The following is a 112,746-nucleotide window of genomic DNA, read 5'->3' on the forward strand; positions in this document are numbered from 1 at the left end:
CTCTCTCTCTCTCTCTCTCTGCGTTTTCTCCCCTTCTCTCTCTCCTCTCTCTCTCTGCGTTTTCTCCCCTTCTCTCTCTCTCTCTCTCTGCGTTTTCTACCCTTCTCTCTCTCTCTCTCTCTCTCTCTCTGCGTTTTCTCCCCTTCTCTCTCTCTCTCTCTCTGCGTTTTCTCCCCTTCTCTCTCTCTCTCTCTCTCTGCGTTTTCTCCCCTTCTCTCTCTCTCTCTCTCTCTGCGTTTTCTCCCCTTCTCTCTCTCTCTCTCTCTCTCTGCGTTTTCTCCCCTTCTCGCTCTCTCTCTCTCTCTGCGTTTTCTCCCCTTCTCTCTCTCTCTGCGTTTTCTCCCCTTCTCTCTCTCTCTCTCTCTCTCTGCGTTTTCTCCCCTTCTCTCTCTCTGCATTTTCTCCCCTTCTCTCTCTCTCTGCATTTTCTCCCCTTCTCTCTCTCTCTGCATTTTCTCCCCTTCTCTCTCTCTCTGCATTTTCTCCCCTTCTCTCTCTCTCTGCATTTTCTCCCCTTCTCTCTCTCTCTGCATTTTCTCCCCTTCTCTCTCTCTCTCTCTCTCTCTGCGTTTTCTCCCCTTCTCTCTCTCTCTCTCTCTCTCTCTGCGTTTTCTCCCCTTCTCTCTCTCTCTCTCTCTCTCTCTCTCTGCGTTTTCTCCCCTTCTCTCTCTCTCTCTCTCTGCGTTTTCTCCCCTTCTCTCTCTCTCTCTCTCTCTCTGCGTTTTCTCCCCTTCTCTCTCTCTCTCTCTCTCTCTGCGTTTTCTCCCCTTCTCTCTCTCTCTCTCTCTCTCTCTCTCTGCGTTTTCTCCCCTTCTCTCTCTCTCTCTCTCTCTGGGTTTTCTCTCTCTCTCTCTCTCGGGGTTTTCTCTCTCTCTCTCTCTCTCTCGGGTTTTCTCTCTCTCTCTCTCGGGGTTTTCTCTCTCTCTCTCTCTCTCTGGGTTTTCTCTCTCTCTCTCTGCGTTTTCTCCCCTTCTCTCTCTCACTCTTCTGCGTTTTCTCCCCTTCTCTCTCTCACTCTCTCTCTCTGCGTTTTCTCCCCTTCTCTCTCTCTCTCTCTCTCTGCGTTTTCTCCCTTCTCTCTCTCTCTCTCTCTCTGCGTTTTCTCCCCTTCTCTCTCTCTCTCTCTGCGTTTTCTACCCTTCTCTCTCTCTCTCTCTCTCTCTGCGTTTTCTCCCCTTCTCTCTCTCTCTCTCTGCGTTTTCTCCCCTTCTCTCTCTCTCTCTCTCTGCGTTTTCTCCCCTTCTCTCTCTCTCTCTCTCTCTGCGTTTTCTCCCCTTCTCTCTCTCTCTCTCTCTCTCTCTGCGTTTTCTCCCCTTCTCGCTCTCTCTCTCTCTCTGCGTTTTCTCCCCTTCTCTCTCTCTCTGCGTTTTCTCCCCTTCTCTCTCTCTCTCTCTCTCTCTGCGTTTTCTCCCCTTCTCTCTCTCTCTCTCTCTCTCTGCGTTTTCTCCCCTTCTCTCTCTCTGCATTTTCTCCCCTTCTCTCTCTCTCTGCATTTTCTCCCCTTCTCTCTCTCTCTGCATTTTCTCCCCTTCTCTCTCTCTCTGCGTTTTCTCCCCTTCTCTCTCTCTCTCTCTCTGCGTTTTCTCCCCTTCTCTCTCTCTCTCTCTCTCTCTGCGTTTTCTCCCCTTCTCTCTCTCTCTCTCTCTCTCTCTGCGTTTTCTCCCCTTCTCTCTCTCTCTCTCTCTGCGTTTTCTCCCCTTCTCTCTCTCTCTCTCTCTCTGCGTTTTCTCCCCTTCTCTCTCTCTCTCTCTCTCTGCGTTTTCTCCCTTCTCTCTCTCTCTCTCTCTCTCTCTCTGCGTTTTCTCCCCTTCTCTCTCTCTCTCTCTCTCTGGGTTTTCTCTCTCTCTCTCTCTCGGGGTTTTCTCTCTCTCTCTCTCTCTCGGGGTTTTCTCTCTCTCTCTCTCTGGGTTTTCTCTCTCTCTCTCTCTCTCTCTCTCGGGGTTTTCTCTCTCTCTCTCTCTGGGTTTTCTCTCTCTCTCTCTCTCTCTCTCTCTGGGTTTTCTCTCTCTCTCTCTCTCTCTCTGGGTTTTCTCTCTCTCTCTCTCTCTCTCTGGGTTTTCTCTCTCTCTCTCTCTCTCTCTGGGTTTTCTCTCTCTCTCTCTCTCTCTCTGGGTTTTCTCTCTCTCTCTCTCTCTCTGGGTTTTCTCTCTCTCTCTCTCTCTCTGGGTTTTCTCTCTCTCTCTCTCTCTCTGGGTTTTCTCTCTCTCTCTCTCTCTCTGGGTTTTCTCTCTCTCTCTCTCTCTCTGGGTTTTCTCTCTCTCTCTCTCTCTCTGGGTTTTCTCTCTCTCTCTCTCTCTCTGGGTTTTCTCTCTCTCTCTCTCTCTCTGGGTTTTCTCTCTCTCTCTCTCTCTCTGGGTTTTCTCTCTCTCTCTCTCTCTCTGGGTTTTCTCTCTCTCTCTCTCTCTCTGGGTTTTCTCTCTCTCTCTCTCTCTGGGTTTTCTCTCTCTCTCTCTCTCTGGGTTTTCTCTCTCTCTCTCTCTCTGGGTTTTCTCTCTCTCTCTCTCTCTGGGTTTTCTCTCTCTCTCTCTCTCTGGGTTTTCTCTCTCTCTCTCTCTCTGGGTTTTCTCTCTCTCTCTCTCTCTCTGGGTTTTCTCTCTCTCTCTCTCTCTGGGTTTTCTCTCTCTCTCTCTCTCTGGGTTTTCTCTCTCTCTCTCTCTCTGGGTTTTCTCTCTCTCTCTCTCTCTGGGTTTTCTCTCTCTCTCTCTCTCTGGGTTTCTCTCTCTCTCTCTCTCTGGGTTTTCTCTCTCTCTCTCTCTCTGGGTTTTCTCTCTCTCTCTCTCTCTGGGTTTTCTCTCTCTCTCTCTCTCTCTGGGTTTTCTCTCTCTCTCTCTCTCTGGGTTTTCTCTCTCTCTCTCTCTCTGGGTTTTCTCTCTCTCTCTCTCTCTGGGTTTTCTCTCTCTCTCTCTGGGTTTTCTCTCTCTCTCTCTCTCTGGGTTTTCTCTCTCTCTCTCTCTGGGTTTTCTCACCTTCTCTCTCTCTCTCACTCACTCTCTCTGGGTTTTCTCACCTTCTCTCTCTCTCTCACTCTCTCTGGGTTTTCTCACCTTCTCTCTCTGTCTCTCTCTGGGTTTTCTCACCTTCTCACTCTCTCTCTCTCTCTCTCGCTCTGGGTTTTCTCACCTTCTCTCTCTGGGTTTTCTCACCTTCTCTCTCTCTGTCTCTCTCTGGGTTTTCTCACCTTCCCCCTCTCTCTGTCTCTCTCTGGGTTTTCTCACCTTCCCCCTCTCTCTGTCTCTCTCTGGGTTTTCTCACCTTCTCTCTCTCTGTCTCTCTCTGGGTTTTCTCACCTTCTCTCTCTCTGTCTCTCTCTGGGTTTTCTCACCTTCCCCCTCTCTCTGTCTCTCTCTGGGTTTTCTCACCTTCTCTCTCTCTGGGTTTTCTCACCTTCTCTCTCTCTCTCTCTCTCTGGGTTTTCTCACCTTCCCCCTCTGTCTCTCTCTGGGTTTTCTCACCTTCCCCCTCTGTCTCTCTCTCTCTCTCTATCTGGGTTTTCTCACCTTCTCTTTCTCTCTGTCTCTCTCTGGGTTTTCTCACCTTCCCTCTCTCTCTCTCTCGGGGTTTCCCCTCTCTCTCTCTCTCTGGGTTTTCTCACCTTCGCCCTCTCTCTCTCTCTCTGGGTTTTCTCACCTTCCCCCTCTGTCTCTCTCTCTCTCTCTCTATCTGGGTTTTCTCACCTTCTCTTTCTCTCTGTCTCTCTCTGGGTTTTCTCACCTTCCCTCTCTCTCTCTCTCGGGGTTTCCCCTCTCTCTCTCTCTCTCTGGGTTTTCTCACCTTCCCCCTCTCTCTCTCTCTCTCTGGGTTTTCTCACCTTCCCCCTCTCTCTCTCTCTCTCTGGGTTTTCTCACCTTCCCCCTCTCTCTCTCTCTCTCTGGGTTTTCTCACCTTCTCTCTCTGGGTTTTCTCACCTTCCCCCTCTCTCTGTCTCTCTCTGGGTTTTCTCACCTTCCCCCTCTCTCTGTCTCTCTCTGGGTTTTCTCACCTTCTCTCTCTCTGTCTCTCTCTGGGTTTTCTCACCTTCCCCCTCTCTCTGTCTCTCTCTGGGTTTTCTCACCTTCCCCCTCTCTCTCTGGGTTTTCTCACCTTCCCCCTCTCTCTCTGGGTTTTCTCACCTTCTCTCTCTCTGGGTTTTCTCACCTTCTCTCTCTCTGGGTTTTCTCACCTTCTCTCTCTCTGGGTTTTCTCACCTTCCCCCTCTGTCTCTCTCTGGGTTTTCTCACCTTCCCCCTCTGTCTCTCTCTCTCTCTCTCTGGGTTTTCTCACCTTCCCTCTCTCTCTCTCTCTCGGGGTTTCCCCTCTCTCTCTCTCTCTCTGGGTTTTCTCACCTTCGCCCTCTCTCTCTCTCTCTGGGTTTTCTCACCTTCCCCCTCTCTCTCTCTGGGTTTTCTCACCTTCCCCCTCTCTCTCTCTCTCTGGGTTTTCTCACCTTCCCTCTCTCTCTCTCTCTCTCCCTCCCTCTCTCTGGGTTTTCTCACCTTCCCTCTCTCTCTCTCTGGGTTTTCTCACCTTCCCCCTCTCTCTCTCTCTCTGGGTTTTCCTCACCTTCCCTCTCTCTCTCTCTCTCTCCCTCTCTCTGGGTTTTCTCACCTTCCCCCTCTCTCTCTCTCTCTGGGTTTTCTCACCTTCCCTCTCTCTCTCTCTCCCTCTCTCTGGGTTTTCTCACCTTCCCCCTCTCTCTCTCTCTCTGGGTTTTCTCACCTTCCCTCTCTCTCTCTCTCTCTCTCTCTCTCTGGGTTTTCTCACCTTCTCTCTCTCTCTCTCTCTCTCTCTGGGTTTTCTCACCTTCTCTCTCTCTCTCTCTCTCTCTGGGTTACTCACCTTCCCTCTCTCTCTCTCTGGGTTTTCTCACCTTCTCTCTCTCTCTCTCTGGGTTACTCACCTTCCCTCTCTCCAGCTCCGGTTCCTCTCGCGGCCTCGCCCCTCACTGCCGTCGGGCCCTGATGATGTCACAGGCCGGGTCTATATATAACCGCCGGTTCCTGTTGCCCCGCCTCCACGTTCTTGTTATTTGCCCCATTCTCACTCCCTGTCCCTCCCTCCCCCGCCCCCGCCCCCGCCCCCGCCCCCGCTGTGTAAACTCTCTGACTATTTGCTAATTTTCAGTTTTTGCGACGAAACGCCATTCCGTTGGTCGCGTCTCAATGACGGAAGACTTCTTGTGACGTGCCCACATCCAGTGACGTCACACGTCGATGACGTAACCCGTGACGTGACGCCGGGTTTCATTCATACAAACAGGTGTCCCTCCCGCCAGGCCCCTGCTAGTGTTCCACTGCTGCAATGTGAAAGCTCACCACTACAGGCTGGACTTCACACCAGCGCTACCGTAGTCGTCATTACTGTATCACTTTTCTTCCAAAAAGTTTCAGAAAATGCTCCTTATTTCCATATAGTAGGTAAATTGCATCGTCATTGCCATGGCAGCGCTGAAATAAATGCACAGTCATTGCTTATGCAATTTAGTTCAAATCATGCACTGTCATTGTTTGTACAATACAATTGAAATCATGCACCGTCACTGTTTGTACTATATCGTTGTAATCATGCACCGTCATTGTTTATACAATTTAGTTCAAATCATGCACTGTCATTGTTCAAAAAATTCAATTGAAATCATGAACTCTCATTGCTTACGGATAGTTTCTCTGCACTCACTGTGCTTCCTAAATTCTTCATTGGCTTCAAGTGATCTTGTGATCATGAAAACATATACAACATTTCGTAAAAAAATTAAATGTTTATACAATACAAATCCCAAACTTAGTGTTGTAGTGCGCTGTGCAAGAAGTACATTTTGATGTGCAGTTTCTGTTCCAGTGTAGGAATAGTGGCAATCAATTTCCATGCAGTAATGAGTTACACAACTTGGAATAACAACATAATTTATTTTGTTGAAGAAGGTCAATGGATAAGTATTGGCCAGGGCAGACCCCTGAGATGAAGAGTAATCTTAGGAAGAAACAATTGATATGTTTGGTCTTTAGCTATTAGTCTGGAAAAAAGGAGAAGCAGTTTTAGTAAAACATGTACGAAGGGGATTTAATAGACCGGATGCTAAAACTAATCCCCTTTTGAGGGGGACTAGAAGTAAGTGACAAAAGTTAAAGACCTAAGAGCCATACACAAATTAAGCACAGAAAATGTCCATTTAGCCCACCATATCTGTGCTGACTCAATTGTTTGTGGCAATCTGGCAGTTTCGTGGTCACTATTATTAATTATTATTTCAGACATATTTAATCAACAAAAGGTTAAATTTCAAACATCGTCCCTCTGAAGAGTAACCCACCCAGACCTGTTTCCCTCTGACTAATGCACCTAACACTATAGGAAATTTAGCATGGCCAATTCACCTGACCTGCAAATCTTTGGATTGTGAGAGGAAACCCACACAGACACAGGGAGAAGGTGCAAACTCCACACAGTCACCCAAGGCTGGAATTGAACCTGAGTCCCTGGCACTGATGAGGCAGTAGTGCTAGCTACTGTGCCACCATGCTGCTCTTTTAAGAGCTCTGGATTACTAATTCAGTCATGATTATTTCTGAGGTGGTGGTGTGTTACAGATCTGAGCTGTTGTGCCAACGTACACTTTTATATGCATGTTGTGGAGAGGCTCCACAGATAGAAATGGCAAAGGCTCCAATTTTTCTTTCATGACAGACTGAAATCTCTCCCCATTTTAGAGTCCACCACTGACATATAAAGATTGAGATCATGAGCTTCGAGGGCTGCAATGACTACTCCTGCTCTTAGTTTGTATGTTTTTAATGAACCAGAGTTAGTATTCCTATCTCTGGGCCACGAGGTGTGCGTTCATTAGCTCCTGATGTTTGTTATAACATGTATGAATGGGCTGATGAGAAATATATACACTCAACAGGAGCTGGCCATGAAATTTAAATACATAATTTTTAAATTGTCAGCCAGTACTTGAACTGATTATAAACCCATCACAATTCTTAAGAGATTCAAACAAAACTACTAAAGGATTCCCATGTATCTATTTACAAGTTAGACAATACACACTTTCCTCCTGCAACAACAAATCTTACTGAGCAAACCTCAGAAAACTTTAACATAGGTGATGGAGCATTGGGTTCACATTGGAGTACTGTTGAAGTATCTTGATGTTCTGGTATGCTTGTCATAACTTGTTAAAGGACCATTATGCATTGGCTTGCAAGCCCATGGAACCAAGCTTAAAAGAATCAGATTCCTCACTGATACAGTTGTATGATTTTGAGCCAAGAATCAGAAAGAAAGCTTAAAAGAAAGAATACTTCTTCATGACCTCATGGTTTGGTCAGTTGGCTCAATAGCTGGAGTGTGAAGCACAATGACAGCAGTGATATAGTTCTGTCACAATACCGGTTATGGTAGCTCATAAGGTCTGCCTCCTCATCCTCTCACATCTTGTGTAGTAGTGCCCTTAAGCTGTATGTAACCAATTGTTTCTCTCTGTAATGGTGACAAATGCCTATGAATCTTAGTGAACTGTGGCTATTTACTTTAACATAATCACAGGATGTTTCAAAGTGTTTCAGAGACTATAAAATACTGTAGACCAATCAGCCCTGTCACAATACAGAGAAACATGGCAGCCAATTTGTGTATAGCCCAATTTCACAATGACACTGGTGGCCAGATTATCTGTCGTAGTGATGTTTATTACAGGATCAAGTTAATCTTTGTTCTTTGAATAGTGCTGAGGGGATCCAGAAGATGACACCTCTTACAGTGACACAGCATTTAGTGCTGCAATGGAGTATCAGTCTAATTACATGCTCAGGTTTCTGGAGTAAGACATTAATAGGAAAAGGTGAGCATGCTAATGAGTCAAGATTGAAACTAGTGACAGGTCCTCACCTTGAGGTTTGGGTATTGAGTGTGACTGGACAATCGTTGGTAGTTCCCTAGCTGAGGTTGTGAACTGGTAATCATAGTAAATTAAAACTTATATTTTTATAGTGCCTTCAAACATACAACATTTTAAAATGTCTCAAAGGCACATCAGCAAAATTTGATAGTAAGCAACGCAGATGATATTAGGGCATTAGGGCAGATGATCAAAGAGCTTAGTCATTGATGGGAGTTTTAAGAAATGTCTTAAATGGAGAGCATGAGAGAAATTTAGAACAACAGAGAAGTTCAGGGAGGCAATTCCAAAGCTTAGGACCTTTGCAGGACTCTTTTAAACCAGATGTAGCAATAGATATGCATGCAGTCAGGAGCAAATGGCCCTGGGAGTGCTCAATGTTGGCTCCAGACCCCATGAAGTGTCAAAGCGTGAGAACAAACATGGATAAGGAAAGATCCTGCTAATTAACACCTAACGGCCTCCCTCAGCCAGTGGTTCAAAAGTCCATGTTAAACATCAATAGAATAAGCATGGAGGGTAGCACATGGCAGAATGTACTTTTGTTAGATACTTCAGTATCAATCAGCAAGACTGACATTTCTGGTAAAATGGCAGTGGGGTAGAACACTTCAGTCAGAGCTCATCCACAGCACCAGTTCTTGTCCTTTTTCCTTCCCCTCCCTCCCCCCCCCCCCCCCCCCCCCCCAACCTGTTCTTCCTTTTTGTGGCTTGCTTCTCTTCTTCTGTCTTCCAGACTCTCAATTGGCTCCAGCCTCTGAAGTGGAGTTGATGGTTAGCAGTGCAAGCAGGGACATCTGTGACCAGTGGCCTGAGCATGGCGGCATCAGCCTGGTGCGGACTGTGACTGCAGCCAGCAGTCAGACCACATAGAGGCCCCTTGTTCTGGTCTGCTTGGGGAGCCCTTGGAGAGACAGTGATGTTTGTCTTTTTAACTTTGCTTCTTGATTTTCTGACCTGTGATTATACTGTGTATAGCTATAATTTAACTGTTATTTCTTAATTTTACGGATTGTACCTAGGTAGAGGTAGCCCCCGCTTTCTGAACTTTCGCTTTCTGCAACTTTGCTTTTACGAAAGAGCTACATTAGTACCTGTTTTCGCAAATCTGAACAGAATTTTTGCTTTTACAAAAATTGCCAATACCTTTACCCATATAAATCATGCACCTTCGCTTTACGCCATTTTCGGCTCGTGAAGGGTATCCTGAGAATGCTGTACTTTCAGATAGCGGGGCTAACTGTACTCTGTACCTAAGATAGTGCTGTATTGGGGACATTGTTACACTGTAACTGATCCTGTAACTGAAGAAGCTGTATCTAGGTCACTTTCTGCATATTGTACATATGACAATAAAGCTAATTCAATTCAATTCAGTTCAATTCAATACAATAGCAACATCACTGATTACGCTGGCAAACTCCTAAAATACATATATCTGATTGGGCCGGCAGCATGTAGCTAGAGAACTAATGAGAGGTTAAAACATACTTGATGTCATTTTCAACAATCTATCTCTAAATCTTCCTCAGAAGGTACTGAGGAAGGGCCCAAAATATTAACTTTGATTTCTCTCCACAGAAGCTGCCAGAACTGCTGTGCTTTTCCAGCAATTTCTGTTTTTGTTTAAGGTTTAGAGGGAAATGGAGCAAATGCAGGGAAATGGGACTAATTAGGTTTGGGATACTTGGTTGGCATGGACAAGTTGGACCAAAGGGTCTATTTCCATGTGCTTTGACTCAACATAGAGGATCAATTGGTCAATGAGGTGTGTGGGAAATGCCATGAACAGCACTGACATACCTCAAATGGTATGCTAATGTGGTGCACCTAGAAGACATAGATGGACATTGGACAGAGTTAGACAATCTAATGGAACAGATTAAAATACTGCAAAAACAAATATGAATGATGGTTGACAATAAAAAAAGTGTTTCCACAAGTGCCTCAGTGAAGAAGTTGCCGATCTCATTAGTGCAAATGGCAATTTGTAACCATCTTTTTCCAGAGTTGTGCCAGTTTGGATCAGAAGTAGCACAATTGGTTGTGGCAATTGTTAGCCCATCATAGGGTCCAAAATATATGCAGGAATTTCAGTGTTGTGTCCTCAGTCCAACCACCGTCAGACTTTATTAACATCCTTCACTCCATCACAAGGAGGAAGTGGGAATTTACAATATTTAGCTACATTTTTTTAAATTTCAAAATATACTTTATTCATGTAAATAAATCTTTGGTACTTGTACAATTTTCCATGTCGTTCATAGTTTTATACATTGCATGTCTTAACATTACAAAGAACAAATTGAATTAATCGAATTCACAGTTATCCTATGAAAGCAAATGAAACTTCTTTAACCCCCAGTTTATGGGGTTACCATTGTCCATTTGACTGTCCTGTCTCTGGGGTAGCTTGTCTACATCCCCATCGTAAGCACAAACTGCTGGACTTTCGCTGGGCTGAGGTAGCTATCCAGCTCCTCACTGGGGTCATTTACCCGCTCTGGTGTCATTGAGCCAAGGCAAGGGTCCTCACTGTCCAGTTCTGTGTCTGACAGTGGGACTGTCAGAGGATCACAGCTCTCGGTCGCCTGTAGTTGTGGGGCAGTGGGTACCTCCTGGTTCTCACTGGGTGGAGGGTGGACTTCGGGGGGTCTGTTGTTTCCTGGTTGAGAGGAAATGCCCTCCTCTTTACCGACGGCGCTCTGTCTCTTCTTCTGGTGGTGATGGCCTTCTTTGTGTCCATCTTCCCCCTCCGAAGAGCTGGCCATCCCTCCCTCGTGCAGCTGTCTTTTCCCCCTTTGCTGGGAGGCTTTGGGGGCCTGGCAAGATTTCCTCTTCCTGTTTTTAACAGGTATCCACTCCTCCGCCTGCTTGATTACCTCCTCCTCCATTTCTTCCATCTGCCCGGCTAGAGCTAGCATCAGCTGCTGTGTCTCCCCGCTGGCTGCCGCCTCCTCCACTCCAGCCTGTTCTTCTTTCTGGGTGTCACCAGACTCCGTTTCCCTGCTGTCCGGGTGGACCTTACTGGTCTTTGGGGGTCCACGGCTCACATTGCCACCTCCAGCAATCTGTGCGTAAGTGGGGCCCCCCGTCTTGGGCAGGTCTTATACATGTGGCCCGCCTCTCCGCACAGGTTGCAGCTCTTTTCTTCCTGACAGTCCTTAGTCAAGTGACCCTCCTGTTTGCAGTTCCTGCAGATGGTCACTTTGCAATCCGCCGCCACGTGTCCCGACTTCCCGCAGGTTCGGCACACTTTCGGCTGCCCTGCATATGTCAGGTAGCCTCTGCTCCCTCCAATTGCGAAGCTCGAGGGGGGGTGGAGGATGTTCCCACTATCATCAGCCCTCAGAGTTACCCTGACCTGCCGCTTACTGGTCCAGATCCCAAAGGGGTCAATCACATCAGTGGCTTCTCCCTCAACTTGAATGTACCTCCCCAGGAAGGTCAGGACATCAGCCGCTGGAACATAGGGGTTGTACATATGGATTGTAACAACCCAATTCCTCTGTGCAGGAAGCACACACAATGGGGTCGCCCACAAGATGGAAAACAGCGGCTCCCCTTCCTTCTCCTTGAAGACCTTCAGGAGCTGTTCGCACTGCTTCACGCTTCTGAAGGTCACATCAAAGTAGCCTGCCCCAGGGAAATCCTGCAGGCAGTACACATCCTTTTTTTTATTTCAAAAATATACTTTATTCATAAAATGATTTGATGGTCTGTACATTTGATCATGCCATACATATGTCCACATTTACAAACACAGATTCGAATTTATCCTTGTCATTTACAATCCTGTGCATTTTTCAATCTTGTACATATACATATATTTGGCTGAGGCATCAGCAGAGCCCAAAAAAAACGTCCGCATGGGCCCCCTGTTCTTCTTTAGGCAGGCCGATCTTACACGGTGGTCTTTCCCCACCGCGCCTTGGCAGCAGCTGCCCCAAGCTTCAGCGCGTCCCTCAGCACGTAGTCTTGGACCTTGGAATGTGCCAGTCTGCAACACTCGGTCGGGGTCAACTCCTTCAGCTGGAAGATCAACAGGTTTCGGACCGTCCAGAGAGCGTCCTTCACCGAGTTGGATCCTCCAGGCGCAGTTAATGTTCGTCTCGGTGTGAGTCCCGGGGAACAGGCCGTAGAGCACGGAGTCCCGCGTCACGGCGCTGCTCGGGACGAACCTCGACAAGCACCACTGCATTCCTCTCCAGACTTCCTCTGCATAGGCACATTCCAGAAGGAGGTGTGTGACAGTCTCGTCCCCCCCGCAGCCACTTCGAGGGCAGCGTGCGGTGCGGCAGAGAGTCCTGGAGTGCATAAAGGATCTCACAGGCAGAGCCGTTCTCACCACCAGCCAAGCCACGTCTTGGTGCTTGTTGGAAAGTTCTGGCAATGAGGCATTCTGCCAAATGGCTTTGACAGTCTGCTCAGGGAACCGCTCGACAGGATCCGCCCTCTCCTTTTCCCGAAGCGTCTCAAGGACGCTACGTGCTGACCACTTCCTGATGGACTTGTGGTCAAAGGTGTTTTTCCTCATAAATTTCTCCACGAAGGACAGGTGATACGGAACGGTCCAACTACTCGGAGCGTTCCGCGGCAGCGAGGCCAGGCCCATCCTTCGCAACACCGGGGACAGGTAGAACCTCAGTACGTAGTGACACTTGGTGTTTGCATACCGGGGATCCACGCACAGCTTGATGCAGCCACACACAAAGGTGGCCATCAGGGGGAGGGTGGCATTGGGCGTGTTTTTTCCCCCATTGCACCGGTCTTTGTACATAGAGTCTCTTCGGACCCGGTCCATCTTTGATCTCCAAATGAATTGGAAGATGGCCCGGGTGACTGCGGCGGCACAGGTCCTGGGGATAGGCCAGACCTGTGCCACATATAGCAATACTGAGAGTACCTCACACCTGATGACCAGGTTTTTTCCCGCGATGGAGAGCAACCGTTGCCCCCATCTGCCTAGTTTCTGTCTCATCTTCCTGAGCGATCACATCCGCTGCAGCTAACCCATAGCATCCCAACAGTACCTTCTTAATAAACAGGGTGTGGTCGAGTGGTGTACGATCCTCAATCTTCTTCACAGTCACCCTGACTGTGTTTCGAACCCCCTGCCCAAGGCTGCAGGCAGCTGTTGAGGCCATAGCTCCGAGGTTGGCTGGTCCCTGAATTGGCGTTAGGCCGAAGCCAGCATGAAGATCCACCAAGAGCAGGTCGGCACAACCAAACGATCCTCCAACGTCCAATCACAATCCAGCGATGATCTCTGCACTAGCTCTGATGACTCGCAACTCGACACCTGTCCTGATAAGAACAGACACTTGATCTTAGCTAAGAGGCCGAGAAGCGATGGTGATCATGGTATCTCCCCTGCCAGGTAAGTACCGACACAGTCAAAGATTGCACTCGTTCAGCCAATCAATACTGTGGCTACAATATTTACCTACATCCCCAGCTCCACAGATAACTTATTCTATGCCTGTATGCAACAAGACCCAGACAATATTCAGGCTAGTGCCAAGCAGTAGCACATCTCATTTGTGTCAAACAAGTGTCCGGTCATAAGAGTCTTCTGATTACCACAGTAAATTGTGTACCTTCTCTGATTGGTGTAGTGAATACTGTGTCCTCTCTGATTGGCTGTAAAAACAGACTTCTTTTCTTGATATTGTGCTCTTCCAGCACCACTAATCCAGTATTTGGTTTTCAGCATCTGCAGTCATTGTTTTTACCTTCTTTTCTTGATTGGCTACAGTTAAATAGTGCTTGTTCTGTGATTAGCTGTAGTAATAAGTCTTCCCCTTTTGATTGGCTACAGCAAACCAAGTTCCCTTTCGACTGTTAAAAATCACACAACACCGATTATAGTCCAACAGGTGGTTGTCACCTGATGAAGGAGCAGTGCTCCGAAAGCTAGTGCTTCCAATTAAACCTGTTGGACTATACCTCGTGTTGTGTGATTTTTAACTTTGTACACTCCAGTCCAACATCTCCAAATCATGACTGCCTTTCCCACTGGTTACAGTGAAGAGTCGACCCTGACTGATCGGTGGCTGTGATTAGTACTTTCTCCCTGTCCCTCTGAATTTTGTAAACATTGCTCCCACTTCGCTTTGCTGCAGTAATCCCTAGGTGAAAGTGAGGACTGCGGATGCTAGAGATTAGAGTTGAGAGTGTGGTGCTTTTCACAGCAGGTCAGGCAGCATCCGAGGAGCAGGAAAATCAACGGGCAAAAGCCCTTCATCAGGAATGAGGCTGGGAGCCTCGGAGTTGGTGAGATAAATGGAAGGGGTGTGAAGCTGGGGGAAATGTGGCTGAGGTAAATGGAGGTGGGGATAATGCTGATAGGTCGGAGGAGAGGGTGGACCGGATGGGTGGGAAGGAAGATGGACAGGTAGGACAGGTTATGAGGGCAGTGCTGAGCTGGAAGGTTGGAACTGGGATGAGGTGGGGGGAGGGGAAATGAGGAAATTGGTGAAACTGCAGTATTCCCTGTCTGATTAACTACTAACTTATTCATTAAAAGGGGCTTTGCTGGCTGAGTCAGCAATCATGATGCTGTTTAGGAAGCAGTTGCAAGGCTTTGACCAGATGACCCTTAAGGAACAATATTATAATTCCAAATCAGGGTGGTGAGTGGCTTGAAGGTAGTCTTGCAAGTGGTGCTGTTCCCATGTATCTGCTGCCCTTGCTGAATGGCTTGCTGTAGGATTCCTCACCTCTGACCTTTCCTGATAGCCACAGTATTAACATGGTTAATCCAGTACAGTTCCCGATCAATTGTAAACCCCTGGTCCTCACTTTCCACTCCACAAATCACCGGATACAGTGCGTTATCCTCCACCATTTCAGCCACCTACAGTCAGACCCCTCCACCAAAAATATATTTCCCTTCCCACCCCTATCTGTGTTCTGCAGAGACTATTCCCCCTGCAACTTCTTCATTAGGTTCACATCCCCACCAACCCACCCTCTACTCCCAGCAGCTTCCCCTGCCTCTGCATGAGATGTAAAACGTGCACCCACACCTCCCCCCCTCATCTCCATCCAAGGCCCTAAAGGATCATTTCAAATCTCGTGGAGATTTTCCTGCTCATCTATCCACCCGGTCGACTGCATCCGTTGCTCTCAATGTAACCGCCTCTACATCAAGGAGACAGGACGCCAACGCATTCAGGGAACGCGTTCAGGACGCCAAGTTCAGGGAACATCTCTGGTCCGCACACACCAGACAACCACACCCCACTGCCCTGTGGCTAACCACTTCAAATCCCCCTCACACACCCCTAAGGACATACAAATCCAGGCCTCCTCCACCACCAAATCAAAGCCACCTGCCAACAGGAGGAAGAACACCTCACCTTGAGACCCTACGACCGCATGGCATCAACATTGACTTCATTTGTTTCCAAGTCTCCCCTGACCCCACCAAATCTCAGATCTAACCCTCCAATCGACACTGCTTTCTTGACCTGTTCTTCCTCCTTCCCACCTCTCCGCTCCACCGACCCCACCAATCAATTACCTTCTAACTGCATCCACCTATATAGTCATAGAGATGTACAGCATGGAAACAGACCCTTTGGTCCACCCCGTCCATGCCGACCAGATATCCCAACCCAATCTAGTCCCACCTGCCAGCACCCGGCCCATATCCCTCTAAACCCTTCCTATTCATATACCCATCCCAATGCCTCTTAAATGTTGCATTTGTACCAGCCTCCACCGCATCCTCTGGCATCACCCACCAGCCCGTCCCCATCCTCCTACTTATCTCTCAACCCCCTTCCCCCTCCACATTCCTGATGGAAGGGCTTATGCCCAAACAGCTTTCTTGCTCTTGGGATGCTGCCTGACCTGCAGTGTCTTTCCAGCTCCTCGCTTTTTTTTGACTCTCTCTCTGATTGGCTGCAGCGGTGAACAGCCCCCTCTCTGATTGGCTTCAGACATGGATGGTTTCCCTCCCCCACCTCTGATTGGCTGCAACGTAAAACTGTATCCCCCCCCTCCCCCAAAACCACCCTCTCTGTTTGCTGTAAGGGGGTGTACAGCACACCCCCTCTCTGATTGGCTCCAGCGTGTGGACAGCACACATCCCTCTCTGATTGGCTGCAGGGATGGACCGCCCAGCCCTCTCTCATTGGCTGCAGTGGAGATCAGCCCCCTTCCTGATTCGCTGCACGGGTGAACAGCCCCCTCCGTGATTGGCTGCAGTGGTTACCTGCCCCCTACAGGCTGCAGGGGTGAACACCCCTCTCCCGGATTTGGGCTGAGGGGTGCACGGCACATCCGCTCTCTGACTGGTTGCAGCCGAGACCAGCCCTTTCCCTGATTGGCCGATTGTGGACGGAGCCCCTTTTCCTATTGGCCGTTGGGTAGCGGCACTGCGCTTCTCCGATTGGTCGGTGTTGAAGCGCGCGTGGCCGCCGATTGGGCGGTATGAGTCTGCGCTGATTGGTGGCGGTTGAACGGCTCTCGGTCCCCGCGTGGAGGGTGAGTTGGTGTCGGAATTGGCGGCGGGAGCGTTACTCTCCCCCCCTCCCTCACAATCGCGCGCCTGCTGGGCCCCGAGACGGTACCCCCCCCCGCGGTTAGTGCTTCATGAGGGGCTGAACGTTCCGGTGAATGAATTGTTCCCCGAGTAAAGGCAGGGGGCAGCCGGTTGTGATGGTGTCCGAGACTTGAAGCAGCTGGATTTTCCTCAGGCGCCGGAGACTTCAATCCCCAAAACTGGACCATTGAGTCAGGCAGGGCATTCCCTCTTGTGTGTCTCACTCAAACCTCACAGAGAAAGTTCAACAACCTGAGGGGACTGGACACTGCAGATGGGGAGGTCAAAGGTCAAAGGTCGAGAACCATTGCTAAATTGGCCATACTAAATTGTCCATTAGTCAGGTGTATTAGTCAGGGGAAATAAGATTAGATTAGATTACTTACAGTGTGGAAACAGGCCCTTCGGCCCAACAAGTCCACACCGCCCCGCCAAAGCGCAACCCACCCAGACCCCTACATCTACATCTACCCCTTACCTAACACTACGGGCAATTTAGCGTGGCCAATTCACCTAACCTGCACATCTTTGGAGTGTGGGAGGAAACCGGAGCACCCGGAGGAAACCCACGCAGACACGGGGAGAATGTGCAAACTCCACACAGAGAGTCGCCTGAGGCGGGAATTGAACCCGGATCTCTGGCGCTGTGAGGCAGCAGTGCTAACCACTGTGCCACCGTGCCGCCCACAATGCAGTGCAATAGGTTGGGGAATGGGTCGGTGTGGACTTGTTGGACCAAATGTCCTGTTTCCACACTGTATGGGTCCGTGATGCCGACTAGACGCTCCAGCTACAAGATCAGAAGCAACATGACATGGCGCAAGGCTCTGCTGCAAACACGGGGCGAATTGTGAGGAGTGCAGATGCTGGAGATCAGAGTCGAGAGAGTGTGGCGCTGGAAAAGCACAGCAGGTCAGGCAGCATCCGAGGAGCAGGAGTATCGACGTTTCGGGAAAAAAAACCCCATCATCAGGATGCTGCCTGACCTGCTGCGCTTTGCCAGCGCCACACTCTTGAGCCTGCTCTAACCACATTGAGTGTTCAGGATGTGGATTGCACAGCCTGAAAGTGGAAGATTCAACTTCATCATTCACATGGAAACCGGTTCGAGTGTCTGGAAAGGAACAAACAATTGTGTTGGGCCGTAGGGATCTTAAAAAGTGGGTGGGGTTTGACGCTTGGTGAATCGCTCTTGCAAAGGGCCAGCACAAACATGATCAGCTGAATGGCCTCCTGTGCTGTAACCTATCTGCATTTCACTCAACTACAGTACCTGATGTTGTAGGGTGGCTGTTTTCTAAGCTAAATCCAGGGCGACACAGCCCTACAGCTACAAATAGCACCCGATGATCGCAGACTGCATTCTGTCGTTGTCACTTTGGTGGTCAGCAGTCCTGACGACTCCCAAGATTTTAGTTACAGGTCCATTTCTTCTTCAACCAAGTTTCACAGAAATTATTGCGCACAATCTGGAGGTTTTCCAGAAATAGGGTGGGGTGAAAAATTTTGAAAATGTGCAGCATGAGGCGAGTGTCGACACAAGACAATCTCAGTGTAAGTTGAAGTTGTTCAGCGAGCATGTCTTTCTAGTGTTTTAAATTTGGATACTGACATATCTCCCACCTGATTGCCAGACACATCTGTTCACTTTAGTACCAACCACAGGTTGGATGAAGATAACCTGACTCCTAATTTGAGTCATACAGTCATAGATATGTACAGCATGGATTCCTGAAGAAGGGCTTATGCCCGAAATGTCGATTCTCCTGCTCCTCGGATGCTGCCTGGCCTGCTGTGTTTTTCCAGCACCACACTTTTCAACTCCTAATTTGAGTCCTACATTTTAGTGTTTTCATTGAGGAGTGGATTTTGTGAATTTGGCACTCTCCTGGGGGCATTATTTGGCCAAAGCCATAAGCGTTCAGTCAGAACCTGTTCTTAGAAATCAGGAATGTGTAGTTTTCTGATAAAATATACACTCCCCATCCAAAGTCAGAAATCTGAAAAAAACAAAGCAAAAGTCCAGAGTCATTAGGAAAACAAATCTGTTTTGCTGGCTGTGGAACCTTGTTGCAAAGTCTGGTGGTCAATCAGGATAATTCACCAGCTTTCAAATATCTTGGAAAGTTCCAAGGAGGTAATAATGTGTAATTAAAAGCTTAGGGTTGTTCCCAATTTAAATGGATGTCAAAGCGAGAATAGAATTGACGCTAGTATTAGTACTGTGTAAGATAAAATAGTGGACAATCCTTACTATGTAATTTACTTTCATAAATAGGCAACAAAACCAGAAATTGCAGCAGGAACTCAGCAGGTTCTGGCAGCATCTGTGGAATTCATGTGGGGAAGTATTGGGAATGGAGGAGGAGTTAACCAGAGTGTCCTGGAGAGAATGGCCAGAGAGTCATAGAGATGTACAGCATGGAAACAGACCCTTTGGTCCAACTCGTCCATGCCGACCAGATATCCCAACCCAATTTAGTCCCACCTACCAGCACTCGGCCCATATCCCTCCAAACCCTTCCTATTCATATACATTTTCAAATGCCTTTTAAATTTTGCAATTGTACCAGCCTCCACCACTTCCTCTGGCAGCTCATTCCATATATGCACCACCCTCTGTTTGAAAAGTTGTCCCTGAGGTATCTTTTATATTTTTACTCTATCACCCTAAACCTATGCCCTCTGGTTCTGGATTACCCCACCTCAGGAAAAAGACTTTGTCCATTGATCCTATCCATACCCTTCATGATCTGAGAAACCTCTATAAGGTCACCCCTCAACCTCTGATGCTTCAGGGAAAACAGCTCCAGCCTATTCAACATCTCCCTATAGCTCACATCCTCCATCCTGGCACCATCCTTGTAAATATTTTGTGAACCCTTTCAAGTTTCACAACATCTTTCCAATAGGAAGGAGACCAGAATTGCATACAATATTCCAACAGTGGCCTAACCAATGTTCTGTACAGCCGCAAAATGACCTCCCAACTCTTGTACTCAATACTCTGACCAATAAAGGAAAGCATACCAAATGCCTTCTTCACTATCCTATCTACCTGCGACTCCACCTTCAAGGAGCTATGAACCTGCACTCTAAGGTCTCTTTGTTCAGCAACGCTCCCTAGGATCTACCATTAAGTGTATAAGTCCTGCTAAGATTTGCTTTCCCAAAATGCAACACCTCGCATTTATCTGAATTAAACTCCATCTGCTACTTCTCAGCCCACTGGCCCATCTGATCAAGATCCCATTGTAATCTGAGGGAACCTACTTCGCTGTCCACAACACCTCCAATTTTGGTGTCATCTGCAAACTTACTAATTGTACCTCTTATGTTCACATTCAATTAATTTATATAAATGATGAAAAGTAGTGGACCCAGCACCAATCCTGTGGCATTCCACTGGTCAAAAGCCTCCAGCCGGAAAAACAGCCCTCCACTACCCCCCTCTGTCTTCTACCTTTGAATCAGTTCTGTATCCAAATGGCTAGTTCTCCCTGTATTCCATAAGATCTAACCTTGCTAACCAGTCGCGCATGGGGAACCTTGTCAAATGGCTTACTGAAGTCCATAGAAATGATGTCTACAGCTCTGCCCTCATCAATCCTCTGTTACCTTTTCAAAAAAATGCAAGTTTGTAAGACATGATTTCCCACGTACATAGTCATGTTGATCATCCCTAATCAGTTCTTGCCTTTCCAAATACATCTAAGTCCTGTTCCTCAGGATTCCTTCCAACAATGTGCTCACTACCGACATCAGGCTCACTGGGCTGTAGTTCCCTGGCTTGTCCTTACCACCTTTCTTAAATAGTGGTACCACATTAGCCAACCTCCAGTCTTCCTTTTTCTTAATCAAACCCTTAACATCTCTAGTCATCCAGCATTCCCTACACCTACCAGCCTTTCCTTTCACCCAACTGGAATATAGTGTCTCTGGACTCTCATTATCTCACTTCTGAAGGCTTCCCATTTTCCGGCCATCCCTTTACCTGCGAACATCTGCCCCCAATCAGTTTTTGAAAGTTCTTGCCGAATATCATTAAAATTAGCCTTCCTCCAATTTAGAACTTCAACTTTTAGATCTGGTCTATCCTTTACCATCACTATTTTAAAACTAATAGAATTATGATCGCCTAATATCATTAAAATTAGCCTTCCTCCAATTTAGAACTTCAACTTTTAGATCTGGTCTATCCTTTACCATCACTATTTTAAAACTAATAGAATTATGATCGCCTAATATCGTTAAAATTAGCCTTCCTCCAATTTAGAATTTCAATTTTTAGATCTGGTCTATCCTTTACCATCACTATTTTAAAACTAATAGAATTATGGTCGCTGTCCCCAAAATGCTTCCCCACTGACACCTCAGTCACCTGCCCTGCCTTATTTCCCAAGAGTAGGTCAAGTTTTGCACCTTCTGTAGTAAGTACATCCACATACTGAATCAGACAATTTTCTTGTACATACTTAATAAATTCCTCTTCATCTATACTCTTAACAGTATGGTAGTCCCAGTCTATGTTTAGAAAGTTAAAATCTCCTACCATATCCACCCTATTATTCTTACAGATAACTGAAATCTCCTTACACATTTGTTTCTCAATTTCTTGCTGACTGTTAATGGGTCTATCATACAATCCAAACAAGGTGATCATCCCTTTCTTATTTCTCAGTTCCACCCAAATAACTTCCCTGGATGTATATGCAGGAATATCCTCCGTCAGTACAGCTATAATGCTGTCCGTTATCAAAACTGCCACTCCCCCTCCTGTCTTGCCTTCCTTTCTATCCTTCCTGTAGCATTTGTATCCTGGAACATTAAGCTGCCAGTCCTGTCCATCCCTGAGCCACATTTCTCTAATTGCTATGATATCCCAGTCCCATGTTCCTGACCATGCCTTGAATTTATCTGCCTTCCCTGTTAGGCCTCTTGCACTGAAATAAATTCAGTTAAATTTATACATCGCACCTTGTTCTCTGCTTTGTTCCTGCCTGCCCTGACTGTTTGACTTGCTCCTTTTCTCAACTGTACCAGTATCAGATTGATGTCTTTTCTCACTATCTCTTTGGGTCCCACCCCCACCTTACTAATTTAAATCCTCCCGAGCAGCTCTAGCAAATCTCCCTGCTAGTATATTAGTCCCCTTCCAATCCAGGTGTAATCCATCCTTCTTGTACTGGTTACTTCTACCATGGAAGAGATTGCAGTGATCTAAAAATGTGAATTCTTCTCCCATATACCAGCTACTCAGCCATGTATTCATCTGCTCTATCCTCCTATTCCTACCATCACTAGCTTGTAGCACCAGGAGTAATCCAGATATTACTACCCTTGAGGACCTCCTTTTTAAGTTCCTGCCAAACCTTCTATATTCTCCCTTCAGAATCTCATCCTTTTCCCTTCCTATCTCGTTGGTTCCAATGTATGCAATAACCTCCTTCTGGTCCCTCTCCCCTTTGAGAACATTCTGCACCCTGTCTGAGATATCCTTGATCCTGGCACCAGGCAGGCAACACACCATTCTGATTTTTCGCTGCTGGCTACGTCCGTCTGTACCTCTGACTAGAGAGTCCCTTAACACAAGCGAATGCTTGGAATCCGACGTACCCCTCATTGCATTAGAGCCTGTCTTGATATCAGAAACTCGACTGTTAGTGCTACATTCCCTGAGAATCCATCACCCCCTACATTTTTCGAAACAGCACATTTGTTTGAAGTGGGGATAGCCACAGAAGATTCCTGCACTACGTGCCTGCCTCTCTTACCTTTCGTGGAGTTAACCCATCTATGTGACTGTATCTACAGCTTTTCTCCCTTCTTATAACTGCCATCCATCACATCCCCTTGGTCTTGTAAATTCCTCATTGCCTCTAACTGTTGCTCCAAACGAATCATTTGATCTGATAGGATTCGCAACTAATGGCATTTATTGCAGATATAACCCTTAGTAACACGTAAACTCTTCCTAAACTCCCACATCCAACAAGAAGAGCATATCACTCTACTAAAGGGCATTTTTGCTTCTTCCAATCTACAGACCCAGAAAATAACACCGTCTTATTCCTCTACAAAACACTGCTGCAGGCTAACTTAATACTTATGACTTAAGAGACATATCTCAATAAAACATATAATCAAGAAAGAGCCTACTCTACTCACTATTGTGGATTTACAGCAAGGCTGTACTTAAAACTACTCACTTATCTGTTTCTGTGCTGTGACCTCTCCCAAACAGGTTCCTCCAAGATCAGTTGTGAATTTCACTGTTTGTTAAGTTTTCTTGGACATACTCCGATGTCCAGCGATACATGAATTCAAGCAGCAAAGGCAGTAACTGCGCAGGTTCACTGCTCTGTCAGTTAGCAGTATGGGTTTCTTTCTCACTCTTTCTTCTGCCTATTGTCTGTCCTTCTCCCTTTTAAAAGTGCTGTTGTCTTGACTCTTTTTTTCCTCCAAAACAATGCAACAGCATATAAAACAGTAATTCCTGCTCCTGGAATTCGAGGAAACCTCCATCACCTAAAATACCCAAAAAAAGGAGCAGCCTGTTAAAGCCAGAAAGTTTTCCTGTCCTCCATCTTGGATTACCCAGAAATGTGAGGATTGATTTTTGCATTGAGGACCTGTGCTGTTGGTAGAAGAGTGGAGGGAAAGTTTTTGGAGGGAGTTGAAAATTAAAAGTGTGTGTGCTCGGAAGGTAGGATGAACTTCATGTATACCAGCTAATCCCTCCAAACCCTAGAGCTGAACCTCCTCTCTGTTGTGAGTGCTGTTAGTAAAACTATATATCAGTGGCTTGGTGCAGTGTGACATCATATACCAGCTGGGGAGGATGGGTTTGAGCACTGAAACAAAGCATACTTTTATTCCAAATGTCAATTGGACAATATGTCAGATGATTGAGCTATAATTGCTACTTTGTTGTCAGTGAATGAAACTAGATTTGGAGGAAACAACTGAGCTTGAATATTTTAGCTGGTGAGTTTATGCAAAACCTGAAGTTTAGATTTGTTACAAATCTGCATTGTGGCCTCTTGTATTTATTGAAGTGGCACTTCCTTTGCAGAGACAATGAAATGTTTGGACTTGGCATTCTTCAAACCTGGTGAAAGTGATAGATTTTAAGGCATGTCTTAAAAGCAGGAGTGGTATAGAGGTTTTAAGACAGAATTCCAGAGCTTTAGGGCCTTTGCAGCTGAAACATGTCTACCAATAGCAAAGTGACTAAAATCATGATGTTAAAGAGCCTAGATTTGTAAATATCACAGAGAATTACAGAGCCAAAGCAGTTACAGAATTTGGTTCTGAAGAAGGGTCACTGGACCTAAAATGCTAACTTTGCTTTTTTTCCACAGATCTCGCCAGGCCTGCTGAGTTTCTCCAGCAATTTCTGTTTTTTGCTTCAGATTTCCAGCATCCACAGTCTTTATTGTAGGGAAACCAAGCGTTATTGTTAATTATTTGCAGTGCACTGGCGCTGAAATGAAGGGCCAAATGACCTCTTTCTATGTTATAGAACTTGACAATCTAGGAAGGGCATCAGTAAATGTTATTTTAGAGTTCTTGTGCAACTGTTGCAACAGCAAACAAACCTGAACCTTCACACACAATCCGTGAATGATTATACAAGATTGTTGAAACATTGTTTAGAGTGGCGATTAAACAATTTAGAGAACCTTGGTTGTTAATTGACATAAGTTCCAGGCGTCATCATTACTCTCGTGTGATTTTTGTTGCAGCAGAAATCCTTACTGGAAAAAGGCTTTTCAATTATGGCAAATATCATTGGTAACACCTCAGACAGGTGGGAAACTCATACTGCAATGCTGGTGGAACCCCTCAGTACCAATGATCCAGAGGTATGTTAGAAAACAAAATTATCTTGTCAATTTTTCTTTATGAAGTAATTTGTTTTTCAAAACCAATCTCCTATCAGTAGGCTAAGCCATGCCCCAGTACCAGTACAATGCAGTACAGACTCAAAAATCGTTCGGCACCAGAGTTTAGAGGTTATAACTATGAGAAAATGCTAAACAGGCTGGCCTTTCTCTAGAAATCAGAAATCTGAGAAGTGACTTGTTACAGATCATTGACATTGTGAAGGGATTCCTTAGAATAGACATAGAGAAGATGTTTCCACTTATGGGTGTGTTTGGAAAATCACTAATAAATTCAGTAAAGAATTCAGGAGAGACTTTTTTTTCCAAAAAGCTGATACAAAATAGAACTTGTTACCACAAGGATTAGTTGAGACAAATAACATTGATACGTTTAAGGAGAAATTAGATAATCACATGAAGGAGAAAGGAATAGACAAAGTTATGAAGAGGATCTGAATTAGAGTAGAAGGAAGCTTGCATGGACCGTAAATGGCAGCATGGACTAGTTGGGATGAATGACCTGTTTCTGTGCAGTATATTCTGTGAAACATAGAGTAGATGGGACCTTAAACTAAGAAGTGTGGTGAAGGGTAAAAATATTCAAATCAAGGTACATTCAGGTGCCCTAAGAGTAAAGACAAGACTAAGGAGCAAGAATGTGATTTGGGTAAAATCTCACAAGTTGTGTCAGAAAGGTTAAACCATGATGATAGGACATTGGTGATAATACTATATAATGGAAAATAGTAAAAAATTGCATTTGATGGTACTGTGTCTAATGGAAGGTGCAGTTATTGCAAGATAGATGATGGCATTAAAAAAAAGCAAGAAATTATAAACCAGCTAGCCTGACATTTGCAGTATAGAAAATGCTAGATTCCATTATAAAAAGGATAGAATAGAGTCAATATGGATTTAGAAAAGGTAAATCCATGCTTGACAAAAATACTTGAATTTTTCAAGGATATAACTTGTAGAGTTGATAAAGAAAAGCCAATGCATGTGGTTTACTTGGACTTTCAGAAGGCTTTTGATAAGATAAGACGTCGAGATTGGCATATAAAATTAAAGTGCGTAGGATTGGGGGTAGTGTACTAACATGAACAGAGAACTGGTTGACAGACCGGAAGAAAGGAGTAGCAAGAAGCAGGTCATTTTCTGGGTGGCAACCAGTGACGGCTCACATACCACAGGGATCAGTACTTTGACTCCAGCCATTTGCAATATATAATCAATGATTTAGATGAGCGAACTAAATTAAATAACTCCAAGTTTACAGCCAATACAAAGTTGGCTGGGATGGTGAACTGTGAGCTAGATACAGCCTTGCTTCGGTGTGATTTGGTCAAGTTGAGCGAGTGGACAAATGTATGACAGATAATATGGATAAACATGAGATAACAAAAACAGGGAGGCAGATTATTATCTGAATGGTGATCGACTGGGTAAGGGGTGATGCAATGAGACCTGGGTGTCCTGTACACCAATAGTTGAAAGTAACATGCAGGTGAAGCAGGCAGTGAAGAAAGCAAGTGGTATGTTGGCCTTTATAGCAAAGGGGCCTGCAATTATGCGGGGCATTGGTGAGAATAAAACTGGAGTATTGTGTGCAGTTTTGGATCTCCTTATCTGAGGAAGGATGTTCATCTTTCGGAGGTAGTATCATGAAAGTTAACCAGACTGATTCTTGGGATGGCAGCAGTAATATATGGGAAGAGAGTGGATCAGTTAGGACGATATATCAGTTTTGAAGAATGATGGGCAATCTCATAGAGAACATCAAAATTGCTTACAGGACTAGATAGGTTATACATAGGAAGGATATTCCCAGTGACAGGAGTGTTAACAGCCAGGAGTCACAGTTTAAAGATATGGGACACACCATTTAGGACTGAGGCAAGGAAAAATTTCTTCAGAGAATGGTGCATCTGTGGAATTCTCTTCTGCAGAAAACAATTGTGGCCAAAACATTGAATATTTTCAAGAAGGAATTAGATATAGTTCTAAGATCAATGGGATCAAAGGGCATGGGGAGAAAGTGGGTACAATGACAAACAGCTGTGATATCGAATGGTGAAGCAGGCTTGAAGGGCAGAATGGCATACTCCTGCTCCCATGCTCTATATTTAAATGATCTATTGGTGTTATTGACTCTAAGTAAATATTTAAATAAATAAGTAAATAAATAAATGAACAAACATAATAAAAGGTGTGAGAGTTTAAAAAAAAACTAGGAAAAATAGGAAAGGAGATTGTGGAGTAAAGGATCAGATGAGGCAGTGGATAAAAAATATTTTGGTCCAGAAAACCAGGATATAGACAGTATAATTGGAATTAAGAAACTACAAATGGCAGAAAACATTGGCGGCTGTAGTTTATCAGCCTACTAACAGTAACCAACATTTCAGACAGTGTAAGTCTGGAAAATAGAGGAGCGTGTGACAAGAGTTGTGTAATTATTGTGAAACGCTTAGTTTTCACCTAAACTGAACAAACTACAATGGAAAATAGTAGTTTGGAGTCATGAGTTATGGAATGCATACAAGACACAGTATCACCCTCGCCAATTTGCCAACCTCACAGTCGTTTGTCACTTGGTTGCGTGTTAATTGGCTAAGGGTGGAACTTCTAACTCTATTTGGACACAAAATCTTATCTTAGCCACTGGTCATGTGACTAGCCAGCAGATCGAGAATCCCAGGTTCGAGTGCTGGAATTTCAGCCAGTCCCCAAATTGTAAGAACTAATGCTGGCCAAACTGAAGGCAGGTTCAGGGTACTCACAGAGTCTGGCTGACAGCCCCAGTGAGGAAGTTGGAGGTGCTGAATGTGTGAGGCTAGAGGAAGAGATAAAGGCGATATGCCCCTGGCGAATGCCACCAGTCGGAACACAGGTCTCGGAAGGAGCTACCATCCTTGCCTATGCAGCTAAAACTGCTGGACAACCCACTTGATGTGAACCTCTCTCATACGGTAAGAATAGCAGGGGTGGGTGGAGACACCCAAGTGCCCATCATTTGACTACTTAAGGGCCTCAATAAGCCTAAGGGTGAATGGGTTACCTAGGCCTCCACCTCCCCATGTGAAAAGGGACATAAGTCAGGAGTGCACAGTTAAACAGCGGCAGGCTGAGTGCTGAATTTTGTGAGCCCTATACTTTTAAACCCACTGATGGGGCGCTGTAATGTTCTACCCAATCAGTAGAGGAACCTGCAAGAGACAAATGATTTTGCATCTATCATTGCATGATAAGTCATTTAAAATTTAGACGTAAAGATATTTCTTATGAATGTCTGGAATTTTCCACCCCAGAGAGTTGTGGAGGCAAGATCACTTCATTTAAAGAGGAGGAAGGCAGATTTTTGAGCTGGCAGGATATTGAGGATATTGAACTGTCATGAAAGAGAAGTTGAGGCCTGAGTTAAATCAGCCATGATCTTGTTGAATGGAGGGATCAGATAGCCTAATCTTGCTCTCATTTCTTATGTACCTATGAAACAATGTGCAAGGTTTTGGACAAAAGACTGGAGATTGGCACTAAATGCAGTGCAGAGACAATGTACCAAAGCCTCCTTGTGTGATGGAATACTTTCCGCTTGTCTGGATGAGTCCAACAACACTCAAGAAGCTTGACACGATCCACAGTCCACAAGTGGACAAAGCAGTCTGCTTGATTGGCATCCATAAACATGCAGTGCTTCCAGCACTGACACTCAATAACAGCAGTGTGTACTATTTATTAGATGTACTGCAGAAATTCACCAATGTTCCTTAAGTGGCAACTTCCAAACACACAACCACTGTCATCTGGAAGGACAGGGGGAACTAATACGTGGGAACACCACCACCTGTATGACCCATTCCAAGTCTCTCACCATCCTGACTTGGAAATATATCGCCTTTCTTTAAGTGTTACTAGGCTAAAGTGCCTTAGAAGCTGCCAAGCAGTTTGGACTAGCTAAGTGAGTGGGCAACTCCCAAGGCTGTAGAATGGTCCCCATTGTTTGGAAGGTAATAAGTGTAACCCTAACTGTTCAAGAAAGAAGGGAGTGAAGATTTAGGAAAACTTTGACCAGTTGTCCTGACATATTGTCTGGAGTTTAGAAGAGTGAGACGCAAAAGTCTTATTGAATAGTAAAAAAACTCTGAAGGGGCTTGATAGAGTAAAAGCTGAGACATAACTTTTGCTAACTAGTGAAATGAAAACAAGAGCACGGTCTTAGAAAAGGGGCTGATCACTTGGGATTGAGATGAAGGTAAATTACTTCACTCCATAGAATCCACAGAATTCTCTGCTCCAGAGGTTTAAGGATGCTGTATCTTTGAAAATATTTATGACTGTGACAAGCAGACTTCCAGTGAGTAAGGGATATTTAGACTGAAGGGTGGATTTGAAGCTCATGATCAACCATCATCTTGTAGAATGGTAAAGCAAGATTGACAGACTGGTCCTAATCTTGCTTCTTGTGTTTCCTATTTCTCACAAGTGGATGAAACACTATAATCTATTAATAAGGACATGGGAAATTAGCATTAGACAAAACACAATCTGATTAAACCAAGTCAGTATAGTTTTATGAAAGCGAAATTATGTTTGACAAATCTAATAGAGCTTTTTGAGAGTAGGGTAGATAAAAGGAACCAGTAGATGTGGTACATTTGGATTCTTAAAGACAGGACAAAATTCCACAGAAGAGTTATTGCACGTCTTAAAGGCTCAAGTGATTGTGGTAGTATATTAGCATGTATTATAGATTGATGAACAGTCAGAAACAGGGAGTTGTAATAACCAGTCATTTTTGTGATGGCAGGTGTTAATTTGTGGAGTGCTGAAAGGTCAGCGTTTAGACTTTCGTTATTTATAGTCTTTCTCAATGATTTGGTAAAAGAACGAAGTGTAATATATCCAAGTTTGCTGATGATTCACAGTGAGTGAGGATATAAACTGTGCAGAGCACACAGAGGATGCTGGGAGCTTTGGACCAGTTAAGAGATTGAACAAGACGGTAGTAGATGGAGTATAATGTGCTTAGAGGATTGCAGAAACAGGTTTTTTAAAAAAATAAGACTGGTAAATGATGCTTAGTGACAGGGGTGTCTATTCAAAAGAAACAAAAGTAATATGTAGGTACAAATAATTAGAACGATAAATGGTTTGCTAGCCTTCATTGCAAAGAGATTGAAGAAAGGAGGTTTTGTTGAAATTGTATAATGCTTTGGTGAGATCACATCTGAAATATTTTGGAACCCATCAGCTGAAGGAAGAATATACTTGTTTTAGAGGGAATTCAACAAAGGGGTTCAGTAGATTGTTTCTTGGAATGAGTGGAATACCCTATGTGAAGAGGTTGAGTAGAATGGACTGATGCTATCTACCTTGGAAGCCTGAGGTGTGATCGCATTCAGACAAAGCACTTTGAGGTAGGGGTGAAAAGCTACTTTCCCTTGCTGAGGTGTCAACAGTTATCATAATCAAACTATTTTGGACTGTGATGAGGAGAAATTTCTTCATTCAGAAGGTTGGGAATCTTTAAAATGATCTAACTCAGGCTCCTGTAAGTATTTAATTATTGAATTTAATAAATTTCAAAGCAGTAAGGGAACCAAGGAATGTGAGATAGGGCAGGAAAGTGAGATTGAGGAAGAAGTTCATCTGTAAACTTATTGAATGATGGAATGGGCTCAAGGGGCCGAATGGTCTACTGTTCCCATTTCATATGAGCAGATGGCTTCAATTGGGTAAAGTGCCCCAGGCTCAGGAATAGTCTATGGGAATGTGGTGGAGAAGAAAATTAAGTTGAATTCTAGCTCCTGATTGCTTGACTCAAGTGATCAATCCATGGAAGATTTATCATAGTTGGTGATGATGTGATCTTATTTCTGAGCTGGAAAGGTTATTACCCCTTGACTTGTGCTGAGAAACAGCATTTATAAAAGTTTTAAAAATCATTTATATTTCCCTGCCAGGTATATGACATCATTAAGAAGGAGAAGAGTCGTCAGAGACTTGGCTTGGAGCTCATTGCCTCTGAGAACTTTGCAAGCCGAGCTGTGTTGGAGGCTCTGGGCTCGTGCATGAATAACAAATATTCTGAGGGGTATCCTGGACAGAGGTATGGATTTGGTGCTCATCTTGCTTTGAATGACTGCATTATTTGTTCTGACATGTGACTGCACCAAACTGCACTTAAAAGTTAGAATGATACATTGGTGTGGCAGGAGTAATGTGTGTCAAATCCCCAGCTCTTCCAAATGCAATGGAACAGCAACAATTTACATTGATATATAGCATCATTTGACATTGCAATCCGTAACAAGGTGCTTCAAAGGACATTATCAAAGATGCATTGGGTTTATTTTATCTCATCTATATCACCTGTAACTTACTTAATTTGTCTGTTTTCAGTTTTCAACACTTCCAATACCATAATGACTGCACTTCAAAAGTACAGATGTTAATGTAAAATACTTTAGGATGTCCTGAGATCCTAATGGAGACTATATAAATGCAAGAGTGTGGTGCTGGAAAAGCACTGCAGGTCAGGCAGCATCTGAGGAGCAGAAAAATCGAAGTTTCGGGCACCACCTTTCCAGCACCACACTCTTGACTTTAATCTCCATCATCTGCAGTACTCACTTTCACCTACTATATAAATGCAAATCAATTTATTTTCTTTTTGCTGCCCTCTAAATTAAACAGCAATAGCAATCAGTTTCTGAGCCTTTGAAGAGCTGACTACTCAATACCTGTTGAAATAACTCCAAGGAGCCAGGTATCCTGTCACCAAGTCATCCTTTATTTACGTGTACACAGTATACAGGCTCTGACCAGCTAGCTCAGAGCCAATGCGTAGACTCAAGAGACTCTCTGTATCTCCTGTTTATATCTCTCAGCCAGAACTCCCTGACTGGCCCAGGTTAACAACCCCAATCAAGGATCTCTCACATTAATATTGCCTTTAGTTCAACCCGATTCAATCATTGAACTAATTCCAGTTCTGTGTTTTCTGAACCTAGTGAAATTATTATTAAGTATAGCTAACAGTGGCAATAGATCTGATTTGTTGAGGCATTTTTATTTCACCAGATGTTTGGATGCTGTTTATGGGAAACGTGTCATTAGTCACTCCTTTTTACGTAGGATGCTTGGGGGGGGATGGAGTGCGTGTTGTTCAGGAAGGACCATGTAATAAAGGAACACCGAGTGCAAACAGGACTCAAGTGACTCCTGTAGTTCATCAGACGGTTTGTTTGCCGTTAGTTTTATGGGCTTGAGACAGGTCTACAATTCCTGAAAGTCAGTCATTGTTTGGAATGCAGCCAAAGTAATGGCTCTTCTGTGGAGCAAATTCTGGGTAGTGCTTTAAAAAATCCTTCATCTGAAAAAAATCATGATTTCTCCCTCTTTATCCTGGTCCCGATTGTCATCTTTGTCATCATTCACTTGAGGAATAGAAGCTCCCTGGTGCAACAAAGAGGAGGCTATTCAGTCCCTTGAGTCTGTTCTGCCATTCAGCTAGTTCTTGATTAGTCTGCATCTTAAATCTATTTATCTGCTTTTGTCCCTCTTGCTTAATGCTCTTACACAACAAAAAAAAACTAGGTCTTAATCCAATTCAGCAGATTTGCAGGGGGTGAAAGGCCCAGATTTCCACTGTCCTTTGTGTGAAGAAGGGATAAAAGTGCAAACTAAGATGTGCCATGACTCCGATCATCTACACTGCTCCTCCAGCGGCATTGAAAGGAAGCATTTACTATTCTCTGCCAGGTCATTTTTAATTTGTTGGTCATGTGGCCTGTTCTGATGAAATGACTGTCTTGTCTCTGTAGGTATTATGGTGGCACTGAATTTGTAGATGAGTTGGAACGGCTGTGCCAGAAACGAGCATTGGATCTATACAACCTTGACCCAGAGAAATGGGGAGTCAATGTCCAGCCATATTCAGGTAAACTCTGCGGGTACAACTAATTCTTCCCCATAATGTTTCCCTCATTTACTCAAGACAGTAGTTCATCCTGAGTCGAGAATGTGGTGCTGGAGAAGCACAGCAGGTTAGGCAGCATCTGAGTAGCAGGAGAATCGATGTTTCAAACATAAACTTTTCATCAGGAATGAGGCTTGTGGGCTGGGAGTGAGGGGTAGAGAGGTAAATGGTGGGGGGGGGGGATGGCAGCTGATAGTGTAATAGGTAGATGAAGGTAGGGGAGAAGGTGATAGGTCAGAGCAGAGGGTGGAATGGATAGGTGGGAAGGAAGATGGACAGGTATAACTGGTCATGAGGGTGGTGCCGAGTTAGAAGGTTGGATCTGGAATAAGGTGGGGGGAAGGGAAATGAGGAAACTGGTGAGGTCCACATTAATCCCATGTGGTTGGAGGGTCCCAAAACGGAAGATGAGGCGTTCCTCCTCCAGGCGTCGGGTGGTTAGTGTTTGGCGATGGAGGAGGCCCAGTGCCTGCAAATCCTTGGCGGAGTGAGAGGGGGAATTAAAGTGTAACACAAGCCTCCTGTTGAAGGAGGTTTGCCCAAAACATCAATTTTCCCGCTCCTTGGGTGCTGCCTGACCTGCTGTACTTTTCCAGCAACACACTCGCAACTCACTTTCTCAATAGTTCATCAAAGACTCACAAGAGTCTTTGTTCTATATGCTTCTCTCAACATCAAATGTCAGCAGACTGTTCCACCAGGTGTGGAGGTGGGGCGTTCTCATCTCGCCAAACTGGGCTAGCTTATGTCACTGGGCAGAGATATGGTTGCAGTATGTCCTGTTTGATTCTTTGAAGTCAAGAGTGCTTTGCCAATGTTTTAAGGTCTATCTCCTGGACTTTCAGGAGGCGTTTAGAGGTATTCAAAGGGTGACAGAAATTTCCCTCACACTTTCTCTCCTTCCATCCTTCTTCCCTTCCCCTCACCCTTCCCTTCTCGTCCTCCTCCCCCTTCCCCTCCTCCCCTATGCCCCTCCCTGACGTCCACTCTCACTCATTTCCTCTCCCTGTCCCTCACCCTTTACCCCTCGCTCTCCCCCTCCTTCCCCTCTCTGCTCCTCACCCCTTATCCTTCCCCTCCTTGTACCTGTCTTTCGACTTCATTCCACTCCTCACCCCCCCCCCCCAACCTCCCACCTCGGTTTCCCTCTCTCCCTGGTCATGGCAGGCTCTCCAGCGAACTTTGCTGTTTACACAGCTCTCGTGGAGCCACATGGGAGAATCATGGGATTGGACCTTCCTGATGGTGGCCACTTGACCCATGGCTTCATGACTGAAAAGAAGAAAATTTCTGCCACATCCATCTTCTTTGAGTCAATGCCATACAAGGTAAGAACATTTGAAAAATAACTCAATATTGAATTAGCAATTAATCCTTCACTGCCCTTTTGTTTGGGAGGCCATTTGGTTCATTGTGCTTGTGCCAACTTTTTGAACAACCTATTCACTGTGTACTGTCTCCCGAGTTTTATTCCTCGATTTCTTTAACTTTCTATTATTCTTTTTTAAGCTTACTTTTACTTCTCAATTTTCATCCTTCACCCTCTTCCAGCAGCCCATTCTAGATCATGATAAATAAGATGTGATACTTGCTTGTGTTGCATTATGACACATTGACATATGGACATGTAACATTGTTGTGACTTCCTTCAAAAACTGTAGTTGAAAAAATGATGGCTTCCACACATCATGCTGTCGACTTATTATCTTACAACTGTGGATATTTATTGAAGACCTGAGATCATTAGTCCCAACATGTCTATGCCAACTGAAACTGAATTGTTCAAGTTAATCCCTCTTCCCAGTTCTTGATCTGTAGATGTTGGTTTTGGCACTTCAAATCTATAACCTACATATTTTCATACCTGCCACATCTAGGCCCTTCATGGTCTTATACACTTAATTAATTTCTCTCCTCAGTCTCTCTGCTCAAAAGAAAGTAACCAGTTTGTCCAACCTTTCCTCATTGCAAAACTTCTCCACTCTTAGGAATATCCTCGTAGATCTCTGCTGTACCCTCTCTAATGATCAGATCCTTCCTGTAGTGATCAGAAGTGTATACAGTACTCTAATTTGTGGTCTAACTATTTAAGGTTCGAGCATGACCTCCTTGATTTTATATTTGGTAACTCTGCTAATAAAGAGCACAAGAAACAGGAACAATGACCAATTGGTTATCCAATCTTACTGTGGCATTTAATATGATCTTGTTAACCTGAACTTGATCTCCCCACAACATCATCATATCTCTCAGTTCCCGTAGCAACCAAAACAAAACTATTGATTTCTGTCTTGAATAAATTCAATGATTGAGCATCCATACCTCTGCAATAGAGAATTCCAAAAATTCACAACAATTTGCGTGAAGAAATCTCTTGATCTCAGCCCTTTATAGTTAACTCCTTATTCTAAAATTGTTACCCCTCTTTCTTGACTGCTAAACAGCAGAAGCATCCTCAATGTCCACCTTGTTGTGTTTGTTAAGAATTTGCTATGTTATAATGAGATTCTACTCACTCTTCTAAACCCGAGGGATATTTGGATTCATTCTCTTGATAGGACATTTTAAATTTCTACTGAGCAGTGAACATTCATTGCACTCTCTTCAAGGCAATTATATTCTCCATGAGATGAGGAGACTAAACGGGTGCATATTACTCTCGGGGTGGTCTCGCCAAAGCACTGTAAAATTTCAGTGAGTCATTTTCATCTTATCCTCCAACCCTTTTGTAATAAACAAAGTGTATCCTGTGCCTTATTAATTTCTTGCTATACTTGCATCGTGATGTGATTTATGGATGGTGACACCCAGGTTCTTCCGGATATCAATATTTCCCAGTCTTACCATTTAAAATCCATTCTGTACTTCTTTCTACACTCCTTTCCAAATAGTTAAATTTAGCAGGTGGACTACCATGATTCAAGAAGTTGGCTCATCACCTCCTTTCAAAGGCAAATTGGGAGAGCCCACAACATGCTGGTCTAGTGATGCTTGTGCCCCATAAAAAGCTTCATAGCTCCCCACATTACAAATTGTTTAAAATCTTTACAACCTCTTTGAAACCCCCCTACAGCCTACCTTCTCATTTAGCCTTCTAGTATTGTCAGCAAGTTTGGATACACATTACATTCAGTAGCCTCATCTAAGTTACTGACATTAATTCTAAATTGCTGAGGTTCATGCACTTGTGATTCTTATAGTACCTTCTACTCACCTGAAAATTATTCCTAATTCCAACTGTATATTCTGTTAATGAAGTAATCCTTGACTGATGCTGATATATCACCTTGCTCCCCAATCCCATAAAATCTTATTTTGTGTATTAATTTTCTTACGTGCCATTGCGTGTGATTTTTTGTTTTTGAGTAAATCCTACTATCTTCAAGCATTTGTGGATATGCACTTTATGAACCTCTCACCCTGAACTTCTCGTTGTATTATGATACATTGTATATTTGTTTGCCTTAACTCAGATGTGTAACCTCACACGACTTCAGATTGAATTCCTTTAACTAATTCTGTGCCAACCTGGCCTATTAATATCTGCCTACTTTCTCTGTTGTAACCAAATATTTGGCAATTTTTGTACCATCTGCACCTTCTATATCAGATTTCTTAATTAGTAGTATGTTGAGCTATACCACAAAAAGAGAAGGACCTTGAACTATACTCTGCAGAACCACACTGCAGCCTTGCAGCTCCAAACACATGTTGACCATTACCCTTTTACTTATTGCTACTGAGGTCACTTTAATTCAAGCCTGCCAATTTCGTTTGGATACCTTCAGCTTTTACTTTTCTGACCAGTCTGCCATGGGGACCTTGTCCAAAATCAATATGAGTCACATCAAATACGCTGTCCCTCACTCAACCTCCTGTAATCTTCTCAAAACGTTATATCAAAAGAGTCAATCTCTTAAGAAATTAAATGACTGCTGTCGGTCCTTGATTAACCCCTGCCTATCTGAACGATGGATTCAAACTGCCCTTCAAAGATATTTCCAATATTTGCCAACAACTAAGGTTAGACTGACAGAGATGTAATTGCTCTATGTCTTAATTTTAAAAAGTGCAGTGTTAGCTGTCCTCCAGTTTATCACCTCCATATTAATGCGGATTAGAAAATAATTGCCAGAGTTTCCACTATTTCTTTCCCAGCTGCTCTTCACAACATGGGATATACTTCATCTGAGCCTGGGAGTTCATTTACTTTCAAAGATGCTCGACCCTTTAATATTTTCTTGCTCGCTATATTTATCCCATCTCATGTTTCACACTTTCTCCTAGATACCATGCCTGCATGACCCTCCACTTTCTAAAGGCTGAAACAAAGTTTGCAATCAGAAAAATCACACTTCTTTCTGCATCCACACATTACTGATCTTATTTGTCTAATAGGCCCAATTCCTTCATTGGTTATTCTATTGCTGTTTAGGTATTCATAAGACATTTTTGGGTTTTCTTTCATTTTACTTTCCAATATTTTTAATGCTCTCATTACTTTCATAATATTCCTTATTAATTTCATCCTACGCTTCCTATACATCTCTAGGCTTACTCTAATATGAGTTTTTGATATCTGACATAAGCTTGTTTTAGTACGTTTGTCCTTTGTTAATCGGGAACTGTAAATTTGGGTGCTGCACCTCTTTTTACTTTGTGGGGATATGTATGTTTTGAAACCTCACTATCTCATCCTTGAATCCACCCTACTGATTTACGTTCAACTAGCGGTTTGCAGTCCACTTTTGCTCAATCACATTCAACTTAGTGAAATTGACCTTTGCTTAACTGAGAACTTTTACTTCTGTTCTATCTTTTTCCTTTACCATGACTGCACAAAATCTAATCAAATCATATCCATATCACAAAAAAACACTTTCCCATCGGATACCCCTTCCAGCTGTCCTGCTTAATTTCATAACCTGAAGTCTGGAAATATCCTCTTTCTTTTGGGCTTGCTAGGGCTGAAATAAATCTCCTGAATATATTTTAAGAATTCTGTGCTCTATGTACCTCTTGTGCTGATTCTATCCAGGGCAGTATTCAGGTAAATGAAATTCCCTGCTATTAGTGCCTTGTTCAATTTGCATTTCTCAGCAATTTTCCTCCATATTTGCTCTTTTATCACCCTCTGACTATTTGAGGATCATGAGACATTGCCAGCTGTTTGATATTTCCCTTTTTTACTTTTCTGTTCAACCCACATGTCCTTATAAGGTGATCCTCTTCAAACATCATCCTGCTTTCACAGCTGTGATTGTTAATCATAATTGAAGTTCTGTTTCCTGTTGGTTTAATCTCCCTCCCTATCTGATCTGAAAACTTGGTAACAAGGAATGTTGAGCTGTGATTCCTGCTCTTCTTTCAGCCATGTTTCAAGAATACCAATGGCTTCGATTCATCTGCTAATTCACAAGACTCATTACATTAAAATATTAAAAAAAACTCAACTGCACTCATGGAATACTGCACCATCTAATTCACCTCCTCATTCTTTAAAGCCTGTCCACCATCTACATGGCACACGTCAGGAGTGTGAATGCTCCCTACATGCTTGGTTGAATACAGCTCATACGACAGTCAAGAAACTTGATCTCGACCCAGGACAAAGCAGCACATTTGATTGGCACCACATCCCCAAACATCCACCACTGATGCTCAGTAGCAGCAGTGTGTACTGTCTACAAGACACACTGCAGAGTTTCACCAGAGATCCAAGGGCAGCTCCTTCCAAGCCCATGACTACTTCCACCTCGATGGACAAAGGAAGCAGATATATGGGAACACCACCATCTACAAGTTCGCCTCCAAGCGACTCACCATTCTGAGTTGGAAATATATTGCTGTTCCTTCTCTGTCACTGGTTCAAAATTCTGGAATTCCCCTCCTTACAAATTGCGAGTCCACCTCCACCATATGGACAGTAGCATTGCAACAAGGCAACTCACCGTCACTTAGAGCAACAAGGGACAGACAATAAATGCTGGCCTAGCCAGTGCTGTCCACATTCCAGGAGTGAATTTAAAAAAAGCATTGAATGCAACCAAACACTCTCTTTGTCTATTTTTCGCCCCTGCTTCCTAGCCTTCCCGACTTGTATGCTAAGTTTCTGCTGTTCAATTTTCAGTTTTATTTTTCTCAGTTCTGAAACTACTTTGGAGTTCCTGATCCCTTTCAGGCCAGTTCAAACTGTCCCAAAAAGCACAAGTACCCCATTCAGTTTCTGGAATGAACATGGTGTCTGCCACATTATCATTCTCATCTTCCCTGATATGGTACTGCATCAAGCCAAGGTTGTGTGCTTCACAGGAAAGGGGACAAGAATTGAATTTGAAAGTTACCAAGGACATCCCTACTTAATTCCTCAATGTGACTGATTCACAGATCCTTCTTGGCAGGGAGTGGGAGTGAGTTAATTTATCGTTAACTTCTCAGCCAGGAGTAAAAGGAAGATGGTAAGGGGGTCAAAGAAAACCATTGGCTGGGTGCTTGCAGCAGCTGTATTTGCAACCTGTGTTGGTTAGCTGATTGGTTCCAAATGACTACAGGTTCCTGGATGTAATCTCATCCCTGATGCTGCAAGGAATTACTTTTAGTTTAGTTTAGTTTAAAGAAAGGGAGATGCAATGGGAGCGTGGTTTAGTTTGGTTCTTCCAATTCTGGATTCTTCTGCATTCTTTCTTGTCATATCATCATTTAGTGGCAGAATTGTACCCCTAAACCTGTTCATGCTTCCTCAGACATTCCTTAGAATCTATATCTTGACACAGTTTTAGCTCATCAGTCCAAGTAATCCTATTTGTAGCTCAGTTTCAAATTTTGTTTTATATATTTTCATGTGAAGCACCTCGAGATTAATGCAGTTGTTTCTGTTACACAGATCCTCAGCTCAAGCGCAAAGGTGAAAAGCAGTATGTCATTTGTGGCCCAGATTTGAGAGTGAAGGATTGCTCTTTGGTTTGTGGCACTTGCATATTTATTGTGCACACACCTTATATGAGCATTTTTAACGATCAGATCATGAAGTTAATATGGGCAGAACAGGAATGTCAATGGCTCAGGCAATAAAACAAGGTCCATGAACCCGTTTGACTGTATTTTATTGCAGCTGGAGGGTGAAAAATAAGACAAACCTAATTCAAGGCATAAGTAGTATTCACTCTTCCAGCCCAAACTTCTTATGTTTGCTTTATGTTTAAGTATTTTTATTGTGCTCCGAAGATGAAAGAACCCAGCATGTTTAGAAATACATCTGAACAGAAAATGCTGGAAAGATCCAGCAGGTCAGACCACATTGGAGGGAGATCAACCGTGTTAACTTTTCAGGTCAATGACCTTTTGTCAAAACTAGAAAATGTTGCATTTATCCAACACCTTATTCCTTCATGGAACGCACCAAAGGGATTTCACAGGGACGCATTTTGAAGATTAATTGTTGCTGCTATGCAGCCAAATGCCAAAGCTAACCTGTGTACAGGCGAACCCAGGAAACAGCAATGGGATATTACCTCATCTGCTTTAGATGGTATTGGCCAAGGATAACTGCTGGCCAGGATGGCAGGAGAACTCTCCACTTGTCTTTAAGAAGCATCATACGATCTTGCCCTCCTCCTTGAAGAGGCAGACAAGGCTGTAATTTAACTCTGATCCGGCAGCCTGCACCTGACAGCTCCTTCAGTGTTGGTGCTGGCAGATTATGGGCTTAAGTTTAGTAATGTGATCCACATCCCTGATATTCCAACTTAAATAAGAATGTTATTACTAGGGAAAGTTGACTGTTAAGACTTCAAACTCAATGCAGGACACAAGAAAGGGAGATGAATCGAAAGGCCAATTATGATGAGGTCAAAGGCCTGAAGATTGTCATAGGAAATACTGAGGGAGATGAGGAGTTCTGCAGGGGAAGAATGAACTCCCATCAAGTCCTGTTCTGTCAGTTCCCCCTAAGCTCTGTTAACTCCTAATCAATCTTAAAATTCTCCCTATTCAGGAGAGTCTAGTCCCACCTGTCAGCACCCGGCCCTTATCCCTCCAAACCCTTCCTATTCATATACCCATCCAAATGCCTCTTAAATGTTGCAATTGTACCAGCCTTTACCACATCCTCTGGAAGCTCATTCCATACACGTACCATCCTCTGCGTGAAAAAGTTGCCCTTAGGTCTCTTTTATATCTTTCCCCTCTCACCCTAAACCTATGCCCTCTAGTTCTGGACTCCCCGATCCCAGGGAAAAAGACTTTGTCTATTTATCCTATCCCCTCATAATTTTGTAAATCCCTATAAGGTCACCCCTCAGCCTCCGACGCTCCAGGGAAAACAGCCCCAGCCTGTTCAGGCTCTCCCTGTGGCTCAGATCCTCCAACCCTGGCAACTTCCTTGTAAATCTTTTCTGAACCCTTTCAAGTTTCACAACATCTTTCCAATAGGAAGGAGACCAGAGTTGCATACAATATTCCAACAGTGGCCTAACCAATGTTCTGTACAGCCGCAAAATGACCTCCCAACTCTTGTACTCAATACTCTGACCAATAAAGGAAAGCATACCAAATGCCTCCTTCACTATCCTATCTACCTGCGACTCCACCTTCAAGGAGCTATGAACCTGCACTCCAAGGTCTCTTTGTTCACCGACACTCCCTAGGACCTTACCATTAAGTGTATAAGTCCTGCTAAGATTTGCTTTCCCAAAATGCAACACCTCACATTTATCTGAATTAAAGAAAGGTTTCCTAGTTCCTCTGTTGTCTTGGTGTATTTTGAAGAAATTTTGAGTTTCTAACGACATCTGACCTCGTTAAGAGATTTGGCAGAAGACTAACCTCTTAATAAGCTCTGTAAATCTCCTTTGTGCTCTTTATATAAAAAATACAATGTGTGCTTGATATCATGTTTACAGTTTGACTTTGGATAACATGGAGCAGCCAAATGGGGACTGATGGCATTGTAGTTTTGACAAGGCTGAGGAATTTCGAGGTCTGGACAGCAATTCTGGAGGCATAAATTTAAATTTGACAATGGCAATTGGGAAATTTAAACTCCTATTATACAAACAGAAATCTGAAATACAAAGCTAGTATTAGTAATGGTGACCATGTAGCTACTAGACTGTTATAAAAACCCATCTGGTTCCATAATGGTAAAGGAATACTGCGTATTTAGCCAGCCTGGTCTTCACGTTCACTCTGACTGCCCTTTAAAATGGCTTAGCAAGCCATTCATTTAAAAGTAACTAGGGATAGGAAGTAACTTGTAGCTTTTACCAACAACACCCATATGTTATGAATGACAAAATGTTTTCTGCTGTTCATCCCTTTTAGGTAAACCCTGAAACTGGTTATATTGACTATGACAGGTTGGCAGATAACGCCCAACTCTTCCACCCAAAGCTCATCATCGCAGGTAAGCGCTAGTGGCATCCAGGAAAGAGAATTCACAACTGAATCCCCCGGTCCCAACAAATTAGGCATCCTCATTGTGGACTGAGCTATTCAGCAAGTTCAGATCAGGATTCCTGTTGGATGATTCTGAATAAAATATTAAGTGTGATAGGTAGATGGAGGTGGGGCGAATGGTGATAGGTCAGAGAGGAGGGTGGATGGATAGGTGAGAAGGAAGATGGACAGGTAGGACAGGTCAAGAGGGTAGTGCCAAGTTGGAAGGTTGGAACTGGGATAAGGTGGGAGGGAGGGGAAATGAGGAAACTGGTGAAATCCACATTGATGCCATGGGGATGTAGGGTCTTGAGGCAAAAGATGAGGTGTTCTTCCTCCAGGCATCAGGTGGGTTAGGGAGTGGCGATGGAGGAGGCCCAGAACCTGCATGTCCTTGGTGGACTCATCTTCCGCCTCAGAACCCTCCAGAACCCCATGGCATCAATGTGGATTTCATCAGTTTCCTCATTTCCCTCCCCCCACTGTATCCCAGTTCCAACCTTCCACTCGTGCCCTTGTGACCTGTCCTAACTGTCCATCATTCTTCCCACCTATCCGGTCCACCCTCCTCTCCGACCTATCACCTTTACCCCCACCTCCATCTACCCATCACACTCTCAGCTACCTTACCCCCAGCACCACCCCCCTCCCATTAATCTCACCATCCCCTCAGCTCACAGCCTCATTCCTGATGAAGGGCTTTTCCCCGAAATGTTGATGCTCCTGCTCCTCAGATGCTGCCTGACCTGCTGTGCTTTTCCAGCACCACACTCCAGCATTTACAGTCCTGACTTCCTCCTGAATGAAGTATTGTTGACTCTCTGCTGCTGCCTTTCACTGCATATCAAGTTGCTGGATTGGGTAGCGACTTGGGTCCAGCTTTCCTCTTTGCAGAGGTTTGAAGGGGGCAGTGGATGTAACAAGAGCAGTACAGTCATTTACCTCCTGAAGGAGAGTTGAGGGGGCAACACTTGCCCTTGCCCCGAATGGTATTCTGTTCCAAATTGCCTTTGGTCAAAGGGGTTCCATTTTAACGAGGATCTTTACTGGAGAAGGGTGAGAAGTTTAAGGAGGACGTTTTAGACATGATGTCCCAGATATCTGACTGTGTAATAGTTGGGGATTTTAGTAGGAAGTTCATTCACAGCAGCTTTGCAATCACCTGAACTGCACTGTTGCTGTCCCCAGGGGTGAGCTGTTACTCCCGTAATCTGGATTACGCCAGGATGCGACAGATTGCGGATGACAATGGTGCCTACCTGATGTCAGACATGGCACACATCAGTGGCTTGGTGGCAGCCGGGGTGGTGCCCTCTCCATTTGAATACAGTGACGTGGTTTCCACAACAACACACAAGACCCTCCGTGGCTGCAGGTCTGGGATGATCTTCTACAGAAAAGGTGAGGAAAAGATATTCGACTGGGCTGCTTCTGGCCCCATTGTCTGAACAAAGTACTGTTTCTGAGGCTGTAATTTATTGGCATAATGTTGGTGAAATATACAGCTGTTGTTTATTGATACGAGTGCCATGATTAGGTGACATTGTTAGCAGTGTCACCTCAAATTGGTACATTGCAACCAAACATCTTTTTCAAATGTTTTCATGGGATGTGGGTGTCACTGGTTTGGCCAGCATTTTTTTATTCATTCTGATTGCTCTTGAAAGGGTGGTGCAGAGTCGCCTTTGGGACTGCTGCAGTCTATGTCCCGTAGGAATACACAAAATGCTGTTAGGGAGGGACTTCGAAGGTATTGATCCAGGCGCACGGGATTGGGGGCAAAGTACTAGATTGGATAGAGAATTGGTTGGCTAACAGGAAACAAAGGGTAGTGATTAACGGCTCCATTTCGAAATGGCAGGCAGTGACCAGTGGGGTACCGCAGGGATCCGTGCTGGGACCGCAGCTTTTTACAATATATGTAAATGATATAGAAGATGGTATCAGCAATAACATTAGCAAATTTGCTGATGACACAAAGCTAGGTGGTAGGGTGAAATGTGATGAGGATGTTAGGGGATTACAGGGTGACCTGGACAAGTTAGGTGAGTGGGCAGATGCATGGCAGATGCAGTTTAATGTGGATAAATGTCTGGTTATCCACTTTGGTGGCAAGAACAGGAAGGCAGATTACTACCTCAATGGTATCAAATTAGGTAAAGGGGCTGTTCAGAGAGATCTGGGTGTTCTTGTCCACCAGTCAATGAAGGCAAGCATGCAGGTACAGCAGGTTGTGAAGAAGGCTAATAGCATGCTGGCCTTCATAACAAGAGGGATTGAGTATAGAAGCAAAGAGGTGCTTCTGCAGCTGTACAGGGCCCTGGTGAGACCACACCTGGAGTACTGTGTACAGTTCTGGTCTCCAAATTTGAGGAAAGACATTCTGGCTATTGAGGGAGTGCAGCGTAGGTTCACGAGGTCAATTCCTGGAATGGCAGGATTGCCTTACACGGAAAGACTGAAGCGACTGGGCTTGTATACCCTTGAGTTTAGAAGACTGAGAGGGGATCTGATTGAAACGTATAGGCTTATGAAAGGACTGGACACTCTGGCAGGAGGGAACATATTTCCGTTGATGGGGGAGTGCCGAACCAGAGGACACAACTTAAAAATACGGGGTAGACCATTTAGGACAGAGATGAGGAGAAACTACTTCACACAGAGAGTGGTGGCTGTGTGGAATGCTCTGCCCCAGAGGGCAGTGGAGGCCCAGTCTCTGGTTTCTTTTAAGAAAGAATTGGATAGAGCTCTTAAGGATAGTGGAGTCAAGGGTTATGGAGATAAGGCAGGAACAGGATACTAATTAGGAATGATCAGCCATGATCATATTGAATGGCGGTGCAGGCTCGAAGGGCAGAATGGCCTACTCCTGCATCTATTGTCTATTGTCTATTGTCTATAACCATGCAGGAATGCTGAGATCTTTTCAAGTCATGAAGAGGTGCGATTTGGAGGGGCTTTTGTAGTTGTTCCTATATGTCTGCTGCACTACTCCCAGGTAATAGAGCTCGCGAGTTTGGAAGCTTCTGTTGAAAGAACCTTGAGTTGCTGCAGTACATTTTGTGGATGATATTCACAGTTGCCGTGGTGCACCATTGGTGAAGGAAGTGAATGTTTAAAATTGTCAATCAAGTTGCTTGCCTTGTTCTGGGTGATACTAAACTTCTCTTGTAGTGTATAGTTCGATTTGCGCTCGTCCAGGCAGGTGGAGAGTATTCCATCATGCTCGTGGCTTGTACTTTGCATTTTGTGGAATATGAAGAAATGTAAGCTGGATTCAGCTCCTCCACTCCAGATAAGTATATAACTAGGGCTCATAATTATTCAGAAGCAATCCTAGGGAATATTTGGCTCATGAAGAAAGAAATCCCAATGTTAAGAAGGAGTAAAGAACATACAGGCCATTATGATGTAGCGTTTGTTAATGCAAACACATTGGATTTGAGTATTGTTCTCCATACTTCTCTCCCTTATTTCAATGATGGGAACCTCCAATATTTCAAGAAAGCAGCCCAGCTCCTTCTTTTCAATGAAGAGGCAATAAACACTGGTGTTCTCAGCAATTTCCACATCCTCGGATGAATTTTAAAACAAAAAACAACTTCTCCTTTTTATGGCTGATAACCCACACGTTTCTGCGTTGCTCACTCTGCAGGAGTTCGCAGCACTGATCCGAAGACAGGAAAGGAGATCATGTACAACTTGGAAAGTCTGATCAATCAGGCAGTTTTCCCGGGGCTGCAAGGTGGGCCCCACAACCATGCCATCGCAGGTAAAGTCTGCAGCAGATCCACCATTTGGTGCTACTCTGAAAATGAAGGTGTTTTACAGATTACTCTGTTGCAATCTGGTTCTCAATCTTTCTGTTAATGGGAATGGTTTCTCTCTATCTACTCTATCTAGATCCCTCAAGATTTTTGAACAACTTTTAAATCTCCTCTTAACTTCCGCTTCCCCTCACTCCTTTAACCAGCAAAGCGCTGGCTTCTCCAAACTAAGCTCTGAACTGAAACCTGTCATGCCATAAAGAGTGATGCCATAAATTGGACACAATACTCCCATTGAAACTAAACCAATGTTTTATTACGTTTCAACATAAATTCCTTGTTTTATCACCCTAAGCCTCTATTCATACCCCTGGTTCCTGGTGCCTTTTCAATTAATTTCTCTGGTTGCCCTGCCACTCTCAACAGTTCACACACATATATCCCCCACAAGTCTCTCTCCTCTCTGTCTTTCTCATCAGTAAATATTACTGCATTTCTCATACCTCAGACTGCAATTAGCAGTGCTTTTTATTTGTTCTGAACAGAGCTGATTGGAACTATCTTGCATGTGAATTATTTTACTGATAAGGGAAAGCTTTGACCTTGTGTGGTCTGTACTGAAATCTCCCCTGTATGTCTCTGGGCAGGAGTTGCTGTTGCACTCAAACAGGCGATGACTGCAGAATTCAAGCTTTACCAGAAACAGATTGTGGCAAACTGCAAGGCTCTTTCATCAGCATTGGTGAACCTGGGATACAAGATTGTTACTGGTGAGAATTTTGGGAGTGGCACGGTCTCCACAGAAGATTGAATCAGCCATCTTTGTGAACAGTTTAGCAAGTATTTGAACTGACCTCTAAAAATTTAGCCAATCAATTTTGATTAAGTACTTGCCGTGAGCTGATACCTAAACAAGGATTCCTATTAATGTGTGATATGATTAAGTGTAGATCTAAAGTTACGTCCAGGTCTCTGATGCGATTGTTTCCAACAAAATATATGAAGCAAATGTCATTTGGGGAATCTTTGCTCTTTCACTATCTTTTTTTCTACATGCCAAATGGCACTATTCCCACCCAGTCCTTTCATCTAGTTTGTTTCAAGTATCTCACATCCTTAATTTATTGGCTCAGATCTCAATTCTGTGGAACTGCTGACCTGCCTCAGTCTTCCCCTGCCTCTTAAATCTTTTAAAAACCGAAGCTTGGTGTCATAGTAGAAGCATCCTATTCTGTTTGGCTTTGAGTCCAATTTTTGAACGCTTTAAGGAAAAGACAAGTGCGTTTTCATTAATTTCTGATGAGTCAAATCATCTCCTCGAAAATCTCTCCAACCAAGTCCTTTTAAGGAATTTATGATTAATTATAGTCTGGATTGGAATGGGTCGAAATGCAGTCCTGTTTACCAGAGTGAATGAAATGAACAAATTACTTTGATTAGCCTGATTGAGCTCATTTGGGGTTTTGAATCAGGGTTAGATGACTTGGAAGAAAATGCACAAGTTTAGTGTTTTGAAATCACATCTTTCAGTGTTGCACTCCAGCCAACGATACAGTTCTTCAAACCTCCCTTGAGCTGAATAAAAGCACTTGATCCTGACATAGTGATGTGTCACGTATTGTCATCTTGAACTGTTTCTGTCCGTGAACTTCCTTTCTCTCATGGATTTATGTATAATGTTACCTTTATCAGGACATTCACATCCCAAATAGCCCTGACTTTTTCATAGTCCTTGATCCCTCCCTCCTTGAGGACATGACTCACTTGCTTTGGCCCCATTTCTGCTGCTCACTGTAATGACCAAGTCTTATTCCATACATTTGTTTCCTTTCTGTTGGAGATGGTTCCGTTCAGGTGCTTGCTGTTCCATAGTTTTTAGGTGAAACAACTCTCTTCAAGAGTCACTTTGGGTTTGAAATTCCTTTAGGTCTTGTGGAATGTAGACAGTAAGGAAGAGCGAGAGGGCTGAGATTCACCAAATGCCATTTGCCTCACAAGTTTCGTCGTGAACGTTGAAACTCTTTTAGTGGTTAATTCAGAAACGCTGGTGACTGGAGTCAAGGGCTGGAAGAAAGGCACACTCTTGCCTTTAAATAACAATGTAATTTGTATTTGCAGTCACTGCTTGGGTCACTGAATGCTTGAGAATTTGGTTGTAACAGACCTGGATCCTGCTCTGCTTTGCAAGACTCAGTTTAGTGGAGTAGGGCCTAAGGCAGGCATTAGCCTTCGTGCTCATCTGTGCTGGAGGCTTAACTCCCACTTTAGCTGGCCATTGGGGGAAACTTAGGAACAAATCTATTTTAATTTTCTTCTTTAGGTTTTTATGTGTTCCCAACCCATGTTCTTCCTCTAACTAATTCAGACTCTCTCTCCCTATATAACTGAAAACAGCCCGTCACAATCATTAAACCATCGATCAAATTACTTGACTCTTGTAACTTCATAATGCACCCTGGATAACTACGGTCCCCTATCCTCCCAAATAACATCCTCACCGATATTACAAACCTGCCATTTAATTTCCATAGTACTGGAATGTGCGGAGCTAATACTGAATTGCAATGTGAAATGCTTGTCTCTACTTTCTCCTTTCTTCCTTGTACAGGTGGCTCAGATAATCATCTGATCCTGGTGGATCTACGCAACCAAGGCACAGATGGGGGCAGAGCTGAGAAGGTTCTGGAAAAGTGCGCCATTGCTTGCAACAAGAACACCTGTCCAGGTTTGCATCCTAAATTGAAATCGACCTTAGTGTGGTAAAATGTTCCACACTGCAGGGAGTGGTTTTGAAGGCCTGATCTGACAGTGAGTTACGCATAGAGATATCAGGGCAGGTGAGCAAAAACTTCATCAAAGAGGTGTTTTTTTTTTAATGGGCTCTCACCCAGAAGGACTGACTTGGTCTCAGTTTATTCTCTCATCCAAAAAACAAGCATCTCCAATGTGCAGCACACCTTCAGGATTGCCAGTTGAACTTCATTTCACTGGGAAACTTAGTCTTGTACCACATTATTTCATTCCTGCTTGTAATGCACCCTGAGTGAAAGCAGCTGAGAGATGATTTCATGGAGAATTGTGGTTTAAACACATAGTGACCTTTTTTGACCCCGACCTTCACAAAAGGATCTATATGATAAGAAGTACCTATAGGAAGGATGTTGCGAAACTTGAAAGGTTTCGGAAAAAAGTTACAAGGATATTGTCAGGGTTGGAGGGGTTTGAACGAAAAGGAGAGGCTGAATAGATTGGGACGGTTTTCCCTGGAGCGTCAGTGGCTGATGGGTGACCTTATAGAGGCTTATAAAATCATGAGGGGCATGGATAGGGTAAATACACAAGGTCTTTTCCCTGGGGTGGGGAGTTCAGAACTAGAGGGCATAGGTTTAAGGTGAGAGGGGAAAGATATAAAAGAGACATAAGGGGCAACTTTTTTTTATGCAGATGGTGGTGTGTGTATGGAATGAACTGCCAGAGGAAATGGTGGAGGCTAGTACAATTTGCAACATTTAAAAGGCATCTGGATGGGTATATGAGTAGGAAAGGTTTAGAATCTGTCAACCCTTCCTAATCATGCACCCAAGTGCTGGCAAATGGAACTAATGCTGACAAATGGGACTACATTAATTTAGGATATCTGGTTGGCATGGATGTATTGGACCAAAGGATCTGTTTCTGTGCTCTACATCTCTATGACTAAGTAAACTTCTCAAATCACAAAGAGTACACAAACTGGAAAGCTGCTGTGTGACAAATGAGAAATTAAACATTTGAGCAAAATCTCAAAGGTCTAGGGCAGGAAGAGAGGAAACAAAATAACAGGGTGTCAAGACTACTAAGTGTTTCTTGCTTTGGTCAGGTCCTAGAGACGGGTTACACCTGAAATGTTGGCTTCTCCACTTCCTGATGCTGCCTGGTTTGCTGTGTTCTTCCAGCCTCCTGCCTGTTTACTTTGGATTCCAGCATCTGCAGTTTCTTTGTCTCTCACCTATGATAGGCAGTAGCTCTGTCATACTTATAGGCTGATCAGAGCCTGAATTGCTGATCCTGACAGTTTGACCTGGTATGCGTGGACACATGGATAAATGAAAACTTTTGTAATTGGTCTCTCAAATAATAGTGAGGTTAAAATTGGGTGAATTCTGACACCATAAACTTTGCTGTGGAAAGGAAGTCTGAGAAGAGATCTTAGAGGTAGCACTATATTCATGGGCTATTAGGCTGTGCAGCAAATACTAGCCTTTGTAGTAATGCTCAGATTTTATGAAAGAGTTTATAAAAAAAAGCAGCGTCAATAAAATTAGAACTGGTTTGTTCAAGGTTCAGGAAGCACTTCCTCATCAAGGACAGTGGAAATCTGGAACTCCTTCCCATAGGTTATGAGCTGTAGTACAGCAATGCCTATCACCTTCTCTCCATCCTAAGGTCAGAAGTGGCAATGTTTGCTGATGATCGCGCAATGTTCAGCACTGTTTGTGACTTCTCAGATACCGAAGCAATCCATATTCAAATGCTATAATTCACCAGAACATCAACTTGACTCATCACATTAACACAAGAAGTCATAGCCAAGGATTTCTGCAGCGAGTCTCTTACCTCTTGGCTCTCCAAAGCCTGTCTACTGTTTACAAGGCACAAGTCAGGAGTGGATGTGGATGTAGGTTTGCTCATTGAGTTGGAAGGTTCATTTTCAAACGTTTCGTCACCATACTAGGTAACATCTTCAGTGAGCCTCCAGACAATGCACTGTTGGTGTTTCCTGCTTTATGTATTGTTTGGATTTCTTGGGGTGGTGACATCATTTCCTGTGGTGATGTCATTTCCTATGGTGACGTCATTTCATGTTCTTTTTCTCAGGGGGTGGTAAATGGGATCCACAAGTCAGGAGTGTAAGGGAATACTCCCCACTTGCCTGAATGGTTGCAGCTCCAAGAAGCTTGATACTATCCAGGACAAAGCAGCCGACTTGATTGACAACTCAAGCACAAGCATCGACTCCCTCCGTCAGTGACACTCAGGAGCAGCACTGTGTATCATCCAACAGAGGCATTGCAGCTATTCACCAAAGATCCTTAGCACCTTCCAAACCTACAATCACTTATATCTAGAAGGACTAGAGCAGTCCATACATGGGAACACCACCACCTGAAAGTTGCCTTCCAAGTCGCTCACCTGTCTGACTTGGAAATATATCATCATTCCTTCATTGTTGCTGGGTCAAAATCCTGGAATTTCCACCCTCGGGGCATGATAGTTAACTCACAGCAGATGGACTGCAGTGGTTCAAGAAGGCAAGGGCAACAAAGGAGCCAGGTCCCGTCACTCGATGTCCAGTGTTGAAGGAGGTGCAGGTCTCGCACAGAGTGACTGTCTCCAGCTCAGAGGCAGCCAAAGTGACGGTGCTGGTGGCAGCAGCAAAGGAACACATTGCCATGAACTCGGGGACAATGTTGGATGGTACCGACTGGGGGAGCAAACAAGTGGAAGGCTACGGAGAGGGAGAAGCCCATTCTGTTTTCGTAGTATCGATGTAATATTAATTAATTTAGTATTTTACAATATGTACAATTTATTCAGTAATTTATTCTGGAATGAAAGACAGCACCGGAACATGGTGAAGTTATCCACTTCTCACTGGGTCCAAGTGACAATATTAAATAAATCTAAATCTAAACTAGAGACGAGCAATAAGTACTGGCCCCAGCCACAAATCTCAACAAATAGGCTGGGGCTATAAGGTGAAACTCTGAAAAGGCTATAGAACCAAGGGAATTGTTGTTGGAGTTAAGATTTGAATTGTACACGATTCTATTGTTGTGGTGGACAGAACAATGCTATGAGGAGAGGGGGGGATTGCTGAATGTTGCAGTCCATCTTCTGTGACCATGAAGAAAGATAAAAGATAGTTGAAAGTAAATCTGTCTTGGAACATGAGAAAGCTGTGAAGTGATGAGATGGGAATGAGGGAACATTAACCTCTCATTGTCCACAGGTGACAAAAGTGCCTTACGTCCCAGTGGCCTTCGCCTGGGAACACCAGCTCTCACCTCTCGAGGGTTCCAGGAAGAGCATTTCCGCACAGTAGCAGCTTTCATTCACAGAGGTAAAGTGGTTGGGGGTTCTGAAGTCACTTGGCTGGGGTGGTGGCGGGGGGGAGGTCAGCACTGGGATTTCCTGCAATTTAACGAGGTTTTGTTCTTCAGATTGGGGGAGAACTCAGCACCAGGGGCAGCAGAGTCACAAATGTTAATGTGTTCATCAGTTTGGGGTAATATGGCGGGGTGGGGGGGGGGGGGGGGGGAGGTGCGGTGTGCTCAATAGCTGGAGCAAAAAATAGTGTGGGGAGAGGAGAGTCTATCCCATCTGGATTTGGGGAGGGAAATTCAATTCCAGGGAGAGACTAGTCAATCCCATCTTACTCAAGGGGATGACAGTCAATCCCAGCTGGATTCAGGGCTGAGAGGATTCAGTCCTAGCTGGATTCGGGGCTTTGGGAAGTCAATCCCAGCTGGATTCAGGGTTGAGGGAAGTCAATTCCAGCTGGATTCGGGGCTGATGGGATTCAGTTCTAGCTGGATTCGGGGCTTTGGGAAGTCAATCTCAGCTGGATTCAGGGCTGAGGGGGTTCAGTACCAGCTGGATTCAGGGCTGAGGGGATTCAATCCCAGCTGGATTCAGGGTTGAGGGAAGTCAATTCCAGCTGGATTCGGGGCTGAGAGGATTCAGTCCCAGCTGGATTCGGGGCTGAGGGGATTCAGTACCAGCTGGATTAGTCAGGGGAGAGTCGATCCCAGCTGGATTACGGGAGGGGAGGGGAGTTGATCTCAGCTGGACTGGGGGAGAGGACTTCATCCCAGCTGGGTTGGGGGAGGATGTCAGTCCCAGCTGGAGAAGGAATAGGGAAAGGGAGACCTCTCCCATCCACAGTGACTGGTGGATCTCCTGGCTACCTTTTGCATGTAGATGTCCTGTTGTCAGGTTAATTTGTATAAACTGGGTTTGTTTTAACCTGTACAGGGATCCAGATAACACTGGAGATTCAGAGAGACATTGGTGCAAAGGCATCACTCAAAGAATTCAAAGAGAGGATGATGACTGACAAGGACTACCAGAGCAAGATCAGACAACTGAAGGAGGAAGTGGAGATGTTTGCGTCCAAATTCCCAATTCCTGGGTTGGCTGATCTTTAAAGCAGCAGAGCCTGGAATTGCAGCAGTTAAACTTGTGGGATTTGTTTAAAATGCACAATGGTGTTGCTTTTTAAGCTGACCTATCCCTGAAGTGATTAAAAATTCCATTAAATTAAGAGGTCCCTTGTGATGCAAAGAATTAGAATTATTTCATGAAAGCTCAGGAATCCTGTCATTATTTCAGGGCCTTTTTGACTACTGTATTTCATGTTTGAGAGATTTGCCCAAGTCTATGCAAAACCAATGGTCGTGTTTCTCACCTTCAAGAGGTACTCTTCCCACTCTCCTCAGGATCATTGCTTGATTGTCGCCTGATGAGAAACCACACTTTATTCCCCAGGATTATAGGGCTTTTTACAGTTTATATAATTGGTTTTTAAATGAACACCTCAACCTGATTTTTTTAATCGTAGATTGTGTTTTAGTACTCATACCCCATGCAAGTGCATGTAAGTTTCATTTAACGTGCCTTATTTACAACAGCAACAACTATTCTGGCCTATTGAGCATCCCTGCTTTTAATCGCTGTACTAAGGATGTCTGTGTCTTCAGTGGTCTAAACTTGCCTTGGAGCTTCCTCCTTAAGGGCAAGATTGAATGGCCCCAGGCAGTGAGTGTGGAGGCACGGAGTGTCAGGTGATTGGGTGGCAGGTGACCTGTACATACGCCCCTCCCTCCCTCCCTGTAAGCTGGGTTCTCATCTCTGTTGATAAAGGGTAGGATGCTGATGGATCCCTGTACAGGCACGAATTGAGCCCCTTAAATAAGCAACAAATTTCCATCATTATTGCCTGCCGCTGGTATTTAGAAATCATCGCATCCCTACATTGTCACGTCCACACCTCCTCTGAAGAGCATCCCAGACCCATCCCCTCTACCCTATAACCTTGCATATCACATGGCTGATCCACTTAACCTAGACATCCCTAGACACCATGGGCAATTTAGCACAGTCAATCCACCTAACCTGTACATTTTACCCACAACAAAAGGGCCTGTCACCACGTGGGAAACACAGTCCTGTTGGGTTGGGTTACAGGCTCCTGGAGAATTCCTTGGTCAAAAGCACATTGTGTCTGACCAAAGAATCCGGCACTGGGGAGGGGGAATTCCCTCGACAGCCATTCACATGCCTTTTCTGCTGACCACTGTGCCCCCTGTGCCTGCCTAGTGGCCGTCATTCACCCATGAACTGAATCCCTCATTGGCTCCGGTGGGTGTATTGCTGGCAGCTGCCACTCACTGTTTCTGATGGTGCAGAGTGTAATGGAGACGTGTCAAGATTAGCTCACAGCTGGTACAGTACAGAAGGCCATTCGGTCTATTGTGTCTGCACCAGCTCTCCAAACAAGCAGCATCGCTTAGTGCCATGCTCCTGTCATTTCCCCGTAACCCTGCACACTACTGCCATTTAAATAATCACCAAAAGTGTGCTTGGAGACCTTGATCAAACCTGCCTTCACCATACTTCCAAGCAATTCATTCCAGACCCAAATCACTCATTTTTGAAAAGCATTTTTTCTCATCACATTTGCCATTATTTTTTACAAATCAGATGGACCAGTGGGCTGAGGAGTGGCAGATGGAGTTTAATTTAGATAAATGTGGGGTGCTACATTTTGGAAAAGCATATCAGAGTAGGACTTAGACACTGAATGGTAAGGTCCTAGCGAGTGTTACTGAATAGAGAGACCTTGGAGTGCAGATTCATAGTTCCTTGACAGTAGAGTTACAGGTAGATAGGATAGTGAAGAAGGCGTTTGGTATGCTTTCCTTTCAGAGTATTTAGTACAGGAGTTGAGAGGTCATGTTGAGACTGTACAAGACATTGCTAAGGCCGTTGTTAGAATAGAGCATGCAATTCTGGTCTCCTAGCGGAAGGATGTTTTGAAACATGAAAGGGTTCAGAAAAGATTTGCAAAGATGTTGCCAGGGTTGAAGGATTTGAGCTATAGGGAGAGGTTGAATAGGCTGGGGTTTTTTTCCTTGGAGCATCTGAGGCTGAGGGGTGACCTTATAGAGGTTTATAAAATCATGAGGGGCATGGATAGGATAAATACACAACGTCTTTTCCCTGGGGTGGGGGAGTCCAGAACTAAAGGGCATAGGTTTAGGGTGAGAGGGGAAAGATATAAAAGAGACCTGAGGGTCTTTTCACTCAGAGGGTGGTGAGTGTATGGAATGAGCTACCAGAGGAAGTGGTGGAAGCTGGTACAATTACAACATTTAAAAGGCATCTGGATGGGTATATGAATAGGAAGGGTTTACAGGGATATTGACCAAGAGTTGGCAAATGCGAGTGGATTAGGTTAGGAAATCTAGTTGGCATAGACGAGTTGGAGTGAAGGGTCTGGTTCTGTGCTGTATATCTCTCTGACTTTAAATCTCTTAAATGCATTAAAATTTGCAGCTCTCACTGGCTGAAGTTTTCCCCCGGGGTTTTTCATCCCAGGAAATACTCAATGCTAGCCACCTCAGCAAGTGATAGGTACATACGGCTGAAGGACCTTTCCCAGTAGAGACAACATGAGACACGCCCACTAGCTTTTCTGACAGTCACAAGACCCTTGTCGCGAGTATTAAATTCTGCCCTAAATTCCTCCATCTCCTACCCAGAGTCTACTTCTCTTAAGACAATTCTTAAAACCTAACTCTTCGATCAAACTTTCAATTATGTTTTCATATCTTCTGGTGTGACTTTGTCAAGTTTTGTTTTACAACTCACTCAAGAGGTGCCTAGGGATCTTTTATTCAGCTAGAGGCACTACATAAATACAAGCTGTTAGTGCCTTCTCTGAGTGAATGTGATGTCAGTTATTGTATTCTGCCATGAATGGTGGAGACACACTGTACTTGGAATTGAGCTCCATGAATCAGTGCATTAATAGAAGTGTTTAGATTCAATCAACAAAATGCCCTGTTGTTTCCCTTTTGATACAGCTATCCAGAATAAAAGAGATGTCTGCTGTTTAATGAACTCAAAGATATTCTGTTTATTATAAAACACAACTCCCTTCTAAAAACAAGCTGCAAAACAGATTAATATTCAAGATGTAATCTGGAATTAGAATGAAATCCCCATTTTAAACCCATCACAAACAACAAATGGACTTTGTAGGAATGATATTAAAATAGAGTTTAAAAAAACACCGTTATTGGCCAATGTTGGCCACACCCTTAATGTTGATGATCCTGAAGAACAAAAAAAAACTTTATGAATTCTTACTGGCTACTGTCCAAGAAGTTCCATATCTTCCAGTTTATCACATAGTCCATGAATATAGATTTACAGTCATAGCAGTCAGGCTTAAAAATCTACTCCTTCAATTTTCTTATATTCAGCAGTTAGTAAAGAAGAAACAATGAAATTTGATGCTTTGAACACAGTCGCTTTTGTTTTAAATCATTAAATGGAGCCTTTTTAATTGGAGAATTGATTTCTGTGAAACTAATTACAGAACAACTTCAAATATCCAAACAAGATGGGCAAATGTATTTAAATTTTACCCAGCTTGCCTTCCTTTCTCTTCCCATGCTGGCCTTCTGGTTCAATTTGGGTCAGCGTGTACCATCCACAAGATGTTTGCAGTGACTCACCAGGGTTTCATTAACAGCATTTTATAAACTCGGGACCTCCAGCAAATAGAAAGCCAGAGGTAGTAGACACATGGGAATGCATCACTTGCAGATTCCCCACTGAGCCGCGCAACATCTTGATTTGGAGTTATATTGTCTTTCCTTCTTTATCACTGGGTCAAAAGTTTGGAACTCCTTTTGAAACAATGCTTTGGGTGTCCCTACATCTCATGGACTTCAAGGGGGCAGCTCACTACTACCTTTGCAAAGGTAATTACAGATGAACAATGAATGCTGACCTTGCTGACAACACTGAATTGGACAGATTAGTGACCACAAGGGAGTTGATGGTCATGGATAACCAGGAGTGGTGGTGGTCAGACAAGAAAGTCAAGTTGAGACATGATCAGATCAGCCCACGTCCTGTAAATGAGTAATAAGTGTTTTCTCCTCTCTCACTAAACTCGCAATTTGTTGCAGAGTTTTTGTTCTTTCTGACTGGATATCTGCCCACAGTTTCCTGATCAGAAGTGGTATGACTGCATTGGCAAAGAGCATAGCCAGTTTCTACTTGATGGCATTCTAATCTCCATTGCCCATAAAGATCAATAAACACCTTCAAGAGGTTATTATGCAATGTTCCAAAATATGGTTGCTAAGACCAGGCTTTGTTACAATTAAACGGTACAAGCTGAAAAGAACATTTCTTGAAGTTGAGTAGTGCGAATGTTGATCATCCTGCCTCCCTAGTGGATCTTGAAAAGTATGTACATAAGGCTTTTGTGAAAAATCTGGATTTCAGATATTTTAGCTCATTTTGTGGAGTTGGTTTTAAATGGGATTTTTGTTTTGTAAAACAAGCAACAGCAGTACATAGATGGCATTGATGTACAGATCATCCATAGTCCAGTTGTACTGTAGAACAAAATTGAGGGCTGAATGGCCTGCTCCTATGCAGTTCAATCCGTAGTAAGTGTGCAACTTAAGGAACAATTTCAAGAGGAATCGTGGTGCAGTGTACAGATTAGGAGCTGGAATGAAGCTCAGTATTGTGTTTGGTTGTCAATATCAACAATAAAGTTCCAGAATCCCAACTACAAAGCCCTTTTGCACATTCAGAAAGTAAAGGGTATGGGTTGTAGCCAAATCCAGATGGCTTATGACTCTTTAATATGTGGTTGGATGCCATGCTGTGAGTTTGGGTTTAAGACAGGTCCAGGAACGAGCAAAGCCAAGAACTGTCTTCACACTTTGAGTTCAAATTGACACTATTTATTATACATTAATATATCTCAAGTTAAGTCTTTATGTACACACTAATCATTGATATTCCACATTCACTCTTATAGTTACATTAGGTAAGGGTGAATCTATCTCCTTCATGTGTTCATGTCCTTATATTGGTAAGACTCTAAAGTTCGAGTGTAATGTAATTTAGTGTAATCTCGACTAACTTCATCCACACAATTATTTATGCTCGGTAATGTGCAGCTCCATGACAGTATCACAAATTTGCTCCTCAGTCTTGAAGTCCTTACACAACAGACTCTAAGTCTGAGTCTGTGAGAACTTCAGTTTGGAAGGTTACATTACTGGATTCACCAGTTTATTGCAGTGCTTTGACCTAGCTGTAAATTCAGTGTGATTCCTGTCTGACCACCTAAAGTATACATATTGTTACTGGACAGGTGGAATAACTGTTGTAATATTAATTAATCAGATGAAAATCTCAGTCAGTGCCTCAAATTGACTCGAATGGTTCTTTGAGAGTAGAACAGGTCAGTGAAATTTATAACATCATAGCTCAGGGTACTATGGAAGACAACTGACAAATTGAAAAGGAACATAATAAACATTGTTAAATCAAAAGGAGGTCTTAATGACTTTCAGAACTAACTATAGGTTACACAGAGGGGAGCATGTATCTGACCAGAACAGGAATGTACTGTATAATAAGACATTTGTATAGCACAAACAAATGAGTTTCCAAAGGCACAAACATCCCTTCCAAGTGAAGTAGTGCTTTACCTGCACTTCACACAATCTAGTCTACCTCATTCACTCTCACAATGCAGGGAACAAAGCATAGACTAGATGACCACTTTACAGAACATCTACATTCTGCCTGCAGAAATGACCCTAAGCTTCCAGTTGCCTGTCACTTTAACACACCATCTTATTCTGGATCAGAGTGGTGCTGGAAAAGCACAGCAGTTCAGGCAGCATCCAGGGAGCAGGAAAATCAATGTTTCGGGCAATAGCCCTTCATCAGGAATAGAGGCAGGAAGCCTGCAGGGTGGAGAGATAAATGAGAGGGGGGTGGGGGAGGGGAGAAAGTAGCATAGAGTACAATAGGTGAATGGGGGTGGGGATGGAGGTGGTAGGTCAGAGAGGAGGGTGGAGTGGATAGTTGGAAAGGAAGATAGGGCTAACATCTCTGTCTCAGGCTTGTTGCAGTGCTCTGGTGAAGCTCAGCGTAAGTTGGAAGAACAACACCTCATTTCCTGCTTGTTGACCCAACAGCCCTCTGGACTCAATATCAAGTTCAATAACTTTAGGGCTTGAACTCTCCTATGTCCTAGCCCCCACCCCCCACAAACAGTCTGCTATTACCCATTGTTAGCTACTAACAGTCTCCATTAACAGCTATTCACCCTCATAGCCAGATTGTTATCCACTTCTTTGTCCAACTGTTCTTCTCTCTCTTTGGGCTCTACCCCCACCTATCATTTACTCCTTACCCCCTCCCCCCTTCCTGTCTTCTGCATAGAAGCCGACATTTTCCGAGCCTCCATCAGTTCTGAGGAAGGGTCACCAGACCCAAACACTAACTCTGATTTCTCTTTACAGATGCTGCCAGACCTGCTGAGCTTTTCCAGCCTTTTTTGTTTTTGTTTCCAATTTACAGCATCTTCAGTTCTTTTGGTTTTTATTGGGTTCTTTATGGTCATCAACATGTTTGTGAGTAAGCAACAAGACTTGAAGTTCACATTATTGAATAAAATTATACTTCAAAATAAAATATTTGAGCATATAAACTTCAAAATTCTAATTCCCACCCTGAGGAACCTTCAATGGCGCACCTTATAATCAAATCTTAATCTTACATCCCACCATAAACTCTCCCTTCATTCCATCACACATTTTCCTTACATTCTGCCACATCATTTAAAGACCAATCTTTTGCTCTATGTTGGAATTAGAATTAGAATTACAGCAATACAACAGTACAGCAAAAAAAAGTCACCATTCCCGGCACCAGCTTAGGTACTAAGGTACCTAGGTACAAAATCTTAGGTATAAAGTTGAAAGAAAAGAAATAAAGTTTCCCTCTGCAGCATTATCAACTTTCAGTACCTCTTTATAATTTACTCCGTCAGTTTCCTTGCTCCGTACTCACTACTTCCTCCTTCTTAAATAAAAGGCTCAATATAAATGGTGTAAAACTGCAAACTAACTTCTACAGCTTTGTTTCATTGGCTTAATGAGTACTTTATGAATAATGTACTTTATGAGAGTGACTGGCAGCAGATGATATTGTGTAAGCAACTGTTGGTCAGTGTTAGTACCATAGAGATGTACAGCATGGAAACAGACTCTTTGGTCCAACCCGTCCATGCCGACCAGATATCCCAACCCAATCTAGTCCCACCTGCCAGCATCTGGCCCATATCCCTCCAAACCCTTCCCATTCATATACCCATCCAGATGCCTTTTAAATGTTGCAATTGTACTAGCCTCCACCACTTCCACTGTAAATATTGATGCAAAATACTCGTTTAGTATCTGCCCAATTCCTGCGGCTCCACATAAAAGCTGCCTTGCTGATCTTTGAGGGGCCCTATTCTCTCCCGAGTTATCCTTTTGTCCTTAATGTATTTGTAAAAACGCTTTAGATTCTCCTTAACTCTATTTTCCAAAGCTATCTCATGTCCCCTTTTTGCCCTCCTGATTTCTCTCTTAAATATACTCCTTATATTCTTCTAAGGATTCACTCAATCTATCCTGTCTATATCTGACATATGCTTCCTTCTTTTTCTTAACCAAACCCTCAATTTCTTTAGTCATCCAGCATTCCCTATACCTACCAGCCTTTCCTTTCACCCTGACAGGAATATACTTTCTCTGGACTCTCATTATCTCATTTCTGAAGGCTTCCCATTTTCCAGCTGTCCCTTTACCTGTGAACATCTGCCCCCAATCAGCTTTTGAAAGTTCTTGCCTAATACTGTCAAAATTAGCCCTTCTCCAATTTAGAACTTCAGCTTTTAGATCTGGTCTATCCTTTTCCATCACTGTTTTAAAACGAATAGAATTATGGTCGCCGGCCACAAAGTGCTCCCCCACTGACACTTCAGTCACCTGCTCTGCCTTATTTCCCAAGAGTAGGTCAAATTTTGCACCTTCTCTAGTAGGTACATCCACATACTGAATTTTCTTGTATATACTTAACAAACTCCTCTCCATCTAAACCCTTAACACTATGGCAGTCCCAGTCGATGTTTGGAAAGTTAAAATCCCCTACCATAACCACCCTGTTATTCTTACAGATAACTGACATCTCCTTAGAAATTTGTTTCTCAATTTCCCTCTGACTATCAGGGGGTCTATAATACAATCCCAATAAGGTGATCATCCCTTTTGTATTTCTCAGTTCCATCCAAATAACTTCCCTGGATGTATTTCCGGTAATATCCTCCCTCAGCACAGCTGTAATGCTATCCCTTATCAAAAATGCCACTCCCCCTCCTCTCTTGCCTCCCTTTCTATCCTTCCTGTAGCATTTGTATCCTGGAAAATTAAGCTGTTATTCCTGTCCATCCCTGAGCCACATTTCTCTAATTGCTATGATATCTCAGTGCCATGTTCCTAACCATGCCCTGAGTTCATCTGCCTTCCCTGTTTGGCCTCTTGCATTGAAATAAATGCAGTTTAATTTATCAGTCCTACCTTGTTCTCTGCTTTGTTCCTGCCTTCCTTCACTGTTTTGCTTGCCTTTGTTCTCAATTGTACCATCCTCAGATTGAAACCTTTCCTCACTATCTCTCTGGGTCCCACTCCCCCACCTTACTAGTTTAAATATTCCTAAGCAGCTGTAGCAAATCTCCCTGCCAGTATATTAGTCCCCTTCCAATTTAGTTGCAATCCGTCCTTGTACAGGTCACTTCTACCCAAAAACAGCTTCCAATGATCCAAAAATGTGAATCCCTCTCCCATACACAGCTCCTCAGCCATGCATTCATCTGCTCTATCCTCCTATTCCTGCCCTCACTAGCTCACAGCACTGGGGGTAATCCAGATATTATTACTCTCGAGGACCTCCTTTTTAAATTCCTGCCAAACTCTCTGTAATCTCCCTTCACAATTTCAACCTTTTCCCTTCCTATGTCGTTGATTCCAATGTGTACAATGACCTCTTGCTGGCCCCTCTCCCCCTTGAGAACATTCTGCACCCTCTCTGAGACATCCTTGATCCTGGCACCAGAGAAGCAATACACCATTCTGATCTTTTGATGCTGGCCACATAAACGTCTGTCTGTACCTCAGACTAGAGAGTCCCTTCTTGTAAAGAATATTTGGATAAGTACATGATTAGGAAAGGTTTAGAGAGATTTGGGCCAGGAGTAGGCAGTTACAACTAGTTTAGTTTGGGATTATGTTCAGCATGAACTGGTTGGATCGAAGGGTCTATTTCCGTGCTGTATGACTATGATTCTATGAGGATTGTTTTGATGTGGCAAGTTGTGATCTGGAATGGTGCGATAAGAAGATTAGATAATTCTTTTTCAAAAGGGAATTGGATGACTACTTGAAATGAAAATGTAACAGGCTATGGGGGGAAAAGCAGCGTGAGACTATTTAGGTAGAGTTGACACAGAACCCTTGGGCTGAAGAACCTCTCCTCTATGCTGTATGATTCTGTTTTTAAGCTCGCCCTCCCATGTGCATTGTGTGAATATAACCACAAGGGGGTGTCTGAGTACTGCAATCAAACATATGCTGAGGCTTGCCAAAAGTTCACTGCAGTCAGTGTCAGTATCCACACTCTGACTGCCCTCACAGAACTTGGTACTGCCATCTGGTGACAGAGAATGGCATGTCACCTGTGGAAAGTGTTATCTTCTGGTCCCAGAAAATAACAAGGGAAGGATATGGAATCTGAGGGCCAGACTAGTAGCCACACGGCTGTAGCATGGGAATCTTGACAGGGGAACCTGAATTTTAGACTTCCCAAAATAGATAAGTTTTTGTTGGTCTCGACCAAATCAGGATGATGTCAACAAAAAGCAAAATAATCAAATAATGATATCACTTCAAAATTAAGACCTCCCACCTTATACCCTGTGTAAACTTAAGTTAATTCAAAATTCTGCTGGTTATATTCTAATTTGCACCAGCTCCCGTGCACCCACAGCCTCCTGTGTGTGTTAATCTATATTGGTTCCTGGTCAGCAACACCTCGATATCAAAATGTTCATCCTTAATTCTAAATCCCTCCTTGGCTTAACTTCTTGGCATCTGTTATCTTCTACACTACCAATGTACCCCCTAATTATTTTCTGCAGTGTGTGGACCCTTTGAATTATTTTATGAGGCTGAATCTCAAAGCAGCCAGCTTGTACAACCTGTGGGGAACTCTCTGGGTTGCCTGTGGACATGCAGCGATGAGGGAATATTACCTATGATGTTCCCAGATATCTCTGCTCCTCCAATTCTGGCTTCACATACGTCCCTGAGTTTCACTGTTGGTGACAATGTCTGAAGCTGGTGAGACTCTCGGCTCCAGAATTTCCTCCTCAAACCTCTCTGCTCCTTTAAAACACTCCTTCAAACTTAGCTCTTTGATTGAGCTTTTGCTCACCAATCTCCTTCAACACTTTTGATTTTGATCTCGTTTCAGGCCAGTGAAGTGCCTTGGAAAGTTTTACCACATTTGGGGAACAAGTGATTTCAAGTTGTTGGTAACCAAAGGGTTAATATCAGGAATCGGCATCATTTATTAGCAGCTTCCATTTCCATCCTATTTGTTTTTAATCATAAATCACAACTGTGCAATAAGTATACTGACTTGTGTTGGGCTCAGTCAATGGAACACACTCAGAATTGGTAGTGTGTAAGAAACTTACCACATGCAGAACTGTGTACAACCTGAATATTTTGTAATGGGATCCTTAACACTATATACTCACACATTATTAAATTATTTGTTCTCGGGTTGTGAGAATTTACTGATTGCCTGAGAAGCTGAAACTGAGTCTTCTTGAATCACTGCAGTCCTTGTGCCAATGGTTATTTTACAACTGGTGATCTGCAAGGCTATTTCAAAAGACAGGGTGTAACTGGAGTCATGTGGACAGTGTAATAGATTCAGAAAAACTAATTTCTTTCCTGAAGGAAGTTAGTGAATCAATTAATTTTTCATTTTCCCTCTGAATTTTTCTTTAGCCAATTGGGTGAATTATGTTACTTCTTGCCATTGTGGGATTTGAACTCAGTTTCTGGTTGGCCAGTTCAGAACCAGTGCCTTTATCATCGCTGAAGCAGGAAGATGTGCTCCACTCCAACAAAATCAAATCACATCCTTTGGGATGCTTGACCAGTATCATAACATCTGCATAAACAATGCACATATGAAGTGTTGAGTGATTGGTTTGCATGAGATAAGGAACGTCACACACACTTACTCTCCACCACACCCTTCAGATTACAATAGTGACTTCCTTTCGAAATCGATCCTGTTCGTTGGCCTGAATTCAACCTTCCTGGAAACCTCACATGGAGCCACGCCAGAAATCCACAAGAATTTGCCATCTCTTTGGAAATCTCTGCCCCAGGGGACAGCAGAGGCTGAGTCATTGATTAGGTTCAAGTTGGAGATTTCAAGATTGATTTAAAACATCCAGGCTGACACAGATCGCACAGCAAAATGGTGTTGAGAGAGATCAGCCATGAGCATATTAAATGGCAGTATCAGCTCAAAAAGGTTAATGGCCAATTCTTGCTCCTGCTTCTTGTTTCTGTCTCCCAACATGCCAGCCGTGTCCACATACTAATACACATTTGTCTTGGTGTTAGAGGGCTGTGAGTCTCGAGAAGCTAGTGGCTGAGATTTTACTGCAGAGCCCAGGGAGGTGCACTGTGGGAGGTGCCTTCTTTGAGATGAAGTATACCCCCATGAAGGGTATAGACAGGGTGGATAGAGATAATCTTTTTCCCAGGGTGAGGGATTCAATAACGAGAGGTCACATGTTCAAGGTGAGAGGTGAAAGGTTTAAGGGGGATACACGTGGCAAGTACTTTACACAGAGGGTGCTAGGTGCCTGGAACGCGTTTCCAGCAGAGGTAGTAGAGGCAGGTACGGTAGATTCATTTAAGATGCATCTGGACAGATGCATGAGTAGGTGGGGAGCAGAGGGATACAGACCCTTAGGAATTAATGGGCGGCAAGAAGGCACGGTGGTTAGCACTGCTACCTCACAGCGCCAGAGACCTGGGTTCAATTTCCGCCTCAGGTAACTGTCTGTGTGGATTAGATTAGATTAGATTACTTGCAGTGTGGAAACAGGCCCTTCGGCCCAACAAGTCCACACTGACCCGCCAAAGCGCAACCCACCCAGACCCATTCTCCCACATTTACCCCTTCATCTAATACTACGGGCAATTTAACATGGCCAATTCACCTAACAAGTTTTCACATTCTCCCATGTCTGTGTGGGTTTCCTCCCACAGGCCAAAAATGTGCAGGTTAGGTGAATTGGCTATGCTAAATTGCCTGTACTGTACTGATGTAGGGAATGGGTCTGGGTGGGTTGCTGTTCGGAGGGTTGGTGTGGACTTGTTGGGCCGAAGGGCCTGTTTCCACACTGTAAGTAATCTAATCAAGTAGGCGACAGGGTTTAGACAGTGGATTTGGATTGGATCAGGTTTGGAGGGCCGAAGGGCCTGTACCTGGGCTGTAAATTTTCTTTGTTCTTTGTATTAAGTCAATGTCTTCCTTTCTGGGTAAGATCTCATGAAATCAGGTAACTTCTGGCCCAGTCTTTATTCCTCCACCAATGTTATTAAAACTGAAGATCATATCACTGATCTGTTAAAGTGTTTGGTGTGTTCAAACTGCTTGCTGTCTTTCTCCAGCACAACAGTGACCAACTCCAAAACATATTGCACAACACCTTGGGAAATCCTGGGGTCATGAAAAGTGCTGCAGAAATGCAACTCTTCCTTACAATGTAACACAGTCCAGCACAGCGGCAGATATAATCCAAAATATTAAGCTTCAGGGCAACCGCAAACTGATGCTGTTTGCTAGAAATTTATTGCTTTCTCTGTAAAACTAAAGACTAAATAATTGGATTCTGTGCATAAAAGATACATAAAAGTTCAGAAATACCACTTGAAAGAGTTTACAATGAAAGTATAGTATCAAACAGGAGAGTGGACCCATCTCTCCACAGAGAATGTTAACACAGCATTACCATAGAGTACAAGGTTAGACAGACAGTATGAAGGTTGACAGCTGGTATTAAAGACTCGGGAGGGGGTAGGTAATCGTTCAGAACAGAGTACATGACTCATCCAATCAGCCTGTTTCCACCTTTCAATTACATCATCACTGATCAGCATCTAACTCCACCTCCTTCTGTAATCATAATCCCAACACAAGTTGTGAATCTCAATTTTGAAAAAGTTTGTAATATTTCCCCCAACCTTAATAGTTTTCTGGAGGGAACGAGTAATAGATTCCCATGACCCTTTATGTGTGAAGAATGCTTCCTGCCAACACCATCCCCACCCCGTTCCAATGACCTCACTCTAATTTGAAGTTTGTGCCTCACTAGAGGAAAACGTCTCCCCTCCCCCCCCGCATTACCTTGAATTATATTCACTTCAATTAGATTGCCTCTTATCTCCTACACTCAAACTCTTTTGAACTGCTGCATGGGACAAATTGCTGAAGATTGAGCTTCAGGTTCTCAGAAGGGCTATGGATCCCTCACCCGCACCAGTGGATCCCCGACCCAGCCACAGGGTCAGAGTTTGAGCCTGTTTGGGATGTGAATGTGGTTTCAGTGCACCTGGTGTACTGGCTTCTGCTGCCAAATTGAGAGCATTGTGAGCAAATGCTGCTTGGTCCAGTGGCATTGTTCCAACTCCAGTGAGCTCAATTCCAAGGCATGCAGTCAGGAAATCCAAGGGCCACATCTACAGAGATATATATGGCCAGTAACTTTAACACAACCCACTGGATAAGAAAGCCATAGGGTCTGGAAGAATGCCAGTTAAACAGCTCATCCTATCACCTCCTCAACAGCAACCACAACTTCAGTGAAGAGTAATATCCCCAATTCCTCAACAAAATGACCCAAGACTAACTTTAGTCTAAGACAGGAATCTGGAACTTTCTAAGCACCTCAGTAAACTCCCTGTCATGATCAGACAATCCAGTAAAGCTGAAAGGCTCCATTGAAAGAATCAGGAATTGAGTTGAATTGATGGTAGACTTTATTTTAGATCACCCGCCTATTATAGATGTGAAGAGACTGAGTTAGACCACACTGCAAAGTGTCAACAATGTTATCATTAATAAGTTTAAAGAGTTTAACCCAATGTTGTGGGGGGGGTGGGGGGGGTTCAGGTGGGAGTGGTTATGGGCTGTTGCCTGCATTAAATGAGAGGACATTGATAATTCAGGAGTGGTTTACCGTGTTTGCTGTTAATGTATTGGCTGTCTTGTTTTTACAAGGGTCTGGTCCTCCAGGATATTGAGGGCTACTCATTTGTTTCTGACCGGTTTTCCCCTGTGATGCCAGTTAATTAAACAACTTAAACAGAATAGATATGGTGAAAACCAGGACGAGAGTATGCTAGTCCACAAGCTTTGTTCAATTTCATTTCAAGGTAGGTGTTACTGGTCAGAGACTCTCATTACCTAGAGCTGCATCCAGGAGGAGTGTTCGGACAACCTGGTAATTTGGAACAGCCTCAATTTAACCGCTGTCTTCATTAGGCTGACAGGGCTTGGCTAATGAGAGGAGTTGTTTCAGTTCACAGGACCGACCCAGCTTCCTCTGGGTAACAAGTTACACTCAAGCAACAAAAAACACTCAGCGATGCTGAAAGGCTTCATTATTGTCCAGGCTCAGAACGATGCAGGCTTTCAAATGTTTGATTTTTTAAAAAAAACTTGCGTCTCCACAGCACTCGTCACAACCTTAGGACATCTCAAAGTATTTTACGGCCAATTAAGTACATTTTGAAGAGTCGTGCTAAAAGGCAGCAGCCAATTTCTGCACAGCAAACTCCCACAAACAGCAGGGTGAAAACGAGCAAATGATCTGGTTTCAGTAGGTCTCCAGCTGAGAGTTAAATATTAAACCAGGAGAAGTGCTGGGGAACCTTTTGCATCCATTGGAGAGGGTAGTGTGGTGCCTCAGTCTAACTTCACATCCAAGGCAGTACCCCTGATGGTGTAGCATGACCACTGTAGTGTATTGGAGTGTCAGGTACGAACCCATGACCCTCTGACTCAGAGGTATGGTTGGCACTTTTTAGAAGAAGCATCTACAGAAAATTTGTCGCATTCTTGATGCTATATTGTTTATTACTCAAACAACTTCTCAAAAAAAAACATATTAATGTCGCTGTTTGTGCGAGTTTGCTGTGAACAAATTAGCTGTTAATAATGGTGACTATACTTCCAAATGCAGTTCATTGGCTCTGACGCAGTTTGGGGCATCCAAAAGTAGCAAAAGGCGCTTGATGAAAGCAAAGCCTTTCTTTAAAATGTCCCATTTTAATTAACGGTTCCCACTAACCTTCAGTCCTCAATAGGCAGGTACCTGATGTTACTCTGTAAGCATCTGGGCACATTTAACAGAAGAAGCCATGATATGGAGGTGCTGGTGTTGGACTGGGGTAGACAAAGTCAAAAGTCACACAGTACCAGGTTACAGTTCAACAGGTTTACTTGAAAATATAAGCTTTCGGATCACTGTTTCTTCATCAGGTAGCTAGTTGCTGAGAAAAGGAGCAGCCCTCTGAAAGCCTGTATTTTCAAATAAACCTGTTGGACTATAACCTGGTGTCGTGTGATTTTTAACTTTAATAGAAGAAGGCACTACACAAATGCGAAGCATGTTGCTGTTCCCGTTCTGCACTAACTTAGGACCTCCTGCCCTTGGTTGTGCCCTAACTGCCAGCATTTTATATTGGTGTGGGTACGATAGAATGGGGTTTAAGAGAGGCTGCTGTTTTCCTAAGGTTAGTCTGCACAAACTGGTTGGTGAAATGCTTCACAGACAGGTTTGTTACTCACACACACTTTGTTGTTGACTTTCCCAAATACTGAGTGGCCAACACCAGGAATGGATCCCAATCTATTAAGCCAAGGAATGACAAGAAGCGGGAATGAGGTAAGCCAACTCTTTGATTTCACTGTATGGGGGAGGGCAGCTGATTGGTCCTTACACTCTGTATTAATGCTCCTTGTAGAGTTTCTTTTTCCCAGAAGTTTGCTATGTTTCACAGACTTAGTCACTTTCTTAGCCTTGCTGCAGGCCTGAAATTTGCCTTTGAGACATTTTTAAAAGGCAGTCCTTCTAAGCTCATACCTCTATCAATCTGCTTCCCATTCAACGCCTTCCAACCAATTTTTCTCTTCCTCAACTCCCTCAACCTTCCCCTCCTCCTAGTTCCATAAGCATTTAAGATCCAAGTCCAGTATCGCCTATCCATCATTTGTGGATTTGTGTAGGTCTCCTCCTGCTGTTTCATAATCTTGGCAGTTTCCTCTTACTCTGACAGCCTACCCCGTTAACATGGACTCAGTCTTGATACTGAGGTGGGTAGATGGAAGAAAAGGAATCTTGTGGGAAATATATATGCTCAAAGCCATAGATTCTGAACAGAGAAACATTAAAAGGAATTACAAAATGAAACATTTAGCTTTTTGCTGGACAAGATATGTCTAATTCATTGCGCTGAATCTGTAACTGGGTAATATCCTGTCTTGTAAACACTTCCTGAGTCAGTTGGAAAGGGATTCATTCTTCAGCAATCTCACAGAGGATGAAATCCCATGTATACAAAGTCAGGAGTCCATCAGGTGCTGGAGGTGGGGGTGGGGTAACATTCTGCAAAAGGAAATACATGAGCTTCAAACATTTACAAATTTTCTGCTCTCTTCCCCAACCCGCAATACGTGCGTGCATTTAAAATTGCACGCAGATAATTAGTAGAACTTCCCTGCCGCTGCCTCCCTCAAAAAAAAACAAGAAAAAGGAAAAGAAAAATCAAGTATGTAACAATGATCGCTGTGGCCAGAGCCTCGAGAGATCCTAGTGAAGTTGGAAATCTGTTGGCGCTCGCTGCTGTATTCGCTCCACATAGTGTGGCAGTGGGTTCTCTTTGATGTACTTCTGGAGATACCAGCAGGTGAGGTGAGCTCGGAGATCCTCCTCAACCACAAAGTCCAAGGCAGCCTAGAGACAAAGAGCAGAACTGGTGACATGAGGCAGGATTGATCATAAAAGGAAGGGTTCGGAGAGAGGGAGAGGAAAGGAGGAAAGAGAAACAAAGTCAACAAACCTGTGACTGCAAATGCTGGAATAATAAAAATCCTTGCATTTGAATAACCACTTTTACAAACTTATGGATGTCTGAAAGCACATTTTTAGTTAAAAGAATACTTGAGAAACATGTTTGAATGCATTTAACAGTCAATTTGAGCACAGCAAATGCTTGCGACCAGATAATCCTGTTATATAATGTCAACTGAGTAATAAATATCATTGGTGACAGAGAGGACATCTCCTCTACCCTTTTTCAGAATAGTGTGTGGAATATTTTACCACTTAGAGTCATAAAGATGTACAGCATGGAAACAGACCCTTCGGTCCAACCTGTCCATGCTGACCAGATATCCCAACCCAATCTACTCCTACCTGCCATCACCTGACCCATATCCCTCCAAACCCTTCCTGTTCATATACCCATCCAAATGCCTTTTAAATGTTGCAATTGTACCAGCCTCCACCACTTCCTCTGGCAGCTCATTCCATGCACATACCAACCTCTTTGTGAAAATGTTGCCCCATAGGTCCCTTTTATTTCTTTCCCCTCTCACCCTAAACCTATGCCCTCTAGTTCTGGTGTAACTATGGAAGATGGACTGTTCTACGTAGCCGACAAAGGGATAGGCATAGCTGGGGCCCAAATCAAAGGGATAGCCATGGGCACCTGTATGGACCCCAGCTATGCCTGTCTCTTTGTCGGCTACGCAGAACAGTCCATCTTCCGTAATTACACTGGCACCACTCCCCACCTCTTTCTCCACTACATTGATGACTGCATCGGCGCCACCTCGTGCTCCCGCGAGGAGGTTGAGCAATTCATCAACTTCACCAACACATTCCATCCCGATCTTAAATTCACCTGGACCATCTCTGACACCTCCCTCCCCTTCTTGGGCTTCTCCATCTCCATTAATGACGACCGACTTGACACTGACATTTTTTACAAACCCACTGATTCCCACAGCTACCTGGATTACACCTCTTCCCACCCTATCTCCTGCAAAAATGCCATCCCATATTCCCAACTCCTCCACCTCCACCGGATCTGCTCCCAGGAGGACCAGTTCCACCACAGAACACACCAGATGGCCTCCTTCTTTAGAGACCATAATTTCCCTTCCCACGTGGTTAAAGATGACCTCCAACGCATCTCGTCCACATCCCGCACCTCCGCCCTCAAACCTCAAACCTCACCCCTCCAATCGTAACAAGGACAGAAACCCCCCCCGCCAGTCCTCACCTTCCACCCTACCAACCTTCGCATAAACCACATCATCTGATGACATTTCCGCCACCTCCAAACGGACCCCACCACCAGGGATGTATTACCCTCCCCACCCATTTCCGCCTTCCACAAAGACTGTTCCCTCCGTGACTACCTGGTCAGGTCCACGCACCCTACAACCCACCCTATCCTGACACTTTCCCCTGCCACCGCAGGAATTGCAAAGCCTGTGCCCACACCTCCTCCCTCACCTCCATCCAAGGCCCTAAAGGAGCCTTCCACATCCATCAATGTTTCACCTACATATCCACCAATGTCATTTATTGTATCCATTGCTCCCGATGCGGTCTCCTCTACATTGGGGAGACTGGACACCTTCTTGCAGAGTGCTTTAGGGAACATCTCCGAGACACCCGCACCAATCAACCACACCGCTCCGTGGCCCAACATTTCAACTCCTCCTCCCACTCTGCCGAGGACATGGAGATCCTGGGCTTCCTTCACCGCCACTCCCTCACCACCCAACGCCTGGAGGAAGAACGCCTCATCTTCCGCCTCGGAACACTTCAACCCCAGGGCATCAATGTGAACTTCACCAGTTTCCTCATTTCCCCTCCCTCCACCTTATCCCATTTCCAACCTTCCAGCTCAGCGCTGTCCTCATGACCTGTCCCACCTGCCAATCTCCCTTCCCACTTATCCACTCCACCCTCCCCTCTGACCTATCACCTCCATTCACCTATTGTACTCATTGCTACCTTCTCCCCATCCCGACCCCCAGCAACCCCCCCCCCCCACCCCCCACCGCGCCCACCACTCCCCCCGTCAATTATCTCCCCATCCTGGAGGTTTCCTACCTCTATTCCTGATGAAGGGCTTTTGCCCAAAACAGCAATTTTCCTGCTCCTCGGATGCTGCCTGATCTTCTGTGCTTTTCCAGCACCACTCTGATCTAAACTCTGGTTTCCAGCATCTGCAGTCCTCACTTTTGCCTTACCATTAAGTGTATATGTCCTGTTAAGATTTGCTTTCCCAAAATACAGCACCTTGAATTTATCTAAATTAAACTCCATCTGCCACTCCTCAGCTCATTGACCCATCTGATCAAGATTCTGCTGTAATCTGAGGTAACCCCCTTCGCTGTCCACTATACCTCCAATTTTGGTGTCATCTGCAAACTTACTAACTGTACCTCTTATGCTTGCATCCAAATCATTTATGTAAATGACAGAACGTAGAGGACCCAGCACCAATCCTTGTGGCTCTCCACTGGTCACAGGCCCCCAGTCTGAAAAACAACCCTCCACTACCACCCTCTGTTTCTACCTTTGAGCCAGTTCTGTATCCAAATGGCTGGTTCTCCCTGTATTCCGTGAGATTTAACCTTGCTAACCAGTATCTCATGGGGAACCTTGTCATACGCCTTACTGAAATCCATATAGATCACGCCCACCGCTCTGCCCTCATCAATCCCCTTTATTACTTCCTCAAAAAACTCAATCAAATTTGTGAGACATGATTTCCCACGCACAAAGCCAGGTTGACTATTCCTGGGAGGGCAGACAGTACTTTGGTTTAATTTGTTATCTGAAAGTGAGCATCTCTGACAATACAGAACAAACACATCTTAATTGTCGATCACACAGCACTGGCTGCAAAGCAGCTGGTTTATCAGAGCTAGAGGCAGGAAAGAGCAGATAGAAAGTAGAAACAGTAACTGAGTAAAAAGGTACATTAAGTTATGTATCTCAAACCATTGTATGGCATTAAATCACATCACTCAATAAGCAATTGTGGACTCATTAATAATTAAAGAGAAAGCTTGATTGAGAAGCAGCACAGTTATAGAGCCACAGAGCTGTACAGGATGGAAACAGACCCTGCAGTTCAATTCTTCCATGCTGACCAGATATCCCAACCCAATCTAGTCCCATTTGCCCATATCCCTCCAAACCCTCCCTATTCATATACCTATCCAGATGCCTTTTAAATGCTGTAATTGTACCAGCCTCTATCACTTCCTCTGGCAGCTCATCCCATACATGCACCACCCTCTGCCATAAAAAAATGCCCCTTAGGTCCCTTTTAAATCTTTCCTCTCTCACCTTAAACCTATGCTCTCTAGTTTTGGACTCCCCTTCCCTGGGAAAAGTATCTCATCTATTCACCCTATCCATGCCCGTTATGATTTTATAAACCTCTATAAGGTCACCCATCAGCATCTGTCGCTCCCGAGAAAACAGCTCCAGCCTGTTCAGCCCCTCCCTATAGCTCAGGCCCTCCAACCCTGGCATCACCCTTGTAAATCCTTTCTGAACCTTTCAAGTTTCATAACATCCTTCCTATAGCAGGGAGACCAAAATTGCATGCAATATTCCAATAATGGCCTAACCATGTCATGTACAGCTGAAAACTTTACCTCCCAACTCCTATACTCTGCACTGACCAATAAAGGAAAACATACAAAATGCCTTCTTCACTATCCTACCTATCTTTGACTTCACTTTCAAGGAACTCTGAACCTGTACTCCAAGGTCTCTTTGTTCAGCAGCACTGCCCAGGACCTTACCATTAAGTGTACAAGTTCTGCCCTGATTTGCCTTTCCAAAATGCCTACTTCTACTCCTTCATTCTATTACTTGAATATCCATACTTCAACCCATTCGGTGGTTTCTGGGGATAGTCAGATTCTAATAATTTCTGCATTTTCCATTTCCTCCCTCCTGTTCTTTTTCAAAGGTGCTGAACTGGCTTCACAGACATCGTGTCAAGACATCAAGTGTCTTTTAGTCTATAAGTGTCACAGTCTAGTGAATCTGTGGCTCGGTCTGTAACACCCTCACTGTCTGTTTCAATACTGAAGGCCCACATCAGAGACCCGAGTACACTACTCAGGTTACCCCCCTAGTATTGAGAGTGTACTGGGATGCAAGAGATGCTGTCACCCAATAGAGGAAGGACAATTCCACCTCATTTTATGCTGATGCGGGATTCCCTGACACTCTCCAAAAGGAGATCAGTGGAGTTTTCCTTAGTATTCTGGGTGCCCATCAAGCAATAACACTTGAGTCAGACTATCTGCTTATTTATCACATTGCTGTTTGTGGGTGCTCACTATGTCTACTTTGGCTGGCATGTTTCCTGCATTGCAATAATTGCTGCAAATTTAAAAAAATATTTCACTGGCTATAGGGGCGGCATTGTGGCTCAGTGGTTAGCACTGCTGCCTCACAGTGCCAGGGTCCCGGGTTCGATTCCAGTCTTAGGCGACTGTCTGTGTGGAGTTTGCACATTCTCCCAGTGTCTGCGTGGGTTTCCTCTGGTGCTCCGGTTTCCTCCCACAATCCAAAGATGTGCAGGTCAGGTGAATTGGCCATGTTAAATTGCCCATAGGGTTGGGTGCCAGAGGGAAATGGGTCTGGGTGGGTTACTCTTCGGAGGGTTGGTGTGCACTTGTTGGGCTGAAGGGCCTGTTTCCACACTGTAGGGAATCTAATTTAAAGTGGCCAACCTAGGCCAAGGTTGTGAAAGGCACTTTATAATAGTTACCTCTTCAGTTTATCCTTCAAGAAAAATAAATGGCCCTTCTCTGTATCGATATTTTGCAGCCAGTTTTGAGTGGGAATACACTGTTTGGTTGAAACTGGAGTAAAAACGTTAAAAGGCGAATTAGATGATTATTTGAAATGGAACATTTGCAAGTCAAAAGGTTGAGATGCACGGTGCTGGGACTAATTGAATATGTTTCTCAAACAGCCAACACATAATGGGACAAAAATCTTCTTTCTCTGCTGTAGGTTTCTATGAAATGACAAGCAGTTTCGAAACCATTCTTTAAATCTCACTCTGCCCAGCATTTCCGCCTTAAGGAAGTGAGCATACAGACTTATTTTGCAACTTTTTAGTCTATAAACGAGAACTGTATGTCATTTTGCTCAACCTCCTCTGTCATTCTGGTCTCTCTTACTCTCACACACACACACACACACACACACACACACATACATACCAATTGACTGTGGTTAATAAAGAGCATTCGTTTCACAGCCCAGGTTTCTGGAAAGCTGCCATTATACAAACCTACGTGTTTTACATCTGCCTGCTAAATGCAGCCCAGCCCTGAATACCAGTGGAACACTGCTTCGGGTTTTGCAAAACTTCCGAGGAATTCCACGAACGTGCAACAAACAAGCTACAAGTTTCAGTAATACATCCTGAGCCAGGTTTTGCCATTCAAGAGCTGCACAGTATTTGGTGGGCCGTGTTTTGTATTGAATTCTTTCCTGCTGGTTCCAGAATTATTCCCGAAAGTCCCTCGCTTTGACCACTGGTTGCTAAGCAAACCTTTTCTTACTGATTCACCTGGTTTTTATCTTGAGATGCATTATATTGGCCAGAAGTCAGTCATCGTCATATTCCACTGTTCTGAACCAAAAAGATAGTATGTGGGCTCTTGATGATAATATAGTGACAGCAACAGCCATCTCATGTATATAGCACCTTTTGTACAGTAAATACCCCCCCAAGCACTTCACATACAGGAAAATTAAGACAGGTGATCAAATGCTTGAATAAAGATGTACACTTTAAGGGAGCACCTTAAAGCAGCTCTGAGGAAAGTGATGAATGGACTTGGGGCAGCAAATCTATAATTCAGGTCTGGATGGATGATAGCAAGGCTGCGAAAAGTGATGCAAAGGGACAGGTTGGAGGAGGGCGATGCACAAGAGCAGAGGCAGCCTTTCACTGCAGTAATGCTGGAGTGCTGCACTGTCACAAGAGCCAGCTTTCAGATGACGTATGTAGACAAGATCTTGTTTGCCTGCACAAGTGATTGCAAAGGATCTTGTGGCACTGTCGGAAGTCAGGTAAAGCAATTCCCATGGAATGCTGGTTAATAGTCCTCCTTTATAAGCATTATCATCAATAAGGTTAATGGGTCATTCCCATTAGTTGGGGGTTGTAGAAGCTTGTTGTATTCAGTTGTTGTTCTATGTGGTGGCCGCACAACCAAGTAATTTCCTGTTGGCGGAGAATTATGAAATGTCCTAGTGAGATGCTAAAAATCATGAAAAAAAAACTTTGTTTTTATTTAAAGAATTTGTTAAAAACAGACAACAACAAATCCTACAAAGGAGTCTTACATAATTAATTTTTGGCTTGGTACAATTTCCATAGTTGGTCTGAAAGACATTGGAGCTGTCCACCTTGTACTGCACTGGAGAGTCAGCCTTGATACTGTACTCAATCCCTGGGAAATGGCACTTGATGCTGAAACCTTTTGACTCAGGAATTGTGAGTGATGCTCCCTAATCCACCACAGGAGTAGAGGGAGAGACTCTTTCTGTCAATTTTCTGGTCCTCCAGAGTAGTGTCCAATAGCATCTTGGTTAATATTATTCCTTGTCCAACAATTAATTCAAGGTTAATTAACTTTCCCTGGCATGAGTTCCATGAGAGAATGGCTAGCCTTTCTAATAATGGAGCGTTTATGGCTTTGTGTCAATGCTCACATTGAGTAAGGTCTCATTGTCAATCCCAAGAAAGCACATTAATATATGCCATTGTTCAGCAGGGTGTGGGAACAGGAACATTAGTAATCCTACTCACTGTATAATTTCAGTTGGGTTGGAGCAAACATGATTAACATTACAAGTTGGGAGAAGCTAGGGAATTCTTCTCAATAAAGTGACATTCAAAAAAGAATGTGCATTTACACATTTAATTGCACCAAGATATCCCAAAGTCTTTTACAGCCAATGAAATACGTTTTAAGTTCTAGTCACTGTTGTCAGGACACTTAGAAGCCAATTGACACACAGTAATTTCCCACAAGCAACCATGTGATAATGTCCAGTTAACTCCTTTGTGGTAAGGTTGGATTAGGGATTCGCATTTGTCAGGAGTAAGTAAATAGGAGAAAAAGAAACTGGCTGAGCTGTCCTTGACAATTAAGGTTGAATGTATGACATGTCAAAAAACCTGACTTGCCAAAAACCTCTTTTTAAGGAAAAGAATGGGGTCCAGGCTGTAGGGATTGCATGATTCTACAACTACGACATTCACCAGAACAAACTGATTTCTGCCTTAACCCCAGTGCTCAGACAGAAAGATACAATTTTCATGGAGCTATCCTTAGACAGACAATGCACAACACCCTCCAACAGATGTTTTCCTTTAAGCGAAGGGCTTCAGAAAATCCTCTCAGTGAACAACAAGGTTACCTTAGCAACGATACTGCCACCAATCAACAGGAGGCCACAACTAGCCAATTACAAAGATCACTACAGTCATGACAACCAGAACAGAACCAATCATTTCTAGCTTAACACTTGAAGAATAAAGTGACCTCTACTCAGCAAGATGCACAAGCTGCCTTCACATCACATCACTTTTCCTCCTAGTTCCGATTATTAACTTGGAAATGAATACTTTATCTCTTCTGGATGGAATGCAGTTGCCTTTAAAATTGACTTTGCCAAGGAAATAGCTGTTAGAGAGTTGAACAGCATGGAAGGAGACCATGTTTTCCGTCGTCTTTGAAAGAAAGAGATATCTCATCGGTTTCATTCGCTTGTGGTGTTTTTGGCCCACAGCTTCACCAAATTATTCCTTGTGAATGATTTATCCAATTCCTATTTCAAAGTTGCTACTGAATCTGTTTCCACAATCAGTATTTAATTCCTGATTGAAACAACTCACTAAGTGGTCACCAATCTCCCCTCTGGTTCTTTTGCCATTTATTTTAAAAATCGGCTTTCAAAATTTATTGTCGCTGCCAGTGGAAAGTTCCTTCATAAACTACTCCTCAAACCCTTTCCAAGACTGAACATTTACATTATACATCTTTGTAACTTTATCAACTCCAATCAGCTTTCCACATAACGGAAACTCCTCATCTCGGAGTCCCATTCGACTCAATCTCCTCTGCACCCTCTCTAGGGTCCTCCTAAATTGATACCCAGCTGAGGCCAAGGTTATTGGCTTATAAACGTTTGGCCTAATTTCCTTGCTTTTGGCTCGATTTAGAAAGTTCAAGCATTCTCTACCATATTTTTGAAATAGCTGGATGAGTGTGATGCCACTTTTAAGAATTCGCACAAGTACCCACACTGTGCCAACCTCAACAGTAACTGGGAAAAGCTACAACATGTCCAACAGCAAGCGTGTACCTTTGCCATTAGTTTTGCTATTCCTCTTCCTCTGTAGGCATCGGGAACCTCTGTGTGCTGCAGATCAATTGTTTTCTTTCCCACGTACTCGTATAAGAGCACTGCCCGCTCGTGTGATCCTAAAACAAGAGGAAACGTGGTGAATGATCAATGCTGTGACCGATGTGATACCACTTGCATCCATTAGACAGACACATGCACTCTATTCAGATCAACTAATTTATGCAGCCACATATTCTCTCAGATCACTCCCAACAACAGTGTCAGAGCTGGAACTACCAGTTCTCTAGATATTACACAGACACAGGCAGGTTTGAAGAAACAATAGTCTACAATTGCGCCTCTGGGTGCTTTTCACATTTCAAGTGGGGATGGAATGTTTATTTTATGAACAAGCCTTTTTAGCATGTAGGTATCACTAGGATAACTGGCATTTATTGTCCATTCCACATTGTCCTTGGGAAGGTGGGAGTGGTGGGATACCTTCTTGAACTCCTGCAGCTTGTGTGGTTAAGGAGCTCCCATTGTGCTGCTCAGTCCAAACCCAGTGGGGAAAAAGACACAGACTCCCAATTATATGTCACACTTCATCAACTCAATATGTTCCAAAGTGCTCACATATCAATGATGTACAATTGATTTACAGTCATTGTTGTAATGTAGGAACATAAGAAATAGAAGCAGGAATAGGTTCCTTGATTATAGAGTCATTGCATCATAAAGCATGGAAACAGACCTCTCGGTACATGATGACCATGTTCCCAAACTAAACTTGTCCCACATGCCTGCGCTTGGCCCATATCCCTCCAAACATTTGTTATTCATGAACTTATCCAAATGTCTTTTAGATGTTGTAACTGTACCCATATCCACCACTTCCTCTGGAAGTTCATTCTACACATGAACCAGTCTGTGTAAAAAAAACTGGCTTCATTTCTTTTTAAAAAATCTTTCCTTTCTAACCTTAAACATATGCCCCTTAGACTTGAAATCCGCCACACTAGGGAAAAGACACCTGCCGCTCACCTTATCTACAGCCCTCATGATTTTATAAAAGGTTCTCCCCTCAACGTCGTATGCTCCAGTTAAAAAAAAAGTCCCAGCTTATCCAGCCTCTCCTTTTTTAAAACCCTCCAATCCTGGCAACAATCTGGTTAATCTCTTCGGAACCCTCTCCAGCTGAATAAGTCCTCGCTATCTTTCAAAAGTATGATGGCTGATCTTCTCCCTCAACTTCGTCTGCCCACACCATCTGTGTGTGCCCTGATTCCTTCAGCATCCAAAATTCTATCAATCTCTGCCTTGAATAAACTTAAAAATCACACTACACCAGTTTATAGTCCAACTGGTTTATTTGGAAGTACAAACTTTCAGTGTGCTGCTCCTTCATCAGGTAGCCAGTGGGGCAGGATCATAGGACACAATTTAAAATAAAAGATCAAAATGTCATACAACTGATGTGATGTATTGAATAAACTTAGATTGCTGTTAATTCTTTAATCAGAGTGTCTACATGGATACTACCATTATACGTGGGGACAGCACCCACCATGTAAGCAGCAGGTACTCATGTGACTCGGCCAAAATTGTCTACCTCATACACTGCAGGCAAGGATTCCCTGAGGCATGGTACATTGGTGAGACCATGCAGACACTACGACAACAGATGAATGAACCCTTCTCAACAATTACCAGACAGGAATGTTCTCTCCCGGTCGGTCAGGGACATTCGGCCTCAGATCTTAGGGTGACCATCCTCCAAGGTGGACTTTGGAATACGCAACAACGCAGAGTGGCCGAGCAGAGGCTGATAGCCAATTTCGATACCCATGAGGATGGACTCAACCGGGATCTTGGTTCACGCCACACTACAGGGGACCCCATTACACTATACACTCTCTCTCACTCTCATACACACGTGCACTCTCTCTCTCTTTCTCTCCTTCACACTCACACACTCACACACACACACAAACATACAAGTCACAGAGTCATAGAGATGTACAGCACGGAAACAGACCCTTCAATCCAACTTGTCCATGCCAACCAGATATCCCAACTTAAAACTAGTCCTATTTGCCAGCTCTTGGCCCATATCCCTCTAAACGCTAGATGGGTATATTCACATACCCACCTAGATGCCTTTTAAATATTGTAATTGTACCAGCCTCCACCACTTCCTCTGACAGCTCATTCCATATAGGCACCACTGTCTGCATGAAAAAGTTACCCCTTAAATCCTTTTAAATTTTTACCCTCTCACCCTAAACCTATGCCCTCTTGTTCTGGATTGCCCTAACCCAGGGAAAAGACTTTGTCTATTTACCGCTCATGATTTTATAAACCACTACAAAGATCACCCCTCAGCCTCCGACGCTCCAGAGAAAACAGCCTCAGCTTATTCAGCCTCTCCCTGTAGCTCAAATCCTCTACCCCAGCAACATCCGTGTCAATCTTTTCTGAACCATTTCAAGTTTTATAACATCCTTCCGATAGGAGGGAGGCCAGATCTGCACACAATATTTCAAAAGTGGCCTAACCAATGTCCTGTCCAGCTGCAACATGACCTCCCAACCCCTACGCTGTTTTTAAAAGTTGAATTCAAAGTCCACATCTGCCATGGCAGGATTCAAACCCAGGTCTCCAGAACATTTCCTGGGCCTCTTGATTAATAGTCTAATACTAATAGTGCTAGGCCACCATCTCACCTAACAGTGGGGCTCAGTCTTGATCCAGCATCAAATGGTCTATCTTGATTGGGACAGGGAGGTGTGTTTTTCACATTAAAGACCAATGCATAAGGGTCACCAGGGATTCTGCACCCACAGGTGGGTTTCTCTACAGTTGGTGGGTATATGCATAATTGTGTTGCCCACTGGAACTTGAAGCCCCCCTCCACCCTCGTAGAGCAATGCATTTACCTCCAATTCCTGGTGTGGTCACAGCCATTTTTAGTTACATTGTGCACTTGCAATTTTCAGAACATAGATCAGTGCCATTCCTCAGATAGTTACATCCAGGCTCCACTTCTGCATGAGTGGCTGAGACATCGAACATCAATGTCCCCTTCCTGGTGGCTCTCCATATCAACCCATAGGAGTTGGATCTCCCCCCGATCCCGTTCCAGTCGTCTGTTTGAGTCAATGTTCTGAAGTAGAGTCACTGGATCTGAAATGTTAACTCTGCTTTCTCTATACAGAGTCCTGTCGAGTTTGTCCAACGATTTTTGTTTTTGACACTGTTCGAGTTTGCCGCTGCCCAATTGGCCCCAGGCATCGGAGGTAAACATGCCAGATATGGTAATATACTGTGGGAACCCCACCTCCGCCCCCCCTCCATCCAGAAAGCAGATCGCTCCTCACAAGCTGTATCATCCGTCCGCATCCATCTTTAAATGTTGCTTCTGCCCTTCACAATTGCCATCCCCTTTCCCTCCCATACTTCAGCCCGCAATAGCCAAGACCAAGCTCCACAGCCTGCCCCTTGCAGCAAGCTCCCCCTTTACCTTCAGTCAGTGGACTCTCCAGATTGACTGTTACGCACCCCTATGAGTGATTCACGTGGACAGCCCAGATGGGAAGAGTCCAGACCCTGACTGGTGCCCACCTATCTGTCTGTGGGTTCCAGAGTTCCTGAACAGGTTGCACTGAACCTGCTGTGCTGAGTATGACCCACCCCTGGACAGGAGAGGTACAGACCGCTGACTGCAAGCACCCCCAGTGGACACCTGACCATAGCTACATCTTCTGGACTAATCTCGAAGGTTGCCCTTGATTTATTGTGCAGGAACCCACTTACTGATAGCTGCCTTCCTGGCCTTCAGTGAGGACTCCCCCTCGAGACTTTGAGTCATGGCCGCTTACTTGCAGTGCATGTAATGTGTTTGCTGTGTGTGTAGGTTGGGGATGGTCCGGGTATGAGATTGATGGGGCATGTGCCATATAGCAAGATGCCCACCCCAGTTGACTGAGGGCTGCTGACCAGAAAGACAAGCTGCAGGCCTTTGTGTGTGCACAAAGAGGCAGCTCCTTTAGGCTGTATCTGAGGGGCCGGCACACTGAAAGGCATGGCACAGCATAACTCGGCAAGGCAAGGGAAGGGAAGGGTGCAGTGAGTGTGCAGCTCGGTGAATGAGTGCAAAGAGAACACCCGAACAGCTTTGAGTTGCAAGTCAGTCCATTCTCTGAGCTGGCTGTCTATCTCTCTCTGAGTAAAGGATTGGAGCAACAGGCACTGATTGGAAGCAATTGGATCAGAGATATGCCTTGATTGTGCAGAGAGGTTGGTACTTGTCAAATGCCAGCATCCATGAACATATGTAAAGCTGGGGCATGCCTAAAGATATTGGTGCCCAGGGTTCAAATGCAGACCAATGGAGCAAGGACAAGCTGGGATCACTAAGCACTCAGTCTGGCTTTCAGATCGGGTATTCTTGGCATCTAATTTTTATCTATCCCATGGAACAGGATGAATCTTTCTTACAGTAATGGCTATGCATTAGAACTTTTGAAAGGTCCCAAATCCAAAAAGGTGAGGTACAAATGTGATCCTTCATTTCTTCCCAGGTACAACACTGACATCTAATTCAACACTTTGTTCACCGATGACATACTGAGCTCACCTGGAATCTAACATATTGGAGAGTGCATCAAATACCAATTAAATGTTCATTCTGGTCGTTCAGACTTTTTTAAAAATGCAATGAAATTGTTGATACAGATTATAATTACAGAGGAGTGTAGCACAGGGATAAAACAGCATGGTATGCCAGCTGGAAAGGATGGGGTAGTTACAGTGAGAGACTGCAGAGTCCACACTCTGACACTGGAGACGAAGAAGGGGCAGGATAAACACAGTCCGACTGCCTTGTACTGAGGTACAGCTGGCTTTACCTTCCTTTGTTCTCTGGATCCCTAACCAACTGTTTTACAATCTATTCTTTAGCAGTGTGGAAAAAATCCAAATGTGGTCAACCTCAGATTCCACTTGTGTGTAAAACCTCCAACAAATTCAAACTTTTGGAAATACAAACTTTTTCTCAACGACATTTGAGTTCGTCACAAATCTACTTTTAGATATGTTTTGGACTGAAGGTGTCGCTTTATTGGATGTATGCTTACACACAGATACAAAGAATAGCAAGTCAGGATAAACTAACCATTAAAAACAGTCCAACAAGCCTTACCCTGATGCACAATGAAAACAGAGATCAATTACTCAACCACACACTAGCGAGGTCCTAGCTTTGATCTCCGAATTGTGTTGACTTGGTTGGTTGGTGTCTATAACCTGCTTCATTACCACTGAATTTAAAGGGTGCGATAATCAGCTCGAATTCCCACCTCAGATCAATCCCCAATGATTCTTCGGGTTAATGTACTCAGGGCTAGCTGCTGGTTATTTCACTCGCCTCTCGAGTCACAGGTTAATGGATCCACGTTTCACTTCAGACACCTGAGCACATAATCCAGGCTGACACTAACACTGCAGTACCACGTGAATGCTGCCCTAATGCAGGTGACTCCTGTCAGATAAGTCACTGAACTGAAACTTATTTCTGCTTTCAGTGCTTGTACTAGATCCCATTTCACTATGTCCCGAAGAGAATATTTTCCTTCTCTCCCTCCCACTGACTCACAAAGTGACAAACTGCCCACAGTGTAAAAACTATGTCAAATGCTGAAAGGGCTTAATCCCACTGGCTGCTGCCCCCTTAAGTGGTCCTTAACTGGCTAAGTATGAATCTCAATTAGCAGTAAGGCAGGTAAGTCAACCATGAACCTTCCCACCTTTGTACATTTTCCTTTCTTTAACAGATTCTGCATTTATTTAATTTGTTAATGGAATGTGGGTGTGGCTGGCTAGCCCAACATTTATTTCCCACCCCTAATTGCCCAGAGGACAGTTATGAGTCAATTCCATTGTTGTGGGTACAGAGTCACATATAGGTGAGACTGGGTAAGGACAACAGATTTCCTTTCCTATTTGGTTCGCTAATGTCTTTTAGGAGTTTATGACAATTGACAATGGTTACATGGTCACTGTAAGACCAGTTTTTAATTATTTTCTTTTATTGCATTCAAATCTCACTATCTGACATGATGGGATTTGAACCGATGACCCCAGAACATTGATTTTTCTAGAAATCTTATAAGAGGAGGAGGATTCCATGTGCTGTTTGTACACAAAGTTGTACCTGCCTAGCGGTTGTGGGTGTGCAAGCTGCGTGCACAGAAATCAGTTGGTTTGCTGCAATGTCTGCTTCATACTTAGTGTTTTAAATAAACTAACACAGTCAGTCAATGCCGAATAACCAATTGATTATTAGACCATTCTGATTGATAAAACCCCACCCAGATTCTAGTGAAGGTCGAAAAGCAAAGGGATTTGGGAATGCTGTCTAATTAGTTGCTCTTCCCTCTTCCAAGCTCACCACTTCTGGGAGCAAAGATTCTGCCCATTGTTAACAGCATCTTTGTAAACCATCCAAAATGACAAAACAGAGGAATTCCTGATCTTGCTTATTCTGCTCTTCCTCCTGCAAATTGTAGGCACAATCATACACCACTTACCAGTTTATTCATTTCTATTCACCTATTGCTTCCAACACTGTTGATGCTATTTTGTGTTGTGGATTTTGACTTCCAAAGCATTAAAGAATTATACTTATACACTGCCTTGAATGTCTTTGAATGACATCAAAAAGTACTTAATTGGCAGTAAAGCACTTTGAGAAGTGCACTCCCTGTCAATTACACACAGAAAGGTTCCACAAATAGCAGTAAGTTAAATAAATAACCAGATAAAGTGTTGTTAATGTTGTGATTGGGCAGTAACTAATGGCCAGTTCAAAAGAATATTCTTTTCTTCAAAAGTAATAGCACGGCGACTCAGTGATTAGCACTGCTGCCTTACAGCACTAGGGACACCGGTTCAATTCCACCCTCAGGCAATTGCCTGTAAGGAATTTGCACATTCTCCCTCTGTCTGCATGGATTTCCTCCAACAGCCCAAAGATGTGCCAAACTGCCCACAGTGGTTTGGTGGATTGCCAAACTGCCCACAGTGTCACAGGATTAGGTTAGGATTAGCCATAGGAAGTGCAGAGGTATAATGTAGGAGGTTGGGTATTGATGGGATGCTCTGAGGGTCGAGGTGGACTTAATGGGCCAAATCACCTGTTCCCACACTGTACAGATTCCATGCCTATCTGAAAGGGCAGATTCAGTTCAATGTCCCATCCAAAAGACCACACACCAATAATGTAACATGCCCTCAATACTTGTAGCATTAGCTTGGATCATGCCCTTAAATCTTCCAATAAGAGTTGAACCCATGGACTTCTAACTCAGAGATTGCTTCAGCTGATCTTTCTAAATATAAAATCTCTCACTTTCAAGTCTGCCTCACTGCTGACAGAACATTTCATCCTCCTGATTTTACAGTTTGGTACTTGGCATAATTTACACTGATTACAGCATTCCATTTTGATTGTCTCTGAAATTTCAAATAAATATGTATTCTGAACTAAGTCAAAGAAGAGATCTTTAGTTGAGACTTGATCAAAATTTTACACACAATGTCTGAGGAGACTGTGAAACGTGTTAAATGTCCATAGGCCATGCAAGATTTGATGAGGATATTCTGCAACATTTTTATTTCAGAGAGTCATGAAAGAAAATTCAAATCTGTTAAGTTCCTGAGATACTGAACCAGTGTTGCCAACTCAGGTTGAATGTATTCCAGGAAGTTTCGTCACATGGCTTCCTGTCTCGAAACTCTACGGTCCCACCATTGGCTGTCCAACATGTCCGTCCTTGCAGTGACCCTCCTACACACTGCCAGTTGAAAAGTGAATATTTACTGCTAACTGAGTGATACTTGACCATCAATGTAATATCAGCAACATCCCTATACATAATAGACAGAAGTATATTTAAAAAATAAAAAGTTATTTTTAAAAATCATCTCTTTGCCCCTGACAAGGGTTAACTTGTAGCAGTGTCCTGGAGATTGTAGGCTAATTCTGCAGGGTCAAAACCAGATGCTTATTGTGGTATGAGAGCAAATTAATTTTAGGGTTGGTTGGGATTTGGTGCCTGCTTTTTACTCATCTCAGTCTTCCCGTGATATTAAGTTAAAAATCACACAACACCAGGTCATAGTTCAACAGATTTATTTGGAAGCAGTAGCTTTCAGAGAACTGCTTCTTCATCAGGTGGTTGTGGAGAATAAGCTCATAAGACACAGAATTTATAGCAAAGGTTTACAGTGTGATGTAACTGAAATTATATATTGAAAAAGACCTGGATTGTTTGTTACGTCTCTCATTTTTTAGAATGACCATGTTGGTTTCAGTTTTTTTCATATGTAAATCCCAGAACCTTCTTTAAAAATGTTACATTCTCAACTGAACTTTAACAATAGGTGCCATGTCAGCTCAGATAATGCATTGAAGGTGTGAGGCGCCCTGTGTCAGGCCGTCTCTGACCCAACGTTCAGACTGATTCCATTTCTAAAAAAGGGATTTACAGAATCTTACATGGACTCATGCAGTTTTTGAGCAAAATTAAATGTAATTCTGCAATTACAAATTCACCCCACAAAATTGTGTGCGCGCGTGTGTGGGGGGGGGGGGGGGGGGAGTGAGGTGAGGTGTGGGTGGTTGTATGAGTGCAAGGTGTGTGTGTGAGAGAGTGCCTGTGAGAGGCCGCCTGTGAGAGTATGTGTGAGCGTATAAGAGAGAGCTTGCGTACGAGAGAGGGTCTGTGTGAGTGTACGGGTCTGCAGGAGTATGAAAGAACTGAAACTAACATGGTCATTCTAAAAGATGAGAGATTTAACAAACAATCCAGGTCTTTTTCAATATATAATGCCAGTTGCATCACAATGTAAATTTTGCTATAAATTCTGTTTCTTATCATCTTGTAGCTAGTGCTTCCAACTAAACTGTTGGACTATAACCTGGTGTTGTGTGATTTTGAGCTTTGTACACCCCAGTCCAACACCGGCACCTCCAAATCATGACTTCCTGTGAAATGGAATTGACTCTTGAACTGTTTAATTCTAAGTGCAATAGATTTGACTGTCCTTAATGTTGCGCAAATAAAATTCATAGGAATCTACACCTGATGAGCCAAATATTCCATCTCCTATATGTCTTGAAGGTGAGACTCTGGGATATACTGAACGCATCCTATACCTTGGCAGCCACCTCTCTTAAAAGAGCACCATGAGGGAGGAAATGCAACACAATACATCAGTTCCACCACTGCAGTCTACTACAAGGTAGAGGTTTGACTTTGAAGACACTAATTTAATAGAGAGGTCAAGTCAAATCAAGTGCAGAGCAGTTGTCATCACCATCCTATGTACTGCATTGAAACTTGGGCTCAACAACACCAAAGAACACAAGAGAAATTTTGCCAGCAATGTCTCAGCCCCATCTTCCAGATTCAACGCAATGTTCTTCTTGAAACCAGCTCCACAAGCATTCAGGCAATTGCCTACAAAAATCATTTCAACAGACTGGATACTACGTAATGGCTGCAAACCCTTTCACCACCACCGTTACCACCACCAAACAGGTTTTTTTTTTGGAATACTTAAAGTGTGGAAACAGGCCCTTCGACCCAACAAGTCCACACTGACTCTCCGAAGAGCAACCCACCCAGACCCATTCCCCTATATTTACCCCTTCATCTAACACTACGGGCAATAGATCAAGGCCAATTCACCTAACCTGCACATTTTTTTAGACTGTGGGAGGAAACGGGAGCACCGGAGGAAACCCACACAGACACAGGGAGAATGTGCAAACTCCACACAGACAGTTGCCTGAGGCGGTCCTGTTTCTCTACTCTCAAATGCCAGGGGAGGCCAAATAAAATACTATTACGACATTCTGAAGGTCTCCTGGAAGTGTGATAGCATTGACATTAATGACAGAAAGGAGCTTGTTACTAATCATTCACAATGGCAACAACTTTGCCCATAAAGCAGCACCATGTTTTGAAGTCAAATTTGTCATTGATAAGGAGAGCAGTGGCAGTGTAGGACAGGAGCAGAAGTGAATCCTGTGCTCCTGATCATGCTCCCCTCATGGGTCATCCTGCTCCTTGTGCCCATTAATCAACAGTCGAGAATAAGCCTGTTCAGTTACATGAAGTCCCAAGGCAGAAACTCTCAAACCCTAAACAGATGTCATCCTTGACAGCTTCAGTGTTACCTCCCTGTAGTAATGCACCCTCTAAATATTTTCTGTTGTCAGGATGGAGATTATTGAGGATTGCAGATGTGAATTCCACAAACCACAGAGTTCCTTCCTTAAATACTTACCTCAGGAACCTTCAAGCAACATTCATTACCCATGTGCATCCACCAAGGAGGAACTGTTGGCACTGTGGTCAAGTGTGGTGTTCATTGCATTTTAAAATAAATAATTCGCATTGAGACACAGTGGCTCAGTGGTTAGCATTGCTGCCTCACAGCACCAGGCACATGGGCTTCGATTCCAGCCTTGGGTTGTGTGGAGCTTGCACATTCTCTCTGTGTCTGCATGGGCTTTCCTCAGGTGTTCCGGTTTACTCCCACAGTCGAAAAGATGTACAAGTTTGTTGGATTAGCCATGCTAAATTGCCAATTGTGTTCCAGGATGTGCAGCTTAGGTGAATTAGCCATGGGAAACGCAGGGTTACAGGGATAGGGTGGGTCTGGGTGATGATGCTCATTTGATTCGAATGAGTCATCAACTCATTCAGTGACTCGATGGGCCGTATAGCCTGCTTCCACATTGCAGGTATTCTATGATAACACTGTCTCTCAGAAATAACTAAAAGGTGCTTTGCATATCATGAATTACCATCAAGTAAACTGACTTCAATTTGTGATACTGAGTCATTTAAAACAGAAGTATTCCAGTTACAACACCCATGGCTGACATGGGTTCCTTACATGTCAATTTCATCCCCCATCCTGGTCACTGTCTCAGGGTGAACCAGAATGATACTAGCCTTGGCATCCTATTTCAGCTCAGTCCCATATTCTATCTATCACAAAGCCCAGCCTCTGTAACATCACCCATTTCCCTGGCTGCCTCAGTCCATCATCCACTGAAACCCTAATCCATGACTCCCAGACTCAGCAATTCTGATGCTCTGCTGGTCTTGTCCTTCACTGTCTGGAAACTTGGAGCCAGTTCAAAATTCTGCTGCCTGTTCCCTCACTGGCTGAAATCCAATCCACCCATCATCCTTGTGCTTTCTCACCTGCACTGGCTCCCGGTTCACCCAAGCCTCAAACTTAAAATTCCTGCCCTTGAGTTCAAAAAGTCTCTGGAGCATCAGCCCTCCCTACACCTGTCATCTCCTCCAACCCCACAAGATTACAATGACTCGGCATTCCTTGCACTCTGGTTCATTCCAGTGACTTCTTTGTCCTGCTGAGGTTGGCCTTGCTTTCAGCTGTCTCTTTCTCAACGTCTGAACTGCCTCTCGAAGCTGTCTGCCTCTCTCACCTCCTTTAAGATCCTCCATAATAAATCAAGCTTTTAGTCACTTTGGTTGGGGCAAATAAGCAATGAGCCACAAAAGTTTGCACTGCCAGAAACACCGACATTACTTGAACGAGGATAAAATTGCCTTGTTGGGCACAGTATCAATTGCTGCTCTGTTGCCCTCCTACAAAGCAGCTGGGGTTAGGGGGAGGTCAGTTTGTGATGTTAGATGGCAGTGATGAATGGAACCTGTTGAACAGGCTGCTGCTCACTTTGAGCTGTGCCAGTGAGCTGTTGAGACTGGCTTCAGCAGCTTCCGCAGAGGTTTGGACAGAGGAGATGCAGAAAGATTCAGGCCCCCTGTATCTAATGATCATCCACCTTTGATGGAGGGTTACTCCAGATGATTGATCCCCCATCACCCCCTCCAATCTGTCCAGTTTCTACAGAGTCACTCCCTCAGCTTTTGGAAGACAGGCATCTCCCTTGGAGGTTGTACCCCAAGGGAACGAGGTCAGTGTATCCAATTCAGCTTCTCCCTCAGAACCAAGCCCTCAACTCTACCCCGGGGGAGCACCTTCTCAGCTCAGAGCCAGGCTCTTCAGCAGGGCCTCTGGCTTCAACTTTCTCCAACTCGACCAACGCCGTTCACCCAGGCCCCAGAAGGAAGTCTGCTTTGAAGGGCACGGTGCACGGGTCAGGTCTTGACACCGGATTCCGGGAGAAAATTGGCAACTCCGTCATCCCCCTCCTGGTGACTCAGAATGGGACAATTCTGTGGGAAACAGAATGAACTGGAGTCGGTGTTAGGGTGGGGACCCATAAAGGGTTAACCTTTCGGCCCTTTGGGGTTATAAATAGCTTAGTTAAAAACAAGGTGTACAACATTGTATTGTTTTTTTTCCTCCAAATCCTCAAGTATCCACCGCTGGATATTGTCTGTTGGTCTGCGGGGTGAGGTGGTGAGGTGGAAAGGAGGGTGTTTGTCAGAGAAGGCGTTTGCCCTTTTAAGGAGTATAATCTCCTTCTGGTTGAAAACAAAGGTGTGTGAAAGAGAGAGAGACGATCTCTGCAGCTTACCGTTCAACCGGACCTCGAACTGTCGCTTTTTGCGGTCGTGGTCCACTTTAATGGGACAGTTATTCTCGTCTTGCACTGGGATTGCGTTGGACTCGGCCATCTCAGCTCGGAGCCCGGGTTTTACCCTCTCCGTTAGGGTTTCATGTTCACTGATCGCTTCGGGAAACTGACATAAACATTGCCACAGGAAATCAGCTGTGAAACCACGTGCGAGACCGGGAGCCAATCCCCCGCTGCAGACTGTTCCTGTTCCATTCCACGCCTACCTTCCACCAAGCTGGGGCTTACTGGGTTCACTGCCAGTCAGTACTCACAAACACACACATTTATTTTCATACATATACTCCATACACATATACAAATACACCCCTCACTCAAACACACACCATCATATACTCCATACACAGCCATACAAATATATCCTCACTCAAACACACATTTATTTTCATACATATACTCCATACACACATACACATACACCCCTCACTCAAACACACACACAGCCATACAAGTACACTCTCACTCAAACACACACACATATGTTCATACATATACTCCATACACACATACAAATACACCCTCACTCAAACACACACACACAGTCATACAAATATACCCTCACTCAAACACACACACACTCCATACACACATACAAATACACCCTCACTCAAACACACATACACACACTGCATACGCACATACAAATATACCCTCACTCAAACACACACAGTCAAACAAATACCCTCACTCAAACACACATACACAGTCATACAAATATACCCTCATGCAAACACAGTCATATAAGTATACCCTCATTCAAACACACAGTCATACAAGTATACCCTCATTCAAACACACATTCACAGTCATACAAATATATCCTCACTCAAACACACATCCACAGTCATACAAACATACCTTCACTCAAACACATGCACAGTCACTCACAAATATACATATATTCATACACCAATTCACTTATACATATACAAATATACAAATACATACACAAAACCAAATACATACATGAATACTCACACACACACGTCCAGTTTCATTTACATAAATACGCACACTCATATATTTAAACTCACATGTACACACTCACTCATAATACAGACTCACACGCACACACACTCCCTCACATGTACAGACACCCAATCATACTCTAATTCACATTCTCTCACACATAATTCAACATTCTTGGGCTCATTCTTATTTGTACACACATACATTTGTAACGCATTCTCACACAGAGTTAAACTCACTCATGTTTGCATTGATTTACATATGAGTGAATTTGTTTGGTTATAACACAAACGCACACATACACACTCTCAAAAGCATAATCACTCATCAAGCTATTCACATGCTTGTACATGTTTCTTCACACACCAGTGCATTCATACATTTATATATACTCACTTTCATTCTCATATGCACATATTCCTGCACATGTACACATTCATGTTACTTACATGCATACACCTGTATACACATAGAGTCTTTGAAACAAATAGGCAGTTATTTCATACAGATGCTCAAGTTAGGTTCCAATGGAGCCATTCAGCTCCTGACCTCATTTCAGCTTTTGGCCAAATGGAGAGGTGAGATGACAGTGATAGCCTTTGACATCAAGGCTGCATTTGACCATGTGAGGCATTTAGGAACCCTAGCAAAATTGGGATCAATAAGTATCAGCAAGCAAACTCTCCACCGATTGGAATCATATCTGGCACATAGAAAGGTGGTTGTAGTTGTTAGAGGTCAGTTATCGTAGCTCCAGGACATCTGTGCAGGAGTTCCTCAGGGTAGTGTCCTGGGCCCAACTATCTTCAGCTACTTCATCAATTAATATTACCTTCATCATAATATCAAAAGTTTGGATGTTCCCCAATGATTGCACAATGTTCAGTACCATTCACACTTCCTCAGACACTCAAAAAACAACCCATGTTCAAATGTAACAAGATCTGGACAATATCATAGAAGGTGCCAGACAATGACCATTACTAATAAGAGACAATAATATCATTAATACCTTCTAATACGCTGATGAGAAACATTACATTCTGTTAAGGGGGTACAATAGTGCACAAATTCAGTAAACTGCAGATCCACTGAACTTCTAAAAGTAATTGTCTAATGTTCCATGTTATGTTCATTTAGCATTTTTCATAAAAAGAGTACTTAACAGCAAAGTTATCTCACTCAAGACTCCAAGTAATTGCAAAATGGCTTACTCCTGCTCATTTACATGGGAATACAATTCCCTTTAATAACCTCAATGAGTGATCATTCCAAAATTAAAGCAAGTAGTACCGATGTATTGTGTAACCTCAAGTTGATTAGTGAATCAAATTAATCTTTTAACCAATCTGAACCACATCCTGCAAAGTGTAAGCATTATTTAGTGCATTATTTAGGAGACTCTGACTTAACATACATATCACAAAACAAAATCTCCTTGAGACTAGTATAATTTGTTTGGAATTGTCATTATTTTCCTCTGGATTTGTGTCATTTCAAGCACCTAGTCATCTGCAGTTCACAGCATAATGACACTTCAGCCACTCCTGAAACATCTATTCACTGTTCCGTGAGCATTCCTGTGATTCGTTCACCTATTGTTACTGTAGCAGTTGGAACATCTGCCTTCCTCTCGATTCCATCAAAGCTACCTTGACTTTCGATTTGCCCGTGTTTAACCTATTGTATTAAAGCATGTGTCCAGTATCATGGCAAAATCTGGCATAGTTGAGTAGTCCTTCTTTGTGTCAATAAAAATGATCACAATTGGACAATGAAGGCAGAAGAAAATTATTATTTCTCCCGGAACAGTTTCAAGGTAGCAGAATCTGATTCAATAGGGTTGTCCCTGTCCAAGAACCAAACGCCAGTTAGAACCAAGAATTTGTCCAGATGATATACCTTAGCACAACCAGGAACGTAAACATTTATACCGATCCAGAGATCTCAAAATGGGATTGAATATTAACTCGTGTTAAGTCCACAATATATTTCTCCAGGAAATGACTATTTTGTTACAAAAATCTATCAAAGTCTGTCCATGTGATGCAACATGTAGCAGATCATTCCTTGTGCTTGATTGGAAAGGAACCAGCGGGAAGTGTTAGGGAAGTGTGGACCAGGATGTTGTGGAGGGAATAATCCTCTTGGAATGCTGAAAGGGGAGGGAAGGTGTGCATGGTGGTTGCATCATGTTGGATTTGACAAAAATTGTGGAGGATGATCTATTGAATACAGGGGTGAAAGGTGAGGGCAAGGGGTTTCTTATCCTGGTTCTTAGAGGGGTGGAAGGATGAGAGCAGAGTGTGGGAAATATCACATATGTTGGAGGGTTCTGACAATCATACTGAGTTGGGGAAGAATGGAATGGGAGCACTGGTGTGGAGAGGTTACTCATCTGAACAGGTACAACAGAGACGGGGGCGGCACGGTGGCTCAGTGGTTAGCACTGCTGCCTCACAGCGCCTGGCCCCCAGGTCTGATTCCATTCTCAGATGACTGTGTGGAGTTTGCACATTCTCCCCGTGTCTGTGTGGGTTTCCTCCCACAGTCCAAAGATGTGCAGGTCAGGTGAATTGTAGTCAAAGGTGAAGAATGTAGTGCTGGAAAAGCACAGCTGGTCAGGCAGCATCCGAGGAGCAGGAGAATCCAGATGAAAGGCTTATGCCTGAAACATCGACTCTCTTGCTCCTCAGATGCTGCCTGACAGGCTGTGTCTTTCCAGCACCACACCCTTTGACTCTGATCTCCAGCACCTACAGTCCTTAGTTTCTCCTAGGTTAGGTAAATTGGCCATCCTAAATTGCCCATAGTGTTCAGGGATGTATAGGTTATGTGTATTAGTCAGGGGTAAGTATAGGATGATAGGATAGGGGAATGGGTCTGGATGGGTTACTCTTCAGAGGGTCGGTGTGGACTTGTTGGTCTGAAGGGCCTGTTTCCACACTGTAGGGATTCTATAAAAGACAGAGAAACTACAAAATCAGAATAGAATCATGACAGGAAGCCTGGTGTGAAGGAGTATAAAGTACCGGTGGGAGTCTGTCGATGTGTAGTGAATATTCATTGATAACATGTCTCCCAAAACGGAAGGTCATGAGAAGAAGGGAACAGTCCAAAGTGAACCAGGTGAAAGTGATGGAAGGGTGGAAATTGGAAACACAGTTAATAAAAAAAATTCAGTTCATGGTGAGAGCAGGAAGCAGGATTGGTAAAGTCGTCAACCTTTCCGGAAAGGAATTGAGGGAGGGTGTCAAAGTAGGATTGGGATATAGAGTGCTCTACATGGCCCATAACAATGCTGGCATAGCCAGGATCCATGTGGGTATCCATATCCTTTTGGTTTTGGAGGAAGCGAGTGAAATCTAAGGAAAGATTGGGAAACACTTTTCACTTGCATTCTGCCTTTTTCTATAGTGGCTATTAGATTGCAGTTTTCTGATTAGATTATTTTTGGCTTCCAACTTTTACTGTTTGGCAACTATTCTCTGCTGTCATGTTGAAGTCAGTTGAAGAAAAATAGAACTGGATCCAATCTTGATAATTTTCTTCATGTATTCAGAGCAAGATATTATTTTGCATATGCTTGCTAACCCAACACCATAATTTCAGTTAGTATCTATTTATCAAGAGGGCTCAGTTAACTTGTTTGACTGGATGACTGGTTTGGAATGCAGATTGGTGTCAACATTGTAGGTTCAACTCCTACACTGACTGAGGTTCCCCATGAAGGATTCTCCTTCTCAATCTCTCCCCTTGCCTAGGGTGTGGTGACTCTCAGGTTAAGTCACCATCAGTCATTTCTCTGTAATGAGAGAGTAGCCCTATGGTTCAGTTTGACAACTGATTCAAGATTCATGGGTACACTCAGTTAATGCCCACTGCTTGCATACAATTAAGCACAACCAATCTTTAATGATGTTAAAAATCACACAACACTAGGCTATAGTCCAACAGGTTTAATTGGAAACACACTAGCTTTCGGAGCGACGCTCCTTCATCAGGTGATACATCTTTAATGAGGACAGGAGCTTGGATAATGCTGGGAAATTCATTTCTGTCCCGCACAGCCATAGCCAGCTGAATGACATACCTTTTACCATAAATATTCTGTGTTTTCTATTTGAACAATGTTACTTTCTCCCTTTGTCTTCCTATGGAAAATTCCAGAAATCAAGGGGACACATGAAAGTCAGGAAATCTGATTTTCAGGAATTTTACATAGCTCTTGGTTGGTACTGTAGTTAACTTTGACTCAAAATCAAGGTCTACAGTGTTTTGGAAACCCTGATAACTTTTCTGAGGACCAATGCCACTTACAAATTAAAAGCTACACACTGTCAGAGTTAGAAGTAACACACTCCTCAATCAAAAAAAAAACAGAAATTGCTGGAGAAACTCAACAGGTTCTGGTAGTTTGATTAGATTAGATTAGATTAGATTACTTACAGTGTGGAAACAGGCCCTTCGGCCCAACAAGTCCACACCGCCCCGCCGAAGCGTAACCCACCCATACCCCTACATCTACCCCTTACCTAACACTATGGGCAATTTAGCATGGCCAATTCACCTGGCCTGCACATCTTTGGACTGTGGGAGGAAACCGGAGCACCCGGAGGAAACCCACGCAGACACGGGGAGAACGTGCAAACAAGAGAAAAGAGTTATCATTTCAAATTCTTCATCAGAACATCCCAAAACTAATCGCATTAGAAAAAGAGATACAAAAGAAGAAAAGAAAAGCCAGTCCCAGCTTCCTACAGCGTTGAGCTTTTCACTGAAGTATTTTAAATATGGTCTCAATTGCTTGAGTGCTGTTTTGTTCAGTCATCTTCTGCTATTTTTGACTATCAGCCAAAAAGCTATTTAAAAGTCAAAGTGAAAAATGTTAACATTTCTCACAGTCCTCTCAATCTATTATTATTCAAGATGTGTGCTTGCCAGCAACGTTGGAATAAATTGGAAACTTGTAATCAACTGGAAATGCCTTAAAGAACAATTGGGACATTTCTGAGATTGTATCACGTCAGATGAGGTGAGTAAATGCGATTAAGATACAAGTCAGTAACTCTATATCTGAATGGCAGAACAAATTTTTAGAGTATTGCTGATTTCTGATCCTTTGTTCTTAACCAAAAGAAACCAAAAGACCATAAGATATATGAACAGAAGTAGGCCATTTGGCCCATCAAGTCTGGCCTGCCACTCTTCTGCCATCTCCCCATAATTATTGATCCCCTTACTAATAAAGAACCTATCTATCTCTCTTTTAAATACACTCAATGACTTGACCTCCATAGCCTTCTGCAGCAATGAGTTCCACAGATTTACCACCCTCTGACTGAAGAAATTTCTCTGCATCTCAGTTCTAAAACAATGGATAAAACTTGACGTCTATAATCTCTGATCACATTACAGGCCTCCTTAAATATTGGGAGACCAAGGCAAAAACCACAGCAGTAACTCAACTCACAACTGTTAATACTAGAATGATTGGAATTTAGAATTGATTTAGAGATTATAATGTAATTAAATCATTTTACTTATAAATTTATTTTTTTGCTGTGTTAGTGTATATTTGAATAAAGCCAAGCTCAGGAACTTCCCTATTTACGCTCAATGAACCAAAACTATTTAGAATCGATCATTGCATGTCACCTTTTCTGTGTGGTTACTAATGGAAGTCAATGGCAAGGCCAGCACCCAAGTCCCAGTACAAATGAGATATTTATCTCGGCTTTTATGATATTTTCTGTCAATGAAGTATTGGAGGTTTTACCATGGGTAACCATTGATAACTATGTAGAAAATAAAGTGCATTTTGCATCAAGGCACAATTGTTAAAATTAACTTTAAGCCAACTATACTGCACTTAGCATCGCTTAAGTCTAACCATCAATGGACCGATTGCCACTGACATTCAAGCCAGGCAAACCTGCCCTCTCTTTATGTGTCAGTAGGTTTGGACTCTAGCTGGGAGCAGTTAAGTACTTTCTCCCCTTGGAACAACTTATTAACAGATTAGTAAACCAACATGCCCTCAGCTAAGCTGGTTCATGGGTGTGGAAACTGGGTTTCGTATTTCATCAAGGATCAGACACTCCAAGTGTGTCCATTTGAAATCCAAGTTTCATAGAATCGTAGAAAATGACAGCAGAAAGGACAGCATTCAACCTATCAAGATGCACTGGCTCTTTGAAAGAGCAGTCCTACTTATTCACAACGAGCTCTTCTTGTCACTGTAAAATCATCCTCAAGTACCTATCTAAGTCCTTTTTAAAATGATGTATGAAATCAATTCCCACCACCTTTTCCCAAAAATGTTCCAGATTTCAATAACTCCTGAGTGAAAACAATTCTCATCTCTTCTCCAGATCTTTTACCAATGATTTGAAATCTATGACCCCTGCTTAATGACTGATTCGTCGAAGGCTGCCATTTTCTTTTCCTGTTTACTCTAATAAAACCTCGCATTATCTGATCACTATCAGATCATCATTTTACCAACTCTGTTCAAAGCAGAACAGATCTAACTTCTCTAAGTCCCTTACCCTGGTAAACCTCCTCCACATCTCTTCTTATATCTTTCCTGTAATGTACTGCTCAGAATTGTCGACTGTACTCCAGCTGAGGCCTTACAAGTGACTTACAAAGTCGGAGTTATTAGGAAATATCAGAAAGTCAGGTATTATATATCATGCATTGTTTAACTGTAACCCTGGTTGGAGTGTAGTGATTAATAGACAAATTGAACCAGAAAGCAAGCTTGTCCTCAGGAATGATATTCTGATAATTCCATTCTAATGTTGCACCAGCTCCAACACCAGTTAACATGTTAAATCAAAGCCTCATCTGACATTTCAGAAAGATCTCGTTGCATCGCACTAGCCTCTGAGCATTGAGCCAAAGTCCTGCCTGCCTGTTTCAATGGTTGTTTTAGATCTTCATGGCACTATTCCAAGAGGATTAGGGAATTTATCTGGTCTTTCTCAACCAAAGGACAAATAGACAGCTTGATGTGTCATACGTCGCTTGACTGTCATGTGGGATTTTGATGGGTAAAAGACATAGAGGGAGGTCAGCCATTTGAGAACTGGCTTGTGGAAACAAAAAAAAAAGTTAGGGCCTGTCCGACTTGCCTGAAGTGTCTCCTGGACTTATCTCAGCCTGCAACGACCGTGCTCATCTTCAAAATATTCCCATGGGATCTTTTACATGAACCAAAGTAGATACATGGTTCACATTCAAAAGACGTAACATCCAAGAGTGCAATATTCCTTCCTTACCCCACTGGGATTGCCAGACCCTGTCCATTCACTGGAATGATGATGGAACCCATGATTTTCTGACACAGAGCCATGATTAAGAGTAAAACGAAATAATCAGGCAGTTAGAAATGGAAGAAAGAAGGACAGCAGAGAGAAACGCAGGTAAAAGGCTCATCATTTCCAAGAATGTGTTGGGTGTTTTATGTCACAGTAATAAATCAATTCCTGACTTTCCAGAAATGATGCTACAGCAAAGTACTCATTCCACAACAGCCTAGGGTTAGCCCAGAGATGGGTGAGTTCTGCTGGCCTAGCCAGACTTTATAGATTGACATGGTGTGGACCTCAGTCGTAGTGTTCTGTGGGCAAAAGGGTGAGTTCAGAGAATCACGACAGTGTGAAAGCAGGCCATTTAGCCCATCGAGTCCACACCAACCCTCTGAAGAGCAACTCACCCTGACCCACTGCTCTGTCCTATCCATTGAATCTTGCATTTCCCATGGCTATTCCATTTAACCTGCACATTGCTGGACAATTTGAGCAATTTAGCATGGCCAGTTCACCCAACTTGCACATTTTTGGACTGTGGGAGGAAACCAGAGCACCTGGAGGAAGCCCACACAGATGCAGGATAATGTGCAAATTCCACACAGTTGACTGAAAGTGGAATTGGTACTGTAAGGCTGCAGTGATAACTACAAAGCCGCCGTACCCTTATTGAAAAGGTCTTCGCCTAGTTGTTAGCGGAAGCTGGCTCTAAACTCGGCTCTTTCCAGAACAAGACAGATTCAGAAACTACAGACATTCTAAGGATATGACCAGTGTTTGACTTAATGTGTTTATACAAAGATTTCTGGCAAAGATACACAGATTTGGGAAGTGACAGAATTTTCAAGGTCTTCAGAAAGGAAACAAAAGTTGGAGTTGGAACATAGATTGTCAGGACACAGGACCCAGTAGCTTACTTTGGGAAAATCAGATGAGCATTGTTGGCAAATTTAAGGAAGAGATGGAGAATACCTGAAGAGAGAATTATTAACAATATTGGCTAATATAGTTTTGGTGTTGTAAAGTTAGGGAGCAGTAGGTTAAGCCTTACATATAATCTGAGCTGAGGCAAGGCGAAAGGGGAAATGGGAAAGAAACTAAATAAAGATTCAGGGTCAGATTTAGGGCAGTTTTGGAAGAGGTTTTGCCCAGTAGATAAGTGGGAAGCAATTGACAATATCAATCTTAATAGAGAAAAAAAACATTTGTGAGCCCCTCGCATTGGAAATGAGGAGGAAGAGAGGGATTTGAAAAGACAGTCTTCATTGGAACTGCAAAGTTAACCATTCTCTTTGCACTACACAATGATTCTCGAATGGTGAGCAATTTTGACAGAGGAGAGCAGAACCTGATTGTGCTATACATCAGAGGGAGAATCCAGTAAGAATCCAGTGGGCAGCACGGTGGCACAGTGGTTAGCACTGCTGCCTCACAGCGCCTGAGACCCGGGTTCAATTCCCGCCTCAGGCGACTGACTGTGTGGAGTTTGCACGTTCTCCCCGTGTCTGCGTGGGTTTCCTCCGGGTGCTCCGGTTTCCTCCCACAGTCCAAAGATGTGCAGGCCAGGTGAATTGGCCATGCTAAATTGCCCCTAGTGTTAGGTAAGGGGTAAATGTAGATGTAGGGGTATGGGTGGGTTACGCTTCGGCGGGGCGGTGTGGACTTGTTGGGCCGAAGGGCCTGTTTCCACACTGTAAGTAATCTAATCTAACAGCCAGGAATGAATGGAAATGAACATACTGGACATAATGGAGCTCCATTTTAAAGTGTAAAATGAGTCAGAACAGTTTGTCTCAGACATAAGTTTTACAGTTTCTCCTTCTGGGTGTGATCTAGCCAAATCTGTAGTGCACGACTAAACTTGTTCTCTGATCAAAAAAGCAATGACCAAGGCGAGAGAGTTACAGGGTTTAATGGGGATTTGAATGGAGAAGAACAGAGAAGTGATCAGTGATGGTCTTATCTGTGGTTGACATGATCGAAGTGGTGAGGCCATGTGAAATGGCAGGATCAAGAGAATGGGCAGGAAAACCTCTAAGGAGATGGAACAAGGTCTGATGCTCAAAGAAGGAGGAAGTGCCAGAGAAGTAGGGGAATGGATGTTAAGGCCACAGAACACAGAGATATTAGTCTGAGTGGGATAATTGTGAAGATATAGTCAGTTGGGGAAGCTTCACTTAGCAGGAGGCTAGCATCACCCTCAGCCACCATGTTAATGTAATCACTCACAATCTGCTTATGAATGGCAAGTATGAACAAACATTTGGACAGGAATGAATAGGATTATGTTGAAAGCCACAAAGCCATCACATGTACTTGACATTATTGAGGTTGAAGTGGGAACATATCTAGTCCCCTGAAAAATAGCAAGAAATTGACAATTTTATGGCTATTGAAGTGAGGTAGAATTGAGGAGAATGAGCTCGGCTGAGATAAATGTTGAATTTAGCCTTATGCAATTAATCATCTGCCACGTTCCATAGTGCTCTGATGAATATATTATTGCACAAACTTGAGAACAAGAAAAATCTCAGTTAAGCTCCCTTGTGGAAATGTATTTAATTGTCCATAATTTTCTGATACATTGGCAACACTCAAGGTTCCTTGCCATTAGTACGTACTTGAAAAATGATTCCCTGTGTAGAAGCTCCTGCCTTCGGTTATTCTCTATGCATACATACATCCATTCAAGCTGCTGACCTCATCAATTTCCACAAAGCATATAATTTACAGCAAGGAAATAGCCCATTTTGATCCAATCAGTATATTTATCTAGCTTACTCTTAAAACAATGTATGCTAATTGTCTTAACTAATGCTTGTGGTAGTAGAATCCACATTTTAGCCACTCTTTGGATAAAGAAGTTTCTCCTGAATTTTCTCATGGGATTTATTGAGGACTGTCTTTTATTTATGAGCCCGAGGTTTAGACTTCCTCACAATGGAAACATTTTTACATCTATGTTTTCATCAGTCCAATGGATGCACTCTGCTGAAATTAATTCCTACTCAACACAAATTATACTTTAAGTTCCATTATAATGCTTTATGTTAGCTTTCGATTATTCTAAAAAACTAATATCATTTGTTCCTTGTGCGTTAAAATTTTAATATGTTCAGTCCTGAATACATCTGTTAGAAGCATTAATTATTTGTTTGTGTCGCCATAGTCTTACCAGACCATAGGGCTGTTCTATCAATAGGGAGAGGGAGAGAGGACTGGTGGTGTTTTTAACTGAAGGCCTCCATACCTTAGGCAAAGGGAGAGTTTGGGAAGGCGAATGCTTTATGGTAACTGCAGCGAGTGAGGGAAATTGAACCCACTCTGTTGGCATTGCACTGCTTCGCAAACCTAATATCTAGCCTAACATGAGCTAAACCAACCCCTGCAGGCATTAATACTGTGTATACAATGGGCCTACAGTTGAGTTGGACAGAGCAGGTGCAAGGAGACAGTTCCAAAAATAAACTACGTTCAAAACCAAATAGCAAAATTTCAGAATATCTCATGATCATTTATTGGAGCTCAACTTTACTGTACTTTAAAGCTACACTGTACTCCTGAGGATCTTTAGAGTATTTCTCTCATTTCACAAACAAAACCTAACAAAACTTGAAGAGTCACAATTGTCTCTGCTATTGTTCAGTGGTAGCATTCATAAGTTTGAATTGGAAGGTCCAAATGCACTTAAATTGCAATTCCAGCAATTTAAACACTTGTACTCATGTGCAATACTGAGGGAGTGCTGAACCTTCAGAGGTACAGATGTATAAAGGAGATTACCCTCCCAGATTAATAAAATGATTCCCATGACAGTATTTTGAAGAATTCAGGGGAGTTCTCTCTGGTACACAGATTAGGTGAATAACAAAATTATTTTCCTTAGGCTAGGACAGTTTAAAACTCGAGGGCATAATTTAATGGTAAAAGGTTAAAGATTTCAAAGGGACCTGAAGGTCAACGTTTTCACCCAGAGGATAGTTTACATGTGGAATGAACTGTCAGAGGATGTGGTAGTTGCAGGTACAGTTATCACATTTAAAAGACATTTGGACAGGTACATGAATAGGAAAGGTTTAGAGAGATTTGGGCCAAACCCAGACAAATGGGATTAGATTAGTTTGGGAAACTTGGTCGGCATGGACCGGTTGGACCGAAGAGTCTGTTTCCATGCTGTATGGCTCCATGACTCCATAGTGGCTGGCCAACATCTATCCCAGATCTGAAAACAAATTCTCTAGTCACTTTCACATTGCTATCTGTGAAAGCTTACTTTGCCAAATTTAGCCTTAACTTTTCCCAATGCATCCATTTCAAAAGTGCTTTGTTGACTGTAAAATGCATGAGAGAAATCTGTGAAGGGCACTATAGAAATACAAGTCTTTCTTTTTCAAAGTAACAAATCACATATGGATCTGAAACATCAACGAACTACTTAGCTCCAATGAATGCAACAAAAGGGCAAGTCACAAAGTGAAAAATACAGTATTATGTTCTGCAGTCAGCCAAATGTTAAATGTTGATTGGCTTCAAACTGGAAATATAATTAATTCTGGAGCCATGCCTAATATCTACTTGGCGGCCATCAAGGATTTCTTCAATCACCATAGGCTGTGTTTGAAATTGCTGAAGATGATAAACTTCTCTAATTCTCTTCCTCATTAAATCAAGTTGAATTCTCAATATGGTACAATACTTTCATACAATAATGATTGTATGTTTTGTAAAAGAAATCAACTTCGTAAACACAAAACATTCTGAAAGCATGTCATAGGCCAATTTTCTATATGAAAAGTGAAAATAAGTGAACATTTCAAGTGGAATACTTGAAAGTAACAGTCACCTGAAACATTAACCTACCATTTTGCTTCCAATAATATCTAATTTACTTTAAGTTTTTCACATTCATGATGTTTCATTGTTTCTCTCAGGGATGAGTGACTTTATAAAAGTTGTCACTATCACAAATGGAGTAAATATTAATCTATAAAAACCAAAAGACTCTGAATACTGTAAATCAGAAACAAAACAGAAGTTGCTGGAAAAGGTCTGGCAGCAGCAGTGAAGAGAAATCAGAATTAAGGATTTGGTTGCGGTGTCCCTTCCCCAGTTCTGAGGAAGGGTCACCAGATGCAAAATGTTAACTCTGATTTCTCTTCACGGATGCTGCCAGACCTGCTGTGCTTTTCCAGCAACTTCTAATATTGTTTCACATATTCTTCTATATTCTTCAGTAGGTGCGTGTTATTTTTCTGACTACCAGATGACTGACAAAATAATCCTTGAAATAAAACAAAAAAATTGCAGATGCTGAAAATCTGAAACAAAATCAAAAATTGCTGGAGAAACTCAACAGGTCTGGCAGAAACAGTGGAGAGAAAACAGAGTTAACACTTTGAGTAGAGTAACCTTATTTAGAACTAGTAGTAGCTAGAAAAAGTTAATATAAATGTTAGAGTTGGTGTGAGTGTAGATTGGGAGGGAAGTGGTAAAGTAGTTAGTGATAGGTTGAAACGGAGTCCAGCAGAAGAGAAAGACAGTTCGGCAGAACAAGAGGTGGATAATGGTAAGCCAGAGAGAAAGAGATGCTGCTGATGGGGATCATAAGTGGGTGAAAATGGATGAGCTGTACTGAAAGCAACTTAAGTCATGACAGGCCCTGGGATGTGGCGGTTGGTAAAGGAGATTGAAGAAGGTGCTCAACCTCTAAAATGATTGAACTCGATATTGAGTCCTGAAGGCCGCAGGATCCCCAAGTGGAATATGAGATACTCTTCTCCCAGATTGCGCGGAGTCTCGTCAGAGTCCCAATGCTGCAGCAGTCCCAAGCCGGAGATGTTGACCAGAGGACATGGTGGTGTGTTGAAGTGGCAGGCAACCTGAGGCTTGGAGTCATCTTTACAGACAGAACGTAGGTGTTCTGCAAGGGGGTCATCCAGTCTGCCTTTTGTCTCCCAATGTAGAGGAGATCACGTTGTGAGCAGCAGAAATGGTAAACTATAAAGAATAAAGTGCAGGTAAATTACTGCTTCACTTGGAAGGTATGTCTGGGGCATCGGATACTGAGGAGGGAGGAAGTAAACAAGCAAGTGTCTTACCTTCTGCAATTATAGGGGAAGATGGTATGGGGCTGTGGAGAAGTGTTGAAGTGGAGGAGTGGACCAGGGTATCCTGGAGGGAATGGTTCCTGTGGTAGGCTGATAAGAGAGGGAAGCCAAATATGTGAGTCATCTTGGCATCATTTGGTGGCATCCTGTTGTAGGTGGTTTATGAAATAGTGGCCAATAGTCCTATGGATGCGGATACTGGTGGGATGTTAAGTGAGGAAAAGGAGGCCCCCCATTATTGTTGTGCGAGGGAAGACAATGGGTGAGGACTGAATGGGTTGGCTCCTTCAAGATCACAGATTCAAAAACACCAGCAACAGTTCTCCTTCAAGATCCTCCGCTCCACGCTTGCAGCAATGTGCCGGCACCTAACCTCTCTACAGCCAGCCCTGCCTCAGCTGAGGGCCACACTCTCTCAGAATTGCAAAGGACCCACTCTGTACTACATCCTCAGGAGAATTCAAACTCTCAACAAACAGTATTTCAACTCCATCTCAAATGTCAAAAACTGTAAGTACAACAAACTTTTATCCACCCACCTCCATAACCAGAGCTCCTCAAACATTCCAGAAGCTTCCCCTGGCCTCGGAAACGCCATTAGCCATGCGGCTGACGCAGCTACCACCCCCATGCTGAGTGATGATGTCACTTCCGCCCCATCATGACCACTCCCACAGCCACTTCCGGCCCTCACATCATCGCTGATGCCACACACTCAGTGACTTCCGCCACCCCTACTGCCATGATCACCACCACTTCCACCCCCACCAGCGCCACTCACCTGCATTCTGTTGACACGCCCCCCCACAGACCCCACTGTCACTATCCCCACACCCCAGAACCCCGAGGGGAACATTACCCCTGCTCATGCCTCCACCCCCATTCCCCCCACCATCACACCCACTCCAGGTACTGGCTCCGACCCCAGTCCCAGCTCCACACCCACACCAGATCCCAACTCCCAGCCCTGCCGAGTTTTCACCATCCCCCCAGACCTCCCACTCACTGAGGACGAACGATCAGTCCTCAGCAAAGGACTCACCTTTATCCCCCTCCGTCCACGCATCAATGAATTTAATACACGACGTGACATCGAACAATTCTTCCGTCGCCTCCGCCTCCGAGCTTACTTTCACAATCAGGACTCCCGCCCACCTTCCGATGACCCCTTCGCCCACCTCCAACACACTGCATCCACCTGGACACCCCGCGCTGGCCAATTACCTGCCCTCGACCTCTTCATTTCCAACTGCTGCCGGGACATTAACCGCCTCAACCTGTCGACCCCCCTCCCCCACTCCAACCTCTCACCCTCACAACGCGCAGCCCTCCAATCCCTCTGCTCCAATCCCAACCTCACCATTGAGCCAGCGGATAAAGGGGGCGCAGTGGTAGTCTGGCGCACTGACCTCTACACCGCTGAAGCCAAACGCCAACTCGAGGACACCTCTTCCTACTGCCCTCTCGACCATGATCCCACCCCCCATCACCAAACCATCATCTCCCAGACCATACAGAACCTCATCACCTCAGGAGATCTCCCACCCACAGCTTCCAACCTCATAGTCCGGGAACCCCGCACTGCCCGGTTCTACCTCCTTCCCAAGATCCACAAGCCTGACCACCCTGGCCGACCCATTGTCTCAGCATGCTCCTGCCTCATTGAACTCATCTCTACCTACCTCGACACTGTCCTATCCCCCCTAGTCCAGAAACTCCCCACATACGTTCGAGACACCACCCACGCCCTCCACCTCCTCCAAGACTTCTGTTTCCCCGGCCCCCAACGCCTCATCTTCACCAATGATATCCAATCCCTCTACACCTCCATCCGCCATGACCAGGGCCTCCAAGCCCTCCATATTTTCCTCTCCAGACGTCCCCAACAGTATCCTTCCACTGACACTCTCATTCGTTTGGCTGAACTGGTCCTCACCCTTAACAATTTCACCTTTGAATCCTCCCACTTCCTCCAGACCAAAGGCGTAGCCATGGACACACGTATGGGCCCCAGCTATGCCTGTCTCTTTGTTGGCTATGTAGAACAGTTGATCTTCCGTAATTACACCGGCACCACTCCCCACCTCTTCCTCCGCTACATTGATGACTGCATTGGCGCCACCTCGTGCTCCCGCGAGGAGGTTGAGCAATTCATCAACTTCACCAACACATTCCACCCTGACCTTAAATTTACCTGGACCATTTCTGACACCTCCCTCCCCTTCCTGGACCTGTCCATCTCCATTAGTGACGACCGACTTGACACTGACATTTTTTACAAACCCACCGACCCCCACAGCTACCTGGATTACACCTCTTCCCACCCTATCTCTTGCAAAAATGCCATCCCGTATTCCCAATTTCTCCGCCTCCGCCGTATCTGCTCCCAGGAGGACCAGTTCCATCATAGAACACACCAGATGGCCTCCTTCTTTAGAGACCGCAATTTCGCTTCCCATGTGGTTAAAGATGCCCTCCAACGCATCTCGTCCACATCCCGCACCTCTGCCCTCAAACCCCACCCCTCCAACCGTAACAAGGACAGAACGCCCCTGGTGCTCATCTTCCACCCTACAAACCTTCGCATAAACCAAATCATCCGCCGACATTTCCGCCACCTCCAAAAAGACCCCACCACCAGGGATATATTTCCCTCCCCACCCCTTTCCGCCTTCCGCAAAGACCGTTCCCTCTGCGACTACCTGGTCAGGTCCACACACCCCTACGACCCACCCTCCCATTCTGGCACTTTCCCCTGCCACCGCAGGAACTGTAAAACCTGCGCCCACACCTCCTCCCTTACCTCCATCCAAGGCCCTAAAGGAGCCTTCCACATCCATCAAAGTTTTACCTGCACATCAACTAATATCATTTATTGTATCCGTTGCTCCCGATGTGGTCTCCTCTACATTGGGGAGACTGGGCGCCTCCTAGCAGAGCGCTTTAGGGAACATCTCCGAGACACCCGCACCAATCAACCACACCGCCCCGTGGCCCAACATTTCAACTCCCCCTCCCATTCTGCCGAGGACATGAAGGTCCTGGGCCTCCTTCACCGCCGCTCCCTCACCACCAGACGCCTGGAGGAAGAACGCCTCATCTTCCGCCTTGGAACACTTCAACCCCAGGGCATCAATGTGGACTTCAACAGCTTCCTCATTTCCCCTTCCCCCACCTCATCCTAGTTTCAAACTTCCAGCTCAGCACTGTCTCCTTGACTTGTCGAACCTGCCTATCTCCTTTTCTACCTATCCACTCCACCCTCCTCCCTGACCTATCACCTTCATCCCCTCCCCCACTCACCCATTGTACTCTATGCTACTCTCTCCCCACCCCCACCCTCCTCTAGCTTATCTCTCTATGCTTCAGGCTCACTGCCTTTATTCCTGATGAAGGGCTTTTGCCCGAAACGTCGATTTCACTGCTCGTTGGATGCTGCCTGAACTGCTGTGCTCTTCCAGCACCACTAATCCAGTATTTACCCAGATGAGAGGCCTATCAACTACAGTATTGGGAAATCTTTGATTGTGGAAAAAGGTGGATATTTCTGAGGCCCCCCTGCTGAAGGTGGGCATCATCAGAACAAATGTGATGGAGAAATTGGAACAGAGTCTTGACAGAAAGTCGGGAGTAAGGATATATGGTGCAGGTAACTGTGGGAATCAATGGGTTTGTAATGGAAATCAGTGGACAGCCTCCCCCCAGAGAAGCAAACAGATATTGAGGAAGGGAAGGGAGGAATCAGAGATGGACCAGGTGGAGGTGAGAGTGGTATGAAAATTGGAAACAAAATTGATAAATGTTTCCTGTTCAGAATAAGAGAGGGATGCAGTAACAATGAAGTATTGATGTACAGGAGAAACAGTTGTGGGTGAGGAGGATGGGAACAAGGAATGTTCCATGCACTCCACAAACAGACAGGCATAACTGGGGCCCATGTGGTTCCCCAAGGCCACCCCATTGATCTAAAGAAAGTGGGAGGAGTTAAAGGAACACCACCCCTACCCTGTCTTCAGCATAGTTCTGAAGAAGGGCTACTGGATCTGAAAAGTTGATTCTGCTTTCTCTTGACAGATGCTGCCAGACCTGCTGAGTTTCTCCAGCAATTTCTGTCTTTGTTATAAATTGCTGAACATGCTCTACCGCCCTAATAAAACATGACTATAATGTTAATTATCCACAGTTCCTTTGGTGCTCAACATTCTCAAATAAGTTATTAAAAGTGTCTGATATCATTCAAAAAGGCAGCACACCACCACCTTTAACTCGAGAGAGGCAATAAATGCTGGTCAGCCAACAATGCCCATGTCCTATGAATGGATTAAAAAGGCTATTTCTGCTTTTAAATTAATTTAAAACATGCAGATTTAGTGCATCCTGAATGGGTTCATTTACTTATATTTTTCCTCTTTTTAAGAATATAATAAATGCAGCTATATCATCTCTAATGTCATATTCAGATGTTCACTTGATCTGTTCCCCTTGTAAATAATCAAGCGAAATATTCATGTAATATTTCTACTGTTTCACCATCACTGCCTGGGCTTTCATCCTGTTCATCTCTTCACGTCTCTATTGCCCTCCCATTCTTATCTTTCTCATTTATGTGCCAGTATTTTTCAATAGTTTTATATTCATTGATAATTTAATTTCAGTATTTCTCTTTTTCTTTCTGATGGCTTCTTTTACTTTTCTCTGAATCTTTTTGCTCTCCCCTACTGACTATGTACTTCCAGTATCCCTATATCCATATTTTAATCTTCTATTCCCCAGAATGGTTTTAATTATCATAGATGTCACATTAGCTTTCTGTTGTTTATCAGTACTTTATAATTTTCCTAGATTCTATTGAATGTTATATTAGAAGTTTCCCATTGGTACATCAATGTTTGCCTAAATATTGCTAATTATTTTCTCAAGTTCTATTCTCAGCCCCTTTTATAAACTCTTATAACTATCTTATAAATATCTAATTGCATGTCTGCTCTTTAACTGTATTTCCTAGCCCATTCATGTTCCTCCTTTGTAATCTGTGCTTCATTCTCCTCCCCTGTTTTGTTTATATTTTGACTTTGTTTCTTGTTGATTCCTCTCTCAATCTTATTCATGTAATACCTTTGCTATCTCCCTGTTTACCCTTTCCAGTTCAGGTGGAGCCTGTCTCCTTTGGTATAGCTTCTACCTGTCCAGATAATAGTGCCAATGCCTCATGAAAAGGAACCCCCCTATTGCCCAACTTTATTGAACTCCTTCTTGAAGCATTCAATATTTTGGCTTTAACCATTGTCTATGGCAGAGAATTCCACAGTCTGACCACTCTTTGGGTGAAGAAATTTGTTCTCATTTCAGTCCATATCCTCTCACTGTGACCCCAGGCTCTGGGCATCCCAGTCATTGGGAAATCAGCCTTGTGTTTACCCTTTCCATTCTTGAGATCTCCCCATTCTTCTAAAGGTCACTAAATATAGTCCTAACCAATCCAGTCTCTCTTCATACGTCAATCCTGCTAACCCAAGAATCAGTCTGGTAAACCTTTGTTGCACTCCCTCCATAGCCAGAACATCTTTCCTCAGTAAGAACACCAAAACTGCACACGAGAGTCTAGGTGTGGTCTCACCAAGACCCTGTAAGTTTACAACAAGACATCCCTGCTTCTGTACCTGAATCCTCTCACTATGACAACCAACGTACCATTTGCCATTTTCCCAACTGCTCCACCTGCATGCTTACCTTCACTGACTGGTGTAGGAGGACATCCAGGTCTCGTTGCACCTCCCGTTTCCCAGTCTGTCACCAATGAGATTATAATCTCCCTTCCTCTTTTTTTCTACCATGCAGGAGAACCTCACATTTATCCATATTAGTCTGCATCTATCATGCATTTTCCCACTTACTCAACTTGTCCAAATCACACTGAAGCATCTCTGCATCCTCTTCACAGTTCACCCTCCCACCCAGATTTGTGAATGTCTGCAAACTTAAGAGTAATTACATTATTCTCCCTCATCTACACATTACTATATATTGTGAATAATTTGGGGTCCAAGCACTGAACCCTGCTGTACCCCATTGGCCAACAGCTACCACTCAGAAAATGATTCATTTATTCCTAACCTTTGTTTCCTGGCTGCAAACTAGTTCTCTATCCATGTCAGTACAAAACCCCTAATTCAACGTGCTTTAATTTTCCACACTCATCTCTTATGTGGGACCTTGTCAAAAACCTTCTGAAAGTCCAAGTAAACCACATCCACTGACTTTCCTTTATAAACTCTTACCACCTCACAAAATTCCAGTCGATTTATGAAGCATGATTTCCCTTTTGTAAATCTATGCCAACTTTGTCAGACCCTGTCACTGTTTTCCCATGGCTCTACTATTAAATCTTTTAAAATGGACTCTAGTATTTTTTCCAGGAGAAAGTGAGGACTGGAGATGCTGGAGATCAGAATCGAGAGTGTGACGCTGGAAAAGCACAGCAGGTCAGGCGGCATCTGAGGAGCAGAAAAATCGACATTTCAGGCAAGAGCTCTTCAAAGGTCTCTTTGTATCTTTCCCACTATCAACGCCAGGCTAATTGATACATAATTCCACATTTTCTTTCTAACTCCTTTTTAAAATAGTGGGCCTACATTACCTAGCCCCCCAATCCATGAGAAGTGTCCCAGAATCTGGAAAGATGACCACCAATATATTACTTTTACGCTTGCTTAAATTCTCTTGGATGTATCAGGCCCTGGGAATTTACTGGTCTTTAATCCCATCAATTTCCCCAACACCTTTTCAATAACACTATTTCCCTACTGTAGTAGTCTCCTTCATTTCCTCTCACTCATTAGACTCTGTGTTGCCCAACATTCTTGGGAATGTTATTTGTGTCTTTTGAGAAAACAGAACATTTTTCAATTGGTCCACCATCTCTCCATTCCCTATTATAACTTCCCCTACTTCATCTCATAATGAGTAGAAAAACAAATCTGTGCTCACATCTGAGGGACGATGTGATAAAGTCATTTTGTACATCTCCAAACATTACAATGGGTTCATATAGCCCTATGCATTTCAGTGGGATTGTACAACTCTGTCTTTTTTGATGGGCTTGTACTTTCAATGGATTTCCATGGGCTTGTATGTGTTTTCAAGGCCAACGACTCTCACTCCTCTTGATAGATATATCACCATTAATAGCTCTAAAAAAAAACAAGACATTTCTGATGAAATCTCTTTTCAAGTTTTGGACTGAATGTTAGACTATTGGCAATAACAGGAAGCTGAAACTTTTTGTGATGGGGCTCCAGTAAAAGTTTATGTAATGTTTGTACTTAATGGAGACACCCTCCTGGAGATCTTTGAGAACATTGATAGATTTTTACAGAATGCTCCACATTCTGCATTGGTTTAGACTGATCACACAACTGTAATGAATAGCTTTCAGTTCTGTTTCGTAATCTGATATACTCTGAACCCAATCATTCCAA

General features: G+C 43.7%; 3 protein-coding genes across 8 annotated transcripts in view; 1 reads left to right on the forward strand and 2 right to left on the reverse strand.

Moving 5' to 3' along the window:
- zfand2a (zinc finger, AN1-type domain 2A) overlaps positions 1-5,002 on the reverse strand; it is a 50,769-nt gene extending 45,767 nt beyond the window's left edge. For 2 of the 4 annotated variants that reach the window (XM_072559257.1, XM_072559255.1), the window contains exon 1: positions 4,877-5,002. The gene's annotated coding sequence lies outside the window, so the exon portion shown is untranslated. The remainder of the gene's footprint in view (positions 1-4,876) is intronic. The other 2 variants (XM_072559256.1, XM_072559258.1) reach the window with 2 other exon arrangements.
- An 11,163-nt stretch (positions 5,003-16,165) lies between these two features.
- Positions 16,166-55,672, forward strand: shmt1 (serine hydroxymethyltransferase 1 (soluble)). Of its 2 annotated transcripts, none has more exons than XM_072559259.1 (12): positions 16,166-16,372; positions 24,179-24,298; positions 30,286-30,431; positions 32,149-32,264; positions 33,471-33,631; positions 41,625-41,706; positions 42,927-43,139; positions 45,394-45,510; positions 46,153-46,275; positions 48,114-48,230; positions 51,498-51,608; positions 52,523-55,672. In XM_072559259.1, the coding sequence occupies exons 2-12, from the start codon at positions 24,212-24,214 to the stop codon at positions 52,693-52,695; spliced, it is 1,446 nt and encodes a 481-aa protein (XP_072415360.1). In that variant the 5' UTR covers positions 16,166-16,372; positions 24,179-24,211; the 3' UTR covers positions 52,696-55,672. The 2 variants fall into 2 exon arrangements, with proteins under 2 accessions (XP_072415360.1, XP_072415361.1); XM_072559260.1 differs by having other exon boundaries at positions 24,182-24,298.
- A 9,896-nt stretch (positions 55,673-65,568) lies between these two features.
- On the reverse strand, positions 65,569-91,025 carry natd1 (protein NATD1). Of its 2 annotated transcripts, none has more exons than XM_072559261.1 (3): positions 90,817-91,022; positions 78,243-78,361; positions 65,569-69,752 (listed from the first exon to the last, which is right to left on the reverse strand). In XM_072559261.1, exons 1-3 carry the CDS (start codon positions 90,914-90,916, stop codon positions 69,609-69,611), a joined length of 363 nt encoding a protein of 120 aa, XP_072415362.1. In that variant the 5' UTR covers positions 90,917-91,022; the 3' UTR covers positions 65,569-69,608. The 2 variants fall into 2 exon arrangements, with proteins under 2 accessions (XP_072415362.1, XP_072415363.1); XM_072559262.1 differs by lacking the exon at positions 65,569-69,752 and adding an exon at positions 74,619-74,713 and having other exon boundaries at positions 90,817-91,025.
- Positions 91,026-112,746: the final 21,721 nt, after the last annotated feature.

This window comes from Chiloscyllium punctatum, chromosome 40, assembly GCF_047496795.1.
Source record: "Chiloscyllium punctatum isolate Juve2018m chromosome 40, sChiPun1.3, whole genome shotgun sequence".
In the NCBI taxonomy this organism is placed as follows: Eukaryota; Metazoa; Chordata; class Chondrichthyes; order Orectolobiformes; family Hemiscylliidae; genus Chiloscyllium; species Chiloscyllium punctatum.

Excerpts from the sequence above, each read along its gene's own strand:
- natd1 (XM_072559261.1), bottom strand. The coding sequence starts at position 90,916 with ATGGCCGAGTCCAACGCAATCCCAGTGCAAGACGAGAATAACTGTCCC. Across the intron at positions 78,362-90,816 it reads GTTCGAGGTCCGGTTGAACG|GATCACACGAGCGGGCAGTG; the intron begins GTAAGCTGCAGA and ends CTCTTGTTTTAG. Across the intron at positions 69,753-78,242 it reads TAGCAAAACTAATGGCAAAG|GCTGCCTTGGACTTTGTGGT; the intron begins GTACACGCTTGC and ends CTTTGTCTCTAG.
- shmt1 (XM_072559259.1), top strand. The coding sequence starts at position 24,212 with ATGGCAAATATCATTGGTAACACCTCAGACAGGTGGGAAACTCATACT. Across the intron at positions 30,432-32,148 it reads GAGGGGTATCCTGGACAGAG|GTATTATGGTGGCACTGAAT; the intron begins GTATGGATTTGG and ends TTGTCTCTGTAG. Across the intron at positions 32,265-33,470 it reads CAATGTCCAGCCATATTCAG|GCTCTCCAGCGAACTTTGCT; the intron begins GTAAACTCTGCG and ends TGGTCATGGCAG.